This window comes from Furipterus horrens, unplaced genomic scaffold (assembly GCF_987537825.1).
Source record: "Furipterus horrens unplaced genomic scaffold, mFurHor1.1.pri manual_scaffold_6, whole genome shotgun sequence".
NCBI lineage: Eukaryota > Metazoa > Chordata > Mammalia > Chiroptera > Furipteridae > Furipterus > Furipterus horrens.
The window spans coordinates 120,749,456-120,893,634 of record NW_028327176.1 but is presented as its reverse complement, the minus strand read 5'-3'; the positions used below and the strand labels follow the sequence as shown (position 1 = coordinate 120,893,634).

At 35.1% G+C, this 144,179-nt stretch overlaps 1 pseudogene; it reads right to left on the bottom strand.

Moving 5' to 3' along the window:
- Positions 1 to 25,355: 25,355 nt before the first annotated feature.
- Positions 25,356 to 95,518, bottom strand: LOC150007320 (protein SPO16 homolog pseudogene; annotated as a pseudogene).
- Positions 95,519 to 144,179: the final 48,661 nt, after the last annotated feature.

Sequence of the window (144,179 nt, the reverse complement as noted above, 5' to 3'; positions counted from 1 at the left end):
TGGGAGATCTTCCTTAACAGCTCTCTATAAAAGAGCAACCTCATTTCTTATTTATTCTCTATCTCTCTCACCCTGCTTTACTTTCTTCAGAAGTTTTATCAGTGTCTGATATATTATAAAAGTAATTGCTGATTCTCTGTCTCACTCTCACTAGAATGGAGACTCCAAGGTAAAAAGTTTGTCTCTATGGTTCACTGCTGTATCCATAGTACTTAGAATAATGCCTGGGGCTGTATAAAAGTTACTTAACAAATATGATTTTAATTATTTAATCAAATAAGAATTAAGTGTATTTATAAAGTCTTTGTAATGCCAGTTGGAGTCACTTCTTTTCTCCCTTGTGCTGCTTCCTGAATTCAGCTGCCAGTACCCCAGGGTCTCTCCAAATAGTGGTTCAGGTAACTATTCTAATTCTTCATGCCCCAGAAATATTTCTGCACAGCATGGTATAGGAAAGAGAAAAAAATTATGGTTTACTTGTTTAAAAATCAAATTGCCACAATCTCTAAGCTAGGCACTAGGTAGGGATGCAATGATGAAAGCTTCGGCCAGCATGCTGTGAACAGCTTAGCTGAGTGAAAAAGACAACCAGCAATCGCAAAACATTTTCAAAAGTCCCAAAATAGAGTATAGAAAGGGTTCTATTGGACTACAAAAGAGATTCCCTAAAGCTTAATGGAGTAATAGGGAAGTAGGAAGTAAAGAATCTCAAAGGTTATGAAGAAGCCAGGTACTAGAAGCAGAGATGAACACTCATGATAACTTCTGGGCAGTCTTGAGGGTATTAAGAACACTGCAGAGCAAGACATAAGTTAAAGATGTAGACAAGAGTCGGATCAATAAGAATGTGCATGCCATGGTGAAAGAGTATATACTACATATATTTTGAAGAAGACAGGGACTCATTGAAGGGATTTAAGTAAAGACTGAAATGACTAGAATCTATTTTTGGCCCTGTCCCTTACTAACTTGGATTTAGATCAAATTACTTTATGTAATTTCTATCCAATTTATTTTAGTCCCCAGAAGGGCTTTGTTCAAACAAAGGGTATCCAGAACCAACACATAAATCAGATAAAACAGAATACTCTGGTTGAAGACTAGCCTGTTTGTGCCTTTTACTCTTTGTAGCAGTCTCTGATGTCTCTCCATGAAATCCTCAGAGCTCCATGGATTATAGGTTAAAAAAAAAACAACACCCCAAAACTGACTTTACATATCTTTTTTTTGTTTGTTTTCCTGTGTGCCAAATTCCATAATCTCCAGAAGGATTAAGGTACTTTTTTTTTCCTATACAGCCTTACATAGTTGAATTTTCCCTAAAGACATTCTAAAACAATCTTTCTAGATCATTTGATTGGGCAAAGATATCACAATTTTATTTGCATTTTTCCTCAAGGAAACTTGCCTCAGTTAAAAAAAAAAAAAATTCTCCCACAGAGTAACTTTTAGAATAAGTATGAGAATCTCACGACATTTTCACCAGCTTTGCATGCTAAACTCTAAGTGAAAGTAAATTGGTAAAAACATTAAGTATGAGATTGTGTTGCCTTTCACATTTGTCCTTTTTAGGTACTGTACCCCAGATGTTCCTTTTTAAGAAAAGCATTTTTCTCTTTATTTTGTCCAATAACTGATAGAAGTCTCCTGCTGTATGCTTCTATTAGTTTAGCTAACACTATCCTAGAAACCTGCTTCAACATCTTCATTCTAAAATGTAAAAAGCAGACATCTTGTACAGAAGATTAGGAGACTACAGCATGAAGAAAAAGCAAATATAGTGGGACATACTGAGGTATCAAAAGGTGTGTTTGATCCCCATTCTCATTGTACTTCATGGTCCTTCCAGCTGCTAGGACATGCTGCCATTTCTACCTACAGGAATAAGCCCACAGTAGAAATACTAAGAAAAAAAAAGTCAATCTAGGATTTTGAATTTCAGAACATAAGCAATAGCTTAAGTGGGAAGAAAATAAGTTTTAACTTTAAAACATCAAATCCCTGTAGAACTCAAGGCTTAAAATGCATACCCCTAAAATTAGGTGTATGTGTTTGACAGAATTCCAAAGATGGCTACATTCTAATCCCCAGAACCTGAGAATATGTTAACTCATATGTCAAAAGACAAAGGTGACTCAGGTATGGATCCTTAGATAGAAAGATTATCCTGACTATTCTGATTATCCTGATAGCCACAATGTAACAACAGGAGCCCTTGTGACTAAGGGGAAACAGGAGGATTAGACTCAGAAAAGGTATTATGATGGAACAGAGGGTCAGAGCCATAGATTCTATTTCTGTTTTGAAGATGGAAGACGGCACCATAAACCAAGAAATTCAGGCAGCCTCTGAAAGCTGGCAAAGACAAGAAAACAGATTTTAACTTAGAACCTCCAAAAGGAGTATTTCCCTACTGTCTCATTTGGGACTTCTAACCTCCAGATAATTAACTTGTGTTGTTGTAAGCCACTGAGTTTGGGGTAATCTGTTAACAGCAAAATAGGAAACTAATACAGATTTTGGTACTGAGGATAGGATACTGCTATAGCAAATACTTAAATATGTTAAATATGTAGAAGTATTATGGTTTCGGGATCAGGTAATGATTCCATTCATTCATTCCATATTCATTCTTACAGAAGAATCTATGAAACAATAAGGTGTGTTATTCATGGATCCCCTCAGCCACCTTAGCAGAATCAAAGAATAGAGATGAGATTATTTAGGAAAGGTCTGGAAAGAATTCTTTTGTCTAATGAGTAAATTCTCAAGATTCTTGAGAATATGCTATTAAAAATGCTGCCAATGTGGACTGAAAAAAAAAAGACAAAGAAAAGATGAAATTAAAGAAGACTGTAAAACTCTCAAGTTACATGGATGGAAAACAGGCTGATAAACTACTCAGCTTCAAATAAATCGTGCCCTTCATGGAAGAGAAAAGATTATTTGAGGGTAAAGCTGCAGACATAGGATAATAGATGAACCACAGATAGATTGAGTCTTTATAAAACTGCAATCCAGTTTAAACTTGGTTTAGTCACAGTACCCCACTCAATGTGCCTAGCAGAGAAAATTGTGATTCTCCCTACTGAACACAATATCACCTAAATTTTTATATGAAATGTATGTAGTCAATCAAAAAATAAAATAAAATAAAGATGCCAAAAACAAACCCAGAACTATATGATTAAACATCAGAAGGAAAAATAAACACAAACAATTGAAACTGACTCATAATCAAGATATTGGAATTAGTAGGTAAGAACTGGAATAAAAGTTATAATTAATTGGGCTTAAAATGAGAGGAAATGATGAGAAAGACAAATGAAATATGAATAATCACACAGAATGTTGAACTTTATAAGGAATAAATTTAAAAATTTAGAACTAAAAGTAAGATATCTAAAATTAAGGACACATGATTTTAATATCAGTTAGATAAAACAAAAGAAAGGATTAATGAACTAGAAGACAGATAAATGGCATATATCTATACTTCAGCAGAGAGAGCTAATAGAGTGAAAAATGCAGAAGAGATAAAGGGTTACAGTGGAAAGAGTTAATATATATAATTGTGGTACTAGAAAAAGAGACAAAAAGTCAATATTTGGGCTACATTTGAGGAAACAGTAGCTGAGAATGTTCAAAATTTATAAGACCTCAAGTTATAAAGTCAAGAGATTCTGAGAACTCTAGGCAAGAGAAATAAAAAGAAAATCACAAGCTATATCATAGTAAAGCTTCAGAAAACCAAAGACAAAAACTTTATAAAAGAAAAAGCAAAGTGATTTCTTAAAAGAAGCAGTGAAAGCCAAAAGAAAATAAAATTACATCTATAGTTTCTGGAAAAAAAAAGTTGACACCTAAAATTCTATTCCCAGTGAAAGTATATTTAAGAAATAAAGGCAAAATAAACATGTTTTTAGACCAAAAAAAAAAATGACTGACAAAATTTGTCTGCACCAGGCATGCCTTGAAGTAATTTTTTCAGGTAGAAATAAAAATCATTCTATATGGAAACATGGAAATGTAGGAAGGAATAAAGAGAAATTGAAAGAATAAATGTGTGGGTAAATGTAAACAGATTTGATTAACAAAATATAGTGTCTAATGTAGTTTAAAGATTAAAAATCATCACTTGGGATATAAATGTGAAAACACAATTCATATGTTTTGTTATATATATATATATTAGAATAATGCAAACCTTCATTACTAAGTGAGTTTAATTCTCAGTGGTCATTCCCCTCTGTTGTTGCTGTTGCTGATTGCTAGATTTTCTGTGAATTTTTACTATTGGACAGTGAAATATTATAAGGTATCTGAGAGAATCCTTTGGGACCCAGACATAAAGAATATATGGTTTTGATTACCACCCACATAAGAAGTCTTTGTGGAGAAAAGAAGTGGTAGGGAATAAGAATAAAGAGTAAGATACTTACTTAAATATCTTCAGATCCAGTGCATGTATTTGCTTAAATATCATCAGATCCAATGCACATAGCCCAAGGTCTAGGTCTGTGCATCTCTGAGGCCAGAGAGTTATATGTAAATGACAGATCCAAGACCAATTATACTCAGATGTTTTGACTTAAGGGCCCTGTTGCCTGTGAAGCTTCTATTCACAGCTCCCACCTCTGTCATCACTCTGGGTTTGTTCTGTTCAACTTTGTTTCTCTGGTGTAATTGTAAGGTATACATCTGGGGCTATCTGATGCTTGCTTATCTTTTAATAACCATTAAATGGGAATAATAAGAACTGATTAGAAATAAAAGCTTATAAGTAAAGGAAGTGAAGAAAGTTAAAAGAGCAGAGTAAAAGTACTGTAGGTATTTGTTTGTTCCTAAGAAAAAATGAACCTTTGACATACCAAGCCCAGAAAAGGAACCTTAGGTAGTTTTAAAAGACATTAGAAAAAAGGGCTTTCATCTCCAACAGAGCTTAGAAAAAAATGGCAAGTGTGGTAAAACAAACAAACAAACAAAAACTCTGTACTCAGTATAGAATTAAATCCACAGAGAAGAAATTACCAAAAGTGAAATATTTTTGAATTTAATCTTTATTGTATTCTTCCCATTACCATTTAGTCCCCTTATACCCTCCTCCACCCACCAATCACCACACTGTTGTCCATGTCCGTGAGTTTTTTTTTTCCTTTTTGCTCTATCCCTCCACCCCATATCCTCCCCGCCTCACTAGCTGTCATCTTCTTTCCATCTACGAGTCTGTCTCTGTTTTGCTTGTTGGTTCAGTTTGTTCACTAGATTCCACATATGAGTGAAATCATATGGTATTTGTCTTTCTCTGACTGGAAAGTGATATCTAAGCAGACATATGTGATACCTCATGCCAGATAGCTTCCATTTGCCCCTCTAGATTTACTTCTATCCCCCTCTCTATTCTGCCCTCTTCCCACTGGCTTCAAATGGGATTTGGTAATGGGGACTGAAGAAGAAAATGAAGGAAAAAAAGTGATATCAGTATATTTATTCCCTTGAAGCTCTTCCTGGAGAGTCACTTTGGGTTGGCTGCATCCCTGGCATGATTACTGCTCCTTCCAAGTCAGCCTTCACTTCTTAATTGCCTCTGCTAGGTTCTAGTATCCTCTTTCTCCTATCACTTTTAGATCTGGTACTACTTCTGCACACCTGTACTATCCTTGTGGTCTTCTTACATTAACTATAACCTTGTATTTAATTTCTGTGTAAATAAACTCTTCCAGAAATAAATTAATTTGACAGTGCCATTTATTTTTTGTAGGGAACCTTATGGCATTCTATGGTGACTTATGGAAGCAGGAAAGTTCACTTTACTATGTTAACAATGGCAGTATGGACATAGAAGGGAGCCCTAGAAGTCCTGGTAGTCTTTCACACAGAAAAAAAATGGGGAGGGGTGATAACAGTAACTGGATAGAGAGCACATAGAAATGTAGTTGCCTTTGAAAATTTCAGCACCAAAAGATGATGACCAAAACCAGATCTCCTTCCACTAATACCCAACCCCTATACCTTAGGCACTGCAGAGCTCTCAGGAGCATAATAGGGTCAGAAAATATAAATTAAAGCATTACATAAATAAAATTATTTTTCTTGTACATAAACTTATAAACTAAAATGCTCATTCTTGTTATACAACTGACTGTGAAATCTTGAAATTTTAAAGTCAGATGTAAATGAAGAAAGTAATTTATCAACCACTGTCCTTCCAAATCTGCTCTAAGATTTGCTGTCATTTTAGATAAAATTGGGGGCAGGTATTTATAAAAATTCTGGCCACTACAAGATGCATATTTAACAGTAATAAAAAGTTCAGTTCTCACATAATATCAGAATTCTAAAGTTTACTTAAATTATTTTCCATTCCCTTGGTCTGGCTGATTTCCCCTTTGAAGGCCATGGAAGGAAAGAGAGTCATGGAGTAGATTTTTACTTTTCACCAATTGCCCAAATTTCCAACTGCCATTTGAGATATACTTTTCAGTGTCAGAACCTGAGGAAGAAGAAGTAAGGGAAGAAATGCTTGTACATGACTGATTACTTGTCATCCAAGGCTGGACATGCTAATTCTGTCTTTTGGCAATGCCACTTTTGGCTTTCCTGTTGGCCCACCAAGACTTTCACTTTAAGTTTTCAGACTAGATTTTCCTCTTTCTTGCCCTAATCAACCCTAACTGATAAATCATTACAGAGTCTGCAAGCTCTCCCAGATCTTGTATAAATGAAAGATTTAGAGGTGTTAAAAATCAATTCAATCTTCACTTATATATATAATAATTTCTAGGAAAGTTTCTAATATAAGAAAAGTGACTACTATGTACCGGCACCTCTACAAATGATATTTAATTTATTCTTCACAAACACTTTCAGACACTACAGATGAGCATACTGACAGAGGAATTAACGTACCCAAAATTATATAGGTAGTAAATATCAGAGCCAGGATTCCAACCCCATAGATGACTGATTATAAAAATCAAATGCGATAATATGTATAAAGCATTTAGCTGGTACACAGTAAGCATTATTTAATAGCTTGTCAGGTAAATAAATATGTGTTCATGCCGATAGCCATTCTTATCTCTCATCTTTCATTCAAAAACCTCTGAGTGTAGTTCATTCATTTCACAAAATCAACCAGCATAGATTATTAGAGCATAACTTTCTGTCTTCTTACAACCTAGTAACACATTTGGAGGTGGGGCATATATACCTCAAACAATCAAGGAATTCTAAAAGAAAGAATTACAAGGAATGCTAATCATTACTACATTTGAAAAAGGAAGAGATTGATGTAGTTGAAACATGTAAAAATGAAGAGTCACATAGACTATAAAGATCTGGTCATAAAAGGCAAAGAATTAAAAAGAAATATATGCACAAAAGTCAAAACTGGTCAAAACACCAACAAATTACTTTTGTAACAACTAATAGAGGTATAACCCTGAAGTAAATTTTCAAACAGTAATTTTTTTTTACCAAATATTCTATAAAGTAGGATGCATGGTTACTTATGGATGGAGGGAGAGAGATATGTTTTAAAAAGAAAATGTTTATTTAAAATAAAAAATAATAAAGGTATTAAGTGACATGGGATAAAAAATACACAATAGTAAAAATAAACATTTTAAACAACTGATTATTCTAGGCAATGTAGAAATAATAAGTTCTTAGTCAAATTCTAAAAGTACAACCAAAAATTTGAAGAAAATATACTTACATGTTCTTTGGTTTTATACCTGTGTGGCCATATTTAATTATTAGTAGAATAAAGGTGTTTGGCACTGAATATAAAGTTAGGACATATACATGCAAATTTTTATATCCAAATTTAGAACCTAATGAAAAACTATATATAAATTTTGTATTATATTTAGTTTATTACTTGAACTTCATCTTAAGATTATTTTTTAGTGCTGTATTTAAAAGAGATTTCAATAAATGGTTAGCTAAAACTGGATGTACACACAATTTTTAAATAAATTCCACAGGATGGATTAATTTTACATCTTGAAGTGCATTTTAAAGCTTAGCTTATGACCAAGAATATGTTTTGTCTCAAATTATTTTTAATAAGCATATCTATTCTTAATTACATTATAACTCACCACCTTTCTGCTTCATATTTTTCAACCCTATTCTTATAAAACAATAATCTTCTCTGATCAGTAAATATAGGAACAACATACATAATTAGAGAAACATAACCTACTTAAAAATAGGATAAAATTTTAAATCAGATTATATAATCTAATAATAAAGAAGAGAGATTCATTTTATTAAGTTCCGAACCAATTGACTGAAAATTGTTTATATTAGTCAACTCCAGATCATTTTGAGATCAAAAAAACTAATTTTTAAATAGTATGAACTTAATAGAAATTTATGGAATTAATGAATGAATGAACAAGAAACCCAGATTACAACATACAATTTTTATGTTTCCTCAATTATTTTAATATAAAAATACATAAAAATATAATAAAGATATAAAACCTTCATTTTCAATTTCAAAATCAAAGTCAACCCTCATGTAATCATAGGTAGAAGACTGGAATCAATATTATCTATGATTGGGTAGACTTCCTAATGAATTTTGTGAAGTATTTACTGAGATCCACAGCCCTTTGATAATTTTGAGCCATTGTTGCTGTGCAATACAGGAAAGAAGGTTTGATGTATTCAAAGCGCTAGAAGATAAAACTGATAGTCAATAATACTTAACTAGCAAAGCTGTCCAGAAATAAAGGAGAATGTCTTTCCCATACAAACAAAAGGTAAAAATAGTGCATCACCACTAGAACTGTTTTACAGGAAATGCTAAAGGGAGTTTTTCAAGCTAAAATGAAAGGAAGCTAACATGAGACATAAAAGTATAAAACTCATGATAAAGGTAAGTACATAGACAAATTCAGAATACCCTAATGGTGAAGAATAAATCTCTTTTCATTCTAGTACAAGTGTTAAAACAAAAGTATTAAAAATAATTATAGTTACTTGATATACATATAAAAATTTGTAAATTGTGGCATCAAAATAAAATACGGCAAAGGGAAACAAAGTTTTTAAATGATATCAGAGTTAAGTTGTTATCAACTTAAAATAGACTTTTACATCTATAATATGTTTCTTGTATGCCTCACTGGTAATCACAAAGCAAAAATCTATAGTAGATACACAAACATAAAGACAAAAACCTCAAAGCATGCCACAATAAATAATAAACAAGTTACTAAGGAAGAGAGCCATAGGGGAAGAAAAGTATAAAGAAACTGCAAAACATAAAACAGTTAACAAAGTGACAAGAGTAATTCCTTACCTATCAATAATTAGTTTAAATGTAAATGAATTCAATTATTTAATCAAGGGAGTGACTGCAAAAAAAATTTTACAGATCCAACTAGATGCTGCCTACAAGAGACTCACTTCAGCATTAAGGTCAAACATTGGCTGAATGTGAAAAGACAGAGAAAGGTATTCCATACAAATGGAAACTAAAAGAGAGCATGATAGCTAGACTTGTATTGGACAAAATAGGATTTAAGCCAAAATGCTTACAAGAGACAAAAACGGTACTATATAATGATGAGGTCAACTCATGGAGAAAATAAAAACTAAATTTTCACCATTATTGGTTCACCTAAATATATAAAGTAAATATAAACAGATATGATGGAAGAAATAGACAATATAATAACAGAAGACTTTAATATCTTCCTTTTAATAATGGATAGATCATCCAGACAGAAAATCAAGAAAGGAAACATTGGACTTGAAGTACACTTTAGATCAAACAGATCTATTCAGTATATAAAGAAGACTGCACCAAAGACCAGAAGAATACATTTTCTTCTTAGGAATGCATATAAAATTCACCAAGATAGATCATATGAGGTCTGTCCAGAAAAAGCCCAGCCATTGAAAGTCAAAATGAATGCCTTTCAGCCTATTTTAAGACATCAATTTTTGAAAGAGAACAACGATAGTAAAGATATTAAGCAATCAAAAATACTGGTCTCTAAGTTCAAGACATGAGTTTCTCCTTGACTAATGGTGCTCAAATTTTAGCATGCATCAGAAGCACCAGCAGGGCCCATTAAAAAACAGACCATTGGTGGGGTGATTGCAGGGGAGAGGGCGGTGGGTGGGGGTGGAAGAAGATATAAGGAGGATAAAAGCTAATGGGAAAAAAAACACAACAAAAAAGTCTTTAAAAACAAAATATAAATAAATGCTTAAGAAAACCAGATCACTGGGCTTCTGATTCAGGAAGTCTAAAGTGGTACACAGACATACATTTCTAACAATTTCCTGATTAATGTTAATGCTGCTTATAATAAGACCAGCCTTTGAGTCATTGACCTACACCAAGTTTTCCCAATTTGAGTTCCATAGAAACTGGTTTCCAAGAATAGTAATGTTTTCTCTGAAAAAAAGTTTTTTAGTCAAAAAAGCTGGGGAAATTATACAAGTTGAGGAATCACATATGCATTGGTGTATTATGAAAAGTCTTAGAGAAAATCTCCCACTAAATTTAGTTATGCCTAGCTTCTCCCAAACTTATATGACCACAGTTTTTGGCAGAATACATATTATATCATAACTGGTCTTATGAGGGACACTGAGGGATGCTTGGCTGTTGTTCAACATTAATAGATTCTGCTCATAGGTTAATTTATCCAGGTGTTTTTATTTTCCTCTCTGATTTACACAACACCCCATTAATGACCCCAAGGAATACATTTGCCCTAGTCAAATTTTTTTTATGAGTGAAATATAGTAAAAACACTGCCAATCTGAGTATCAGATCTCCTGAAATTATGATGTCAGTTGATGGCACATAGAATATATAAAGTTCAAAAGAATGTCAAATTGAGACCAGATATCTAAAAAATTTACATGCACCTTGGCAGAAATAATATAATTGCCATGACACACCATGTTCATTTTGAAGTTTGGTAAATCAGCCTCAGGAGGAAAAAGTTCCTCTTACATGTGCCAGGTAGTTAAAAATAATAGTTTTAACAATAAATACAATGAAATTATTTTACCCATTCTTCTCTATACCAATATCAGTTTGCTGTATGGCAAGAAAAAAAGTATTCTAAAGCTTTGTACATATGGGATTTTGTTTTCTAACATAAATGTTTTCTCTAGCAATATTCTAGAAGACTGTATTTACTCAAGATGGACAAATGTTTTCCTCTTTTTTAATTTTATTTATTTATTTTTAGAGAAGGGAAGGGAGGGAGAAAGAGAGAAAGAGAAACATCAATGTGCTAGAAAAACATTGATTAGTTGCCTGTCACACACCCCCAACCAGGGACCTGGCACACAACCCAGGCATGTGCCCCGACTGGGAATTGAACCCACAACATTTCAGTTTGCAGGACAATACCCAACCCACTGAGCCACACCAATCAGAGCTGTTTTCCTGAATGAAGATTAACAAAGCTCCTAGCTTGGTCCTAGTACATAGACTATAATCAGTAGTTGAAATATTTTTCTCCCAATCATTTTTTATTATTAATATACTTTCTAAAAAACAGCTTGAGATTTATAGAATATGTGTACAGACAGTAAAATTAGTACAGTTTCTCCATTATTAACATATTACTGTATACTACACTTGTTAAAATTAATAAACTAATATCAATACATTATTAAGTAAAGTCCATAGTTTATTCAGATTTACTTCATTTATATGCAATGTCTTTTCTCTACTCCAGGACCATAAATGTACCACATAACATTTAGTTGTCATATTTTCTTTGGCTCATCTTGGCTGTGACAGTTTCTTATAATTGCCTTGTTTTTTATAACTTTAACAGCTTTAAGAATACTGGTGAGGTATATCATAGGATGTCTCTCTATAAATTGTGTTTTTCTCACAATTATCCTGGAGTTATGAGTTGGTGAAGGAATATCACAGAGGTAGAGTGTCATTTTCATCACATTATGTCAAGGCTACATAATATCAGTATATAATATATGACTGTTGAATTTGACCATGGTCACCTGGATGAAGTCTTTGTTAGGTTTGTCCACTATTGAATTACTCTTTTCCCCCCTTTTTATGTTGTACTTTGAGTAATAAAGTCATTACATATACTCCACACTTAAGAATTGGGAACTTATACTCTCCCTGTTTGGAGGAGCAATTTTATTTGGAATTACTCTGCATAAAGATGTTTCTCTTTCTCTCCATGTATTAATTTATTTAATAACTTATTTACATCTGTATGGACTCATGGATATTCATTTTATATTTTGGGTTATACGGCAGGTCATCAAATAACATTTTGTTCAATGTCATTTCATTATAATGTTGATGAAATGCCCTAGGAACTTAACTTTTGTTTATATCAATTAGCTTATGGTAAAATTGCTTTCATTATCCATTGTTTTGCTTCAGTTCCAAGAACCTAACAACAACGTTAAGTGAGGACTTAACTGTAATTTAATACTACTTTATTTATTTTGTTGCTCAAACTGCTCCAGTTTTTGTCATTGATAGCTCTTTCACTTGGTCCCTGTGTTCTTTTTTGACTTGCTCCCATCATCCATATTATTGTGGCTTTCTTTCTTACTTTCTTTCAAGTTAGTTGCTCCAGTCTTATCTTGTACACTTTTTGCCCCAGTTCTAGAATCAACTATTTCTCTACGGAGCCCTGGTTCCTTTTATCGGAAAATGATATTAGAAACTAAGACTGGGAACTAGGTGTGCTTGTTACTACTTGTGTCTTTGCTTTTAGGTTTTCTCAGTTGTCATACAGAGAAATATATGTGTATATTATAAAGTTCTCTGTACCTTTATTAATTAATTATGAGTTCTTATAGTAATTTTAATATTAATATTCTAAATATGAATTATTTTGTGATGAGAAATGCACTTCCTAGTGCAAGTCACCTGTGTAACAATAATACTGAACAGCCAGTTGTAATCAATTCTGTAAGTGAAAAAAGTGAAATTAAATGTGGGTGTAAGTCATTGGGATCACCAAGTCTTAGGCAATAGGATGATAGATCAATGTAATCCATTAAGAGAAACAACCAATAGCTGAGCATGTGGTACACATCACTAGTACTACCCAATACTCAATTCTGCTGTCCTTTGGATACACTAGACTTACTGGTCCCCTTGTGTCAGGAAGAGCCATGTGTCTAGCTCTGCCCATGGGTGAGGAGAGGAAGCTATGTGTGGCACAGCAAGCTTGATATAGAGCAGTCAGAGTTTAGATCCTGGTACATTAGTCTACTAGAGACGTTATAACAAAATATCATGGACTGTGTGGCTTAAACAATAGAAATTTGTTTTCTCACTGTTATGGAGGTTAGAAGTCCAAGATAAATGTGTTGGCAGGTTTTGTTTCTCCTAAGGCAGTGGTTCTCAACCTTCCTAATGATGCAACCCTTTAATACAGTTCCTCATGTTGTGGTGACCCCCAACCATAATTAAAGCATAGTGATTAATCACAAAAACAACATGTAATTATATATGTGTTTTCCGATGGTCTTAGGCAACCCTGTGAAAGGGTCATTCGACTCCCAAAGGTCCTTTCTCCAAATCTAATTACATTAAGGATTAAGACTTCAACATAAAATTTGAAGAGGGAGGACACAATTCAGACCATAACACCCAGTACAGTATTCCTACATTTATCGCGGGTATTATGTTCCAGAATCCCCCACGAAGTAGGAACCTTAAATTTATTCTACACTCTTAAAACTATGCAACTTTAACAACATTCATATACAGTACCACAAAATCCTGCGATATAGCAAAAAATCCGTGATAAATAATTAAGTATAATATTTTAAAACACCCCACGATACAGTGAGGCCACAATAAGTGAACCGCGATATAGTGAGGGACTACTGTATCATTGTTTATTATTTATGTGAGATATTTATTTTTACAAGTACTGGAACTAGGAGGATAGGAGAGCTATATAAAACCTGATAGTAGCAGGGATGAGAGACACTGAATACCAAACCACTGTTTTTTAGAGCATGGTAATTCCTAAGATATTCTTCTCAAATGCCTGCCATACTCCTATGTGCTGTTTGCTTTCTCTAGAAAAAAGTAACAAAATATAAAATACAAATAAACAAAATTAGGAAATTAAAATAACATGCTGAAAATTTACATATACCCAATTAACTAAAATAAATACAAAACATATAAAATTTGAGATAATTATTATAATAAATCATTATAATGAACAAAATTGGCTGTAAGAACATATTGCAAACAGCTAATATAGATTAAAATGAAGATGTAGGGAAGTGCCAAGGCCATAAGAGGGATTAAGAAAGGATCCTGTGAATAGATACAACTTTGATAACTTTTTGACAGAATGCCTATTAAATCATGTGGAACTTGTGTTTTGTGGGACTCAAATTCACTGTAGGAGTCTCTCCTCTCCAAATTGCTACAGAACACTTATTTCTTGAATATTTAATTTCATCTTAATGTTTCAAGCTAAAATCATTTATTATTTATTTCCAAACTGAATTTGTCTAACTTAATTTTTTCAGTTCTGGTTTACTGTGCCATTTTTACCCATTTTCTCAGAAGGAAAATAATACATGTTACTTTGGAGTTTTATTTTGTCTATTCTTCTCCAACTCTTCAGCCTATAGCCCTACCTACCCAGACCTTCATAAAACAACAAATTATCAAGAAATTTTCATAGCTCAAGATGTCTCCTGAGCACTGTGATGAGCAATATGGAAATTCAAGGACCTTACATTTTATATCAGGCCATGGAATTAATCAACAGAAAACAGAGTGATAGGTGCCCTGATGGGGAACAGGGAGAGAGGAGGCCAAATAACAAAAGACTTATACATTTATAGGCATTAATCTGCTGATTTTACCTCTGTTACTATTCTGTATAGTCTCATTCCACTAGGAATAAAATTCAAACTTCTTAACTTTACAGCCCACAAAGACTACTCCAGCCACACTGCCTTTCTTATTCCTCAGTTAAACCCAACTGTTCTTTTGATCAAGATCTTTATATCTGCTCTTCCTTTCGGCCTAGAATTTTCACACCAGACTTATGTCTAACTTCCTCCAATCTCTGCTCAACACAATTTCCTCATTCTACAGTCTTTTTCCCTGTATCCTTTTAACTGATGAAAATTGTATTAATTATTTACTTGTTTGCCAGTTTATTATCTATTTTCAAATAGAATATAAGTTCAAGAAGTTTAAATATGGAGCTCTGTAAAAATAAGAATACAATTGTTAATGATTAGGGTTCATCTAGTTTTTACCACTCTAGGCACTGAAACTTTATTTCATAAATAGAGCCAACCAATGTATGGTATCAACTACATATATAGCAATAATTTAAGGTATTCTTTTTTTAATCCTCACCTGAAGATATGTTTATTGATTTTAGAGAGAAGGGCAGGGAGAGAGAGAGAGAGAAACATTGATAAGAAAAAGAAACATCAATAGGTTGCCTCCCTATGTGCCCCAACTGGAGACTGAAACCATAACCTTTTGGTGTAGGGGATGAAGATCCAATCAACTGAGCCATCCAGCCAGGACAAAATTAAGGTATTATTTAAATAATAATTTAGAAAAAATCTATTGAGAATAAGTAAATTCATGCATTTTAATGTGAAAAATATTTTTTACCATATGTTCTCACTTACAATGGACTAGAAAGTGTATACAAAGGATTCTAATAAAACATAATTTCACTTCTTCCTTGCTGAAGAAAAGGTAATAACCATATACCCTGCCCAGTCTTTCCTGAGGGGTCCATTTTTTGTTTCTCCTTAGTACTCATATCAACATTTTTAGTATTAAGTGTTTATTCAAGGTAATGTGATAAGAACCATGTTTTTATAAGGTGATTTCTATTGTAGCCTTTGTTCCTTTATAGAATGTTCTACAATCCTGCTATGAGAAGTGTGGTTCAGAGACCAGTAGCATTGTTATCACTTGGAACTTCCTAAGAAACATAGAATCTTAGATTCCAAATGTGAATCAAAGTCTTCAACTTAATAACCTTTCTCTGGTAATATTTATCCCTATCAAAGTCTGAGAACCTCTGTTGTAAAAGGTGCTGGTTGCCAGTTTTTCTTGTGCAAGAGCAGAGCTATGTGATACGACAGCCATTTTTCTCTGATGGCATTGTGTTCTTGGCAGCTGAAATCTGTGGGATCAAGAAGCTCTACCTGCTATGCTAATTGATAAGAAGCTTTAAGCCCTTTTTGGTAGCAAAGAACTTTCTTCCTGGAGCACAAGCTAAAGATGTGTTCCATCTTAATAAATAAAAATTAACTTCTAATTTATTCATCTTGCTCATTTACTATAAAAATATTGGTAAATGTTCTTTAGGTTTAACACAAACTTTAGATTTAAAAACTATTTTAAAGTTGTAGGAGGTCTTTTATACTACAGGTATATACATCATTTCATTTTTTTCTGTAACTTGTAACTGCACTTGTAGAAATATGTAGTAATATCTGATTTGTGTATGATTTACCAAACATAAGCCTGAATTCTATGTGTTAAATTAAAGGGGATTAATGTAGTAAACTTAAAGCTTTTATAGACTATTCATAGAATTAAAAAAGGTATACCTTAATATGATAAGCAGAATAACACCACCACCATCACCACCCCCAGAGATATTATGTTACATGGAAAAAGTGACTGTGTAGATCTGGATGGGATGATGTAATGTCAAGAGTATGTATAAGGGAAGAAAGCAAGCCAGAGAGTCAGAGAAGAAGATGTGACTATGGAAGCAGAGGTCAGAGTGAGGCGATTGCTTGCTTTTAAGATGAAAGAGGACCACAGCCAAGGAATGAGAACAGCCTCTGGAAGCTAGAAAAAAGCAAGGAATTGGATTCTTCCAAAAGCCTCAGAAAAAACACATGTTCTGCTAACACCTTGATTTTTGCCCACTCAGAATTCTGATCTTCTTAACAGTAAGATAATAAATTTATATTTTCTAAGCCACCAAATTTGTAGTAATTTGTTATAGCAGCAATAGGAAACTAATACACTTAATAAAATCAATCTATAACAATAGCAAGTATTTGAAACAAATGTATACAAATACCTAAACAGGCTGCTAAAAAATAAATGGACAGAACACTTACTTTGGTTCATTTGAAAAAAATTGCTGGTCTGTAAGATAGGTACCCTTCAATGTATCTAAATTTTATTTGGAAATAGCAAATAATCTATAAGGTTTTATATTTTCATTATTGTTTTAAAGGGCCAAGTGTTCTTTCTGCTACTTAGAGGACATTCTTTTAAAATCACTTTATTAAATTACAATTGACATACAAAAAGCTGTATATATTTTATGTATACAATTTAAACTATCATCACAATGCCTTAAATATATACATAATTTCAAATGTTTCCTTCTACCATCTTTATTACTTATTTTGTAGAACACAACATAAGTTTATCCTCTAAACAAAAATTTAAATATGTAATATAATATTGTTAACTATAGGCACTATGCTCTAAAGTAGATCACTAGCATTTGTTGACCTTGTATAACTAAAATTTTATACCCTTTTATACTTTCCCATTCCCCACAACTCCTGGAAACCACCATTCCACTCTTGGCTTCCATGTGATTCCTCACATAAGCAGTATCAGGCAGTATTTGGCCTCCTATGACAACCATATTTCACTTAGCATAATGTCCTCCAGGTACATTCATGTTGTCAGAGATGGCAGGGTCTCTTCTTTCTCAAAACTAAATAATATTGCATTGTGTATATATACCACACTTTCTATATCCATTCATTGAGGAAAACTTTATTACTATTAAAAAAGGAAATAACGACTTCCGGCCAAGATGGAGATGTAGACAGACACACTGCATCTCCCTCCACAACTAAGAAGGACTACAACCAATTAGAAACTAGAAACAGCCAGAAGTTCCAGAAAATCAAACTGCATGGAAGTCCAGCAAACAAAGATATAAGGAAGAAATACTCATCCAGACAGGTAGGAGGGGTGGAGCCAGGGTGAAGAGAATGCGGTGTGGTGGTGGCAGCAGCAGCAGGAGGTAGAAGGTGCATTCACACGTTTTTAAAAGTCAGGAGGGACACGGGAAGTGTTCCCAGCTCCTCACTGGACCTAGCAGCTCATGGTCCCAGCATCGGGAAAAATCAAGCCTCATTGTTTCTGACTGTGCAGATCAGTGAGGGTTGAGGTGGAGGCAGAAACTGCTGGTCTCAGCAGAGTCCACTGTTTAAAGGGCCCCCACAGTTCTAGAATGTCTGCAGACCCACCCACTCTGGTAACAACAGCCAAGGCAGCAGCTAGAGGGGCGCCAGTCCAGTGTGGAAGTGGAAGAGGTGCCTGGAAAAGGGGCGAGTGCTGGGCAGGTGGCATTGTTCCCTCTCAGACCCCTCCCCCACATATCCCACCACAACATGGTGAAACAGGTCACCCTCTACTGGCAAATCCCTAAGGCTCTGCCCCTTATAATATAACAGGAGCGACAGCTCTACCTGGGATGTGGAGACAAACAAACACAGGAGCTGTCAGAATGAGGAGACAGAGACATATGGTCCAAAAGGGGAAACAGATCAAGGTTCCAGTGGGAGAACTAAGCGATGAGGAGATAGCCAACCTAACAGATGAGGAGGTAGACAGACTAACAGATGTAGAATTCAAAACACTGATGATAAAGATGCTCACAGTCTTGACAGGTATGCTTGAGTACAGCAAACGCATGAGAGAAGTGAAGGCTATGCTAAATGAAATGAAGGAAAGCCCACATAAAACCAATGGTGAAGGAAAGGAAACCAGGGTTCAAATCAATGATTTGGAACATAAGGAAGAAAAAAAAACAGTCAACCAATGCAGAATGAGGAAGCAAGAATTGAAAAACATGAGGAAAACTTTCCAAATTTTGCAAAAGAGATGGACATACAGGTCCAGGAAGCACTGAGGGTCCTGGGCGAGCTGGACCCAGAGAGGACCACACCAGGACACATCATGATTGAGATGCCAAAGGCGAAAAATAAAGACAGAGTCCTGGGGTCAGCAAGAGAGAGGTGCAGAGTTGCTTACGGGGGGGGGGGGGTGCCTATAGGACTATCAGCTGATTTCTCAGAGGACACTTTGTAGGCAGGAAGGGACTGGCAAGCAGTATTCAATGTGATGAAAAGCAACCTACAACCAAGATTACTCTATCCAGCAAAGCTATCATTTGTAATGGAAGGGCAGATGAAGTGCTTCCCAGAGAAGGTGAAGCTAAAGGAGTTCATCATCATCACGCTATTATTATATGAAATGTCAAAGGGCCTTACTTAAGAAAACTATGAACACTAAAATGACAACACACTCACAACTATCAACAACTGAATCTAAAAAATAAAAACAAAATCCAACTAAGCAAATCAGACTAGAAACAGAATCATAGGAATGGGGATCATTTGGAGGGTTATCAACTGGGAGGGGTGAGGGGGAGAAGTGGGGTTATGGTGCAGAGATTAAGAAGCATAATCGAATGGTTCAAAATATAGGAAAGGGTGAAACTGAAGAACTTATATGCATGACCAATGGACATGAACTAAGGTGGGTGAGATTGCTGGAGGGAAGGGGGTGTACTGGGCAGAGGGGAGCAAAGGGAAAAAATATTGGAACTATTATAACAAAATAGTTAATAAAATATACTTTAAAAAAAGAAATAAAGTGATATATTTTTAATATTTCACGATTTTTATTCAGACTAATCAACGATGAATAATTTTTATTTGTTTCCAGGTATGCAGTTTACTATAGAATTAAATCAATGAGTGACAATTTGGGGGCTTTTTTGGTTGTTTTAATTCAACAAATACCCATTAAACATGTGCTAAGCAAGAGCTCACACTCCATTCACAGAGCCATTCTCTCATTATACAGTTGTCCAAAACAAAAGATTTCTTTCTGTATTTCTAAGTTCACAAATCCAAGTGTTCTAATAGCTCACAAATCTTGTGCTATTTTCTTCCTTTTAGGCTTTGCCAATAAAATTGAATGTGTTAATCATCTGGATGTAACATAATATCTATTTCTGGCCCATATTTTTAGCCAAAAACACCCCAAATTACATACCAATCAAATAAATACAAATCTATTGTACCTCAAATAAAGAAGTAATTATTTGATAGATGTCTAATAAGAATCTAATACTGTTCCATCTAACAAATACTATTTTTTATAAACACATATTCAAAGATTTTCTAAATGGGCATTTCCTTTTGCAAGTTGGCAATATAAAAGAAAGCAATTGTGGTGTGGTTATCAGCCAGAGCTTTCACTGAAAACAGTGGGCTACTTGTGTTTGATTTGAAATTTTCATGTGACAATATTTTCTTAGGTAGTGCATACTCTAGGTTTTCCAATACTTACAAAATACAAATTTTCACTTACTCTGGGAATTTTCTAACTCATTGTGTTAACAAGTGTGGAAAAACTTCTGAATGCTCCCCAAAACAACCCCCCAAACCCACAAGTTTTATAGATTGCAGATTTGGTGAAATATATTGATATTTATAAAATGATTAACTCACTTATATCCAACAATTCATTTTTTAATTGACTCAAAATAAATTAGCAAATCATTAAATGGAACAGCTACATTCTGTATTTTTCCTAATATAAGATAGGGTTTAAGTACTATAGATAAATGAGTATGTAATTGTCAGTCACTTAAATAATCATCTGCCTCATCACAGGATCATTGCCTTTAAGAATTAGACGAGAATTTGAGACCATCTCCTGTGGCCCATTTATTTAGAAGAAAAGAAAAATGAAGCCAAGAAAAAAGCTTCAATATAACAAAAAAGCAAACTTCCACTCCAGTTTCCTAAATTTTCTCAGTTCACAAAGTCCTTAGTTCTCAGAAACTTTTCCATGATTCTCCTATTACAAAATAAACACCAAACACTTCTTTTCATTACATAGTTACATCAAAATAACTTAAATTATTTATGCTCTAAAGACTTACTAGCTATTTAAATAAAATCATGCATGTTACTTAAAAGAAAAAAATCATTACTTCATTCTTACCCATAATTACTTATTAATGGGATATATGCTCCTGCTATGCACTGCAAGATTTCTCAAACCTTGGAATCAAATGATATATAATCATCCTCAATTTCTGTCCCACATTGATTTTCCAGTGCTACTTGGTTTGTATCATAGCAACTGTTGAAGCATCATCTTCACACAAATATAATAAATTTGAAGGGAATATAGTGTGACATAATGCCAAATTGTGAACTGCCTTGAGTTAGTTTGTGTAGTGTCCAACATACATCAAGTGTCACTGTGTTTCCCTCAAAAAATATTAAAATACCTTATAGTATTCTGTGAGTTCACTGCCCATGTCCATGGTCATTAGTTGCAGTTAGAAAACCATGGTTCTAGACAAAGATAGAGATACAGTAATCAGAATTTCTGATTCTAAGCTCAATATTCTTTCCTCTATATTAAAAACACTTAGGCAATATATTTTATTTATTTTTAATTTAAATATATTTTTCTACTTTAGCAAATAAACTTTCTCATGTAGCAGGCAAAGTATTAAAGTAATTTGTTCAACATTACATAGCTGCAGAATTTACTCCTTCATCTTATAAGGAACTTTCCATGGCCCCAGCCTGAATTGTAATGTTAAGAGTTACATATGCAAATTCTTCTCTTAGAGTTGTGATTAAGATAGTAAATTATATTACCTAGGTTCAAATACCATTTCTGTCACCCATTCAACTATGAGTTTAATTACTTAAACTTTCTACTTTAAGTTCTTAAGGTAGAGATAATAATGACTACCATGGCGTAGTCGTCGGCAGCCGTCCGTCTCGAGAGACGATGGTGTAGCTTCTTAAGAGTCTATCTGCACTGCCGAGAATGGCTGTGCAGTCCGACTCGGGAGTGACACGGTATCTGTCTCCTCCCGTGTTGAATCGACATCTTGCGATGACGCTGGAGTGTCCTCTCCAGTGGAGCTGAAGCTACAGAGCCTGGGCAGGGTGATATGGAGGGTCTGCTGTTGCCCATGCAGCAGACCCCCCCTCTCTTCGCAGCTGAAGGGTCCAAGGGAAAGACGGAGTCAATACAGCTTGGCGTAGTAACAAGTATCAAATTAGCTGTTCCTAATAAATCACCTGAGTTAGGTCAAAATAGAAATGCTTCTATTATTTTTCCATCCTCATCACCACATACATATCAGATAGTACTTCAAGATTACATATAAAACTATTGCCTAATTTTGTCACTTCATAAAACACCTTAGGTTCTATTGATTTCTACCTATGCTGATTTGCCATACTAAATCTCAGTTTTTAAACTATGACATTAAAATATGATACCTGATATATGTAACTTTTTTGTATAATAAGATGAAAAGGTACATACTATAAACAGAGGAGAAATAATTCTCACATATGGCACATATTATAAATACTATACTTTGCAATATCATTTTATACTTCACTATTTTTATGTAAAGATATTTTTATATAAATTACAAATATAAAAAGCATTTTTCTATAAATACCAAAATATTAGCCCTTGTGTATCATGTAGGCTTAAAATTTCTCTCTTTGAAGGATTGGAAGAGAAGGGAACATAGTATCTGCAGTACTCAGAAAAAAATTAAATATAAAATATTTTAAAATGTCATTAAATTATGAATATACTTTGCTTTGCTCTCCCAGGTCATATCATTTGCCCATGAGAAAACACAATTTTCTTAGTCATATCTACATTGACCTTAATGATTGAGCTAATAGAAGGCCTAAAAATAAAATTTCAATCCAGGAAGATCTAATTAAGTAGACAGCTATGGGATTTGACTTTTTAGAACATTATGACTCAGAAATAAAAATATTTTATTTATATTTTGAAATGATGCACTCATAATGACCTGTGAGGGCACACAAATAATTCAAACCTTATTTATTAAAAATGCTTACTAAATGGTCAAAGAAAAACAAGTCTTCAACAACTGCTCTGACTACATTATCCACTCATACAAAATGTTATGACTAATGTGAGTGTAAAGGCACAGAATTTAGAAATGCAGCAATACTCAATAATGCGTAATTCTTCCATATGCAAAAGGGCTAATTAGATATTTTTATTTCCTGAGGTTTTCTGTAGTATGTATGTAATTTGAACAGTTTGGTTCAATTTGGTTGCTGAGTTAAAATTCATCAAATGGACACTGAAATGTCATTTATTTGTATCCTCACCTGAAGACATGCTCATTGATTTGAGAGAGGGGAAGAAAGGGAGAGAAATATCAATGTGAGAGAGAAACATCAAGCAATTCACACATCCCTACTGGGGACCAAACCTCACAACCTAAGTATGTGCCCTGATTGGGAATGAATCCTGCAGCCTTTTGGTTTATGAGACAATGCTCCAACTAACTGAGCCACATCAGCCAGGGCATGGGATGGCATTTCTTGACTGAAGCATGTGTATCAACATGAGAAGATAGACAGATTGAATTTCCTTATCCACAAAATGTTTATGTAGGAAAGTATTTCCTGATTTGACCCATTAGGACCTCAGAGTAAATATATACATTAAAATATTTTCCTGGTATAAAGAAAATTGTGAAGAAATCTTGCTTAAGCATTTAGGTCACAAAGAAGCATTCAATTCAGATATTATATATTTAACTTATCTCAGGTTTTGGCATTTGTCAGGCCAATGGTTCAGATCAGAATAAACTATGAAATTCCACCAATTAGCAATCCCAGGGTTCTGCCATTAGGCATCTTGAATAGAAATCTTTATAATCAAAATCTTCTAAGTGGGGCGAGGCCTTCTGTAATTTTTTTAAAGCACCAGACAGAATGGTGATGCTCATACAAGACTGAAAAGCACCACTGTAGGACTTTTTAAGGATCTTGATTTGACACTGAGGAATGGGTAAAATTTTCTGTAGTTTGAAAATAAAAGGTGAAGTATTCTAAAAAGAGTATAATTAATAACATGTGCAAAAGTTAGAATTATATACCAAATTCTATGCATTCTTCAAAGCCCAAGTCAAATTCACCTTCATAAATACCATTCTAATTCCACATGCTTTGTATTCTAGCCCTGTCAGCCCATTATTTGTTTTTAAAAAGTCCATGTTGTAGATTCACCTTTATGTTTTTGCTCTGTCCTCTTCTTCACCTGGCAAAGTGAAGACTAATCAAGAGGAGAGATTAAAGGAAGAGTACCCAAATCTAAACAAAACTCATGTATAAATGTGAAATTCCTTTTCTACCACTTTTTCTGTGAACATTTCCACATATTCTAGCTGAATTAATTGCTCCCATTTTTATCTTCTGACAGCATTTTATTCATGCCATTTCCATAGATTAGTTATGTTACAGTATAAAGTCAGTTGTTTTTGCATAGTTGTGTTATGATTTCCTTAGAAAACTAAGTCAATACTTTTTGCATCTCTAAAAAGTTAGCACAGTGTCTGGGAAATAAATCTATGTAAGTATCTGTTTCATAATGCTGAAACACATCTGATATTTTATACTTCTCCAATAACACTTACTATAAATCTGTCTATTAATATCATATGAGAATGTGCATTTGTGCATGTTTGGGAATATGATGTCTGCTACTTGTTTGAAAGTCCATTGAAAGAGGGGACTGAGTGTTATTCAAATCTGAATCCACCCACATCCCCCCATAGACTATACTAGAAATTTTTTCATGTTTATTGATTTAGGGACAGCTTAATTGTATCCAAGTCTAATTATTGGGACAATATATTATAAGGAAAAGATTTTGGAGAACACTAAATGTCACAGTAGAGTATTGACTAGATTCAAGAGATAATGAAATCTGGATGTGAGGGCGATCTGGCTGCAACATCTGTCACCCTATTGATCGCCAGGGTTGATTTGGCTGATCTGGCTGCCTAGACGGGTGTCCCCTTACTCCCTTATCGATCCATGTGCATCCCTCCCAAAGCTGCGCACTCGGTCAAAGAGGACGACCTTCCCAACTAGAGCAGAGGACTGGTCTTCAGTCAAGAGTGTATGAGTAGCTGCACTCCCTTGCTAGAACTGCCAAACAATCTCTCAAGAGATAATGAAATCTCATTATGGTTTATTGAAGGGAAAAAAAAGGTATAGTGGGAAAGAGAGCTTACTCTGCTCCTTTTCAGTTGTATAATTTTGATGAATTCTCATAACTTTTCTTCTTTTTTCACTTATAATTGAATATATTTTATTACTTTACATATTGAAATCTTTAAAGTAAATATATATTTTAACATTAGCATTCAATTGGTCTAATTATTTTAATATTCTTCCAAAGAACATTTATGATTGATACTCTAGCTTAGGTTAAATGAATCATTAAGTTTTACCTTTTGAAATGATTCCCACACAGAACTTTGCTCAATAATATAAGCTTTAGTTGTTATCACTCTGTAGCAGATGCTATCTCTATAAGGTTTGATGATGATCTTGGTTATAGTGCACATTAGATTAATAGCACTACTGTGCTGTGTAGTGGAAGTATCTGTAACTACTACCCAGGAATCTCTGCTGAATTCTGAACATAAGTTTCCATTCCTTGAGTCCAAGGAGGGCAGGAGACAGAACCAGAAAACTCTTTTGGTGAATATTATTAAACCTCCCAATATTGGCTAGAAATATTTCTTCAGCTGACATAAAGCATTCCTTAGCATCCATCAATTAAAATGCAAATCCAGTACAAGAAAACATAATTGAACCATTCTTCACTGAATCTGAATACTGAATCTTGTGGCTTCAATTTTCTAGAGCAGTTGCAACTTAACAAGTCTTAAGAGATGCACTAATAATAGTAATAATTGTTTTTTCCCAACGCTTTCAGCCATCTGTCTTTGGATTAACCCAACTTCTGATGGGACCACAATATGCTAGCTCAGTGGCCCCCAAGCTTGATAACTTTTCTACATCTCAATTTCACCATTTGTGAAATAAGAAAACTGGACTATGTCTATGGATCACAAACTTTATTGGTAATCAGAATTGATGAGGAAATATATTAAAAATATAAATTTCTTATTCCCACTCAAATTCATCTTAATTTGAATCTCTGGGAATCGACCCCAAGAGTCCATATTTTTAAAACATGTCCTGCTGATTCTGATAATCAGCCATGTATGGTCCATGGAGCAGTAGCATCAGCATCACCTGGGAACTTAAAAATGTAGATTGTCGATATCCATCCCATACCCACTGAATCAGAAGCTTGGGGGTTGGGGCAAGCAATCTAGGTTTTGATAATCTATCCAGGTAATCTCGATGCAACAAAATTCTATGATCAAGCAGGAAGACTAATCAAGAGAATTCTAGATAAAGGGTACCCAGATTAAACAAATACTTGTATTAATTGTGTAAACGCTTCTTCTAGCATGGAAAAGATTACCCTGACTTTGGCCTAAAGCCATAACAGACATTTCTATATTCAGCTTCCAAATATCAGATTATGTCACCTTTTTTAGAAGTATTTCCTTACCTCTATACCCAGACAGCACCAAATACCCTTATTCTGTCTCCCCCTCAACTCCAATAATATCCTCTGCAAGTACTTATTATAGCACTTGCAGTACAGCATTGCTATAATTTATTCTCAGCTTCTTAGAGACAAGGGCTATTTCTTGTTATCTCTGTAAGCCTACCATCTAACATAGTACATGTCCCCTTGTGGGCATTCCAGAATGTTTAATAGATGAGTAAAGTGATAGACCCTAAGCAACAGATGATACAAAAATGTGATTCTGATTAACCATCTCTGTTGACTCTCTAGTCAAATAAAGATTATTAGGTGATATAAAAACTTCTATTTTAAATAAAAATGTAATTTTTTCAATTGATAGTATAACACTTTTTAGATTTAGGAATAACTGAAGCTATAATAAAAATATGACCAAAAAGATTAAGAAATACCTTGTACTCAGCTTTGACTAAGTAATCTGAAATCACTAAGCTACCTCAGATTTTTGGCTGGACACAATCAATATTATTGTAAGCTGGAAGCTTAAACTATCTTCAGCGACACCTGAGATGTTACAATAACATAAAAATAAGCAGAGATTAAAAGTTTTTGTTAGGAATGTTGGGAAAACATTTTCCCTAAGTTGCAGATATATAAATATTTGCACATGTTTTAAATATTGAATTTCAAAATCCATTATTTTAATGGCAAACAGCTGTCTGGTAGGGAAAAAGATGCTTTGTTGTTTTTAAATTTGAGCAGAAATTTGTATATTAGAAAGACAGCTTTCAAATTTTAAAAAATATGAACAATAGTATGGAAAGCCTATTTCAGAGAAGAAAAATCAGCTTTCTTGTTTTCTTTTTTAAAAAATTATTGGTATCAAAAGAAAACTTTAATTTTTAATACTATGGGTTTTAGCCTCTCTCAAGGTCTTTCTTTCTTATTTTTCTAGGCTAATAGGAAATGGAAACTTACTTATATATTATATAATTTTAAAAACATATATTCTGTATAAACCTAAACAAAGCACTTTTCAACTACACTTCCTTTTGATTGCATTGCTTTCTTTTGTACAGAAACAATCCAAAATTGGTGTCATTATTTCATTTTTGTAAACCTCTTCTTTCTAATCAAATCATGACAGTCTCACAATTTTATTACTCTCTGGTACATAGTTACACCAGTTAGTTCACATAAATAATTACATCAGCTGAAGGCAATAATTATATCTATTAACATGAAGTTACCCATTGTTTGTCCTGTACAGCATATTCTGAGTCTTTGTAGAAATAGAGTTTGGACTCTTCAAGATCACCTTTCCTTTGAAGTCTATTTCTTCAGATACATGAAGGGACCTCTCTGGCTTGGTTCACCAGAATCGTCAATGAAGCATTTCCAATAAATCATAATTTGCCCTAACCCTGGCCTTAGTCAAAAGCACTACCTTCTTTCAACCAATTCCACCTTAGAAACTACTGCTTCAAGATGACAGCCAGCAACTGGGCTTTAGGTAAAGAAGCCTCAAGCTGTCGCTGGCCACTGGGTTTCTCACGGGTGCCAGTAAATTCCAGAACTGCTGCTACTTTCCTGTGGTGGATCCTAGCTATAAAAAAGGATACAGCTAGAAACTCTGATTAAATAAATTGACAATGCCTGCCTCATCTTCTACTACAAATTCACCATAATATGCAATTATTTAAGGTGTGTTCTTTCAATATAAAGATGACACTACTGCTCCTCCTTAGAAAAATTGTTTTGCTAGTAACTTTAAAGAATGTAGAGTGACTCATCAGCCTTCATTTTATTTTCCTTTGTGACCAAAAACAAGTACTTGGAGAAAGTTGGCTGCAATTAGAAGTTCAACCTGTGGTCACTGAAAAAAAAAGAGAACAACTGATGATAACTGGACAAAAGTGCTAGACTCAAGAGCACTTTGCCCCTCCCTCCTCTTGCCTCCTCCCCTACCCTGTCCCAAGGGAAAAGCGAGTAAATGTCTTCGGTCAATGACTCTTCATACTGATCGCAAAAAAGCTAGACTTAAGTACTCCAACTAAGTCTAAGATTTGTGATGATTTTTAAGAAAATATTGGGGCCCATGGAATAATGCTGAATAAAGAATCTTTACACAGAACTTAGAGTGTTCTTATTTCATCCTCAACCAATGTAATTTACTCCATAACTGTCTTCTATTTGAAAAGACAAATATAATTTATCCTTTTTGTTAATGTGTTATATTAATAAAACAAAAGATAAAAATCATATGATCTTATCAATAGACACAGGAAAGGCATTTGATAAGATACAACATCCATTTATGATTAAAACACTCAAAAAAATGAACATAGAAGGAAAGTACTCCAAGATAATAAAGGCCATATATGACAAACCCCCACCTAATATCGTACTCAATGGTGAAAAAGTGGAAGCTTTTCCTTTAAGATAAGGAAAAATGATATCTACTCTCACCACTCTTATTCAACATAATCCTGGAAGTCCAAGCCAGAGAAATCAGGCAAGGGAAAGGATAAAAGGTATCCAAACTCGGAAGGAAGGAGTAAAAGTGTCACTTTTTGCATATGGCATGATGCTATATATAGAAAACCCTAAACAAACCACCAAAAATCTATTAGAAACAATAAACAAATACAGTAAAGCTGCAGGATACAAAAATCGATATACAAAAATCCAATGTATTACCACATACTAACAATAAAATTTCAGGAAAATAAATTGAAAAATGATTTTTTTGCAATTCCAACAAAAAAGAATAAAGTACCTAGGAAAAAACTTAATAAAAGATGTTAAGGGAGCCCAGAAACAAGATGGCAGAGGAGTAAGTGGAAGCTACACTAACTTCCTCCCAGAACTAGTCTGGATTTACAAAGTAATTTTGGAGAAATCATCTGGAATAACTAACCGAACACCAGCTGGAGAGAAGTCTTATAACCACGGAGAGACAAAAAAGGCCGCTACATCACAACGTGACCGTTAAACTATGTCTGTGGCATTATCAAAGATGTTTAATTTACAGGCGAGAAGAATGTCAAATGCCTTGCAACTGGATGTCTTTCCGATAAGACAGTCCTACAGATTTAGAGACTTGTATGTGGGTTATGTTACATAAATTAACATGTGTTTTCTGTTTTCAAAGGGCATAAGCCTACGATCTCACTACCTGAGTGATTGTCTGTACATATAGGCCTCACTTAATCCTGTCTGCATTGCTGCCTCCTGAGACTCAATGGTTTGGCTGAACTAAGTGGCTGGGTTGGTGAAGAACGGGGTGGTCTGTGGGCTTCACTTTTAAAACTGGTTTCTCTTTTCTATCCTAATGGCTTGGACAGAAAGAGCCCAGAGGCCTGAGAGGGGGGAAACCTAAAATATTTCCCTCAGCCCAAACTAAGTATAATGGGCAAAAGGGTTTTGGACAGGTGAGATGTACCTGGCATACGTTCCTTCAAAGAAACCCTTCTTTTCCCTAATGTGGGACATTGAAAAATTAATACCTGTCTTTTGTCATCTAGTGGTTATGGATTGAATGATGTCCTTTAACCCTGTTGCCCCCAGAATACAACAAGGATGCCAGCCTGTTAAACCAAGCACGCCATTGTCCAGGGACAGCCAACCAACCTGGAGTCTGCATGATCCTTCCCCATGTGGGAAGGCCACCCCCGCCATCACACCCCCAGTCTTATTAGGGATTTCTGGACCCAAGGATAGGTAGGACGACAACCATGTCCAGCTTGAAGCAGCTAGAGGAGCTCGAGACCTTCGCCCATTGTCCTTTATAAGATTATAAAGGGTCTTAAGTCTCAGAGTGAGGGATTGTTATTTTTTATTGTTAAAATAATTAATTAATTAGTTAATTATTAAAAAGAAGAAGAAGAATATATGAAAGGGTGAGGCAGGAGAGCTTGTATGTATGACCCATGGGCATGGACTTGGGGAGGGAGGATTGTTGGGGGAGGGGGCTGCTGGGCGGAGAAGAGCAAAGGGGAAAAATTGGAACTATTGTAACAATATAATCAATAAAATATACTTATAAAAAAAGGAAAAAAAAAAGAAAAAGAAAACCCTATAGACTCCACAAAAAACTACTCGACATAATAAGTGAAGTTGTCAACAGAGCAAGGTACAAAGTCACTATTTGCACTCAAAGGCATTTCTGTACACCAACAATAAAATATCAGAGATAGAAACTATAGCAGCAAGAAAAATAAAATACCTAGGAACAAATTTAACCAAAGAAGTAAAAGACCTGTACTCAGAAAACTGCGTAACACTGAAGAAAAAAATTAAGGAAGATGCAAATAAATGGAAACATATACCATGTCCATGGATGGGAAGAATCAACATCATTAAAATGTCCATACTACCCAAAGCAATTTATAGGTTAAATGCAATCCCTATTAAAATACCAGCAACATATTTCACAGACCTAGAACAAAAACTTCAAAATTTATATGAAATCAAAAAAACAAAACAAACAAACAAACAAAAAAAAAAACCCGAATGCCCACAGCAATCTTGAGACAGAAGAATGCAATAGGAGGAATCACAATAACTGACATCAAACTATACTACAAGGCACTGTAATCAAAACAGCCTGGTACTGGCATAAGGACAGACATATAGATCAATGGAACACAATAGAGAGCCTGAAATAAACCCAGGTCTATACAGTCAACTAATATTTAACAAAGGTGGAAGGAACATAAAAGAGAGTGAGAAGAGCCTCTTCAACAAATGGTGTGGGAGAACTGGACAGAGACATGAAAAAATGAAACTAGACCACCAACTTATACTACACACCAGAATAAGCTCAAGATGGATCAAAGACTTAAACTTAAGATGTGACACCATAAAAGTCCTAGAGGAAATCATATGCAGGAAAATGTCAGATATCCCATGTAACAATATTTTCACTGATACCTCTCCTAAGGCAAGGAAAGTAAAGGAAAAAATAAACAAATGGGATTACATCAAACTAAAGAGTGTCTGCTCAGCAAAAGAAAACATCAACAAGATGAAAAGGGAACCAACCATATGGGAAAACAAATTTACCAATGATACCTCAGAAAAGGGATTGATATCCAAAATATATAAAGAACTAACATGTTTCAACACAAAGAAGACAGACAGTCCAATTAAAAGATGGGCAAAAGACCTGATCAAACACTTCTCCAAGGAGGATATACAGAAGGTCCATAACACATGAAAGAATGCTCAACATCACTAGCCATCAGAGAGATGCAAATAAAAACCACAATGAGATACCACTTTACACCAGTCAGAATGGCCATCATCAACAAATCAACAAACAAGAAGTGCTGGAGAGGATGTGGAGAAATGGAAACTCTACTGCGTTGTTGGTGGGAATGCAGACTGGTGCAGCCACTATGGAAAACAACATGGAATTTCCTCAAAAAACTAAAAATGGAACTGCCTTTTGAACCAGTGATTCCACTGCTAGGATTATACCCAAAGAATCCTGAAACCCTAATTCAAAAGAACCTGGGCACCCCTATGTTCATAGCAGCCCTGTTTACAATAAACTGGTTCTGGAAACAGCACAAGTGCCCATCTGTTGATGAGTGGATTAAAAAACTATGGTGCATTTACACAATGGAATAGTATGCAGCAGAGAGAAAGAAGGAACTCCTGCCATTTGTGACAACATGGATGGAACTAGAGAGAATTATGCTTAGTGAAATGAACCAGGCAATGAAAGAAAAATACTGTATGATATCACCTGATACAGGAGACTAATGAACAACACAAACAAATGTAGCATAGTTTTTAATCAACTCCTTTAGCGCTGCTGTGAACATAGGGGTCCATAGTTCTTTTGAATTGGTGATTCAAGATTCTTAGGGTATATTCCCAGCAGCAGAATTGCTGGGTCAAAAGGTGGTTCCAGTTTTCGTTTTTTGAGGAAATTCCATACTGTTTTCCACAGTGACTGCACCAGTCTGCATTCCCACCAACAGTGCACTAGGGTTCCCTTTTCTTCACATCCTTGCCAGCACTTGTTTTTTGGTTTGTTAATGATGACCATTCTGACTGGTGTGAGGTGATATATCATTTTGGTTTTAATTTTCATATCTCTCTAATGGCTAGTGATGTTAACCATCCTTTTTTATGCCTATGGGCCCTCTGTATATCCTCCTTGGAGAAGTGTCTGTTCGGGTCCTTTGCCCATTTTTTAATTTTTTTAATTTTTATTTTTTAACTATATTTTATTGACTGTTACAGTAGTTCCAATTTTTTTCCCCTTTGTCCCCCTCTGCCCAGTACCACCCTTCCCGCCAGCAATCCCACCCCCCTTAGTTCATGTCCATGGGTTGTGGATATAAGTTCTTTGGCTTCACCCTTTCCTATATTATTCTTAACTTCCCCCTGTCTATTCGATTATGCTTCTTAATCTCTGCACCATAACCCCACTTCTCCCCCTCACCCCTCCCAGTTGATAACCCTCCAAATGATCCCCATACCTATGATTCTGTTTCTATTCTGGTTTACTTAGTTGAATTTTTTTTATTTTTTAGATTCAGTTGTTGATAGCTGTGAATGTGTTGTCATTTTAGTGTTCATAGTTTTGATCTTGTTTTTCTTAAGTAAGGCTCTTTGACATTTCATATAATAATAGCATGGTGATGATGAACTCCTTTAGCTTCACCTTCTCTGGGAAGCACTTCATCTGCCTTTCCATTCCAAATGATAGCTTTGCTGGATAGAGTAATCCTGGTTGCAGGTTGCCTTTTATCACATTGAATACTGCTTGTCAGTCCCTTCCTGCCTTTAAAGTGTCCTCTGAGAAATCAGCTGATAGTCCTATAGGTACCCCCTTGTAGGCAACTGTCCGCCCTTCTCTTGCTGACCCCAGAACTCTGTCTTTATCTTTCACTTTTGGCATATCAATCATGATGCATTGTGGTGTGGTCCTCTCTGATTCCAGCTCGCCTGCGACCCTCTGTGCTTCCCAGACCTGTATGTCCATATCCTTTGCAAAATTTGAGAAGTTTTCCTCATTTTTTTCAATTCTTGTTTCCTCATTCTACACTGGTTGACTTTTTTTCTTCCTTATGTTCCAAACGATTGATTTGAACCCGTTTCCTTCCCTTCACCATTGGTTTTGTGTGGATTTTCCTTCATTTCATTTACCATAGCCTTCACTTCTTCTCTTATTCGTTTGCCATACTCAAATATATCTGTCAAGCCTGTGAGCATCTTTATCATCAGTGTTTTGAATTCTGCATCTGTTAGGTTGTCGATTTCCTCATCTTTAAGGTTGGCTATCTCCTCATCGCTTAGTTCTCCCACTGGAACCTTGATCCTTTTCCCCTTTTAGGCCATACTTCTCTTCCTCCTCATTCTGACAGACTCCTGTGTTTGTTTGCCTCCACATCCCAGGTAGATCTGTCGCTTCTGTTACATTTAAGGGGTGGAGCTTTAGGAATTCATTAGTACAGGGCAACCTGTTTCACCATGTTATGGCGCTGCATGTGGGGGAGAGGTCCGAGAGGGAACAATGTCACCTGCCCAGCACTCGCCCCTTTTCCAGGCACCTCTCCTTATTCTGTACGAGACTGGCACCCATCTGGCTGTCGTTCCCAGAGTGGGTGGGTTTGCAGACATTCTAGGACCATGGGGGCCCTTTAAACAAGCGGACTCTGCTGAGAGACCAGCAGTTTATGCCTCCACCCCAACCCCCACTGGTCTGCACAGTCAGAAGTGAGGCTTGATTTTCCCCAGTGCTGGAACCATGAGCTGCTAGGTCCTGTGAGGAGCTGGGAATACTCCTGACTTTAAAACATGTGGGTGTTCTTTCTGCCAGCCTGCCAATGACGCTGCTGCTGCTGCCAACACACTGCATTCTCTCTGCCCCAGTTCCACCCCTCCTACCTGTCTGGATGAGTATTTCTTCCTTATATCGTTGTTTGCTGGACTTCCATGCAGTTTGATTTTCTGGAACTTCTGGTTGTTTTCAGTTTTGAGGTAGTTGCATTCCTACTTGGTTGTGGAGGGAGAAGCAACGTGTCTGTCTATGCCTTCATCTTGGCTGTAGTCTGCTTGTCCATTTTTTAACTCAACTATTTGTTTACCTGGTGTTGAGTCACATGAGTTATTTATATATTTTGGAGAACAAACCCTTGTCTGAGGTATTATTGGTGAATATGTTTTTCCATACTATTGGATCTCTTTTCATTTTTGATGATTTTTTCTCTTAGCCATGCAGAAGCTTTATAATTTGATATAGTTCCATTTGTTTATTTTTTCCTTTATCTCCCTTGCCCTAGGAGATATATCAGTGAGAATGTTGTTGCATGAGATATCTGAAATTTTACTGCCTTTTATCTCTGAGACTTTTATGGTGTCATGACTTATATTTAAGTTTTTTATCCATCTTGAGTTTATTTGAGTGTATGGTGTAAGTTGGTGGTCTGGTTTCTTTTTTTAGCATGTACTTGTACAGATTTCCCTACACCATTTATTGAAGAGCCTATTTTTACTCCATTTTATGCTTCTGTTCCCTTTGTCAAATATTAATTCATCATAGAGACATGGGTTTATTTCTGGACTCCCTATTCAATTCCATTGATCTATGAGTTTGTTCTTTTGCCCGTATCAGATTGTTTTGATTACAGTGGCCTTGTAGTATAGCTTGAAATCAGGTATTGTGATCCCTCCTACTTTGTTCTTCTTCCTCAAGATTGCTGAGGCTATTTTGGGTCATTTTTTGTTCTATATAAATTTTGAAATATTTGTTCTAGATCTGTGAAATATGTCATTGATATTTTAATAGGGATTGTGTTGAATCTATAAATTTCTTTGGATAGTATGGACATATTAATGATGTTGATTCTTCCCATCCATGAATCCATTATATGCTTTCATTTATTTGTTTCTCCCTTAATTTATTTCTTCAGTGTTCCATTTATTTGTTCCCCTTTATTTGCTTCCATTTATTTGTATCTCCCTTAGTTTCTTACTTCAGTGTTATGAAGTTATCTGAGAATAAGTCTTTTACCTCTTTGGTTAAGTTTATTCCTAGGTACTTTATTTATTTATTTTTTTGGTTGCTATAGTAAATGGGATTTTTCCCTAGTTTCTGTTTGTGATATTTCATTGTTGGTGTACAGAAATGCTTTCAATTTCTGAATATTGACTTTGTATCCTGCTATTTTTCCAAATTCACTTATTAGGTCAAGTAGTTTTTTGGTGGAGACTATAGGGTTTTCTATGTACACTATCATGTCATCTGCAAATGACAGTTTTACTTCTTCCTTTTAAATTTCGATGCCTTTTATTTCTTTTTCTTGTCTGATCACTGTGGCTAGAACTTCCAATAGTATGTTGAACAAAAGTGATGAAAGTTGGCACCCTTGTCTTGTTCCTGATTTTAAAAGGAAAACTTTTAGCTTTCCCCACTGAGTATGATGTTGACTGTATGTTTCTCAGATATGGCCTTTATTATGTTGAGTTATGCTTCTTCTATTTCTCCTTTGCTGCTTTTATCATAAATGGGTGCCGTACTTCATCAAATGCTTTTTAAGCATCTATGGATATAAATATGTAATTTTTGACTTTCATTTTCTTTATGTGGTATACTTTTTACTGATTTGTGGATATTGTACCATCCTTGCATCCTTAGGATGAAACCCGCTTGATCACGGTGTATGATCTGGATTGATGGATCTGGATTGCCAGTATTCTGCTGAGGATTTTGGCATTGGTGTTCATTGGAGATATTGGCCTGTAGTTTTCTTTCTTTGTTGTGTCTTGACCTGGTTTTGGAATTAGGATAATATTGGCCTCATAGAAAGAGTTTGGGAGTCTTCCTTCTTCATGAATTTTTTTGGATAGTTTGAGAAGGATAGGAGTTAGTTCTTCTTTAAATATTTGGTAAAATTCACTTGTGAAAGCATCCAGTCCAAGGCTTTTGTGCACTGGGAGATTTTTGATGACTGCTTCAATTTTGTTTCATTTTTTATAAGTAAAATAACGTCATCCTAAGATTATTTTTCTCCAGAATTTTAAAAGTATAAGTATTAAAAATAATTTCATGGGGAAAAAAATAAAAGAAAAAATCTAGAATGTTAAGTTTTTCTATAAGATTTTGATTTAATGCTTTCTTCTTTTTTTCCTTTTCTGTATTTTCTAAATATATATAATAAATATATATTACTTCCAAAACCAGAGTATATAAATTCCATTACATAGCGTCAGAATTTTAATGGTATTTGTTGTTTCACAAAATATTCAGTACATTTTTAGTTTTCTGGGTGACAAAAGTGATTCATCCTTTGTTCTTCCTCTCACTCATCTTCCCAAAGAGAAAGAATCAAGACACTTAGTTGCATTTGAGTTCCTCAGACATAACTTTACAAAATCCTTGGCATGATCTCTTTATATTTTCAGAAAAACTATTTCTGGAAAAAAAATCACAATAGATTTATAAATGGTAGAGAATACCTGGACAAAAAAGCTCACATGCCACCAAAAGCTTATATTTTTAAAGTTTACTGCCTCCAAAATATTCATCTATAAGATATCTCCATTAGTCATAAAGGTAAGCAAAAAAGTTGAGTTTTCACTAAGCTAACTCTCAAAACACACTTGGGTGAAATCAGGAGGAAGAATTCTGGCTAAAGATTACACTTGGGACAAACAAAAAGAGAGGGAAAGAGAACGTTTTGTTGCCTCTGTTTCAGAGCCCATTAACACAAACCCTTATTACTGTATAAATTTCCACAGAATCTTACTAGAGAATTTATTACACCCAAGAATCAGATAACTATGGAAAATGCTCTTGTTAAGCATTTTATTGCTAACATAGTCTTGGAAATTTTCATTCTATACCTTCTCCCTTATTCTTACTTCCCAATGTTTATGGCATTGGTTACAATAAACTGGGGAGAGTGGGAACTCTCCCAGAGTTTGATGTAGAGAACCCCATCCTATGTATGTATAGTTGCCTCATTAAAACCTTGTCCAACAAAGCTCAGTGGGTACTACCTGCAGAGAGTTTGGATGAGAAATAATTATACCTCACTAGCCTCATATCCAAGAGGACCCATAACCCAAGAGGAAGAAATGAAAAAAGCAGTAAAAACTGCCTAATATATCCTCAGGAAGTAAATTAATATTCTTCAGAGAAGACATTTCTCACCAAAGAATTATTTTTCTTAAAAGAAACAGAAGAAATCTTAAATGTAAAATCAGAAACCAAAAGCCACTAATCTTGACATTTTTGCTACAACCTATTTAGTATGATGATTAATAATTACAAGTGCATTCTTTCAAGGTTTACTGATGATTTACCATTTGAGAAGCATTGTAGATGTGATGATGGATTTAAATACTTTAGTTTCTGTATTTTTAAAAAATATTGGTTATTCCATCTTTTAAAAATTAGTTTATTTAACAGCTTTATTTTTTCCTAAGACTTTATATAAAAATGTATGAACCCTGGCTGGTATGGCTCAGTGGAATGAGTGCAAGCCTGTGAACTGAAAGATCACTGGTTCAATTCCTAGTCAGGGCACATGCCTGGATTGTGGGCCAGATCCCCAGATGGGGGAGGTGAGAGGCAACTGATCAATGTATCTCTCACACATCAATGTTTTTTTCCCATTCTTTCTCCCTCCATTTCCCTCTCCCTAAAAAATAAATAATTAAAGCCTTTAAAAAAAACCAAATGTGTGAAACAGCTAATCAATATAAAATTACTGAATACAAAGGAAAAAAAAGCAACAAATTGTCAGTTTATTTTGAAACATTAGGATAATTAGAGAAATGTTTTCATCATTGTCTAGAAGTATAGCATTATGGAAAATTGTCTATATCTATATTGTAGACATTGACAAATCAGTTAAATCAAGAAGAAATTCCCCAAACTGTCATTTGGCAGGAAAGATCCTGTGTTACAAAACTACTCAATAGATTGGAATAAGAGCAGTCATCAATCAAGTCATTTTGTCAAAACACCCAACAGGATGAATTTTTTTTTTTTCACTGAATTTACTTTGACTTGGCATTCTATATACACACAGTCTGAAAGACAAGGGAATTGGCTGAGAAAATCTGGGAATATAAACAAAAATATTAAGTCATTTTGGAAATTATTTGGACATGAAAAATGGGTTAGAGCTCACTCATACTGGTGCCAAATTAGTGTAGAGATATAAAAGCTATGCATTGATGATTTTATTGCTATATTAATGAGTTCAGCAGGAGGGACTCAATACATTTTTCTTTTTCTTATCTCCAATAAATAGCAAATTGAACATTATGAACAGCAAAGCTTTGCAGAATATACTGGTATTTCACATCTCTCTTCTCATTTTACTCAACTGTTAGTTCTACTTTCACAATTTTTCATTTATCCTACCCATATCACTATAGAATGGTGATACATGCCAAACTATTTTCATTGAGCCAGAGATATTACTTGCCATTATGATGACTTCATGATTTGATTGTAAGCAGAGACAAAAACTGAGAAAGGTCTGAGGGCTCCAGAGGGGTGCAAAAATTTTGATCTGATGCTTTCACTGCTGCCAAAAAACAGGAATCCCATCATATCCATTATAATTTGAGGAGGCTCTTATCTCCATCATAATTAGCAGTAGGTAGAGAAACCTCTAGTGTTGAGTTATTAGAGCAGTGATTCCTTTTATTAATCATAGTTATTAAAAATATATGTCTTCTGGCTGCCCATTGGCTCCTGTCCTTGGGTAGAAGGATCTTTAATGATCAAAAAAAGATGTCATTTAAAACACTTTCACTTCACAGCTGAATAAAAATAAATATATATGAAGATAAGTGTGAGTATGAAAATATGCACAAAGAAGCCATGTGAGTTTATGAATACACACAAAAATAATGAAAGTATAATAGAAGGGTTAAACTAAAAATAGTTGTCACTATTGCTCAGTATTATAAAATGTCAGTAATATACTAAACTCTGTTGACTGACATTTATGTACACACATACGGACACATACAGAGAGACACATGTACCCAAAGGCTTTCTTTAAAATAAAGTTTGTTTTAAATATTTTTAAAATAATTTTTGATTTATGAAAGAGTTGCAAAAACAGTACAGAGAATTCTCATACACCCCAGTTTCAGTATTCCCTTATGTCATCTTAACTTGCTGTGGGTATTTGGGCTCTTTTTTGGTTCCATATAAATTTTTGAAGTACTTGTTCTAGGTCTGTGAAATATGTTGCTGGTATTTTAATAGGAATCGCATTTAATATATAAATTGCTTTGGGTAGTATGGGCATTTTAATGATGTTGATTCTTCCCATCCATGAACATGGTATATGCTTCCATTTATTTGCTTCTTCCTTAATTTCTTTCTTCAGGGTTATGTAGTTTTCCAAGTACAGGTCTTTTATCTCTTTGGTTAAATTTATTCCTGGGTACTTTATTTTTCTTGTTGCTATAGTAAATGGGATTTTTTTTCTAGTTTCTATCTCTGATATTTTATTGTTGGTATATAGATATGCCTTTGATTTCCGAATATTGACTTTACACCCTGCTATTTTGCCAAATTCACTTATTAGGTTGAGTAGTTTTTTGGTGGAGTCTATAGTGTTTTCTATGTGTACTATCATGTCATTTGCAAATACTGACAGTTTTACTTCTTTTCCAATTGGATGCCTTTTATTTCTTTTTCTTGTGTGATTGTTGTGGCTAGAACTTTCAATACTATGTTGAATAGGAGTGGAGAGAGTGGACATCCTTGTCTTGTTTCTGATCTCAGGGGAAATGCTTTCGGTTTTTGTCCATTGAGTATGATATTAGCTTTGGGTTTCTTGTATATGGCTCTTATTATGTTGCGGTATGCTCCCTCTATTCCCATTTTGTTGAGTGTTTTCATCATAAATGGGTGTTGTACTTTATCAAATGCCTTTTCAGCATCTATTGATATGATCATGTGGTTTTTGTCTTTCATTTTGTTTAGCTGATGTATTACATTTATTGATTTGTGAATATTAAACCATCCTGGCATCCCTGGGATGAATCCCACTTGATCATAATGTGTGATCTTTTTAATGTGTTGGTAGATGCTGTTGGCCAAAATTCTGTTGAGGATTTTAGCATCTATGTTCATCAATGATATTGGCCTGTAGTTTCCTTTCTTTGTTGTGTCTTGACCTGGTTTTGGATTTAAGGTAATACTGGTTTCATAGAAAGAGTTTGGGAGTCTTCCCTCTTCTTGGATTTTTTGGAATAGTTTGAGAAGAGTAGGTGTTAGTTCTTCCCTAAATATTTTGTAAAATTCGCCTGTGAAGCCCTTCAGTCCAGGGCTTTTGTGAACGGGGAGTTTTTTTATTACTGTTTCAATTTTGCTCTTTGTTATCAGTCTGTTCAGGCTTTCTGCTGCTTCTTGATTTAGTTTTGGAAGATTGTATGTTTCTAGAAATTTTTCCATTTCATCTAGGTTGTCAAGTTTCTTGCCATATAGTTGTTTGTAGTAATTTCTTACAATCCTTTGTAAACCAGTGACCTTCTGATTTGCCTGCCAGTGTTCAAGCCACTGAGCCACACCAGTCAAGGCTATCATATTTCTAATTAAGCTCCTCTGGCCTGTGACTATTTCTCCATCTTCCTTGTTCTTCATGACCTTGACACTTCTGAGTTGTCTCAGATATGTTGTAGAATGTCATTCAACTTGAGTCTAATGTTTTCTTCATAAATAGACTAAGGTTTTAGGTTTTTGGGAAGATTATATCAAATGTAAAGTGCCCTTACAGCAGAACATATAGGGGGCACATGATATGAACATGACTTAAGGCTAAACTTGATCATTTGGTTAAGGCAATGTTTGCTAGGTTTCTTTATATAAAGTTACTATTTTTTCCCTTTTCATGTACTCTTCTTTGGAAGCAAGTCACTAAATCTACCCCAAACCCAAATGGGAAGTGGGGTAAACTCCATCTCCAGGAGAGAGGATTATATATTTAGATTATTTGAATATTTTCTATAGGAAAGATTTGTCCCTTTGAACCAATTATTTATTTAATAATAGGTTATTTAGTATGAACTCATAGATATTTATTTTATATTTTATATTATAATCTAAAAGCTTCATTTTTTAAATTGTTCCAGCTGTGGCCATTGGGAGCTCTTTCAGATTGGCTCCTGGTGTCCCTTATACATGCCCCCATCTTTTGTTTCTGTTTTCCTTTTTTTGTTTGTTTGGGTTTTTTCCACACTTCTTTACTTTCTGCCTCTGTAAAATGGTCAGATTAACCTTGTATTATTACTGTCCCAGCTCTAGAATCATCCATTTCTCCAAAAACTCCTCATTTATTTTATTGGAGAAATAGTATTTAGAAATCAACAGCTGGATAATGGGTAGAAATAAATAGGTTTTTCACAGAATTAAGATAAAGTACCTTGAGAGGTTAACAAATATGTGCTGACCTATTTACTTTCATAAGCATAAACACAATGATGTCAGAATTTATCTTATTTCACTATTATTTTCTAAGAAAAATGTTAGTTACTACTTACTTTTCAGTATAATTTTGAATCTCCCTATGTTGTTCAGAAGTCATTCAATTTTTTATAAGAAATCCAATAGTTGATTTTCACAATTTCACATCTTTCTATAAGAACCTATGTCTCATCATGAGTACACTGCTTACTAACCATGTAGCCTTGGGTAAATTACTTAACCTCTCTACCCTGTCTAACTCTCTGGACTCTTGTAAAGATCAGGTGATACTGCAGAAATTGAAGTGCTTCATAAATCACAGAGCCTTAAAAACATATACACAAGGTCTTGGGATAATACAATTATTATGCTTCTATTAAGGGTGTCCTACTTGACTGTTAAAACATGCCACTGTATTCCATCTCAAAATGATGATTTCCCATTATAGAGACAAGTGCATAATTTTATATAGCGTAAGCAGATCAGCATTCTTAAAATTCACATATACTACACTTAACAAATTACTCCCAAGACTGATATTCAGCTAGAAGGCACCCATAGAACCTAACAATTATTTGTTGTTGGTAACCACTCTGATCAGTGATTGATTTCTGTTCTAATTGGTGATGCAATTGTTACGATTATGGGTACTTCTGCCACACTGATGGCTGAATGTTTTATATGTCACTGGACCACACACATTTCCCTCAGACAGACAGATGATACACAAATGATAATCTCTTTCCTGGCCTCCCCACATCAATCTTACTCCATTCTCTGTTTTATTCTGGCCTGACAGTCCCATGACTCTCTGTACATAAGGTTGTTACATTCCTTCCAGATTGTGTTTAAGTGTCTCAACAGAACACAATTAGATGGCCCTAATTCCAGCAAAGAAGGAGAAAGAGAAAGACAAAGGGATAGCATGTGTCATTACAATATAAAGGCAGCAAGTCTTTCATGGGTTCTATAATATATGGAATAATTTGATAGCAATAATTCTAAAAGACTCGTCGGCAGCCGTCTGTCTCGAGAGACAATGGTGTAGCTTCTTAAGAGTCTATCTGCACCGCCGAGAATGGCTGTGCAGTCCGACTCGGGAGTGACACGGTATCTGTCTCCTCCCATGTTGAATCGACATCTTGCAATGACGCTGGAGTGTCCTCTCCAGTGAAGCTGAAGCTACAGAGCCTGGGCAGGGTGATATGGAGGGTCTGCTGTTGCCCATGCAGCAGACCCATTCTAAAAGACTACAGCTTTCCTAACTGATTTCTCTATAAAACAGTATCATAATTTGGTTACATGAATTTCTGTTAGTATAAAGAAAGTTTATATTTATTTTTTATGCTTAATAAATACTATAAAATACTAAAAGATTCTCAAAACAATAGTATGACCTAATGACTATGATAATCCAGAAATGTAATGCAATAGGAAGAAATTGTGGCCAAGGCACTTGCAATTTGTTAAGAACAGTTGTGAGGACTCAATGAAATAGCTGTGTGATAACACGTTAACAATAGCATTGGTGCCAAGCTGTCCCAGAATAAATGACTTTTCCTTCACTACTAGATTTGCAGTATAAATGCTGTTTTATGTTGAAACTGTGAATCACATTAAGTGTGTTCTAATATAACAATAAAGTTGCCAAATAACATGTGGTTACATCTCAGGAATTAGCATTTTCCACTAGTAAAAAAGAGGTAGTGATGAAGTACAAAATTACAGCACAGGCACTGACCTTGTGTGTCTGGAGGAAATGTTCATGCAAATCATGAGTGTTCTCTCTGATTCAAATCTGTGAACTCTATCAACAGAAGCCCTTAAGAAAACTCATCTTCATTCAAGAAAAGAAAATTATACCAAATACATTTTTGTAAATATATGATTCATTAATTTATAAGTCATCACTGAGTCATTGCAATACACAAGCAAATGCTTGACAACACAGTTTCTACCCTTAAGCAGTTTACAAACTAAAGTAAGACTTTCCCCTCCCAACTCATCCTCTCCAGTGTCCCCAATATCAGTCTATCACTCATTTCACAAACCTGGAAATCATCTTTGAAATTTCCCTCTCCCATCTCCCACAGCTAGTCAATAAAACAAGCCTTCATATTTCTATTTTGTGAATATGTCTCTTTCCTCCACTCTAGTTTATTTCTATTCTGGTACATTGAGGATGAAAGCCAAAAGGATCAGCACCTATTGAGTGGATGCTGTGCTATGAAGGCAAAGAGGAATAAGAAGGCCCCTGCTAAGCTATACCATTACATTTAAAGCTTTAGTTCATACATGAAAAATGTCATGTTCACTTGTACCATACCATTGTCCAAAGAATGTCATATAGTCAAGTCTCAAAGTCAGTGGGACAGGGAGGCATCCAAGGGCAGATAGGAAACTAGTAATTGTAAGTATATATATATATATATATATATATACATAAACATGTAATTCACCACACTTTCTGAGCTTCAGCAACACTGGATTGTCTTTCCCATTTCTCATGTGCCAGCTTCTTCTTGTTTTAGGTCCTTCCCATGTGCAGTTTCCTCTGCTGGCATGCTCTCTTCCCTGCTACTTGTATTCCTTCACCTATCTAAAATGGATTAGTCTTTCAATTTTAGCTTAAATATCACTTCCTCGGGGTATCTCCATGCATGTGTAAGTTTCCTCCTATTAGATTTTCCAATAGCAATCTATAATTTTCCTCATTGTACTTATCAGAATAGTAAGTACATAAATGAACTGAATCTTCATTGTCTTTCTTACCACTTCCAAATATAAATTTGAATAAAGTTGAATGCTGTTTGACACAAAAGGGGACTTAACTTTCTTCTGAAAGATTACCATTTCAGTCATATTTGAACCAATGAGATTGTGATGGTTAATTTTATGTGTCAACTTGACTGAGCTAAAGAATGCTCAGGTATCCCTGGCTGGTGTGGCTCAGTGGATTGAGTGGTGGCTTGAGAACTGAAAAGTCATCGGTTTGATTCCCAAGCAGGGTATATGCCTCGGTTGCGGGCCACATCCCCACTTGGGGGCATGTGAGAGGTAATCACACATTGATGTTTCCCTCTCTTTCTCTCTCTCTCCCCCTCTCTCTAAAAAGAAATAAAAGAAAAAAGTATTTTATAAAAAAAAAAAAAAGAATGCTCAGGTAGCTGTTAAAGCATTATTTCTGGGTGTGTCTGAGAGGGTGTTTCTAGAAGAGATTAACATTCCAATAGGTGAACTAAGTAAAAGTAGATTGCCCTCCACAATGCAAATAGGTATCACCCAATCCCTTGAAGGGATGAATAGAACAAAAAGGCATGGGCAGGGCAATTACACTCTGCTTGAGCTGAGACATCCATGTGCCTCAAACTTGAGAGCCTCTAGTTCTCAGGCCTTTGGAGATGAATAAAGTTTTCATCTTTATTTTTATTTCATTATAAAGACATAGCTCAGAGGATCTTGGAATTAAGACAACAATAAAAAGCAATAATAAAAAGAAGTTACAGGTACTGCAATAACAGGAAATCTGTTTTGGAACTTCAAAGGTTTTTTAAGTATGTTTTATTGATAATGCTATTACAGTTGTCCCAATTTTCCCCACTTTGCCCCCCTCTGTCCTATATCCCTTCTCTCCTGAAATCCCCCACCCCCTTAGTTCATGTCCATAGGCTGTGCATATAGGTTCTTTGGCTTCTCCATTTCCTATATTATTTTTAACATTTCCCTGTCTATTTTGTACCTAGTAATTATGCTTCTTATTCACCCATTCTCCCCCTTCTCCCTCCCAACTGGTAACTATTCAAATGATCTCCATATCCATGATTCTGTTCCTGTTCTGATTGTTTGCTTAGTTTGTTTTTGTTCTTTGTTTTTGTTTTTTGGATTCAGTTGCTGATAGTTGTGAGTTTGTTGTCATTTTAATGTTCATAGTTTTGATCTTCTTTTTCTTACGTAAGTCCCTTTAACATTTTATATAATAATGGCTTAGCGATGATGAACTCCTTTAGCTTTACCTTGTCTGGGAGGCACTATATTTGCCCTTCCATTCTAAATAAGAGCTTTGCTGGATAGAGTACTCTTGGTTGTAGGTCCTTGCTTTCCATCACTTTGAATGCTTCTTGCCAGCCTCTTATGCCTGCAAAGTTTCTTTTGAGAAACGAGCTGATAGTCTTATAGGAACTCCTTTGTAGGTAACTCTCTGCTTTTCACTTGTTGCTTTTAGGATTCTCTCTTTATCTTTAGCTTTTGACATTTTAATTATAATGTGTCTAAGTGTGCACCTCTTTGGGTCCAACTTGTTTGTGACTCTCTGTGCTTCCTGGACTTGTGTATCTATTTCCTTCACCAAATTATGGAAGTTTTCTTTCATTACTTTTTCAAATAAGTTTTTTCAATTTCTTGTTCTTCCTCTTCAGATGTTGGCACTTTTGGAGATGTCCCAGAGTCTTTTGACATTTGCTTATTTTTGAATTCTTGTTTCTTCTTTCTATGTTGGTTGAATGTTTATTTCTTCCTTAGGTGTTAAATTGTTTATTTGAATCCAGCTTCCTTCCCTTCACTGTTGGTTCCCTGTAGGTTTTTCTTTATTTCATTTTCTTTAATCTTCATTTCTTCCTTTACGGGTTTGCTGTACTCAATGAGTTATTTGAGCATCCTGATCACCAGTGTTTTGAATTCTGCATTTGATAGATTGGCTATCTCTGTTTTGTTTAGTTCCTTTTCTGGGTTTTTGTTCTGTTTTTTCATTTAGGCCATATTTCTTTGTCTCCTCAATTTGGCAGCCTGTGTTTGTTTCTGTGTATTAGGTAGAGCTGCTTTGACTCCCGACTTAGCGTACCTGTTAAGTTGTATGGGGTGGAGCCTTAGGTATTTGCCAGGATGGGGCAACCTGCTCCACCACTTTGTGAATCAGGGTGGGGGCAGGGGTCAGAGAGAAGACAATGCTACTGTATGGCTTCTGGCAACTTGCCTAGAACTTGCCCCATTTTCAGTCACTTCACTCACTTCCCATATGTGACCGGAACACATCCAGGTGTTGCCATGGTGGTGATTCCCAGAATGGATGCATTTGCATATAAGTCCATGCAGGCCCTTTAAACAGACTCTCTTGAGAAATGAGCAGTTTCTTCCATAGCCCCAACTCCCACTGCTTTTTACAGCCAGAAGTTATGGGGTTTTTTCTTCCTGGTGCTGGAAACCTGGGCTGTGCAGTCTGGTACAGGGCTGGGATCACTCGCTCCCAAAGTATCCCTCCCTGTTTTTATCAACCACACGTGAGTGTGTGACTGCCTGTTCTGCCACCACTGCTGCCACCTCTCAGCACCATACTGAATCCTCTCTGCTCCAACTCCACACCTCTGCCCCTCTTACCCTTTTGGATGAATATGGCTTCTTTAAATCTTTTGTGTCAGACTTTCGTACAATTCTATTTTCTGGCAGTTCTGGGTATCTTTTGTTTTGAGGTTAGTTGTGATTCCTCTTGAGGTTCCATGAGGAGGTGTACAATGTCTACCTACAACTCCATCTTGACTTGAAGTCCCAATTATTTTGAATAATAGTCCTATTCTGTTTTTTCTCAGGCCCCATATGCTACTCTCTGGCCCTCTCCTTCAATGCCCAGATCTGCTTGGCTTGTTTCAAAGAATTCATTGAGATTTGGGATTTGCAGAACCAGATCTTGATCAGGAAGCAAGAAATCCCTGAATATGGGTCCTGATGTGTGGACATCATGGGCAATAAGTTCTGGATGGAGGTGAAGACATCAGACTATATTCCTGGGACCTGGGGAGTTCCCAGAAGCTGCAGCAACTCAGTCTACACCATGAGATCCTTAACATTACCCATGACCCCAGTGAGAAGTGGGTGTTAGTGGGCCTGAGAACAAGCAATACCATAATCCTGCACTCACACCAGAAGGAGAAGTTTAAGGCCTCCATAAATAAATATGTCCACCAACACAGCTGGAAGTTTGCTGGGAAAACTAGTTAAAACCAAATTTCAAATCTGTGTGTTATTTACAAGATGCTTTCTTTTTATGCTGAAAGCATCAGAGATATCACCATGCTAGATTTGCTTTTCCTTTTAAATGCATGTTTCTTTTTTAAAAAACAACAACTTATTTCCCATTTGTGTACAAAAAAAAAATGGGTTTTTTTCATTCCCAAGATCTTTAGGAATTGTTCTGGAATTTACTGCAGCTAAGATCTTCTTTAACACTTAACTATGTCACTTGAAAAGGAGAATACTCTTTCTGATTTAATTTATTGATAGTCATTAAGCCTTAAAGAATCATTAAAAAAATTTTTTTAACTCTTCCTGTAACAGAGGAGTTATAGTTTCCCCTTCCCCTCTTCCTTTCCCTTTGTAATATAGTGATGATGGCATAGCAAGAAACTAAATGAACACAACATGCAACCTAAATGCATGCATGTCCAAAAACAGAGGTAGTGTAAGAAATTTACTCAGCTTTCAATGTGCTTCACTTGAGGATTGCATGTCATAGTGAAGAGTAATTTTTTGGGAAGTGAAGAGCAGAGAGTATGCTTTAAATGGGTGTTTTATGTGTCTTTGCATAAATTTAGTATGTTTTACATTTAGTGATTTCAGGCATTAAAAAATCTTTCATTGGATTTCAGATGAATATTGAGTGTGCACATTTGTTTTTCCTATGGGAAACTTTGGCATTTGTTCATACACTACTTTGCATCATTGCTTAACTAATCCATATGCACATATCTACCTCCCTTGTTAGATTATAACTTCAGGTGAGTTAAGAATTCTAATTTTTTATCTTTGTATACCCATTACCTTCTAAAGCTAAAAATGATGCTATACACATAAGTGATTATCAGATATTTTGAGTATATGTTAAAACAAAGTTAAATATTTACAGGTGGATTACAAATGACATTTTTAAAGCTATAATTTGTTTACTCTTTTTCAAGAAAAATTCTGTGTGCAATATTGCTTAACAAATAAATAAAGGCTTATAAGCTACCCTGAGTGAGAGAAACAAATATGTGAACCAGGATGTCCCTCTGAACACATGGGCCTAAGGCCCATATTATTTCCTCTACTAATAAGGAAAAGAGACAATATGGAGTTAGTTTCATAACTCTTTCCAGACAAATTCTCTGTGACTAGCATGATAAATTTATACTCTGCAGCAAGGAATGAGGGCACGGCAGACAGAGGAAAAATATGAAGATCATTATGCTAGAGAACTTCCCAGGTCTGTTTCCTGCTAGGTAAGATCAAAATGAAGGTTAGTCTGAATACTCACAACCCAGGATTCCTCAGGGAATGTATTTAATGTAATCCTGTGAACTGAATTTTGGACAGCTACTTCAGGCATAGCTCTTATGCAGGAGACTTTCTTCAGAGAATCCAGAAGCCACTCTGGCAGCTTTCTATCATATTGGCTCTGCTATTCCAAATGAAATTACTGTGGAATTTCCCCCAAACTACAAACTACAGTGGTTCATTTCTTCAGACTAGGCGCTCACACTTGAAGAGAAAAATGTTGACAAAAAGATTGAGGGATCTTAAGATGTGAATCGATGTATAAAGTTTTCCACTGTCCTTGATGTGGCAGCTATGAGGAAGGTCATACCTAGAAGAATGACGTACCAGGTGGAGTTGGCAGACAAAATACAGGATATTCATTTATATTTGAATTTCAGATAAACCACAAATAATTTTAATATAAGTATGTCTCAAATAGTGCATGGGATATATTTATGCTAAAAACTTAGGTATTATTTATCTAAAATTCAAACTTAACAAAGCATATTGTATTTTTATTTGTTAATCTGGGAACCATGTAGATAAAGATACTTTTATCATGTTGGAATCAAATTAGGTTTTCTTATAGAATATTTTTAGGTGCCTTATCAAAAATGCATCTTCTATAAGCCTAAAAAATATTACAACTGATACTTTCATCCTAAATATCAAATAATATGACATTTGTCTAAAGTACAGGCTGTACTAAAAGAAAACAAGCAAGAATAGTTGAACGAAAAAAATACCATTACAAAAATCTTAAGTGTCTCTCTTTTTTTTCATTTTATCTCAAAAGGTGAGATACTAATTATTTGTCCTTATTCAAATTCAGAGATGAGTAAAAATAATCAAAATGAGCATCTATATATATAGGGGATTGTGGGGAAAAGTAAATACCATGAATATCACCAATACTCTTTTCGATTTTAGAGAGAGAGAAACATCAATGTGAGAGAGAAACATCTATCAGTTGTTTCCTGTACATGACCTAAACAGGGATCAAACCCACAACTTAGGTATGTGTCCTGACTGGGGATCAAAATCGCAACCTTTTGGTGTATGGGATGCTCCAACCAACTGAACCACCTGGACAGAGCACATCTCATTTTTAAACAAGTGTCATAAAAGGAAATTTGGAAAAATCTTCCTAGTTCCAAATAAGTCTTTTCCTGGGAAACCACCCTCCTCCCTGACAGTCCTCAATAACTTTGCTGAATTTACCAAGATGAGGACATAGTCTACGTATCACACATGAACAGTAAGAGGTACAAAAAGCCTTGCCTTGCAGGCTCAAATATGTATTTTTAGATGGATCTCTCTCACTTGCTCTTGTTCTCTCTAAATGACAAAGATCTGTTCCTGAGTTCTGAGCATGACCGTTTATCATCCAAGGAAAACAAAAGACATCATCAAATTTGAACTCTACTCTGTAAAAATGAATGTCTTTAGTGAATACAGGACTGTGAAATGGGATGCTTTTCCACAGACTGATTGCATTGGGGTGACATCTGGTAAGGCATGTTATGTCCTGATCCACATGAAAAGGCCACCGAAGAAAAGCAACAAGGATAATGTGAGAGTTTAACCAGAGATTCAGAGAGAGCCATGTGCTTGGACAAGAAGTGTGCAGCCAGGAGACTTGGCCTCGTATTGTTTAACTTGGAAGATCCACACTGCCAGTCCCATGGTTTGGGACAAAATGTTAAAGTGTTTACCTAGGAATTTTTGACTGGCTAGTTGATGGTGGATTTACAAATTAAATCAAGTGTTCGTTTAAGACACTTGATTGCTAAATATACTCTGGTTGCTGCACTTTCCTGAAAGTTAAAAGAGGCACTCGTGAGAGCCAGTTAGAAAGAGCATATGAAAAGTATAATTTAGTGGAACTTAAGTCCTGGGAAGTTCAGGTTAAACTAGGATTGGCTTTATTGGCACAGACTTAATTTTTCCCAAATTAAACATATTATTAATTATGCATTTTACTTTGGGAACATCTTAGAATAGTTTTTAAAGTAGTATTAAATATTATTTTCTTTTTTTTAAAGTATATTTTATACAAGCTCTCCCGCTTCACCCTTTCATATATTCTTTTCCTTTTTAAAAATTAATTAATTTATTTATTATTATTTTAGCAATAAAAAAATAACAATCGCTCCCTGTCAGACTTAAGACCCTTTATAATCTTATATAGGACAATGGGTTGATTCAATTCCATTGGCCAGAGATCTTTTCCAGGACCAATCCCATTCCTAAAATGAAAATGGCTTTCCTTCACCTTCAGAATTTCTTCCTGAAGTTCAAAAGGGGGGGTGCCATCTGGTGGAAATGTGCTAGAAGTAATTTTTATTACAATTGGGCCATTTAGTAGCTGTACATCTTTTCTCTTTAAAAATGTTATTTACCTCCTGTCAGTGAACAGAAATTATTACTATCACTTCAAACATTTTTTAAAAATCCTATAGGAAATTATGTGTTTAACTTTAAGTAAGATCTGTTTTATGCCAGAAAGTTGGGAAGTTCAAAAGTCTAAATGACAGCATAGTACTGTCATAGAAAAGGCTTCTTAAGTCAGCAATGATGCTAAGTTAACCTGGTGAGAGTTTATAGTTTCTCTTGATTAACCTAGACAATCATCCATCATATTAAGTCTAGCTCTGGCCAGGATTTATTCAACACTGCAAAATTATATCCTATCCCCTTTCCAAGAAATAGAAAGCTAAGAGGAAGATAAAAGAAACAACACATTTAACTAATAATTGCTTAATTTCCTTTTTTTTCAAATTACCAAAAATGCTTAGTCATTATCTAATTAAATATAATAACTTAGTTTGAATACCTTATGTACTGCTCTAATGATTAAATCATCCTCCAAGAGATTATTAGTGAAATAATATTAGGGTAAGTGCTAAGCTGCTAAGCAAAATATTTTAGAAAGAACTATCTCATTAACTTAACTATGAAAGAAAAAAATAAAGGAAAACAAAAAACAGAATAATAAAACATGAGATAAAGATAGCCCAAAAGAAAGAGAGAGACAAAAAGGAAAGGAAGTGAGAGAAAGAAGAAAGAGAAAGTAAGAACAAAGCAAAAGGGAGAGGAAAGGTTGATACTAATAATTGCCCATCCTTGGGCTTGTGTACGGATTGTCACTTTTAGACTTTCTAACTTTAAACAATCTTCAGCTAGTTGGAGGTAAATTGTATCGTGTCTGAATTCTTAGGAAAAGGAGATAAGGGCATAACTAATGTTTAAGTACTTCTGAAATAAATACATTTAGGAAAAGTTTTCAGAGACTTGAAGGCTCTGTAAACGCCATTTTGACTTACCCCTGAACACTGGTTTAAAAGATTGTTCATGCAAAACTAACAAAGAGTAATGAGGCCATTTCTAAGTTTGTTACCTGGAGATCATAGCCAAAATTATACCTTATACCACTAGGTTAATGCCTTTCCAAAATGCAGTTGTTTTTTAATATCAATGGGGAATTGGTTCCAGGACCGACCCCCCGGAAACCAGTCTGTGGATGCTTAAGTCCCTTATTTAAAATGGCAAAATGGCGTAGTATTCACACATGACCTATATTTGCATATAAGCTTCAATAGAGTATACCTACGCTTCACTTCCTTCACGTGGATTTAGCATAGATTCACTGAACACAATGCCTGCCACGTAATAACCAACTAATAAGTTCTAGATGGATTATAAACCTCTCTTCCAAATCACAAGTATTCAAATATTTAAGGGTTGTACCATCTAATACATCTATTACATGCAATCTCCATGTCCTTTATCACATATCTATTCTTTAAAGCTGTTATTTTCTGTAAGACAAATTATAAACAACAACAAAAATAAAGCTATTATTTTGTGTAAGAGCAACAGTTTTTATTACAGAGCAAGAAAGAGGTCCAGAAAGATTTTAGAGCCTTTGAGTAAATCACTGAGAAAGGGAACAGCAACCTGGCCCTCTGCAGACATAGATAAAGACCTAGAAAATAATCATATTTCAGAAATCATCCAGTACTCCAATTTAATCACTCCCAGACAAAAACATGTAGAAATATTGCCCTTTGGCTCATGTTTATCTACTCCAAACAGATAAATGCTGTGCCTGGCATTCAGATTATAATCCTCTCTAGTCATTTACATTTTACTTTTTTAGGATTACATCAGTAATAAAAATATGTAATATGATTTCTGCCTAAATGCTTTCCCTTAAGATTCTTTACCTCTTCCAGAAGTAAGCAGTATATTAAGCAACATTTCACAGGTTTCAAATAAAACTTCAATCTTTATTTCATTGAAATATTTAAACAGTTAAGTTTTCATCAGCCCTGACCCAATACAGCATCAACTTGATCTATTTAAGTTCCTCCCCAACCTAACATTAGTTTCATTTACTTTATCTCATGGTCTTCTATATCCTGAGTTAAGTTAATATAAACAAAGTTCATCAAATATCATATGGGAAAATTTGTCTTAATGAAGGATCACTGATCTAAGTGAAATAAAAACATATGCTAAATAACAATTTTTTTTATAAAACATAAAGACTAGTAAGAGAAAAATGAAGAGAATGAGGTATTATAGAACCCAGGGGAAAAGTGTTTGAAGAAGATGGCCTGTTAATTAAAGTAGATTTCTGCTACAAGAATAAATGATATTTCCCATCTAAGCTCAGTGGGTGGTATGGGGAAGAGTTATACTAGGTCCCTCCACAGAATTTGCTATGTTTGGAGTCATAGGTGCTGGATTCTTATCTGCTATGTGGGAAGGACAGAACACAGAATTCTATTTTCACTCTGGCTGCCCAGAGATGAACCATTTTAGAGTCTTTATTTGCTAATTTGTTTAATGCTGGGCTTGCCAAAAAACTGCATGTTCTAATAATCATTGCTAAATTGATATCAGTAATTTTAGTCAGAGACACCATGCATTATTTCTTCACAAACTATAAGTGCTAATAAAATACTGAAGGTAAATGTCATGTGCTTTATTTTATAGAGTACATGCACATATCTGTACAAAAGATATACATAAACATATTTCTGAGTTATGAGCTAAAATGCTAAGATGGTATCAGACTAATGAAAACTTATCTAAACTCATAAACATTAAAAATCTTGTCCTTGGTTCTCTGGTAATCTTCTTCCTCTCACTCATTCTCATAGATCTTGACTTCTAAATTCACTTCCCAAGTCTAAGCTCTTTGGATACAATGGAACCTTTAAAATCTTAAAATAAAGTCTGGGGGGAAAGGGTGATGGTGAGGAAAATGTTGTCAATGAACCTAATTCAGGACAGGAGCAGGGGGTCTGGCCCTAAATCAACAGAAAAATTCACAATAGCTCCCTGCTGCTCTGTCTGCCAACTTCCATCAAGCTGGAAGAGATTAAGATGCCTCCAAAAACAATTTGGGGGCAGACTGAAGATGTGGCCAACCCATAATTTACATTAGTGAGTGATTGTAGCTACCCCATGAGTACAAATTCTACTTGAAAAATCAAATGACCAACTTGAAATATAAAGGTTTTATAAGTTTGTAGGAATTTTGCTATGCATCATTTTCTGGCCCACCATTAAAATTCAAATAATTTTTATATTTTATTTGGCTTTTAAAATGAATATTAAACAGCATTGAGCTTTCCATTCAAAACAGACTTATCAAAAACACATTGAAGCTCATACATTTTCAGTCAGTAACCAAATGAGTACTTCCCATTTTGGAATAATACATGTAGCTGATTGAAGTACAAAATTATTATTACTCTTAGGGGTATTTAAAAACATTTTTTTAAAGTAATGACACTGAAAGATCTTCTGTTTTTACATTATAATATATATTTATTTTACATGAAAATACTCTAGTAAAACACTCCAAGTGTTGCTCAGCCACAGTCAATTCCTCTTTCTGAGGTTCACACCACCTATTAGCAGTGGTCTCTTGGCAACCATTTTTTTCCTTCATGACCCTACACTATAGTGAGGCAGGGAGAACCAAATTCAAGCCAGGGCAGTGAAAATATGTCTGCAGAGAGGTAAGAAGAGCTAGCACACGGAGAAAACTAGAAAGAACAAACTGAGCATACTCAACAAAGAATTATGGCCCAAAAGAGGGAATGGATCAAGGTTCCAGTGGGAGAACTAAATAACGAGGAGATAGCCAACCTAACAGATGTAGAGTTCAAAACAAAGGTGATAAAGATGCTCACAGGCTTCACAGATATGCTTAAGTATGTACAGAAATTGCATAAGGGAAGAAGTGAAGGTTATGCTAAATGAAACAAAGGAAAATCCACACAAAACCAATGGTGAAGGGAAGGAAACAGGGGTTCAAATCAGTGATATGGAACATAAGGAAGAAAAAAACAGTCAACCAGTACAGAATGAGGAAACAAGAATTGAAAAAAAATGAGGAGAGGCTTGGGAACCTCTGGGACAACTTTAAACATGTCAACATCCAAATCATAGGGTGCCAGAAGACGAAGAGGAAGAGCAAGAAATTGAAAGTTTATGTGAAAAAATAATGAAGGAAAAATTCCCAAATTTTGTGAAGAAAACAGACATACAAGTCCAGGAAGCACAGAGAGTCCCGAACAAGCTAGACCCAAGGAGAACCACACCAAGACACATCATAATTAAAATGCCAAAGTTTCAAGATAAAGAGAGAATCTTAAAAGCAGCAAGAGAAAAGCAGAGAGTTACCTACAAAGGGGTACCTATAAGACTATTAGCTGATTTCTCAAAAAGAAACTTTGCAGACAACAAGGGACTGGTAAGCAGTATTCAATGTGATGAAAGGCAACCTGCAACCAGGACTGCTCTATCCAGCAAAGCTATCATTTGGAATGGAAGGGCAGATGAAGTACTTCCCAGAGAAGGTGAAGCTAAAGGAGTTCATCATCACCAAGCTATTATTATATGAAATGTCAAAGGGCCTTACTTAAGAAAAACAAGATCAAAACTATGAACACTAAAATGACAACACGCTCACAACTATCAACAACTGAATCTAAAAAATAAAAACAAAATCCAACTAAGCAAACCAGAATAGGAACAGAATCATAGGTATGGGGATCATTTGGAGAGTTAGAAGCTGGGATGGGGAAGGGGAGAAATGGGATTAAGAAGAATAATTGGTTGATACAAAATAGACAGGGGGAAGTTATGAATAATATACAAAAGGGTGAAGCCAAAGAACTTATATGCACAACCCATGGACATGAACTAAGGGGGGGTGCAATTGCTGGAGGGAAGGTGGGTACTGGGCGGAGGGAGCAAAGGGAAAAATAAATTGGGACTACCGTAACAACATGATCAATAAAATATACTTAAAAAGAAGTGATACAGGAAATGTAGGCAGGAGAACATCAGAATTACCCAGGATACTTTTAAAACTATTTATGCCCTCTATTAAGGTCCTGGTTGTTCTGATTTAGCCAACATGTTGTTGGGAAACAGAGGCAGGAAAAAGTATGTCACCCTACCTTTGTGTCCAGTAAAAAGAAAAAAGAAAAAGAATAAAAGAACTGAGCATACTATCTGCTCCTGGAATTAGCATTCCCATGGCCTGACTGATCTTGGATCGTGAAATGCCTAGTATTCATCTACAAAAGTCCCTTTCTAGCTTACACAATTTGTCGTGTATTTCTGTTTATTTCAACTAAGAAGACATTGTCCAAACATTTTCACTTTTTCCAGCAGAATGATTGTCAACTTTATTATGATCATCAATAATTTAAAAGAACAGACCATAATTTTAAAAATTAAAAAATTTAGCCTTTATATAAAATATTTATTTAGTGAAGTGGAGGATCTTCAATTGACTCCTTTTTTTTTTTCTTATATCCCTTCTGTTTGGATCTAAACATGGTGTAATATTTCTTCCATTAAAAAATGAAGGAAAAGAAGGAGTTTACCAATGATTTAAAATTGTCAAGACATACTCCTAACTTAAATGAAAACACACAAAAAAGGATGATTCTGTGCAAAGCAATCTCTGACATGTACTGAGTACTTAGTACTCAAGTCGTGCGCCGTGCATGTTCTACACGTCCTCTCATTCAGTCATCTCAGCCCCAAGAGACCAGCTTTCTTACTATTTCCATCTTACCTATAAGGAAACTGAGGCAATGGAAAGTTCCCTGAGATTATATACTCATATCTGGAAAGTGTTAGAGCCAGAATTTAAACCCAGACAGAACGGCCCCACAACGTTATACATTTAGACACTAATAAGTAACAGATAATCATAGACAGTTTTTAAAAGTTTGTCCTTGAAAAGGATCTCTCAACAACAGCATCGTCCTTAAATTCCTTAGTTCATAAGTTTATTAACCTATTTGCCAAAAATTTCAATACAGTACCTTAATAACTTATATCATTCCTTTAATATTATAAACCCTGGCTGGTTTGGCTCAGTGGATTGAGCGTCGGCCTGCGAGCTAAGTGTCGCTGGTTCGATCTTCCAGTCAGGGCACATCAGAGAAGGAAAACTCTGACTCCAAAAAACCTCCGCTGCCTTGCGGCATACCTCTTCAGGGGAAAGGCTAAGGGAGTAAACCCCGACAGAAAATCCGGAGCCGGAGTCCCTAAGGCGGTTTGACGTTGTAGTCAACACCGGCAACTCCTGCGGCGCACCTGAAGCCAAGCTGTATTGACTCCGTCTTTCCCTTGGACCCTTCAGCTGTGAAGAGAGGGGAGGTCTGCTGCATGGGCAACAGCAGACCCTCCATATCACCCTGCCCAGGCTCTGTAGCTTCAGCTCCACTGGAGAGGACACTCCAGCGTCATCGCAAGATGTCGATTCAACACGGGAGGAGACAGATACCGTGTCACTCCCGAGTCGGACTGCACAACCATTCTCGGCGGTGCAGATAGACTCTTAAGAAGCTACACCATCGTCTCTCGAGATGGACGGCTGCCGACAATATTATAAAAAGAGTTTTACAAACTTAGACTTATTTAATCATCAGAACAACCCTGTCAGGGAGTTCCAAGAAATACTATTATCCTCCTATGACAAATAAGGACAGTACAGTTCAGAAAAATTACATGACTAGTCTCAAAAGAAGGGAACTAATATTTACTGAGAACCTACTGTGTTCTCAGAACTCTGCAAGGCACTTTTTAAATAAGATATCTCATTTAAGTACAATAATAGCTACACAAGGTCTGCACTATTCTTGTTTTATAGCAGAGAAAACAAAAGTTCCCCGTGACTCAGTCACTGAGGGCCAGAGCCAGAACTCACGTATATATGACTCCATTTTCCAGCAGTTATTAATTGAATGCCTCTTAGTGTGTGCCAAGCACTGCACTAACTGCTTCATACATCAGAGGGAGGAGTATAAAAATGAATAAAACAGAACTTAGTCTCAAGATAATATCTCATTTTAATGTTCAATAAAACATTACTGAATTCTCTCAGTTGCCTTTGTCCCCAAGGCATGTGTATATGAAGTCTCAGGATAAGAAACAGAACCGATTCAATCTATCGCTTACTGAAAAAATCTCAGGTTTCAGAATCCAAGGGGAGACAGGAAGAGAAAGTAGAGGGAGTTAAAAATTCATCAGAGGCTCTAAACCTAAAAGAGAAGGTTAATGCAAAGAAGAAGGGAGAAAGAAGGAAAATGAGATAGTGGGATAAGTATTGTGAAAAGAATTTGGGTTTTGGAGGGGAAGGGATTCAAATGGCATCTAAAGAGATGTTCATCTCCTTCTTTCCTCTTCTCTTCCTCTTCACTGATCTTACCCTTCCCAAGTGTAAAGGAATGGGAGGGGAAGGGGCTGAACATCAGGTAGAGGACCTGGCAGGAACTCTGATCCTTCATATATTGATAAGATGATTACAGAATGGCATTTTCACTGAAAGCTTCACGGCTTGTTTTTCGCTGACATAGACAATGGCTATGTAGCCAAGAAATGGTGGTCTGAAGCAAATACCACCAAGACTTTCCTTTTTCCACTGTGGACATGTCACGGAACAGTAGGTCTACAAACGAAATAGCTTCTTTATACCTATTTAAAGTAACACCTTAAAAGTATTACCTAGAAAAAATAGTCCCAGCCTAAAACTGAAAAAGTGTAAGCAAGAAATTTGCTGCTATATCACTTAAAATATTTTTATGTGTCTATTTGTTCATCTAACCCTTCAGAGTTTATCTCTGGAAAATATTACACTCTAAAAATTCCAAAAAAATTAATGTTATCCTGACAAAACTATGAAAGCCTTTTAAATAGTCCAAAAATGATTTATAGCTAGTTTGTTTTCTATCTGGAAAAGTAACAAGTGAATTATTTACACAGTAGCTACTTTCCTCATTCATCTGGTTTGGATCAAATTAATCCCACTTTTGGATGAAAGTTATTGTGAACTTAATGGCTATGATGCACAGTTGTATTTACTAGATATTACACAATTGCATTCATCCATGCTTTTGGTTATTTCTCCTCCTTCAACATCAAAAATTTATAAAATATTTCTGCTCATTAAGAAGAGAATTGCGATTATTTTATTCCATCTAATAAATCAGCAAAGACATAACTAATCTCTAAATGGTGGCAGCTGTTTTCTGAGAAGGACTGATTTGAAAAGATGACTATCAAACCAGCTTCCTGTCTGTGATCTACCCTGGCAGGACAATCTCGCCACGGGAGCCTGGGGCAGCTTAGCTTCCATCCACATATGCCCACTCCTCCCACCACCCCTAGGTGATGCTTTCTCTATTAGATGCAAGAAAGAAAGAGTGAACTTCCTAAAAAACTCTGAAATTTGCATTTTTCAACGTACATTTTTCCAACCAAGCTATGAAATCAAAGTAAACATTTTAAACACTATAATTGTAAGGTGATATCAGAAAATGGTTATCACTCATGTAAAAACAGTTTCTTGTGTACAATTAGACATGCATTATGCATATGCATGTTGTATCATGCTGTCTTCAATCTGAGATTTATATCGCTATCATAATATTTTGTATTTCAAATATAAATTAATAATGGCTAGTAACCAAAGTGAATGTTTCAGAAAGACATGATAATGAACTAATTCTTTCCTAAAATATTGAGCTCATTATTTATCAATCCTGTGTTAGGCAAGAAGCCAGGAAAAAGGATTTGTCACCACCACACTTGGGAACTCTGATAAATAAGATCAGTGCTAAGATGCTGCCCAGGCTGGGATGAGCTTGGTCTTTTTTTGTTTTTCTTGTTTCCTCCACATCTGGCCTTTCACCCCATCCTATTTCTCTATGATTGAGATTATGTCCAAAATGAGATAAATGAGGACAGGGACAAAATCATTTGCAAATTCATTCTTTGGTTGATTCAACTTCTTTTAAAATATGTTATTTAGTCCCATTAATGCTATTGCCATAAATTTACAATTAAATTACCTGATATCAAAAAGAATTGCTTCTTTGCAACTGTTAAGTAGTTCTAAAAGCATCTTTTATTCAAATGAGCAAACTAAAATAGAAATGGACCACATGCTGTTCCTTTGAGAGTAAATGGACAATCTAAAATAGATTAATCAAAATCAGTGACAAGGACTATGTAAGATATAGAAATTCTCTGTTCTTATTTGTGTTGGATTAATAGATAAATTTTTTATATTGCTGAACTTCTTTACTTTCATCTCAGTTTTATATCTTGCTTGTGCAAAGGATATATTCATCCATTTCTAAAATTGGAAAAAATATTGTTATTTTTTTCCTTTGTAGAAAAACAAAGAGGAATTTCACCAATTAATAAAAAGAAAGAGACAAGGTCATGATGACAAAGCCCAGTTTGACCTCAAATGATCAGACTGGGTAAAATAATCACTTAATTTTCACTGCTGGCATTCATACATGCCCATCTGATGCCTCATCTTCCAGGATGCCAGCACTGTCCTGTTTAGCATTCCTTGGACACTCCTGCCAGCCATTTATCCTATACCCCTGATTTGTCTTTTGCTCTCCTGATCTGGACCCACATCCTTTTCACATAACTTTACTTACTACCCACTCTCTCAATTCTGGGAGAAGCTAGGTAACCTATGGTTACACCCACCTCATCTCAAGGGCCACAAAACACCAACTTTGAAACCCAGTGTCCATGTAAGTCATTGCCAAAACTTGGTGTTGCTCTCGCCTTATGCCTGGACATGAGATCCACACATATGCTCACAAAAACTCGGGTTACCTTAGTGTACCACTAATAAACCTGTAGCTTATTTGCCAAGGGCACATAGTTCAGGGGCCATGTATGTTATTGCAGCGCCATGCTGCTAAAGTAGGAGCCTCATTTGGACCCCAGGCTATGATGTGTATTAGTCTAGCCTGCAATTAGATTCTCACGTGAACAGTATGTAAGTCATTGGTGAATCTAATCAAGTAGCTGTCCCATGGACAAAAGGGCTGGAGACAGGATCTGGAGAACATCATTATTTAACAAATGACCACAAGAAAAGAAATAAATCCAGAAGATTAGGGAAAAATGGTCATTAATAAAGAAAAATTATCAGGACTTCCTCTTGCCTTAGAAACCAAGAGAAAAAGGAGTTTCAAAAGAGAAATAAGGAGAATATGTCTAACTTGTCCAATAATAGTGAGAAAGATCAAGATAAACATGACATTCCAAAGGGTGCCACAAAATGTCAAATAATTTTTTTTTTCAATAACTTAAATGTTTTAAATACAAAGATGACTCTTCCTTTTCTTTTTCTCTTTCTTTCCAGGGAATTCAGACCCCAAACCATCACATGGCACCAAGCAAGCCAGGGGAGCTGGCATGTTCCTGAGCAAGGTGAAGAACGTGCCTGTGTTGGAGAGATGCCCAGTATAGGGTATGGGGTGTTGGGGTCCAAGTGGAATGAGAAAAGTGCCCATACTGGGGGGTGGGGGTCCACCCAGTGTGTTGTGTTGGCACCCAGAGGAGCGTGAGGAGTGTATCTGTGCAGAGCGGGGCAGCACGAGCAGGGCAAGGTTGGTTCCAAGCAGGGGACTGATTAAATAAATAAATCTATTTACTCGGGATAATTGTAGTCAGATTTATCACTATGGGAGAACATTTAAGATATATTCTCTTAGCAACTTCAAGTATATAATACATTGTTGTTGATTATAGTCACAATGCTATATATTAGATCTCCAGAACTTGCACATCTTATAACTGAAAGCTTGTACCCTTTGACCAACATTTCCCTATTCCCCCAACCCCACCCCCACCAACCACCATGAGTTGGGAGTATTTAAGATTCCATATAAGTGAGATTATATAGTACTCCTTCTGACTTATTTCGAGGTCCATCCATGTGTCACAAATAGCAGTATTTTCTTTTTTTATGGCTAAACAATCTTCCATTAGATAGAGATTAGATAGATAGATAGACAGATAGATAGATATAGATACAGATAGAGAGAGATCAATCTGACATTTTCCTTATCAATGGATTTTTAATCTTTTTCTACATCTTGGATATTGTAAATAATGCTGGAATTAATATGGGGTACAGATATCTCTCTGAGATAGTGATTTCATTTCTTTCAGATACCTAACCAGAAGTAGAATTATGGAATCATATAGTAGTTCTATTTTTAGATTTTTGAGGACTCTCCATATTGCTTTCTAAAATAGGTACACCAATTTACATTCCCACCAACAATGCATGAGTGTTCCCTTTTCTCCACATCTTCCCAACATTTGTTATTATTTGTCTCTTTTATAATAGCCATTTTAACAGTTGTGAGGTGACATCTCACTGTGGCTTTGATATGCTTTTCTCTGATGATTAGAGACATTGAACACTTTTTCATGTATCTGTTTGTTATTTGTGTGCCTTCTTTAAAACAATTTATGGTCAGATCCTCTACCCATTTTTTAATCACATTGTTTAATTTTTTGGTTATTGAATTGTATGAGTACATTGTATATTTTAGATATAAACCCCTTATTTGATGTACAAATATTTTCTCCAATTCTGTAGGTTTCCTCTTTGTTTGTTCATTGTTCTTTTGCTGTATATTTTTAGTTGAAGTAGTCCCACATATTTATTTTTGCTTTTGTTGCTCTGTGCTTTTGTTGTCATATCAAAAAAAATTATTCCCAAGACCAATATCAAGGAGGTTTTTTCCCTGTATTTTGTGGAAAAGTTTTATATAACTTCAAGTATTATATAAAAGAATGTAAACCATTTCAAGTTAATTTTTGTGAGTGGCATAAGATAGGAGTCCAATTTTTCTTGATACCTAGTTTTCCCAACACCACAAATTGAAAAGCCTATCTTTTCCCCACTGACCATTTTTGACTCAAAGGGATTTTTTTTTTTAAAGAACCCAGAGGCAAGGTTAATGTCTGCAGAAACCATTGACTTAGCTGGAGACAATTTGGGCATCAAAATAAGTATTTTCAATAATGAATTATAATTCACTGAGGAAAACAGAGACTACAAATTCTTACTAAAATAATTAAATAAATTAAAACTTTTATAAGGAATAGGATATTGACATAGTTTCAAGCTTCCTTTCTTAAAATATTTATTACAAATGGAAAGGGAATAATTTTACAGTGGTGAAGTACAGCAGATACCACATCAGAGCAGTGATAAAAGTAAACATCATCAGCAATACAAAAAAAAAAAAAGCTGTGCCCCGTGATAAGAGGCAGTTGAAAGAACATAGCATAACTTCTCTTATATTCCTGCCAAATACACAGAACCTGAATGAATCTAAGCAGGAAGAAACATCAACTAAATCCAAGTTGAGGGACATTCTACAAAGTTAACAAAAAAATCAAATGTAACAAAGTCATGAAAGACAAGAAAGACTGAGATATTATTAAAAGTTGAAGGAGATTAGAAGACAACTAAATATATCATTTATTATAAACTGTATTTTTGTTATAAAGAACATTGGGATAACTGGAAAACATGAGCGGAGTCTGATGATTAGATGGTAATAAAGTACCAGTGTTCACTTCCTGATTTTGATAACTACTGAGATTGTGTTGAAGAATATCCTTGTTTGTAGGAAATATACACTAAAGAATTTGTGATAGAATATCATATCAACAACTAATTCTTAAATGATTCTGCATTAAAAAAGTTTTTGTATATTTGCAAATTTCTGTGTGAGATTGCTTCAAAGTTTTCAAAAAGTTAGCCGTTAAAGATGCTCTTAATTTTCTGTATTTAGCTAACTTAAATAATTTTACTTGTCAACTAAAAGATTAGCAAATATGGTAACTAAAAATATAAAAGGTGAAGTACATTTTAATCATTAAGAATTAAAGATGCTGGACAAATTTACTTTATTTTTATTATTCTTAATGTTATTATAATGTTACTAGTAAAACAAATAAAAGTACAATTAAAAGATCAAATACATTTATGTCATTCAACTTTTTAGGAATTTCCTACAAAATTGAACATTATGGTAAGCAAACTATGGATTAGATTAGTGTGACATTTCTATATTTTTATGCCTGTGATAGCATACCATGTTTTAATTTGAATATTACATATTTTTCCTTATTTTACAGATTAAAGAAAAATATAGGTCTTTCTTTTCTACAATCAACATTAAATATGCACAGTGCAAAATGTACTGAGGAGAAAATGAGAAAATATATTCCCTAATCATGGAATCAAGAGATTTCATCCTCTATGGTGAAAATGAGCTACATGTGTATAACAGAAAAATACAAAGATTAACATAATACAAAAATCCTGTTTTTAGGCAGGAAAGTCAACACCTTGGTACTACTGGCTTCAGAACTCATCAAACCCTGTACTCATCACATTTTGATGGGAGAAAAAATGTTTCAGCACTTGGCGCTTGCTCAGGACTTGTCGCACTTGCTAGAACTTGTATGAGTCATGACACGACGTCCCCACCCCACACAAGAGAAAATACTTCATCATTTAGTACTCACTGGTTTCAGCACTTGTCACTAGTTCCAGAATGAATTAACAATGAGTATCAAGGTACCACTGTATCTTCTGTCTGATATGAGAAGTGAATTATTTAATAATGCTTCTTCTATTGTTTCTGGAATTTGTGACCTGACATTTATGGAGGGGTGGGGGGGCAAAAGTATGTTTACAGTTGTTTGTATAGAAAATAATACAATAATTAATAATAATACAAGAATAAACTGTTTTTCATACTCATACGTGAAAGTTTACTTTACTCCACCATGTATAAAATCGGTTAATGAACACTTCAGCTAACTAAATAGTGTTTAAACAAGGAATTTAGAAACATATATGAGCTCTCCAATGCATAAATTGTTGGGAAATTAAAAGTTAAACAATTGGGTGAAAAAATATGGATTTTTAAAAGGCAATGGATACAAGCCAACATGAAGTGAGGTGTGGCTCTAGCATGATGTTTAAGGCATTATTACGTTTAGTAGGGCAGGGTACAACTGAAGTATACAGTTACCTAAAGATTATTTTAAATATTCTTACTCATATGGAGTTTGTAATTCCTAGGCTGTCACTTGGAGCTTTTTGCCTTATGTGTTGGTCTCCTAGTCATTCCTAAAGAGAAGAGGACAGAATTAAACACAGAGAACTTTCCTAGAATCCTTAGAGCTCAGGCCCATTGATGGTTTGTTAGAAGGGTTATGAAGGATCATTGAGAGAAGGACATCCTTGCTTTTGTTTTACCTGGGACACACTGAGTGACATCTCCAGGTGGGACAGTTCATTTTATTCAGCTCTGAGGCAAAACTACTAATTGGCCCAGAGACCAGTGAGTGCAGGATGATATCCACAAAGCAGACTGAGCCAAAGAGCCTGGATGGACCTAGATAAATCCATCACCACTATTTGAATAACAACTCCAAGGACATGTGCTGGTACCATGGATAAATAATGTCATGTACAGGAAAGGAAACTAGGAGGAAAACAAAATAAATCCACTCCACAGCATTGCTCAAGGTCAGTCTAAATAAGGGGAAAAAATAAAAAATAGAAACTGAAAATCTTAGGTGTATTTTTTAAATTATTATTTTCTTTGTGGAATAGGCAAAATATATGATTAAGAAATTACATGAAGGAAGCAGAATTTTAAAATATTTTCTATTTTTCTTTGAAATTATTATATATCAAGATATGTATATTATCTATTATCTCCATAGTAATTCAAAAATCATAACAAACAAACAAATACTAGCAAAGGGAATCAACAAAGTGCTCGCATTAGATAATTTATTGCTGAGGTATATTTTAGTTAAAATATCTAGATATAAAAGAGGAGACCTTAGTATTAAATTAGTTTTGATTTTTTGAAAATGCTTTATTTTATGGGTTTTTTTTTTACTGATCTATAACTACCCATATTGAAATGAATATATTATATTACTCTCAACTTCATCCATTCTTTGATGTTTTCAAAAGCATGAAAAATTATTTCTATTTCTGAATGAGACAATACCAAAAATTTTTAAAGTTCTATTGCCAGGCATGTGTTTTCACTATTCTTAAAATGGTAATATGCTGTTTTGTTATGAAGAATGTCTAACATTATGTACTGTAACACAACTGTTTTTCATAAATTTATTTTTAAAATAGCCTTCTGATGTTGCTTATTACCATTTCCATTTTATAGGTGAGAAATCTGGAGTTCAAAGAGCTTAAACAATATATCAAAGAGTTAGTAAAAGGTAGGCCTCAATTTAATATATTTTGTTAATTCTAGATAAGCACATTTTTCAATAAAAGAATCCCCCCCACACAACCGTGCAATACCATTATCTACAAACACTACCTTCTTTTGTTTTATACAATTGTATGTTATTAAGATACCTGAGACCCAAAACAATAATATGAACAGCATAGAATGCCAGCAGAGATAAAGTTTTATAGGTCTTAACTTTAAAGAATTATCAAATAAAATTCATAATAAAAATTTTTAGGAAATTAGCTATTTTTCCACTTAAAAATAAAATTTTTAAGTTTACTAAAAAAACAGATTTTCTTAATTTAAACATTTTCTCTTTCTATGATTAAAACAGAGCATTAGTAACAATATAATCAATAAAATATACTTGAAAGAAAAAGAAAAATTAAAAAAAAAAAAAACAGAGCATTAAAAGATTTCTTACCATGATGTTAAAATAAATAGCTCAATGCACATACTAAATAAAGTGTGGCTGGGAAAAAGGTTTGGCGTAGCTTGGTATATTTTTATTAAAATAAGATTTTCTTTAATTAAAACTTTTTTTTCATTGTTGGAATACATAATATTTTAGGTCATGGTATCTGGTCTCAGTAAAGACTAATTGATTTCACTACAATATATCTATTAAAGTACTATTTTAATATTTAATTTTTTTCTTATAATTCTAACTTTAGATATGTAAGCACTTTCACTAGCTACCTAGAGAAAGTAAGAATATTGGCCATAGTTGCCCAAATAAATAAAAGCCTGCTGTTCCAAAGGAAACATTTTAATCACTATTGAGAGAAAGGGTCTAAATTTACTCAGGTTTTACTTAGAAGTTTTATTTCTTAAATTTATTAACATACAGCAAGTTATATAGGACAAATAAAATGGAGTAATTAAAAGCATCCCCTTAGAATACCCATTTGACATTGGTGACTGTAAAAGTCACTGGTTACTTGCTCTAAAGATGTAATAATTGCCCTATTGATGAATTTATGCCTCTTCTTCCACCAAACTCTGGCATGCTATTTCGATCTTGCTAAATGTTAAGTGTGAATTTTAAAATTAACACTGCAACAATAATATTATTAGTCAAATAAACCAAATGTTTAAAAGTAACAGATAAAAAAAGTGAACGATTAGGTTTTCTGCAACTGGTTTCTACAAGCAAGAATGCTTTCCTCAACAATTCCTTAGTATTTGTATTGAACTGTTCATGTCTAAAAACATGGTGAAAATGCCATCAATGTTCTGTTTCATTCACAGAGATCCAGAAGCCTTCCCCAGAAGAATGGCATGGTGTGATTGCAAATATCCACTAAGCAAAGTGGATGGGTGATTGAAGCATTCCAGCAGGAGGTGAGGGAGCCCCACATACATTAATAAAACTTGCCACTCCATTGCTATCATAGCAAAGCCACAGGTGATGCTGCCCAAGAGGCTGTACTACTATAAGTGTACTATTTATTTTCACTGTCTTAAAAGACCATTTGTGTTCCAGCAAATGTATAGGAAATTAGGTCTGTGTTTTTATGTGTAACAATAATTGTTTCCAATTTTCTTGAAAATTGGAATGGGGGAAGGGGTATATTATGAGGCCCATAATATTCTTGTTTTAATTTTGAGTGTGAGTTATTGGAACAATCATTTAATCTTTAGATTATTTTTTCTTTCTCCTTTTGTTTTTCTAAAACAGCATGGGACTGAAGGAGAAGTGAAAATTGATAGTACTTTTGGTGAAAGCCTTCCGTGAAGGCAGTCAGAATTTATGAGGGGGAATTTGTACATGAATAACTAATTTCCTAAGCTCCCAACTGCAGAGTCCACATGTCTGAAAATAGTAGCAGAAATATTTTTAAAATGAAGGGATCTTTCAAAGAACTAATATTCCGTAGTTCAGAGTGTAAACATTTTAAATACTTGAATGTGATATATTCTAGAGGTGAAATACTTTTGAATAGCAGAATTTGCTTACACTTAAAGGTTAAATAAAAATTATTGAAATTTACATATAAATTTCAACAAGTCCTATAACTTTTCTCAGAGATATTTACCAGCTCAAGTGAACACGTCTCCATGCTTCTCTTTCATGTGCCTTTGAACACAAATGTGAGTAATGGTGTGAACTAAATACATTTATTTCTGAGTGGAAGGGGGCAATACATTATTTTGAATCTCATATTTTAAAGGAAGAATAACAGATATTTTAACCTATGGAATAGCTTCCTCTCTCATAAAATCTTAGGCAAAAAAGGAAAAAGGAAGTTTTCAGATTGAGTCTGGACACAAAGATTTTAACTTGGATCTGGCTCAGGCAGTTTCCTTGCTTCTAGTCACTTAGCGAACCTCAGGAAATATTCTTTTGATTTTTTGTATTTTTACAGTAACTAACGTAATGCTGTAAACAGTATATTGCAAATATTTTATTCTACTTCCAATCATTTCCCCCAGCCACTCACTTGGTTGCATTGTCATTCATTTTTCATTGTGTAATTCTACAAAATATAAATTACAACTTTCACCAACTAGTAAATGTCTATCCATGTCATGCTTTAATATATCTTTGGAACTCCTAGGAAACAAGAAATTTGATCATAAAATTATATAATACAACTAATTTATAAGCTTGTTACTGCTGATATTTATTGTATCTTTATTAATCACATACTTGAAATGGGTGTTTTCTTAGCTATAACCTTTGTTAGAAATTCTATAACTTGATAATTAATATCTGGTCTTTCTTTGATCTTAAAGTCAACTTATTACCACATAATTTCAGAGAAGGCTCTTGAAAGATGCAAAGAAATTTTATTTTTAAAACGTTTAATGTTAATGAAAATATCAAGTATTCTCTAATAAAATGAAAAGAATTCAGTAATAAAATATGAAAAGCTAAGAACAATATGATTTTCACTCATATATGGGATATGAAACTAAAACTCATAGACACAGACAATATTATGGTGGTTACCAGAGGGAAGAGGGTTGGGAAGGTTGTAAAGGGTAATGGGGACCAAATATATGGGGATAGAAGATGATTAGACTTTGGGTGGTGGGTACACAATGTAATAAACAGATCGAGTATCATAGAAATGTACACTTGAAACCTTTATGACACCCCAATAAATTTAATTTAAATTTTTTGAAAAAAAATTAAACATTTAAACAGGAAGCTTCAATTTTTTTCAGAAACAAATTGAAACCACTTCATTTTTTTCAAATCGTTCATATTCAACCTCACATCCAGAACCTTAAATTGTACCATTTTGAAGCTTTTAACATTTTAACTATTTAACCTTATGTTTCGCTATTTTTGTCATCAGCCTTTTGAATATGTTTTTCCTCTTTGGTGCAAACACTTAACTCCTACAGGTACTAAAGAATATTAGTAATGTTCGTCATATAAAAAATAGGTCCAAATATCTGATGACTATGTAAATGGAGACAGAAAAATGCCAAAAAAAGATCATGCCAAAAAAAAGATCATATTGTTGGTATTTTGTCTTCTCTTTTTGTCTAAAGTCTGAATTATGACTCTTGCTTTCACAATTGTCTTAAAATTTTATAATTTATTATTTTTTAATTTCTTACTAGCTTAAAACTAAAAATTGGAAGCATTGAGAAGTATGAAAACGTAAGCTAACTTTTCTTCCAAGCGTGCATACAATCACCAGTTGAAAAGTGGATGGAAAATGTGGTCAATCACCTGAGACTTCTACAAGCAAAAAGAGCAGTCTTTTCAAAACACAAATCGACACTGAAATTTTTTATTGCTTCTAATTACTTTTGAGATAAAGAGCAAAAGTTTTACTAATTTAATTACTCACCATAGCTTATTGTATCTCACTCCTTCCTTGTAGATAAAATGATTTTTTACACGTCTTCCCACTAAAGAGGAGATTTATGAAAAATTAACTTCCCAAGTCCTTCTATATGTTAAAAAAAAAAGTCCTTTATTTCATCCTCACTTTTGAATGCTGGCTTGTTGGGTATGGGATTTTAGTCCAAATTCCTTTTTCTTTAGTGCTTTGAAAATTAGAATCATTGTCTTCTTTCATCAGTGTAACTGTTGAGAAAGCTGATTTCAATTCGTATTTTGTACCTTTTAATTAATTATTTCTCTGTATCTTCCCCTCCACAAACCCCACAATTAATTACGTTCTTTCTCTCCCCCCACCCCCTGCCCTTGGTCTCTCTTTAATAGGTTCTAGTATCTTTATCTTTTGATTTGATGTTTTATATTTCACTCAGGGTTTTTTTCATTGTTTCTGTTCCTTATTTTATTTGTCTATTTTAAAACTATACCAATGGCAGGGTACTCGCATTTCTTCATTTCTGGGAAATTTCAGACTTTACACCTTCAACTAGAGGTTCTATCCATTCTTTTTTTTTCCCCCCTGGGAAGTAGCTTTTTTTTTTTAAATATGTTTTATTGATTATGCTGTTACAGTTGTCTCAATTTTTTTCCCTCTGCTCCCCTCCACCAAGTGGCCCCCCTCCCTCCAGTTGTTCCCCCCTTTTAGTCCATGTCCATTGGTTGTGCATATAGTTCTTCTCAACCTCTTCCTGTCTACTCCATTCCCTCCTACTATGCTTCTTAATTCCTGTACCATCTCCCTCCCTCTCCCCCTTCCCCCTCCCTGATGACCTCCCCCCAATATGTTCCCCATACCTGTAGTTCATTTTCCACTCTCATTGCCTACTTAGTTTGCCTTTGTTTTGATTTCCTAGTTTCTGTTGCTGGTTGTTGTGATGCAGTTTTCATTTTAATGTTCATAGTTTTGATCCTTCTTCTTATAAACCAGTCCCTTTAACATTCATATAATAGTGGTTTGGATCTAATGAACTCCTTCCGTTTTACTTTGTCCTGGAAGCACTTTCTCTGCCCTTCTATTCTGAATGACAGTTTTGCTGGATAGAGTATTCATGGCTGTAGGTTTTTGATTTTCATTACTTTAAATATTTCTTGCCAGTCCCTTCTTGCCTGTAGGGTCTCTTTTGAGAAATCCACTGATAGTCTAATTGGGACACCTTTGTAGATAATTCTTTTCTTCTCTCTTGCTGCTTTTAAGATTCTTTCTTTATCTTTAATTTTTGACAATATGATTATAATGTGTCTTAGAGTGGTTCTCCCTGGGTCCAGCTTTTCTGGAACTCTCTGTGCTTCCTGGACCTGTAAGTCTATTTCCTTCCCCAAGTTCAGGAAGTTCTGCTTCATTATTTTTTCACATAATTTTTCAATCTCTAGTTCTTTTTTGCCCTCTGGCAATCCTATTATCCGAATGTTCAATCACTTATAGCTGTCCCAGAGGTTTCTGATCTTCTCACTTTCCTTACTTTCTGTTTCCTCTCTCTGCACTGGTTGTCTGTTTGTTCCTTCTCCATGTTCTGGTTTGTTGATTTGATCTTTGGATTTTATTTCCTCACCACTTGCCTCGTATGTGTTTTCATTTGTTTCAGTATGAGTAGCTTTCGTTCCTTTCCTGTCTTGTTCCAAATCTTTTGTTAATTCTGTAAGCCACCTTATCATTATAGCTCTGAACTGAGCCTCCGAAAGGTTTTTTATTTCTCTGTCAGGTGTCTCATCTGCTGCCTGGTGAGCTGCGTCACTGGAATTTCAATTGTTGTCTGCTTCATTCTAACAGATTTGTGTTTAGCTTTCTTCCTGGGCAAGCTATAGGGGGTGGAGTCCCATGCACTTGTCACTGCCGGGCGACCGGCAGCGATCGGCAACCGGTGGCGATCAGCGACCTTTTTCAATGCTCTGCGGCTCTTTGTGTGGGGGTGGGGGTTCAAGATGGATTCCTGCCATTAATCTCCATTGAGAGACCGGGAGGCTCCTTCCCCACAGCCTCACCGTCCAAGGCAATGGGGGGGTCTGCCTTCCCCACCATTGGAATTGCAAGCTGCTGGGTCTCGACTGCAGCCAAGATTGCTCCCCTGGCATTTCTCACAGTCCCGCTGCTATTCCCACTGCTACCGTGGACAGCTCAGCCCGATCCTTCCATCCTGATTCTGATCTCGTCCCTCCAACCCATCAAGACGAGCACCACTGGTTTATAACTTCATACATTGGGCTTCTATGTAGTTTTATTTTCTGGAATTTCTAGTTATGTTTTGTTTTGAGTTAGTTGTATTCCTTCTTAGTTGTAGAGGAAGACTGAGCATGTCAGTCTAATCCTCCATCTAGGCCAGAAGTCTATCCATTCTTTCTATCATCTCCTTCTGCAACAGATGCGTAGATTGACGTTTTCAGATTCAACTTCCATATATCTTAATGTGTTTTTAACTTTCACACTTTTGTTTCCTTGAGTTATTCTTAAAGAATAACTTGTTTTTATTTTCCAGCTCATTTTTCAATCTTTAGGTGTGTTCATTTAGCTATTCAACCTATCTTGAATTTCTATATCAACAATATGTTCATTTCCAAAATCTATGATTAATTTATTTTAATACTGCTTTATTTCCAGTTTCATAGATGTTATATTTCTCCTTTGATTCTGAGAATATTAACTATATTTATTTTAGTGTTCTGGTTTGTCTATTAACTCTTCCCTGAGGTATGTGTAAATTCTTTTTGTGTGTATGTTTTTTACTGACTGTATTCTCTCTTTTTGGTTTAGGCTCTTAGAGGCTGGAAACTATGATAGGTCCTAATCAACAACTTGAACCTAGTGAAGGCTTTAGAATTAAATTTCTCTTTTACAGAAAATATAGGGGAGAGAAGAATAAGCTAAAGACTATCTCTGAGGAAACAATCAGCCAAGTCGTGGAGGTAAAAAACCTATATCAGGAAGAGTACATCTCTATTTATTATTCTTCTGACTTTGACTACCAGGTCCCTTGGTCATTACCAGACACACTAGGTACTGCTTTGTCTGCCTTCCTCAAGCATTGCTTCTGTCTGGTGGTAGCTCCATTGCTGATGCCTAGCTCTTGGAGAAATAGAAAAGAAATCCACAGGGATCAGACCATCTAGCATTTCCCACTGTAGTTCCCATTTACTTCCTTTGTTGATTTTGCCATGGATTCCACACTCCCCACTTCTTTGTTGCCGCTAACTCTGCAGGTGGAGTGCTATATCACCCCTCTTTATCCCATTATTCTCCTACAGAGGATTCCAAATATGATCTTAGCTACCATTTCTTTTTAAAATTGGATCTTGCTTGCTTTCAGTTTCTCAGGGACTGAATTATTGATTACCCACCAATGATTTCTATTTCTGCTTTCAATGGTAACTATGTACACACTCTGGTTTTTTATATATGATGATTATAGCAGATTTCCAGAATCCACAGCCCTTTGACACACAACTTTTTGTACATTTGATGGGTTTTTGACTGCAAGGACATGGGATTTTCTCTGATTAAGAGCTTTCCCTGGCTGCCAAAGTCTGCTTTGTTCATTATCACAAAGAGCAGATCATAATTACTAAGGAGTACATGCCACCAGGACAGGCCCTCAACCAATGATAACTGACTATAATATTACACCAGCTTTCTTGCCCCTTGGAGAGGACAATCCTGAGGTTTCTTCTACACTGTCCCCCAGATGTGTCCAGCATGACTGAGCCCCAAGCGCCCATCACAGCAATATAAACTAATCCTTTGTCTTATTCATTTCTAAATCCACAAGTTTACTTTTTTAAACTCACTCTAATTTTTACATCTGAATGGAGTGTCATTCTTTTTTAGGATGTTGAATTAATATTAGGAGCATTTACACATACATATTTCAACTTTATTGAGAATTTTTACTTAATGTAGAACAGATCTCACTTTCATAAAGTTAGCAATTTCTCATAAGTTTTTACATGTTACTAGGGACATAAGTATATAAATTATTGCACTATTGTTTTTAAGTAATGTTTGGCTGGCCCCTGGATTAGAACTGATTTTGGTATTCTTCAATTTCTTCTACCATTTGTTTCAAAGTCCTTTATTTTCATGTGTGTATGTGTGCACACACATGTAAATATAAAAAGATCTCTAGCATTTCTAAAATTACTTAAAGACACATAAAATAAGCACATGTAAATCTGTGTAATGAAATATTCATTATTTATGTTGCTACAAAGAAATAAAAATTTTATATTTTTAATTTATTTAGGATATCACAGACTTGTGAATTAGCATTTCAAAAGTGTTTTTATAAAATATAATGGAAAGTAGGTGTAAAAAATATCCTCTACTTTGGACTTTAAGAACACAACTGTAGATATATTCTGCTCTCAAAAGCAACTACAAATGGTTAGGAGAAGGAAATCATATAAAAAAGTAGAAGATATATTACATTACAGGCACTTCCTATCTGCTTTTATCTATTCATTTATTCTAAAAATATCTGTTTTTGTTTTTGTTTTTGCCCTAAGGTAGTGTAGGTAATACAAAAATTGTCACACAAGGTCTCCATCCCCCAAAAGTTTGCAATATAGTTGGCAAGATAAAGCATTTGAATATGGAAATTTGCATACACCAATGAGGAAATCCCAATAGAAAATTGTATCAGCTGACCTCTAAGAACATCTACCACCTTTAAGATACCAAATACGGAGAGTTCATTCATTCAACTATATAAATAAATGTAAAAGAAAATATTTACTGATTATAGTAGGTGACAATATGCCCAACACTGCTTAAAGCCATAAGTAGAGCAGTCAAAAGCTATTATTATCATGGCACATACATTTGAATGGAAGTCACAGACAATGAATAAATAACAAAAATGAATTTAGTCAGTTGGTGTTCAATGTCATGGAGGAAAATAAAAATAGAAGATAAGAAAAGGGGTGGTGGCCTGGGTCAGGGAGAAGGGCAAATATCTATTTTAAACAAAATGGTCAGGAAATGTCTCACTGAGAAGAAGGCATTTGGGTACATACCTGAAAGATAGGAGAGTGAGTCCTGCAGATAGCGGGGGCATAGGAAACACCAAGTACAAATTCTTGAGGTGAGGGAACACAGACAGTGAGGTGGTCATTGGAGCTGGAAAGAAAAAAAAAAAAAGAGAGAGAGAAAAGATAGAGAGAGAGAAAGAAAAAGAGATGGGCCAGAGATACAATGTAAGCGCGCCAGAACTTTGATCCATGGTTTATAAAATACTGTAATGACTTTGACTTTGATTCCAAATGAGATGGTATGCTATCAGAGGATTCTTAATATAAAAGAGGGACATGATCTGACTTAAGTTATGACACAGTTAAGCACTAGCACAGACACTATAGGGCAATAAAAGAATCAGGAAGACCAATCAAAAGAATTTTGTAATAATCTATGCAAGATATAATGGTGGCTTGGACCAGTGGTAGTGTTGGAGGAAATGAAGAGTGTTTAGATGCTGGATGTGTTTATTTTGAAGGCAGAGCCAATAGAAATTTCTGACACTCTAAGTATGAGATGAAGGGAAAGAGAGCAGTCAAGGAACTATGGTTTTGCTCTGAAAGCCTAAAGGAAAGAAGTGCTGTTTATTGAGATAGTAAAGAACAGAAAAAGTAGATTAAAAAAAGATCAGGGGTTGATAATGGACCTGTGAAATTCAAAGATTACTAGTTAATATCTAAATGGTAAAGTCAAAGAAGCAATGGGATAGGAGTCTGGTGTTTAGGTGAGAAGTCCGCACTGAAGATACTAATTTGGGAAATCTTGAATATAGATGCTTTTACAAGTTGTTATTAGATGAGAAGACCAGCTAGTTAGTGAGTACAGATAGAAAGTGAAGAGGCTTCACAGGCTAAGCTCAGCACATTCACCAGTTAGAAAACAGGGAGATGGAAAGGAGGCAGCCAAGGAGACAGAGAGCAGTGAGAAGCGGGAGGAAAAGCAGGCCGTGTGGGGCCCAGGATGTGATGAGGAACGGTTTAAAGTAAATGTGTGGTCAACTGTCAAGTACCACTGTTGGAGGAACTAGAAAAGGCTTGCGAGTTGGGATAATATAAGATCAGGATTTTAAAAATCCAAATCAAGTACTTTTAAAATACTTAGGTCAGCAACTAACAAACAAAAAAGGAATTAAACCACAACCGAATAATGATGGTAAAATGTAACAAATGATAATGAGCTCAAGAAGAAGCAAAAAAAAAAAAAGGAATTTTGCCTAAATAGTCCTCAGCAAGAAAATGGTCTTAAAGAGAAAAAAAAAAAGAAAGAAAAGGAAGTTCAACATCTCAGAGTAGAAAGATAAGCCCATGAATATGAAAAAAACAGAATTGCTGGCACAGTGACTTGCCACTATGGCCCTGTGAAGCACTTGTTCATGTGATCTCAGACTTGATGGCGTATATAGCTAGCAGTCACAGAGAACATGAGAGACTCTAGGAGGCTGTAAATGAATGAAGGTGACATTCATAAAAATGTAATATGCAGTTTGATAGACGTGTTAATTTTGATCTATCTTTAACAATTTCTAGAATCAATTGTTACACAGATAGCTTTAGGATATTCTTCATTTATCCATGCATTTAATAAACATGTATTGAGTATGTACTATGTACAAACATTATGCTACATACTGGGGATATAAAAACAAAAGCTTTTGGTATATTATATGTGTATTATTACAGTTACAAAACATTTCACACACATCATTTAGTATGATCAAAACAGCAACCCTATGTTGTAGACTGAATAGATACCATCACCTCCATTTTACAGAGGTGAAATCTAGGATTCAGAGAAATGTAGTGACTCCATAACCACCTGAGCCCATTCTTACAATAAATCTTCTCATATAGGTCTCTATATTGTATCCATTCTGTTTCTCTGGAGAACACTGACTAGTCCACTAATCTGTGATGATAGAAAAGAGAGTGTGTTTTTCTTTACAGTGTGAGGGCCATGGAGTTGACTGGACATGGGCAGTGAGGGAGCTTCCTGGACTGATAGAAACGTGCTATATCTTATATTAGGCGATAGTTATGTGGGTGTACTCAACTTCAAAACTCATCAAACTGAGCACTTAAGGTCTATGTATTTTGTCTTCAGTTAATTGTATCTTATTTTAAATATATAAAACACTTAAGACCTTTTTTTCCACTGGAGGAAGAAAAGGAAAATAGGTGAAGATATAAGGAAAGCAATTTCAGTGTAATATAAAGAAATTCTAAACTTCAGAATTTTCAATTGTGGAATAAGCTATTTCATCAAAATGAAAATTAATTATATTTGAAAATAATGAAACAAAGGCAGAAAGGCCTACTCTTAGACGTTGTCTAGTACAAACACCCAATACAAAGAAGTATTTCTAAAGCATTAGTTTTAAACTTTTCGTCAATCAGTGGCTATAATATCCTAAATTAACAAGGTTTTATTGAATTTAGTCCATTTTTCATTTCTCATTTCTTTCACTTCTAATTAAAGTGTTTGAGAATGCTCAAGTAGCAGGAATAGCAAAACAGTTCATGCTTTTGATATAAAATTGACTGTGTTTGGAGTAGTGTGCCGAGAAGGCTTCTGAGGCCAAATCCATAGCTCAGTAGGAAGGAGCATTGTCACTGCTTAATATGTGTCATGGGTATAAGAGTTGAGGGAGTGACATAAGTAGCAGGAATTTGCCATCACAGAGTTAGAAGAAATGTGTGGAGTTGTAAATCAGATTTACTGTCACTGATTTACTTCCAGTGACTGAGAGATTCAGAGAGTGAGGGCTGTGTAGGCCATGAATCAACAGACAATAAATTAACAGAGAAACAAAACAAGGAAAAGAAAAAAAGATATATGAGAGAAAGATCAGTATCTAGATACACAAACTTTGTTTTTGGCTAATTTTTTTTCATAGTTGCCAGATTTGGACAATCTGGAATCTTTAAACATTGTAATAAATTGGTTTTAGTTTGATAGCTTAACATAACCAGATTGAAGTAGCCTGGGTTTTCAATTAATAAAATTTAAAATATTATAATGGTTCTTTTCTACAATAGGTTGAAAGTGCAAAAACACCAGATGAAGGTTTGCAAGAGAGTAAATCTAGTAGCAACCAAGTTGGTCTTACAAGATTAGAAATACACTTAGGAGCTTTGTAAGGCATAGCCTTCTCCTCCCATCTCATACAAATATAAAGTGACCAAACACTTCAAACATGTAATGTTTAACTCCCAGCTGAAAAAAGGCTTAACCCAGTTCTCCTCCTGGCTCAGTCAGAAGGTCGGTTCCTTGGAAAGAGCTACCCCGTTATAGTGAGTGAAGCTCCAATTAGAGCCTCAAATGTGGTAATACACAAGACGTTCTCAAAACAAGTCTAAACACCAAACAGGGAGCTCAACTAATTGGTTGAGGATGTTTTACGTTCTGTTCACCCCTTGGCAGATAGAACAAAGAGAGACCAAAAGAGAAGTCCAATGGCCAGAAAACAAGTCTACAAGTGTGGAATTTTTGGATCGACTCTCCCTTTGTGTGATTCCTTGTACAATTGGTTTAACCTCACCATATTTGATTTTACCATAAATGCAACTAAGACTCTCCATACTTCCTAAGATGTTTTCCATAAAATATTACAGGCAAAATTATGAAGGTAAAAAACGGGGAGAAAAAACCACTACACTGAAGCATCCTTTTCTTCAACAACTTAGGTTTCTTTCTTCCTAATTTCTCTTCAGTCAGCATGCAGAGTCACTTAGGGGCATTTTCATAGTGATGAAAGTTTTTAAGGGATAAAGAACCACTGACATTGAAGCTCAGAGGTCAGAACATTTTCATGACAAAGGACAGCCTGTAGTCAAATCTACCTACTCAAAGCTTTATTTCTTATTATTGACCCCAAAGTTAGGGATTTAGTGAACACCCCAGAGCAGAGATGTAGCAAGATTAGAAACCAGCCTTAGTTTAAATAAGTGTTGAGTATTTAGGAATAACCAGCATGGAAGCTAGACAAAAAAGTTTTAAAATTTTAGACAATTTGGAATTAGAGCATCGAAGGATTAATGCTCTAATTAATGAAATCTGCTGTTCCTACTAGTGTGTGGTTCCTTAAGGGTGGATACCACACATACTTTGTTCCCCATGGTTTCCTCAGTTCTCGCACAATATAGTACGATAAAGCTCCAACTGGGAGAGAGGTCAAGAAGGCAGACTGAACTGGGCCAGAGACAAACCAGGGTCTTGTGAAAGAACCACAGAAGAGAAACATGAACCAGAACCTGGGAGGTGTCAGTAGACACAAGGGGTGGCAGAGGTACTCATTTTGAGTTCAGGACAGAGGAAGAGTGGTCATAGCAGAAATCAGAAGCGTAGTATGAGCAGCAGATGTATGAGAGAAGATGCTAAAACTGGAAGCACAGACGAATGCAGATCTGAAGCCCTCATCTTAGAAGTCTAAAGTAAAGTGCTTTGATCAAGACTCTTGAAAGGAATTTTCATAGCATAACCCTGGATTCTCAGTCCAAGTCCCCTTGCTTCTAAAGTAGCGTGGCTTATTTTTGCTATAGGACAACTTCATTTCAGTTATACAGAAGAAGGGGGAAGGGGAGGAGGAGGAAAAGAGAAGGAGGAGAAAGAGGGTAAGTTGAACAATCTGTCACAGCTGGTCAGAGTGTGGCAGGCTAGGATGAAGCAAAACTGAGTAGTAATTCAGTGAGAGGTACCAACTCCAAAAGTCCTTTGATCAAAGCATAGCATGGCAGACTCCAAGCTGTTGTTGGAGGATACTGATACTACCAACTGCGTATGCAATGGTCTCTCCTGAACTTCACCTTTTTCTACCTAAGAATTGCAAATCACCACTTTAGAAGTAGCAATGACTTTGTATTAAAGTTATGAACCATTGTTGTTACATATTAGAAAAAAACATTTTTTAAAACTTGGAAAAATTAGTGTATTGAGTTTTGAAACATTTAAAGATATATGTACATATATATTTAACTTTAGTTAAACTTTTATTCTCTGAATTAAAATCAACTAAATTCTTTTGGTCAAAAAGTAAATCTATACATACTCCAATATATCGAATAAGCAGGGAGTGTATTTGCTGAGTTACAGTCTAAATGTCTTGACCTTTTCTCTTCTAAAAAAAAAATGGTGCTATTAATAATTCAGCCCAACAAATAAGTTCTTTTTCAATGAATTTAAGTGATGTAATCAGAACATGCTTTGGCTATGACTAGTTCCATGACTAAAATCATTTGAGAACTGCTTGTATCTCATCATCATTTGGTCTTAAGAAAAATTGTGGGTGTCTTCTACAGAAGACAGTAGACCATTGGCAAAAAGTCAATGAAGAGAAGCAGATGTTGTGGTTAACAAGCTGGAGAGGGAATACATAAATTGTATTCCAAAAGCCTCTCGCCAGAAGTTCTATAAAGAGAAAAATCTAAGCTTGTTCCTCTACCTCCTGCTTGATGGAAAATATTCAGATGTATTTGTCTAAACTCATCAAAGAATCTTGGCAAGTTGGCCTTCTTCTTTCCAATAAATATAGGCCAAAAAGGAACATAAGTATAAATCCATTATGTATAGAACTCCCTACCAACCTTAATATGCACATTCTTAGAGAACATGTGAAAAATTGAAGCAGATCTTACAAGTAAACAAAATTTTACCTTCTACTAAAATATTTGGACATTAACATGAAAGAATGTAGATATTGTTGCTAAGCAAGCTTATTTCAGGATACGTCAGACTGTTTCATTACAAGAAAAAGGGATGGGGAACAATTTAGTGTGTTTTTATACAAACTTCTGAACTAAAAATCTTTCTACAAGTAAAAAATATGGGCACTTTATTTTAAATACTAAGGAACTAGAAACTTTTCATTTGCCATGAACCTTGGAGAAGCTTCTGGTACAAGAATGAGGTAGAGAAAATTAAGCCTGGAATATTGGTACCAATAAGCCAACACTAAGGGAGATAGAGTGTTGTCTACTTCCCCAAAAGTACTTTAAGACCAGGAATATGTGATTAAAATCAAGTGACAATCAACAGTAATGACCAGAGAAGCCAGAACTCCTGATCACTGTCCGGAATGCAGATTTCCCTGATATAAGTAGTCTTATAGAATACAAAGTTGTAGTCCCTGGTGTATATATAGATGTATGGTAGGCAGAATTATATGATAACCTCCTGCCTCAAAATGACCAATGCCCTTGTAAAATCTCCTCCCCTAGAGTGTGAGCAGAACCCGTGAATATGATGAGGTATCAGCCCAGTGAATATGCTAGCATGATATGGCCATAAGGAGGTTATCTTGGAGTAGGACCTCAGGGCAGGCTCTAGGAGCTGAGAGTAGTTCCTGGAGGACAACTAGCGGACAATGGAGCTCAGTACTACACCTACAAGGAAATTCTACCTGCAACTAATAAACTTAAAAGAGAATCCTTGCCCCAGACAAAAACTGCAGCCCTGGACTACACACTGATTTCAGTGCAGTGGGACCTTAAGCGGAGAATCCAGTTACACTGTTCCAAGACTTCTGACCTACACAACTGTGAGATAATAGGTGGTGTTTTAAGCCACTAAATTTGTCATAATCTGTTACACAGAAATAGAAAATTATTATAAATTTATAACTGTACTTGCTGGGCCAGTTATGATTAATCTGAGAAAAAGTACCCCTAACATAGTGGATACAAATTGTCTAAGAGTCTTCCATCTCTGGGATTCTAATTTTAATAGCAACTTTCTCTGATAATGTGTCACGTTAGCTGCTTGTTTAAAAATAACCTCTTGAATTAAACAGATGACTTACTTTCATATCTGTGAGATGTTTCTCCCTAGAAAGTCTTTAAAATAAAATCCAGAAAGCATTTATCAGAGTTTTAATAGTAAAGAGGGTTTCTTTATCATTATTACACCAAAGGAGATTTGTATTAAGTTTTAGCAAATTCGCAGCATTTTTACGGGAAATATTTTTACTTTTGTGATCCAAATCTGTGTAAAAATTGTAAGTTGTTCAAATCACATGCTCATTTAATGTTGCCTTAGAGTGTTTTCCAAATGAGAATTTGATCCAATGTCCATAATTTCAAAGGATATAAATCTGGTAACCATAAAGTGGTACGCCAACAGGTCCATGAGCAGTGAAGCAGGTATGTTTCCATCCAGTCTCTGTATTCTTTATTCTGGAGAAATTCTGTTCCTCCACCAAACAAATAATTTTTATTGAATTTATTGGAGTGACATTGGTTAATAAAATTATATAGGTTTCAGGTGTATAATTGTATAATACATCATCTGTATATTGTATTATGTATTCACCACCCCAAGTCAGGTCTTCTATCTACCTCCTCCCCTCACCCTTCCCTCTGGCAATCACCATACTATTGTCTGTGTCTATGAGTTTTGTTTTGTTTTGCTTTGCTTTGTTGCTTTTTTGCTTAATCCCTTCACCTTTTTTTACTTAGCCCCTCAACCTCCCTCCCCTCTGACAGCTGTCACCCTTTTCTCTGTATCTGAGTCTGTTGCTGTTTTGTTTATTAGTTTATTTTGTTTATTAGAGTCCACATATAAGTAATATCATATGGTACTTGTCTTTCATTGCCTGGCTTATTTCACTTAGTATAATACTTTCCAGTTCCATCCATGCAGTCACAAAAGGTAAAATTTTCTTTTTTTATGGTGGAGTTGTATTCCTTTGTATAATATACCACAGCTTTTTTATCCACTCATCTGCTGATGGGCACCAGGACTGTTTCCAAATCATGACCATTGTAAATAGCACTGCAGTGAACATAGGGGTGCATATATTCTTTCAAATCAGTGTTTCAGGATTCTTCAGGTAAATTCCCAGAAGTAGAATTGTTGGGTTATAAGGCAGTTCCATTTTTACTTTTTTGAGAAAACTCCATACTGCTTTCCACAGTGGTTGCACCAACCTGAATCCCTGCCAACAGTGTACTAGGGTTCCCTTTTCTCCACATTCTTGTCAGCACCTGTTTGTTGATTTCTTGATGATGGCCATTCTGACAGGTGAGGTGATATCTCATTGTGGCCCTAACCAACACCTCCCTGATGACCAACGACACTGCACATCCCTTCATATGTCCATTGGCCATCCATACATCCTCTCTGGAAAAGTGTCTATTCAAGTCCTTTTGTTTTACTTATGTCTGTTTTAAATTACTGGTATGGTACAGTAAATAACCATGTGTGATAATAAAAACCACATCATTTAAGCATATTTAGCACTTGTATTAGAGTATGTTTAACTGAAACAAATGAGTCACAACATCAAATTAAACAACACCTGCTCTGGGTGAAAAGTCTTCAATCTCTTTCTTATCTACAACAGTGGTTCCAGATATATTTTCAAATATCAGAAGTTAACCATAATATGATTGAAGGGATTCAAAGATTCTAACTTATTTTGCAACAAATCAGAAATAGCCATAGTCAATCATTAGAGCTTATGGTGTCTAGAAAAGTATTCATGATGTTGCCTATTGACTTGCCATCATTTATTGTCATGTCTGCTCAGATCTGTTCACATCTGACCAGTGAGGCAACATTTTGTACATTTCAGTGTGCATGAAATCACTCACTGGCAGTTAGTTGGCATTGTGCTCCTCTTCTTCCCTCTTGCTCATAGCCAACTTGCCCCTCAGTACCACTTTACATGGGCCTTTCAGTACTTATCCTCACTCTCTGTTCCTAATGACACACATACTCCCTCCACTTGAAGTTCACCTTGCACCACTAGATGTTGTCTTAAAGGGCTCCACCTTTACATCCTTCTACATGCCCTCTCTGGCTCAAGGAAACACACCCCACATCCAGTTTTCTCTCCTCATTAGGCGTGCAGCAGCTACACCAAGCAGCCTCTCCTATTTTAGACTTTCAAGATAAAAATCGGCCATGTACCCAATGCATACTGAAGCCAGGGTAAATAGATCAGCATCACCTAAGCATCTGCTAATCTGCTCAACTCTGGTGGCCTACACATTTCTGCAGGTCAGCCCACAACCAGCCAGGGGCAAGACATCAGCTTCCCTTCCCCAAAAGGGATCCCCTGGAAGAACCACCTCACTGATCTCATGTTCAAGGAAAAGAGCGCCCTCTAACAACCTTTTTCAAAGCAACTTCCTCCTCCATCAGATTTCTTTACTCCAAATTTATCATCTCATGTAACACGTATTAAGATGGTCATAAGATAACTACTAATTTTTCTTTTAGAAATTCTGATGGAAATGTCATCACTTAAAATTCATTGTTCCCAGCTTTGAAGCCTCTATTGAAACTCTGTGGCAACAGGGGGGTCATAGTTAATATACAATGCTCTAGAATGAGAAAAGAATCGACATAGTTCCTGTAGGTTCACTTACCCTAATATTCAGTAGCTCCAGAAGCTAAAAGAAGATATTTTCCAAGTCATAGGAGAAATAGAAGAAGAACTTTCAAAATAAAGTTGTATCTTTAGTGGCTCAAGTATGCATTTCCTCAGCATCCTCTTCCTGTCCTTTTAATTTATGTGGTGGTTTTAGAATATGTCCAAAAATCATTTTATACTCCTCTCTTCAAGAGATGGAGCTTAATTCCCCTCTCTTGGAGTGTGTGTTAGGACTGATGGAATATGACAAGGTCAAAAAAGTCATTGAATATCCTCCTTGTTCTTTTCTGTTGAATCACTCGCTTGGAGGGAAGGCATCTGTCATGTTTTAAAGAAAATCAAGGATCCTTCTAAACAGGCCCCTGTGGCAAAAACCATATGATCTTAGTGGTGGATCCTCTAGCTCAAGTCAAACCTTCAGATAACTGCTGCCCCAGTTGACAACCTGGCTACAGACTTCATGAGAAACACTGCACCAGCACCTCAGTTAAGCAGCTCTTGGATTCCTAACTTACAGAAATTGTGCTTTAAAAAACGTTTGTTGTTTAAGTCACTAAGTTTTGGAGTAATTTGTTATGGGGCAATAGATAACAAATACACTATGGTACCACCTGCTTTCCTGCATTATCTAAACCATACAGACTCAAAAGATACCAGTAATCAATAGCATACTTTGAGCATTTTCCATATGTATGTGTCTGAAATCATCATGCTGCATTCCTTAAACTTACACAATATTATATATCAATTGTATCTCAGTAAAGCCAGAAAAAATACCTTGACCCCCAAGTCAGATACTGTGATAACTTTTTAATATTAATATAATTATTTACCTGAGCATGATTACTAATACACAGATGGATCAGCTAATAATCTCCTCTAACTCTCAGTGAACTGAGTAGTTCTAACAGGAATTACATAGAAGGACATACACAAATTAACATAATGTGTATCTGTCTATTAGAAAATCATATTGAGGTCCATAGCCACATATAGACTACTAGCATGCAATGAAGAGAAGATCTCATTGTATAAAATTATTCTTCTGTTTTTGATATTTGAAATTTCAAATATTACAACTTGTCTTTATTTGATTGAGATTATCTCAGTGTTAAAATTCAAATAACTTCAGTAGGAATAATTCTTTGTTGTTTTGGATACATTATTCTTTTTTAATATGAATAAAGGGTGTGAGATCAGGGTATGGGCCACTAAGGGGGGAAAAAAAGGAAATTACTCAAAAAGCTGAGAATGCTAAGGAAAACTTCACTGGCTTTCCAGACATTCTGAGGGTGGTCTTGTGTCCTTTCAAGCTCTGTGAATTAGATGGCACCAGCTCTCAGAAGGCAGAGACCAAATTGTGTATCTGTTATGAACAGTACCTAACATAATCCAGTTAATGGAATACTAAACCACAACAAAATCATCAGGCACCAGATAAAGTTAGACATTTATCCTAATAAGCAGCCGTTAGACTTGAAACTGTCAGCAACATCACACACAACTTCCTGGACATTTCATTAGGGTCACCTAGAAACCACATCAACAACAAACAGTGAGATAAAAAATTTACCCGAGGAACAAAATCAGACTCCTGGTGTATAGCCCGTCCTGAAACAAAGCTTGCAGCCAGTCAGCTGAGCTGTGTTATATGTATGTGAGAGAGAAATGATGGCTGAAGCCTGCAGCAATGTGGGGTGAAAAACCAAAGGATGTGACCACAAACAGGACAATTATAAGAAATAGTACCAAATAGTAATGATCTGAATCAAAAGGCATCCATTCCCTCTTGGAATCAAAAGTAAAAGCGAAGAATAAGCTATGCTGGAGATCAGAAATCAAAGATATCTCAGAGTGCAGCTTTAGCAGTAAGCAGAAAAGAGAATGTGGACTTGTGGAAGCATTTTCTCTCAAATGTAGAGAAATCTAACCAAGAAGTCTAACCAAAAATTACAAGGGAGACCAAAAACAAGAAATTTATTTAATACAAACAATTGTGCAGTTATTCTTACATGTTTAACCTTCGGTCTCTTTCAAAGTATACTCTCCATTTGATGCAATACATCTATTGAGACTTTCTTCCCACTGTTCAAAACAGTTTTTAAACTTGTGTTATTTCAGTGCTTTTCAGTGCTGCTGTCGTTTTTTGTTTCACCTCTACCACACTGGCAAAATCTTTCCCTTTAACAAATTTCTTCATCCAAACTAAAAAAAAAAAAAAAAAGTTGCTCGTGGCAAGATTGGGTGAATAGGGAGGGTAGGACATGGGGGTCAGACCATTTTTGGTCTAAAACTGCAGAACATTCAGCATGATGTGGGCAGATGCACTCATAAATCACCCTTCATGAAATGGGCAAATGTGTTGAAAGAGTCTTCAAAAAAAATTAACTGATTCTCAATGCAGCCTCTCACAATAACACCAGCTGGTATACTGATACAGATGGGTTTCTAGAATACTCAGCTAGCTGGGGAAACCTGTGCTACAAGGGGTCCACCCTCCAGAATATAACTCCAGGTTTTTTGAGGGTCCCCACTCTTACAGTAAGCATCCTGTTATACATACATAGTCAACCATACAAGTTGTTCCCTACTTCTCTCACCACCCTACCCAGAATATACAAACACAATCTACCACCACCTTTGAGCCCACATACAGAACAATGTTTTCATTTTCCACTGAGTTAGGACCTATGGAATAAAGAGAACTTTTTTCTGTGTATGTAAATGTAAAATGTTATATTAGATGATTGTTAAAACACTTGTGACACTGAATTTTTAAGATAAAGAACATTTAAGACCACATATAAACAAAACGTCATTATAAACCAGATTTTGTTTTAAAAACCTTAGATTCCAGTGAAAATATGTTCAATGGGAAAACATAAAATGGTTAGAAACATGAGGCATATATTACTTTGACACTCCAGATTATTTTTAATGGCAGATTGAAACTAGACATTATTTTAGAGTGGGAAAAGCCATTAATGTTGATTTTTGTCAACTTTGTGATGTTAGCATGACATTTAATATTCTGGTTTATGGGAAAATTAGAACAGAATGCTCACAACTCAATTGTTATATAGTCTGATTGCAATATTATTTTATTTTATTTTTTAATGTAAAATGTTATTTTGATCATTGAAAGGATTCCACAATAGAGATTCTGGCTTAGTAGTTTGACAAGAGGAACTATACAATGCAGGCCAGAGTTTTTTGTTTGTTTGTTTGTTTTGTTTTGGTTTTTTAGTTATTACCTAGAAACTTAAATTATATTCCTAACTTGTCATTACTTTTCTATGTAATTTCCATATAATTTTTAAAGAATTTAGAGAAATATAGGGAGGATATGCTTTGTCATGTGTATTTTATTTCATAAATATACAATTAACATTTTTAAGCTCTGTATTTAGAGGGGCAGCATGGTATGCAAGATAATTTCTTGGTTTTTTAAAATCATAGGAAAATGTTTTCCTTACTATAAGTAATAGCATCCCATCCCTAAATAATTTTGCAGCTAAACTCCAATATGACTTCACATTTTATAATATAGAGTTTGTTTTCAGATATCATGAAATATAGTCTGTGATTTGAAGATGGTGCCAGGAATTAATTTTTCAGTAAAGCAAACAACCCTTCAATGTAATAGCTACCCTCTCCTTTTGGGTTTTATAGATTTTGAATTCCTTTTACTAATAATAGATAGCCTATCTCATAATACCTCTAGTGTAAATTTCCCAATATACTCTTTAGCCAGATTTATAAATCCATCACTTTCAAACCACCTCCATTTGGCATTGGATAAATCCATGGTCAGAATAAGCATATATATTTAAAATTCTTCTTAGGCCACAGAAAAATCAGAATCAGAATATAGGAAACCAATGTGAATGACTTATGACCGAATGTGAAAATACTGAGTAAGATATGAGTAAAATGATGAACCACTTGGTGACCTTCAAGTTCATTAGGTTCTCTTCTATCATAATCAGAATATAATGTATCTTTCCCAAGAGAAATCTTATTCTTCTGCTTTTTAAAATCATAACAACCTAGTTAATAAGACTTAATATCTCACAACAACCAAGAACCTGAATTGGAGGACTCCTTCAATATTGTCTGCTTCATATCCTGTCTTGATATATGAGGAAACTCAGACTAAAATATTTTCCCAAGTAAACAGAATGTTAGATGCATGGCTGAGACTTGAACCTGGGTTTCTAAAGCTTTTTTTCAGTGTTCTTACTATTTATTAAAAATTACTTTTCATTGTAAAATATATCATGCATAAGCATATATATATAACTCATGTTCATTTTAAATAATAATATTAGAAAAATAAATATCCATGTACTTTTACTGCTATGGTTTTAAAAATAGAATATCACTAGAATAGATTTCAAGTCTCTTATCCCTAATGTGATAGGATCCTTCTCACTCCATTATAGGCAGCCACTATTCCAAATTTTTATCTTTCCTTTGCTTTTAAAAATAAATTGACCACATATATACACAGATGTGCCCATACTTGCTATTGTTTAGTTTTGCCCGTTTTGTCATTTAGGTAAATGGAGTCATTTCAGTGTATTCATTTGCCTTTGTTTTTTTTGTTTTTGTTTTTGTTTTTTTTGCTTAGTATTGTATGATTTTGAGATTCATACATATTAATATGTGTGTTAATAGCAAATTCATTCTCACTGATTCACAGCACTCCATTATAAAAATACACAACAATTTGTTTTTCACCTCTTCTATTAATGGACATTGGATCATTTCTGGTTTTCACTCTTATGAGCAATGATAACCTGAATGGTCTCATATGTGACTCTGACACAAGCAAACAATAGCATCTCTAGAGAATATACTCTAGGAATGGAATAGCTGGGTCACAGGTTATGCACATTTGCAACTTTATAAACTATTGTAAAACTGGTTTCTAAAGGAGCTATAACAATTTGTCTAACCATTCCTCTTTCTTAATAAAATTACCAACATTAAGTATTGTCCAATTATACATGCAGGCCCAATATAATCACAAGGGTCCTTATTAGGGAATATAAGGAGATAAAAGAGTAAGAGTTAGAGAAGATGTGATGATGCAACTGCTTGGCCACAAGCCAAGGAGTGAGGCAGCCCCTAGAAGCTGGAAAAGGCAAGGAAATGGTTCTCCCCCAGAGCACCTGAATGGAACAAAGCACTCATGCTCTGTTTTAGACTTCAGACCTCCAGAACAATATAATAAATTTCTGTCATTTTTAAGCTGCTAAGTATGTAGTAATTTGTTATAACATTAGGGTAGTACAGATGTGTAGAGCTTGCAGGGAGTGTGGAGTTATTTCACTTTCTAAAACTCTCCCAGCCCAACCAGTAAATAATGCCTTTTTACAAATAATATTCATTCCATTACATTTAAGAAATAAGAATCAAATGTGCCCATTCAGTTAGATAAAATAGTATTTATTGAATGTTCAGATTCTAGTAACCAGGCTCAGGGAAATGACTTTGATTAAGGACCTTGTAATTATTCAAACTATTAATTCATTTTACTCAGACCAACAAATAGTTATTGAATGTGCAATATCTATATCATGAGTTCATAGTATAAAGACAGAATTTCCATGGCTCCAAAAATTAAAATCACTCCTAATAAGGGAGACCAACAACTAAACAAAAAATGTTATTAGTATAATGAAGTAAGTGTTATGGAAGAAGTAGTCACTGTGATTTATGGGTGGCTAAAGATAACCGGAAAGCCTTCCTGGAACAGGTGTTACCTGATCTGAAATGTAAAGAGAGGACAGGGCTTCATCAATAAAAGCAGCCTCATCGGCAAATGCACAAAGACAGAAAATTCATAGTGTTTGAGGAAACCACAGGAAGTTTAGTGTCCATGCTGGGTTAAAAAAGAGAGACTGAAAAGAGATATAGATAGAATTATAGAGGTTCAACTTTATCTTGTAGGTGATAGAAAACTTTGGAATGGTTTAAGCCAGAGCACTAACAGGATTCAATGTGCATTTTCCATGAATCCCTCTCTTAAATACATCTAAGAGAGGATGAGTGGAGCAGGGAAACAGACTATCAAACAGATGCTACAAGTATGTAGATCATAGGTAGAGCCTTGTCAAATAGAGATGGGAAAGAGGCAGATTTGAGAAATGATTGCAGAGACAGATCAGCAGGATTTGGAAAGGAACTGGCTTGATGTTGAGAAAGAGGAAGAACCTAGGATTATTTCTACCTTCCTGGCTTGCAAAATTGGACATTCACATGTTTCAAAAGTGATACAGTAAATACAGGATGGGAAACAGGTTAGATTTTGGTCAAGGGGAATATATGGGTTCCCTGTGGGACATGCTGAATACCAGGGTGAAAGTCAGTCCTGGCGTGTGAAGGGATAAAAAGTTCATGTTGAGCCCCTGGAATGAAAGCAAGCTCACAGAGAGTGGTTTGTTCTTATTTTCAGAATTATTTTTTCTAAAAGAGTTTTTTTATTTTTCACTTATTGCATACTATTTGTATTTTAATATGCGTTTATTTAATAAGAGGTTTTGCCCAGCTTATCTGTACAATTCTCTGTATTACCAAGTTGAACATTCAGTGACTAATGGGCAACAAGAAAACCTGAATATTGTAGCATTATCAAGGAAATATATGTACAAAGTTCATAAATGAATGAGGGTTAAGTATATTGTGCAGTGGCTCTAAACAATGCTCTTACTATAGGAGTTTATTCCAGAAGGTTGAGCTTATAGTTGGTGGTACTTGTGGCTTCTGGCTGAATATATTGATACTATTTAATTTCCAGTTTGGAGGATAAAAGATTCAACAAGTATTTGAAGACATAACATTTAATATGACCAGTCCAAATTCAAAAAAATTATGACTGGGTAAGAATGCAAAAGCAAATATCTTCAATCTCAGGGATACAGAGCTGTTATATGTAGCACCACATTGATAATTGATAAAGTAAATGAATTACAAATAAAATTCAAAATTTTATAATTTTTTTAATATCTTAATTTAGCAATATAACTAACTTTCAGAGAATTAGAAACAACAGTATAGTCCAGTCCACAGAAGCCATATTGTATGGCTTTATTTTATATATAAGATATTAAATCTCTAAGTGTAAGATTCTAACTGCATTTTTCTGAGCATTAGTTAAAACTGATATTTATCCATTTTGTCTTTAATGAATTATTTTCTCTTCATAAGTAATGAGTAAATTGAGGACTTTCAAAGACATGAAAATAAAGCAATAAAAGACTCCCAAAACTCTTTTAGTCTATATGTCTACTCTCCAGATAAAACTAGGCTAGATACATTTTGTTTACCTTTAAATAATTTTAGAGATGAATATTACCCTACCTCCATCAGTAGCCCATTCCAATATATCATCCCAGGAATATATCCTTTGATCGTCTTTCTCCTGAATATTTGTTTCCTAAATTATTTTAGTTCTAACATTCCAAATCAATAGAAAATTATCATCCTGAGATAATTTTTATAATTTAATAGTTAGTAAGCAGATGCTATCCCAAGATGGGTGCCATGTCTAATCATCCCCCTTGGAAGAGCTAGTTGTGATCTAAATAAAGACTTCTCATGGTATATAGGGTAAATGTCATTAGGAAAAGATATAATTTATTTTTAATGCTTTTACTATTAAATGTCTTTCACAAACAGAATGGACCCTGGCCCAGTTCTAATATTATGTAAAGATATTACCTAAAAACCTAATGGCATAAAATAACCAAGGGCCTCAGATAGAAGCCTTAAAAGGACAGACTCTCAAATCACATGAAGATTCATTTTCTCACATGCCTGACAGTTGATGTTGGCTGTCAGCTGAGAACATAGTAGCAGCTGTACTCTGGAACAGCTACATGTGGCTTTGCCATGTTGCCCAGACTTCCTCACAGCAGGGTTGCTAAGTCCCAAAGGCAAACATCCCAAGAGAGAGAACAAGGAATAAGTCATGTCATAATCTCATCTCAGAAACCACACAGCATTATTTCTGCCACATTCTCTTGGTCCAGGCATTTCAAAAGTCCACCCAGATGCAAAGAGAGGGACCATCGCCCCAGCTTAAGATAGTGAGCAGCATATCACATTGTAAGAAGAGCACATGGGATGAGCTATACATTGGCGTGACCCTTTTTAGGAAATACAGTTTGCTGCAGGCTGAATTTCATCAAGAATGTGTCATACATTGAGGATTATTATTGCTAGGTAACACACAATTTAATATCAATAAACTTAGAGTAATAATAATGTGACAAACATGCAAGGAAGAGAAACATCTTTCTTCTTATTTTAAATATTATTTATACAGTATCCACAGGGGAAAAAACACATACTCCTGCAAGGTTCTACATAGATTGTGAGTGAACATAATTTTGGAAACACAAATAATTCCAATTCGAAGAGAACATTCTAATGAACCATTGTATACACAAGCAAACAAGCAGCTGCCCTGCAGAGCTTGAGCAGTAAACAGTGAGATCACCACAGGGATGTGGAAGATAGAAGCTTCTGTTACCAGTTATAAAGGGGGGAGGGGTGTATCTTCAAATGCTGGTCAGGTTTATTACAGATTCTTAAGGGCAGCAGTACAGAATTTGTTAAGCTACAAACTGAACTGCTCTATTCAGAACCACTTTGATGGAAAATATTCCAGTATTTTCTGCTTTCTGAAATTACCAAAATTGATTCATGTCATGGAAATCAGATATCTCCTATTTTGCTCAACCTATTAAGTCTGGATACTAAAAATAAGCCACATTTTTTTTTAAAAGAAAGGATGAAACAACTACTCTTTCTACATAAAATATGTAGTTCATGACAGCCAGTCAGATACACCATATAGTTTGCTCCTATAATACAGGACTATAATGGAGAGCTATTGTTTTCTGTTCCCAGAATGTCCTCAGTTCCAATGCCTTCAGTTCCAGTGCTTCCTCAGCACTTTCTCCATCGATCTGGTATTTCTAGGAAATGACCAAAACTGAGTGACACAGAAATCAAATCTCACCTGAGCCAAGACAAGGGAACCATTCTTCATGATCTGAGGACCTGGTGGCAAGAGCTGTAAGATGTAAAACTGGGAGCTAGAAGTTGCCATGGCTTTTACCACAAAAGCTACTTGGCTGCAAGTAAAGAATAAAGCCAAAGTGGAAAGGAAAGTGGAAATGAAGAAAGTCCTGACTTCATTTGTGTTCTGGTTGTTCTTGAGAATCATGTTATTGCCCTAGATTCCCTGAGACACCCCACACATTAGCCAGAAATTACTTACTGGGCTATAAGGGATAAGAAAGTCAATCAATAGTAGCTTCATTTTTTCCCCTCAGATTACAGGAAGGCTATGGCTGAAAGGTGGGTGACATCAGGATAAAGGTCCACCCAGTTTCCCTGCTCCATTGGTCTTAGATAAGAGGCTGCTGCACCTCTTAGGTTTGGTGAGACTCTGCAAGAACATGCATCTGAATTTCAGGCATGTTGAAGGACAGGCATTGGGCAAAGTGCAAAACCCTTCTCTCTGAGATTTTATTTGAGAAAGGAGCTTTCCCAGGAACTCCCACTAGAACCCCTTGTTATAAAGACACTGGGATTTCTAACTTTCTTGAGAAGTTGAGACTCATAAACTACCAAAGTGTAGAGAAGATGTTCAAAATTTTTAATTGGCCACAAATAAAAAGTATCTACTAAATCTCAGTATACTTTCACTACCTTAAGGTAGCTTGAGTTCCTGAAATCCAGAAGCAAATATACAAATGAACTTGATCTCTTTTACTTCTTTCTAAAGTTTGTCATGACAACTCACTATATCTTGTTTCTCTCGATTACGATGATGTCTCGATTATTGCAAAAAAAAAATGACTAAAATGAACTCCTTAAAAATAAGAGCAAGTAATGTCTTTTGAGTCAAGTAAAAATCTTTGAATGAGAAAGTGGATTACATATAAAACCAGACTGTAATAAGATTTCTTGTAAGTTTAGCTTTCATAGGACTTTCTCTTCTATATTAGTATTCCCTCTAAAAAGACCATTATATCATGAGAGGGGGAAAAAAGCACGTAAAATGCTAAGTTCGGTGTGTGGCACAAGGTAAGTCCCAATACATGTTAGATCTCATTATTAAACCTGTGTCTGTCCCAGAAATCTTCTGGAAGCTCCAGGTTTCCATCTCAATCACCTCTGGCATAGGTCCCCCTTAAACTCTGCCATCATCCAGATTAAAAAGTATCCTTTGTCTTTCCACAAATGGTAGATTTCCTTACCCATTTCTATGTGAACCTCAATACACATAGTTACATAACCTTGACATTACACTCTTTTTAGTCCCTGTTGTCCCTCTTACCCCATCTCTAATCAGCCATTGTAAGCCTGTGAAATTAATTGCTGCTTCACCTCTGGCACCTTCCACAATCTCCTAGGCTCTATTTCACAGTAATGCTTCAGGAGGAGGAGGAGGAGTAGGAGAAACCTGCTGGTTTATTAAATATGATGGAATGTTCCCACACCTTCCAAAGTCAGCAGTGGGAGGAGGCTCTTCAGTGGAGAGGGCAGCTGGCCTTTGCAGCCCAGATACCCGAACGCCTCCCTTGGAGACTGCTCTGTAACTACCACCCTTAGAATTCTGCTCCCTGTTAGATGACCTGGCTTGGGGAATATATGACTCTTTCTTTAGTACACTATAACATTATAGACTTGGTTGTAATATTTTTACATATTTTATTAATGTTTTGAATAACAAAAAATAAACTGAAATAATGGCATATTTTTAATGACTTAGGCCTAATTTAAAAGCTATAGTTTACTCTTCTTCAACTTGAAGGCCCTTGTTTGGTAGACGCTATTTGGGATTGTTCTAAAACACAGTTAGCTTCTTTCATATGAGAGAAGACAGTGAAGAAAAAAGTGAAGAAAGAGAAGAAAGGAAGGAGGGAGAGAGCAAAGGAAGAGGGGGAAAAAAGGAAGGCCTAAAGAAATCATGTATCTATTACCTGTGAAACTTTTTAAAAATACAAACTCTACTAAATTAGAATCTCAAGAAGTGGAGAATTTTTTAAAACTCCCCAGATGATTCTCAAGCTCTAAGGCGTTTGCAGAGAGCTACAGCACTTAGTCCCTGAATGTGTACCTGCAAAGCTGGAGAGAGGGGTGCAAGCAAGTGGCTGAGAGCAGATATGTCTTGGAAGTTTTAAGATTTGCATGAAATATCCATGTCAATGCTTCTTCCAACTTTATGATTTAACAATGTCTGTCTTAATGTAAAATTTTCCTTACATCTACACATGAAATGAATGCTTCAGGAATATGCACATATTTTCCTGGGGTTTTAAAAACCAGAGAAGCTTTCATCCCTTTTGAGAAGCACGGTACTAGAAAGAGAAGTGGCTCCTCCATTCCCTGACAAAGACTCAGTTTCTGGCTTCTTCTGCCAGCACTAACCTGGTGATGTCTTCTTGAAGGAGAGGAGCTTCGCCCTGCCTTCACAGGAGGCCTTCCCCACGTGTCACCATCACTGGGGCCTCTCAAGTTGAGTCTACTCCTTTCCTTCTCTGCAAAAGATTGCCTGTCCTGTTGCTTGATTTCGAGCCACACATTTTTTTCTCTCCTGATTTCTACAATGTGTGTATGTGTTCCTTTGCTTTCTATTCAGCTTCTAACTTACCACTTTCTTCACCATTTTTTATGCACACATGCCTCTAATCTTCAATATTGACACACAATGGTTCCAAACAGATGACCTGCTCAGACTAATGGGCTCAATCTTATTTTTCCTGCATTGCCTGTGCCATGAGACTCCATATATCTCACCCTATAGAGCAGCAGTTCTCAACCTGTGAGTCACAACCCCTTTGGGGGTCGAACGACCCTTTCACAGGGGTCGCCTATGACCATCAGGAAATACATATATAATTACATATTGTTTTTGTGATTAATCATTATGCTTTAGTTATGGTTGGGGTCACCACAACATGAGGAACTATACTAAAGGGTCGCAGCATTAGGAAGGTTGAGAACCACTGCTATAGATTCTTACACTCTGTTGCCATTCATGCCCCTTCTTCCTCCTTCCTTACTCATGCCCTTGTTCATGTTCCTTTATTAATCTCCAGTTTGAACAATAAGATTAGCTACATAATCTGCAGGGCCAGTGCAAAATGAAAATGTGGAGTCCTTTGTTCAAAAATTAAGAATTTCAAGACAGCAATAACAGAGCATTGAACTAAGCACACAGCTCCTTCTATATTGGGACCCTTAGTGGGATTCCACAGGCCCCATACCCATGAAGCTGGCCCTGGTATCACCCTATCCAAGGATTTTTTACTCTATATTTTTCATACTAAAAGTACTATCTAGCTAGCCTCTTTGACACAAGCTGTCCAGTTGTCCTACAAGTTCCTTCCAATTTAATGATTCTATCTTTCTGCTCTTGCTCATTAAACACTGATAAACATTGCAAAACCACTATGTTCTTCTCCTCTTATATGTCACTACTCTCATACATTTGTCTTGTTCTCTTGACCCAACTGACTATGTTTTGCCTCTACACCCTAGTTTAAGCCATCTCCTCAATCTAGAATGCCTTTAACTCACTCTACCAGCATAAATCATTCCATAATCCCAAGTCTAAGTAAAATTTGAGTTATCTATTAGTCACTTCTCTTTGCTCCCAGGTGAAATGATTTATCTTTTCTATGAAGGCCTATAGCTTTTATTATCTGTGTCAAACACTTGTTATTGATACTATCTTGCATGTAATTTTTTGTGTGTGTGGGTAGTGGTTTGCCTCCCTGGCTTTAAGACAAGGCTCTATCTTTATCTGCCTAACACCTTGGGCGTGTAGCACACTGAATGCAAGCATTGATTGTCTAAGGGGTTTTGAGTCTAATACTTTTGAATGTACCACGTAAAAAAGTCATTTAAGCCCAAACATCTAAATGCTTCTCTTGTCAAGTAAATGTCTTAGAGGGCAGTTCTGCTCATTCTTTTCCTCAGAATGAGATGAAGGTATTCATATATAGTGTGAGGAGGGGGAGGGAGAGAAAATAAGAGAGAAATGGAGATATTTCCAGTTGTTCCTAAATCAGGAGACATCCAGATGTGATTTATTAGCAGTGCCTCTCCCAGCTTTAGACATATGAATTTGCCTATAAATACGGCATGCATTCCAAAGGCAAATGAGTTGGGGATTCAATTACATATTAATGAATATAGTTTCTGTTCTCATCCATTAGTGAAAATGACTAAAAGTAAACTGTATAAAATGAACACAGTAGTAAGGAAATTAACTTAATAAAAGTCCTATATTTTTGGTTTTTTCTTAGAAAATTTGCTAATTTCTGAAATGTACATTCACCAACATTGGGGATTTTATTAACTTATTTAACTCATTATGTATTAGTTACTATTGTATACTAAATTTTTCTTAATTAGTAAAATACGGCCTCTGATTCTGAATAGCAGCAAAAAGAAAATCCTATATCTTCTAGAACAAGGGGGTCCTTGTCTCTGGAATGAGAGCTAGAGAAAGGGTAGCAGCAATAGAAAGAAGTGAATCACGTGGTGATTAAACAGAAAATTACAAGAACAAAGGTCACTAAAAGATCTTCCCAGGTGTTGGCATCTGTCCTTCCTCAGCCCCAAGAGAAACTTGTGTTGAAAAACAAGTGATGCAACAGCCAAATCTTCTAGGTAGGAATCAGAGTGCAGAGCCAGAACATCTGTTTGGGAATAGACATTAGAAGTGAGGAACAAGGACAAGCTGGGCCAGAAGGATGCTAAATTTGCCATGACTGGGGAATCCAGGTGTTAGTAAACAGAACTGCCCCTGGGAGTTTTCTCAAATTAGGAAATAATGTAATACTCTCCCAAGCCCTACTTTCATTAATTTTCTTTTAGCATGAAAAGCCATATTATAACCCTGGGAATTGTTATAAAACTAACCTATCCTCACAAAAATTCTCATGACCATACAAAAGAGTCAAAGATATAAAATATCAGTGTGAGCTTTAGTAGGCAAGTCATTAGCTATCTCTAAATGTCATAAAAGCTATGCCATCTCTTATTTCCTCTGCCTCCTCTCCTTCCTAAACTGGAAAAGAAAATACTTGAGTTGGGGGAAAAGGGGACAATCTATGCACTTAGAAAGCAAAGGCAATGCATTGCATGTCACAAAAAAGGTCACTGGCAAGAATAACACATTCCCAGAAAGTGAGTGAACATCATTAGTCTCATTAGAATATTAGCATAAATCATATAATATTAATTATTTAACACTTTAGAAAGTGTGGATGGAGAGGAAGAATTGGAGAAGAGGAAGAAATTCCCAGAGAAATATCAAAACAACCAAAAAGCCTCAACATTGATAAAGCCTGGTAGGCTAGTGTGCCCTGCGCCAAGACATATGAGTACCCCTGAGAGGTACTTGAGGGAAGAGGGTGACTTGGACATGGCAGCAGAAACAATGCAGGCACTCTGAAAGCAAGACATAATCCCCACTCCCTGAAGAAGCGATCATCAAATAATGTACAGGTATACCTTGGAAATATTGTAGGTTCAGTTCCTTAAAGCAAGTATAACTGTAAAATAAACCATGAAATTTTTTATTTCCCAGTGTGTGGGGGTTCCTGAACTTGCAGTCCCCCAATTGTGGATGAATAAATTGACCCAGAGACAGATTGTCTTGGGTAGAGAAGGGAGAGTGCCCCTAGGGTGGAGTCACTGCTGTCCTTCCTCTCAGCAGAGCTTTTGTTGAGTAGGCTACATGTAGAAATGCATGACTAGAGGAGGCAGCCCCCCCTCCCAACTATCATTAGGAAGGACAAAGAGAAACATAAATCAACATGTAGTGATAAGTGGTTCAGACTTTCAGGCACCATAATACATTGCAAAAGTTTAGACTATACTCCCGGAGTTAAACATCTCATTGATATAGATCTGGACATGCACAAACCAGAGCACGCTTCACAGCTTCAAATGGTACATTGCATTCCTATTCCTCTCCCTGGATAGTGGGACATCAGTGTGGCCATAGGATCATGTCTACCAGCCACTTCCTGCTTTTGGTCGAGACTTACAGTCTTGAGTCTGGGCCTGGCTTATGCAGCGGATACAGTTTCCTATACCATACAAAATGGTCTCCAACACCAGTGCATAGAAAAAGTATGTTTATGTTATACTTCAGTCTAGTGCAGTATTGCTACAGCAGTGAGCAATAGCATTATATGCAAAAATGTACATATTTTAATTAGAAAATACTTTATTGCTAAAAATGCTAACCATCATCTGAGTCTTCAGTGAGTCACAATCATTTTGCCAGTGGAGGGTCTTACTTCCAATTTGTAAAAAATAGTATCTGCAATGCACAGTAAAGCAAAGTACAATAAAATGAGGTATGCCTCTATAAATGACAGCCTTTTGGTACTGAATCCAAACTGCCTGATAGACTTCACCAGCCTGGAGGAGAACTACTAAGGGACTCAGGCTTATAGAAAGGTTCAAAGAGTATATTTCAACATGGCTTTCAGAATTTTTTGGTGTGAGAGGTAATTTGTTCATTTGTTTTTTTCATTTTGCTTTTTGAGAACCATATGATTTCAGCATCATCTGTGAGACTCTCACTCAGAATGGATGCTGTGGTGTCTGAGTTAAATTAGTATGGTTCTTTAAAAGAGTAGAAAGTATTATGTAACATTCATTAGATTTAAGGGGCCAGAAGGCACTTCTGCAGTGCCTAACAGGCAGATGACCACTACTTTGCTGCAACTGTTGTGAGGGTGGCAACAGAAAAGAATCTATCCTAAAAGGAGGTCAAAAATCAATTTAAGGAGCTTTTACCAGAAGAGCCTTACTGAGAAAATGTCCTTAATTGCAGAGTTGTACCTCTATCTGTCCTGACTCTGGAAGAAACACCAGGAGAGGTCAAAAAAAGGAGGCAACACTGCTCATCAACCTCGGTCAGTTGCCCCAATTCTATACCTGGTGTAGTCACAGGCCTCACAGCAGACTGCCCTCACTCCCAGCAAAGAAGGGGCGAAGCCACATCTTAAAACAAACTCCCCTGAATCTAGAGTCCAGGCATCACCATATCTAATTTGGTCTTGCTAAAATAAAAAATAAAATAAAAAAATATTTCTGAAGAAGTGAGTCAGCCTAAGAAAAGAGAAAATATACAGAATTCATGTCAGTACAACTAGAATTAGTGTTATTAATTCTATCCAGCACTCCCCCAGCCATCATATTCTCAAGTATATAATGTTTAGCGTTAGCTGTGTACCTTCAATTTTCCAGGCACAGTGTTAGTTTCTTTATATGTTTAATCATCACAGGCCTGTTATAATCTCAATTTTATAACTAAGGCCAGAGAAGTTAAATAATTTTCATAATGAGTAGTGGAAACAGAATTTGGTTCTTTGAATTAGAATCTATGTTGCTAATTACTCACTACATTGTCTGCTCTCACACTCAGTAAGGCCTTTCTGTCCTCAATGTAGGAATTGAGGTGTCTGAGTTAAAATAGAATGGTTCTTAAAAAGAGTAGAAAGTATTATGGGACATTTAAGTGCAGAAGGCACTTCTGCAGTACCTAACAGGCAGCTCACCATTAACTACTTTGCTAAAATTGTTGTGGAGGTGGCAAAAAAAAAGAATCTTTCCTAAAACAAGGTCAACAATCAACAAAGCACAGGTCACAGGACAAGTGAAATAAAAGGTAGGAACAATTTAAACAACGTCTTGTTAAAAATACACTTATTAAAAAATGCCCTAATAAATGTAACTATGTACACACAATACAACCTACATATGCCCAACAATCACATCCAACTACACAATTGTGAAATTAGTAAAATTTTCACAAGATTTACATTATAAAATGGTTTTATTATTTACCCATTGAATATCTCAATGTAAAAAAATGAACTCAATAAATCACATAAATTTAGAAATTAAAACATTTATGAAAATATTAATGTCCATAAAATGGCTATGCTGCATAAATTTCCAAGTTTATCCCTTGGAAATCCCTGCCATTACTGGGTTTAATAGCCTATAAGTTTAATAGTCTATAAGTTTTCCCAAATAAATGTTAATTTCCCTAAAACTAGAAAATGATTAGCTGATAAGTATTTAAAGAAACTGGGCACTAGGGAAAAAAACAATCTACCAATTTTCCATCAGATAATTTTTTCCAAAACTTTATTTGCTCTTAGATAATACAGTGTGTTTTGGATTTTAAATTTCAGACTTGGCATGCTTGTATCTCAATAAGAAATACATTCTTTTGCCAAAAAAAAAAAAAAAAGCTTTGTTAGCAGAATGAGCAAAATCTTTAACTATAATAAATGTTTATGCTCTGCTACATGTAGAATCTGTGCCATATACACCCATCTTCATGATATAGTTTGATGCATACCAAAAAGAAAAAATTACAACAAAAAGCCCTTTGTCACTTTCTTGCCTCAGTGCCAAAATTGTCACTGTTGGACTGTTGGTTACTGCTCTGGATTGAATAAAAGGCAGTTGTCAAACCCCATTGCTGCCTTTGAAGGAAAATGTAGCTGTGAATACCAATAGGTACAGATAGTTAAGGTATCATGATCACATGTGGAAGTGAGACATAGAATATATAAATATTGATGGATGGATGTATAGAAGTACAGAGAATCAATAAACAGTATGAGTGACTGCTACTAGGGGAATACAAAAGCGTTACAGAAAGTTTCACTAATTAATTGCTAATTTTACTTTTGGTTGCATTTGTGCTCTTATTTATTGTCCCTAATATAATTTATTTTTAGGTATTAATATTTAACTAATTGCTAGAAAAAACCCTCCTTGGAATAAGGATTATAATATTAAAGAGAAACAAAAATGAATTCAATAGTAAGCTTCAAAAATGTTTAAATGCAATAAATTATTAAAATAAAATGTAAGATTATTGAAGATCAAAAGGTATCAGCAAGAGATACTCTTTACCATTTGTCAATACAACCCTATAATAGAAATACCAATGTTTAGCCTTTTTTTCTTCTTGGTCAAATTCAGCTAAGCTGCTAGAGAATTGTTGAAAAGAACTCAAACAGATATTTTTTCTCCAATTTTTAGCCCAGCTAATAAAATGTGTAGTTGAGGAAAAGTTTTAACACAAATGGTGAAAAGTGTGAGAAATGTGTAAGTGTCTGTTCCTGAATTCCCCTTCACCTCATCGGAAGAGTATGGGTGAGGGTTGTCCACAGGTGACTTATTCCAGGCACCAGCACCTATATCACTCCCCAAAGCCAAAAAAATAGTTTTTTCTTATTTTCCTGTAAGAGTTATATAGAGAACAGTGCTCTTCTGCAGTGAGTTGTAAAGAACGCAGATACTCTGCCAAACAGGTCACCAAGAAGATGGAAAACCCAACTATTGGTTATCAGTATGGGCTTTTAGCTCAGATGACATCATGATTACTTTTTGTAAGGGACACTTGGAAGTACTTATCCAATGAAGCAGTGAATGCTATAACCATGAAGTAAAGATAAAGTGGTGCCCAAAGCCAAGCTGTACATCACTGGCAGGTAAAAAGGAAAAGAGAACAGTTTATTAAACCCTGAAGGGTTTCAGACAAATAAACCATTTGTTTTTTGTTTTTCTAAAACCAGAAGGCTTGAGTTTACATTTTTAATACAGCCTTAGACTCTGTAATATAAATATTATAAGTGTGTAATATAAGCACCATGATGAAAAAATACGTAATTGTCTATAATGTTCCATTTATTAATGAGCTCATTAGAAAAATAAATACTTCACTGATTCGAGTATTCACAGCAACTAATCTGCATAAGATGCCAATGACCTCATGTACTATTTTCTGAGATGACATATATTTCTACCCACAGCTTTACAATTGCATTTTAAAGAATATTAAACTTGTCAGCTTTTTACAAAATGAAAGCTCTGGACCCTGGTGGTATACTTACAGAGCTTTAAATAACTTTGAATAACATTCTAGGGAAATGACTCCTTTCTGATTAAATCAAGAGAAATAATTTCAATTACTGATCTTTTCTAACAAAGAGAGAACTGGCTTCTGCTTGGAGTCCTAACTAGGCAATGGTACTAAGTGTTGTTTAGAGAATTTATGTGACTTCTGTTTATAGCATTGTTACCCATTTTTCAGTGACACCTAAATAAATTTACTTTGATAAGTTAAAAGTGTTTTTATACTGTAGGTATGATAATTTGTTTTAAAATGCAATCTAGGTGGGTTGGGTGGGGGAGAGAAATTGGGGGAAAAGGGGACAACTGTAATTGAAAAACCAAAAATAAAAAAAATAATAATAAAAAAAAAAATGCAATCTACACTCCAGAAATGGCTGAGGTCCTAATCAGCACTCAATACCTAAAGAGAACTATACTTAAAAGATAGCATGACCTTAATCAAACCTATACCAAATATTTTGTTAAATAGTGTAAGGTTTGTTAGAATCAGTGTTTTTATTGGCTTAAATGAGTATCATTCAAGAGTTAGGAATACTAAACAGGTGTCTCCCCCCCACCTCCATCCCTTGTATAGGCATTGCAAAGCCAGGGTTCCTCACTGAAGAGCCTGAGCCATGTTGATCCTGCATCCTGCACAGGGGACCGTGTGGCCTAATATTATAAGGATGACTGTAATAAGAACACTGTGATCAGACAAGATTGGGCACATTCTGCGTGATATGGTCATAAACTATGCCTAGTGAAATAAACTTGGTGGTGAAAGAAAAATACCATATGATCTCACCTGATACAGGAACCTAATGAACACAACAAATGAGCAAAATAGAAGCAGAAACATGGAAATAAGGAATAGACTGACAGTGACCAGAGGGGCGGGAGGGGAGAAGGGGGGATAGAAGGGGAAGGGTCTAGCCAAGGAACTAATGTAAATGACCCATGGACATGGACAACTGGGTGGAGACTGACTGTGGGAGAGCAGGGAGGTGGGCAGGGCAGGGCAGAGCAATGGGGGAAAAGTTGGGACAACTATAATAGAACAACAATAGGAAAATGAAAAACAAGGTTATATAAATAAATAAATAAATAAATAAATAAATAAATAAATAAATAAATAAATGAAAAGAACACTATGATCAGAACACTAGCATCACAACACTGCGATGTCCCTTTTGAAGTAAGACTTTCTTGATAGTGTTAATGTACCTAGGACAGAAGTGAGACTTCAAATGAACTGAATAAAATACATCACCTCTTTTGGTGCTTGTTACTAATATCTTCAGAGAAGGAAAACTCTGATTCCAAAAAACCTCCGCTGCCTTGTGGCATACCTCTTCAGGGGAAAGGCTAAGGGAGTAAACCCCGACAGAAAATCCGGAGCTGGAGTCCCTAAGGCGGTTTGACGTTGTAGTCAACACCGGCAACTCCTGCAGCGCACCTGAAGCCAAGCTGTATTGACTCCGTCTTTCCCTTCGATCCTTCAGCTGCGAAGAGAGGGGGGGTCTGCTGCATGGGCAACAGCAGACCCTCCATATCACCCTGCCCAGGCTCTGTAGCTTCATTGCAAGATGTCGATTCAACATGGGAGGAGACAGATACCGTGTCACTCCCGAGTCGGACTGCACAGCCATTCTTGGCGGTGCAGATAGACTCTTAAGAAGCTACACCATCGTCTCTCGAGACGGACGGCTGCCGACGACGACGACTAATATCTTACTTCTTTAATCTTAAAGTGTACCTTTTTCTCACATTTTAACATGCCTGAAATTGGCTGTGTCTTACAGTCAACAGTATTTTATAATTATGATTAGCAATGTTTCTATCATTCTCAGTGGTCCATAGAATTATTTTGCATCTTACAGTAGATGGTATTTTAGTTTTGGTGAAATAATGTAAATGTTTGCACATTTGACAGAATCTTATCTGAGACTTACATTCATTGTAATGTATCATCTGGTAACAAAATTGTCAAAAAGAGGAAACTATATAAGCTTTTAACCACTGGAGGACTAGCAATATTTACCAAAGTGATTTTTGCTAAGCGGCCTGATTGGCTTAAAGATAATTTTGCAGCATGATACAATTCAAAGCACTCAGTAAAAAACAGGAGAGGTTCTAAGTGGATATGGAAAATATTAGAAAGTCTTAAATGAATGACTGAAGTTTGGGGTACATCAATTTGATCAAACCCTACCAATAAGGAAACTAAGAATCACTTATATGATTAAATGGCTTGATCAATATTCCAGAGTTAACTGACTGGTAGAGTTTGTGTAATGACCAAGGTTCTTTTGCCGGTTTTATGCCTCAGGGTCTTTCATAGATTTCAGGCACATTATTGGTCACAGCTGATGTCTCATCTGAAGGATTGACTGGATTGGGAAATCAGCTTCCAAGGTTACTCACATGATTGTTGGAAGCAATTTTAAACAATGCAGATCTCCCCATAGTCAATATAGTTCTCCATGTCATTTATTCTTTACTATATATAATAGACACGTGACAATTTTTCAGTTTTGCTGGCTCTTTCTGACATTAACTGCCAAGATTATCATGGTCATAGACAAAACTGTGGAATGCATAAATATTATATTTTGCATCTATTATTATATCTGTTTAAAAAATACTAAAAGTTTAATAGGGCATTGCCTTGGAAAACAGAATTATGGTTAATTTTATTTTACTTCTTTATATTTTTCTGCAGTTTTCAAGTTTTGTACAATTAGCATGTAAAGTGCAAGCTTTTTCAATAACTGAATCTTTAATGGTATACATGCTTCCACATTTGATTAAAATGAATTATTTATTTACTTATGATTTTTCTTGAAAGTTCAGAATTATAGGTCCTTGGACATATTTTTTCCCTGAAGAAGTCTAATGCCAAAAGAGATTTTCAACTTAGTTACCAAATTCACAACTCATGAAAGGTTGCAGAAGCATAAAAAAAAAGTAGGCGAAAAGGCCAAGTTATGTTTGGTCCCCCAGACAAGATCAGGAGGTCAGAGGGTCACATGAATTATTTTCTAAGTTTGGTCTCCTGAACAGGTAGATCAATTCACAGTGTTCATTTCTGTCTTGCCACTTCACACAAACACAAGCTGCATAAAGGCATCATTGTAAGGAAAGGCATCTTTGCAGAACCTCCAAGTGCAGACATTTGTATGGCCAGGCCCCTTTCTCTCCAGGCACAGCTTCTTGTGAAGTGGGTGTTGGATGTCTAATAGCCCTGAAATGTTTTCTTTCCTCCCCTTGCCTGAAAGGTCGACTAGTAACTGCTTTCCCTGTTATTCTAGAGAAAAGTCCTACCTTTTCTAAGAGATAAGCTCAGGGTTCAGCATAAACTCAAAGAAATAAAAAAGATTATCTTGAAATGGTACTGATTTAGCCTAAAGAGACTTTTGTAATGTGGATTATTTACATTTAAACAATAAAAACAACTGCATAGCTATTTTTTCCATTTCTGAAGAGAAAATAATACTGAGTTGTGATCCCACACAAAGTTTGATATTTTGGTCCTTAACATATGATTTATTCTTTTTAAATCAAGGTTGTTTACTTTATTTACAGATCAGGAAGACTTATTTTGTCTTAAATGTTTGCAGAATGTGTTGCTTTCTGAGAATCCCACTGCAGTAATATAAATTTATACATATGTTCACACACAATTATAAGCTTAGAAGCGATCATAATTCCATGACTTCACCACAGTGCCTTTCAGGGCTGGAATAGTAATTACAGCTGCATTCACTGTATGCATTATGGTCTTCATGAAATTATTCACATGAACTAATAAGCCCCTTCAAATTGTTTTCAAAATAAAGTGGTATATAAATAGAATAAATAAAAGTATTGAAATCTAAGTGATGAGTCATATTCACAGTTCAGGATATTATTATTTACAATTTATGGCAGCTTCCTTCAATTTAGCACCTCTAAATGAAAAATAACATATTTATAAATGGCTAGGTAACAGCAACCTCATGCAGTCATGTATAGCCATGAAGAAAATCAGGAAGGCCACTTTTAAAATAAAGTTTAAATAAATAAGGAGAGTGGATAAGAAAACTTCTTAAGCTGCGTAATTGTTAGCATTTATATTGTACATCAGAAAATTCTCCTTTGACTTTGAATAAATTTCCATCATGTTTTTTAAACCTTGAGCACTGTCTCACATGAAAACTGTTATTTAAAATGTTAAGAAGCAATATAATTGAAACAACTGAAAGTAAGCAAAATTTACTTTGCGTTCTTCATATCACCTGAATTCCATAACTTGTGATTAAATAAATCATGACTCATGATGATCAACTACAGCTAATAAGAAAAAAAAGTTAACGTATTAAATTCCAATGTTCAATAATTGAGAAAAGGAAGAAAGGGAAGAGGGGATACAGAAAGAAAAAGAATTTTGGAACCATGTTCATCAAAATACTCTCTCAAAGGTGATATGCAGCTATTTCTCAAACATACCTGTCAAAAACACTCTTTATTTTCATATTTTTATTTTTATTTTTGTCATTTGGCTTCTCCTGGGACTGTATACTAAAGAATACTCTTGGAAAACATCAACATTATCTGACAAAATTTATAGCCAACTAGGTACTATGACATAGCATAATTTAAGCGTCTATTGCTCATTTCTCAACAGTAGGGATTAATAGGATTTCTATTCCTTTTCCTTAAGGAGCGTCCCGTAGAGTGGCCATTTTAGGTCTTACAGCTATAAATTTCTATTAGCTTCAATCCAAAGAGTACAAAAAATAAAATAAGTTAGACAAAAATTGTTTTCTATGTTCCTCAATTAAAATGTTAACAAATCCCTCTTCTATGACTCTTCACTTCATATAAGCAACTGTTACTATTCCAGACAGAGATAAGCTGTTAGAGAGAATTCTCCAAGGAGAGTGCTTATCAGTTTTACCTACCCTGGGCATTAAACCTTCGTATGTAAAAGAAACCAGTAGACATATTTACTTGTAAAGATACCTGGAGGCATTATTAAAGCTTTATAAAGATAACGGTAGAATTTCTCAAGAATGACTATATGCACATTTTACAATGAGAACCCTCCTTAGTTCATGATGTACATTTATATTTAATGGATAGGGAAACTATTGAGTTGGGTTGGCCAAAAAGTATGTTTGATTTTTTCTGTAAAATGGCTCTAGTAATGCTTAGTTGTTTTCAACTTTATTTAAAATAATTTTGTTAGATTGTATTGTGACAGCTGTCATCTCAGCATGCATTTAAAAAAAATCATCAAAGTTGGTGAATTTTTGTGTAGCTGTTTTAATATTGAAGATGGAAGAAAATATGCAACATTTTTGGCATATTATGCTTTATTATTTCAAGAAAGGTAAAAACACAACTGAAATGCAAGATTTGCTCAGTGTATGGAGAAGGTGCTGTTACTGATCAAACGTGACAAAAGTGGTTTGCAAAGTTCCATGCTGGAGATTTCTCACTGAATTATGCTCCATGGTCAGTTAGACCAATCAAAGTTGATAACGATCAAATAGAGATATTAATTGAGGACAATCACCATTATACCATGCGGGATGTAGCTGATATACTCAGAATATCCAAATCAATAAAGTTATTGGTGTAAATTTAAAAATGTGTCTTTTATTATATGGAAAAAAAACTAAACAAACTTTTTGGCCAATCCAACAGTATGTTTTTCCCTACCTCATGGCCAAACTAGATATAAATACTCCATCACCCCCAAGGAGAGCAGAATCAGAGTACAAACAGGGTATAAAATTCTCAGATTTTTAACTTCAAAAGCATAGTCCAGCTGTATGATAATATCTGAAAAAAGATGTGATCAGGCACAGAGTTTTTATCACTATCTCCCACCCCAAAACTGGCTGAAAACCTTTTGGGTCTAGAAGGTAGAGGAGAAGTGCCTGCCCACCTCTCCTCAGGCAGAGCTCCAGGGAAGGATGCATTCTGAGGGGCCCCTGAGTCCAGGAGCATGTCTGTCTGCCTGTCTGGAGCTCTGGGGCAACAGCCTGGCCAAAGCTCCTTCGGCCTCTGTGGTGCTGTAGGGATCCATGGCTGCAGAGAACCTGGGCCACACTGGGCTCACAGTCCCATCTGCAAGTAGTGAAGCAAAACAGCAAAAGAGCCTGGAAGTTACCTGAGAAGTGATCTGGATATCTGGAGAGGCCATACAGCCAAAACTAGAAGAACCTAGATTGTTGCAAGTACGAGCATCTCAATATGTGACAACATAGGCTTCCCAAGTCAGAAGGTTATGTCAGCCCACTAGACCTCAGCTGATTTACTGAAGAGAAGTAAAACTCTGGGAGAGGTCTGAGCTCACACAGAATTGACTAAAGTTTCCTACCATCAAACAAAATGAGGACTAAGAAAGTGAGACTAAATAGTTTTGTAAAAAAAAGTTACATTTTTCACATACACTGTGAAAATAATACCTACAAAACAATGACCTATCTGATATAGTCCGTGAATTCTGTTATTAATCTCAAGTTTATGTTCCCTGGAAAATTGTGAAAACTCTGACCAAGAGTAACCAAGACAAAGAAAGATGCTTGCCTTTTCTGAAACCTCTTTATATTTCCCTTGTCCCCTGCTGTGAACACTAATACAGCTGTTTCTGAGACTTTTTCACAAGCAATCATCTTTCCCTTGTACCTTGTCAAATCATAGTTGATGCTTGAACAGCACAGGTTTAAACTACTCTGGTCCACTTACAAGCAAACTTTTTTCAATGAATACAGCCAGATCCTGTCTATGGGCAGTTTTGCATCCAGGGATTCAACAAACCAAAACGCAGGTTGAAAACAGTATGTTAGCATTTGCAATGGCAGATTCCCAATCACAGATTCCCAATGGCAGATGGAACATAGTTTTGACCTGCAGTTGGCTAAATCTGTGGATAAAAAGGACAGACCATAGAATCAAAAGTTATAAAAGAATTTTTGACTTCATGGGAGTTGGTTTCCCTAAGCCCACACTGTTCAAGGATCAACTGTATAATTTTTAAATGTTGAATTGTTATAGACAATTTCTATGAAAGTTTTAGCCTTCTTCCAATTTGATCAAGAAAATAATTGACTGTATATGCTATATTCTAAGTTCCTTATCTATTTAAATTAATTTAAATTATTAAACTAATCTATGTTTGTATTTCTGGGGACTATATTTTCTCAGCACCAGCAAAATTCTTTTAAGTATGAACAAGAGAAAGGACATTGTAAAAGACTTCTAATGGGAAACATCACATATGGTTTGTCATATAAGGAGAACCCAATAAGTATTGTTGGGGGGTTTAGAAGGGTAAGAAAACAAAAAAGGAATCTGAGCTGAAAAGTAGACCTTTGATTGCATATGTTTTTGAACACTATAATTCTTATGTATCATCAGGAAAAATGACCTCAGAGGCAGTAGATGAGAAATATCTAATATCAAACATATCACACCAACTTTTAAAAGAAGAATTTTCACATTATACTGTGTTCACTGATTTCTTTGCCTATGTACTAAACCAAATTATCAGCCCCTTGAAAGCAAGGGCTATGTTTTGTTCATTGTTGTTATTATTAATCCCTACAATAATGCCTGAGACATAATAGGTATTCAATAAATACTCATAAAAGGAAAGAACAAAGTAATTGTTAATTATTACATACATAGATCTATCCAGCTGCATCTAAAATATACAACATCAATCAGAACCACAAGGTAATTGTCTTTTCTCATATCCTGTTCTCTGTTTAAATGAGATCATTCTAGTGAGAACTGGAAATTCCTCTAACCATTAAGAACAAACCACAACATCCATTTCAAGGTAAACAGGAAACCATATCTAAAGCTGTTGGTAGGCTAGTGAAGTATTCCCAATTTGAATGGACATTCTCCCATATATACACAGGTTGAACAGTTTGAATTTAAACTGAGTTCTGATTCAGTTCAGCCAGTGATGTCACTACCTCTTTACATTTTAAGTGTTTGTATTTGTTTGTTGTGTATTAAACTGAAGGAGTGTCATTAAGGTTCAAAGTCTGCTCCCCCATAGACTGAAGAACCAAGTCTCTGTTTGCATGTTTTGTAATTTCAGAAATCTTTTCATTCATGTTATCTAATTTAATCCTCTCAAAATTTCTACAAATTTCAAAGATTTCCTTTTTACTATTGATGAGTAAACTGAGCCTAAAGGACTTGCTCAAGGTCATCTGGCCTTTAAATGGCAAAATCAAGACCAAGATCCATGTAGGCCTTCTAACTTTATAGCACCCTAACCTGCATTCTCTATGCTATCTTGCTGTCTTTTATAGAAAAATATATCATTTTGAAATGTTTTACCTAAAAAACTGGAAAAAGTTTCTTTTGTTTACATAGAAGTATATTTAGCTGTCTTAATTATGATTTTGAATGTTAAAGAAGAAAGAGTTAGTGTAATTTCTATGTATCTGTTAAAATGTCTAGGACATAAATATACATCTTGGGGTAACATATTTTCCTGAGAAGAGTTTGTGGATGCATTATCTCATTTCCTGTGGCAACGTTTTCTTGCCCTGGCTCTCAGTGCAGACTAGGACACAGAGCCAGCCTGTAATTCCAGATGGAATCCTGGCAGGAGAGTCCTGGATTCACTACAGCTTGCTGTCACCCAGAAACCCTAAAGGAACATGCAAATGTTCCACTAATTTGCAAAAGTGGATTAAATTGTGAATAGTGTTATCCTTTTTTTTAATCACTCCACACTGACTTTCATTCCATACAGAACCTTGACATCTCATTAATTCATGTAAATAATTTGACCATAAATTCATGACAAAAGTAAATAGATAATTTGTCATTATTCTTATGTAGCCTAATTACTGGCATACAATGCAATAGGTGCTTCATAAGGGCATAAATTCAATATAAATGTATATGTAAAATATTATTTGTTACTATGAAGAAAATATTTTACTTTCCTACCTGCCCCCACACCTTGTCTTCTCAGAGGGATAGATTGTTTGATGATTAGTGTGGTGAATATGCGGATGCAAAGATAACAAAGAGAGACAAATTTATCTGCTTAAAAGGTATACGAAGATATAGAAATAACTGAGAAATATATAATGAACTGGAGAACCCGCAAGATGAATTTCAATAAAGAAAGAAGTCAAAGGCAGAAAACAAAACAAAACTTGGAGAGGGGTAGAACAAGAACTTCCAACAGCTTTTATTTTTTAGGCTTCCTTTATGGTCTATGATGCTGCAATCTCCACCTTCCACAAAACCTTTAGTAAAATTTAGTTACTCCCTAACATCGTGATATTTAATTTGTTTGAGAGACACTCAAAGAGTTCTGCTTATTTCAAGGTTGACAAAGAAATTACTAAGATCAGTTTCCAGTAGTTTAGTGTTTATAGGGTCTTTTCATCATATGTGATATTTACATAGACTTTTAGAATAAGGAAATAAAACAATGCCATTGATTAAATTATAACAATATTAATTACTTAAATTTTTGCTTTATATTTAATAAAAGAGCTATTTTAGAACATGTTAGATGATATCATGAATATATAATCAGCCAAATACAAAATGTGAGAAATTCTATTATAAAATATAAACCTGTTTATTTAACAAAAAGTTTAACATTAAAAAGATAAACTTTTAGAGACTTCCAGCCAAGATGGAGACCTAGACAGACACACTATATCTCCCTTCACAACTAAGAAGAAATATAACTACCTCAAAACTAGAGACAACCAGAAGTTCCAGAAAATTGAGCTGCATGGAAGTCCAACAAACAAAGATATAAAGAAGAAATACTCATCCAGACAGGTGTGACAGCTCTACCCAGGACACAGAGGCAAACACAGGAGCCTGCCAAGATGAGGAGACAGAGAAATATGGCCCAAAAGGGAGAATAGAGCAAGGGTCTAGTGGGAGAACTAAGCGACGAAGAGATAGCCAACCTAACAGATGTAGAGTTCAAAATACTGGTGCTAAAGATGCTCATAGGCTTGCAGATATGCTTAAGTATGGCAAACACGTAAGGGAAGAAGTGAAGGCTATGCTAAATGAAACAAAGGAAAATCCACACAAAACCAATGGTGAAGGGAAGGAAGCTGAGGTTCAAATCAATTATTTGGAACCTAAGAAATAAACAGTCAACCAGTACAGAATGAGAAAACAAGAAATGAAAAAAATGAGGAGAGACTTAGGAACCTCTGGAACAACTTTAAACATGCCAACATCAGAACCATAGGGTTGCCAGAAGAGATGAGGAAACACAAGAAATTGAAAGCTTATGTGAGAAAATTATGAAGAAAAATTCCCCAAATTTGGTCAAGGAAATAGACATACAAGTACAGAAAGCACAGAGAGTCCCAAACAAGCGAGACCCAAAGAGGACCACACCAAGACACATCATAATTAAAATGCCAAAGGTTCAAGATAAAGAAATAAGCTTAAAAGCAGCAAGAGAAAAGCAGAGAGTTACCTACACAAGGGTGTCTATAAGACTATCAGATGACTTCTCAAAAGACACTTTGCAGGCAAGAAGGGGCTGGCAAGAAGTATTCAAGGTGATGAAAAGCAAGGACTTACAACTGAGATTACTCTGTCCAGCAAGGCTATCATTTAGAATGGAAGGGCAGATAAAGTGCTTCCCAGACAAGGTAAAGCTAAAGGAGCTCCTCATTACCAAGCCATTATTATACAAAATGTCAAAGGGACTTACTTAAAAAAAAGAAAATCAAAATTATGAACATTAAAATGACAACAAACTCACAATTATCAACAATTGAATCTAAAAAATAAAAACAAAATCCAACTAAGAAAACCAGAATAGGAACAGAATCATGGGTAGGGAGATAATTTGGAGGGTTATCAGCTGGGAGGGGGAAGGGGGACAAATGGGGAAATGGTACAGGGATTAAAAAGCATAATTGGTTGGTACAAAATAGACATAGGGAAATTATGAATAATATAGGAAAGGGTGAAGCCAAAGAACTTACATGCATGACCCATAAACATGAACTAAGGCGGGTGGGATTTCTGAAGGGAAGGTGGGTACTGGGTTGAGGGGAGCAAAGGGAAAAGAAATTGAGACTACTATAACAACATAATCAATAAAATATACTTTAAAAAATATGAACTTTTATAGAGCAATAGAAATTTGAGACATATTAGCCAAATGCATTGTATCGATCTTGTTTGGAACTTGATACCGACAAACAAGCTGTAAAAATTAATTTTTTAGGTATCAGAAGCAACTGACTATTAACATAGTATTAGTGGGGGTTTTTTCCCTGCATCATGGTTTCCTTTTTATTGAATTTATTTTGGTGATATTGGTTAACAAAATTATATAGGTTATAGGCATGCAATTTTATAATACATCATCTGTATATTGTATTGTGTACTCACCACTGCAAGTTAAGTCTCCTTCCATCATCATTTATCCCTCCTATACCCTCTTCTACCTCCCACTACCCCACTTTCCCTGTGGTAATCACCATACTGTTGTCTGTGTCTATGGCTTTACTTGTTTTGCATAATCCCTCCACCTTTTTTACCAGCTCCCAAACCCATCCACTCTGACAGCTGTCAGTCGGTTTTCTGTATTAGTTTTCATTAAAAAATTATTAATAGTAGTGAATGAAATAGTACTATGATGGTTATTGGTTTTTCTTATGTATTTTATGTTAGAGATACCCAATGAATAATTTTTTAATGAAATGATATTTCATATTTGACTTTGAATACTCCACTAGAAAAAAAAATATATATATATATGATAAGAGATAAATTAAATAAAAATTATAAGAAGTTAGTAACTTTGGAAGCCAGATAATAAATAACTCTGAGTGCATTATATTATTTTGTCTACTGGATATGCTCTAAAGGTTATATTAAAAATGTTTTTTAAAGTTATTATATTTACTTAGATATGAGTTTCATTATATATTAAAATATGTAATAAATATTTTTAAATGTGTTAAATTTTTTATCAAACAACTCAAAGCCAAACATTTCTGAATCACTTTTTAAAAACAAACTTTGTTATACAATAGTTTTAGATTTATTGAAACATTACTATGATAGTAGAATTTTGATATACCCAATACAAAATTTCCCCTATTCTTAACATAATAAATTAGTATATTTTTCACAACAAATGAACTAACTTATAAATCATTAAGTCTATAGTTTATTCAAATATCCTTAGTTTTCATCTAATTTTCTTTTTACATTCCAGAACATTATCCACTATACCATAGTACATTTAGTTATCATTTGCCTTTGGGCTCCTCATGAGTGTGGTAATTTCTCAAACTTTACTTTTTTTTGATGACATAAACAATTTGTGTAAGTACTATTCAGTTATTTTGTAGAATGCCCCTCTATTAGGATTTTTTTTATGTTTCTCTAATAATTAGACTGAGATTATGGGTTCTGCAGAAGAATACAGAAGATAACATCATATCAAATGTACATAGTATCAAAATGACTTATCACTGTTGATGTTGAACACGCAGCTGAAGTCATGTTTGTCAAGTTTCTCTACTATAAAATTGTTCTTCCCACTATAATCTTCAGAAAAAAGGCACTATGCACACCTTATATTTAAATTATGCTTCACTCACTGAGGGTAGGGTATTTGTATAAATTATTTGAAATTCTTCTACAGGGGACTTTTGTCTCTTGCTTCTAATTTATTTATCTAATCATTTATTTATATCAGTATGGAGTCATGGATATTTATTTTATACTTTTGACTCTAACCCAATTCTATCATTATTTTGTTGTTCAAATTGAGCTAGTTTTTGCCATCTGGAGCTCTTCAGTGGGCTCCAGTGTCTCTTTGACATAAACCTATCATGTGGGGAGCTTTTTTTTTTTAAGTACTTTCTTATATCCTGGCACTACAAGATTCTCCAGACTCATCTAATATATTTCCTTACCCAGCTGATTTATTTTTTAACATAGAGTCATCAATAGCCATGTTTTCTACACACTTTGTTTTATGCATTATCAAAAACTTTTGTAAAGAGCATTTCTTATTAAAATGTTTCACTGCTATGTCAAAGCTTTCTTCCAAAATGCTGACACCCATTCTGAATAGTACTTTTAGCAAAATATCAAACATAAACAGGAGTTTTTTTATACATCTATGAACAAATTTTCTTATATCCTGCCAGATGCCATATAGTAATTGTAGGATCCTTTAATTCCATTCTGCTGGTGACAAATTCTCTCAAATTTTGTTTATATAGAAACTTGCTTATTGTGCTTTATTTTTGAAGAGATTTTTTCTAGATATAGAATTCTAGGTTGGCAGTTAATTTTTTCCTTCTGGTAACTCAGTCCAGATACCAATGAATGTCTTGACTCCATAACTGAGTTAGAATTGTTGGTAGAAGGTAATTTCTTCCTTCCCATCTAGCTCCAGTCATTCAGCACCTGAAAACATTTTTTAAATCTAGGGTCTCCTTGCTTTCATATTTTCAGTTAAGAAGTTATCCATTTCTCTTAAAGTTACTGCTTTCAAGATAATGTGTCTTTTCTGTCTGCTTTTAATTTTTTTTTCAGTTTTTGACTTTTGCCATGACACGTCTAGTTGATATCATGTGTCAAATTTGAAAAGTTCTCAATCATTGTAATTAAATAGTGATTCTACCTCATTCTCTCCACTTTGTCTGCTATTCAAATTATACCTATGTTAGATATTTAAGCCATATCTCACACTCTTTTCTCTATTTTTCATTTTTTTAGTGTTTCTAACCTTGAATCTGACTGCTTCCTTCTTACATATATCATATTATATATTACTTTTTTAATGATGTCTAATTTGCAGGTAATTAATTGAGTTATTTTTTCTTTATTATTATTTTTTTTCAATTCTAGAACTCTCATCTAGTATTTCTTAATTGTTTTCACTTCTCTGCAAACTTCTAAACATGTTTTGGATTCCTTGAACATATTAATTATAGTTATTTTTAAATTGTATCTGATAACAAGGAATGATCTGAGTTCCCTATGAGTCTTTTTAATTTTTATTTTCCTTGGTTTGATTTATTCTTTATTTTTTATTTTTCTAGTTATTTTCTATTACATGTCAGGTATTGTATTTGAAAATCTGTAGGCATAATTTTAGGCTCTGAATTGTATTATACCTGCCTGGGATTTACTTTTGACAGGAAGTTAGACTTGAAAAACAACAGAAATTTTAGATCATCTTATTCAAATTAGGTACTGAGATTATTTAAAATTGAACTTAAATCTCTTGAGAGTTAGTATTTTAATTGCTTACTCTTAGACGGAAGTTATTTGGGAACCCAACCAAAGTTTGTTAGGTATTCCTTCCTCCTCCCATAGTGCCTTTCTTGATCAGGCTCTGATTCCCATTTTTACCCTTGCAGACTAAGAAATTTGTTGAAAAACTTTCTTGGCTTCTTATTTTTTCTTCTACCACTTTAAGGATCAGCATATTTTTCTTGAGAAAATCAGCTCTAAATTCTGAGTTCATATTTCTACATTTCTGTCCTCTCCTAGATATTAACCCCATTACTCCTTACTGTTTTAACTTTCTAAGTGCTAAAATAAAATTTTGTTCACCTTATCTAGTTGTTATAAGTGGAATAATTCAAACTATCTGTTCTATAATGGCCAAAATAAAAATATTTCATTTTTACTATTCTAAAGTAAAGTTATATTATTTGTACCCTCACTAAATAACGTCATAAATAAATAACATCAAAATATTGTATTATTAAAATTACTTACTTTAATTTAAATTTATAGACAGTCTGTTATAAATCATAGTGACAAAATATAACAGGAAAAATATAAATCTGTAAACTTTAATCATGAAAAGTGACTTATCAGAAGTTAAGGGTAGGTAGAGAATAGAAGTAATTATAGTACTGAAAACTTTGCCTTATTACACACTTTGGAGTCAAGAAATAGAGGTTCAGGAAGTTGAGTTTAATGTTTAAAAGTAATCAATACAATATTTTAAAATAATTAAAGAATTGAAAATAATTACAAATAAAACAATGGTAAAATAAAGGGAGGGCTACCAGTTTAAATATATTCTCTAGCAGGAATCTATCGTCGTCGTCATCGGCAGCCGTCCGTCTCGAGAGACGATGGTGTAGCTTCTTAAGAGTCTATCTGCACCGCCGAGAATGGTTGTGCAGTCTGATTCGGGAGTGACACGGTATCTGTCTCCTCCCGTGTTGAATCGACATCTTGCAATGACGCTGGAGTGTGCTCTCCAGTGAAGCTGAAGCTACAGAGCCTGGGCAGGGTGATATGGAGGGTCTGCTGTTGCCCATGCAGCAGACCCCCCCTCTCTTCGCAGCTGAAGGGTCCAAGGGAAAGACGGTGTCAATACAGCTTGGTTTCAGGTGCGCCGCAGGAGTTGCCGGTGTTGACTACAACGTCAAACCGCCTTAGGGACTCCGGCTCTGGATTTTCTGTCGGGGTTTACTCCCTTAGCCTTTCCCCTGAAGAGGTATGCCACAAGGCAGCGGAGGTTTTTTGGAGTCAGAGTTTTCCTTCTCTGATGTGCCCTGACTGGAAGATCGAACCAGCGACACTTAGCTTGCAGGCCAACGCTCAATCCACTGAGCCAAACCAGCCAGGGGTAGCAGGAATCTATAATTATTGATTAAAGTATAAAAACATAGAAATAGGTGCATAATTTTTAATTTGAGGTTATGAAGATAACTTCTATAAAGCTATATATAGAAACAACTAAAAGAGTTTATTACTCAATAGTGGGATTTGGTTGTGGGGTAGAGATACCTCTGATTGATTTTGTTTATAGTTTTATAATAAAATTTAATTGGTTACACAGAGAGCAGCAAATAAAGTCCATCATAAAATAAAATAAATTGTTTAAATATAAATGTATGTTTTAATATAGCTTCTTTGGCAAAAATATATTTTCTACAACAGAGTTAATTTATTCAGCTTGTAAAAGCATATCTTATTATTAGGCCAATAAAATAAATTATACATTACCAAACTAAAAAATATAACTATAACAATGGAATTGACAACTATGATGAGTGTAGTATCTCTCTAAAGGAAATCAAATAAGAGACAAATCATACTTTTTAGGTAATAGGAAAGCCAGTTAGAGGCTGAACTCACTCCATAGTATCTGAATAAAATTAATGCAAGTGACAAAGGTGAAATGTTTTCTTCCTAAACATGACTACAGTGGCAATTATATTTGAAGTTAATTGTTAACACGCTCAGGGGGCAAATATAAATGATGGATATTTGCTCAAACCACTTGGCAATTTTCTCAGTTAAGAAAAGTAACAAATATGTTTTCAAAAACAAAAACATTTTTTCAATGCTCCAAACTTTTGATTTAGTTGGCCTCCTTCCCTGGGAATATAAATAATCTTCCAGGAGACTTAACCATGTGAACAGAGTGAGTAGAGAACTTATCCTTCATCAGATCACATAGAACACCAACAATGGGAGAGAAGGGCATCTTGTACAGCATCCATGGAACAGAAGCTAAGCTGTGAGTGGCAAGTTTATGAATCAGGATTATGAGTTCATTTTTTAAAATTTATTTTCATTACAATTTAGTGTTTATTTTAAGTAAATAGAATTCCTATCTGAATCCTATCTAAAATAGTTTCCAAAATTTGTGCTTTTCTTATTTGTCTTACACATTGACTTACAATGGTTAATAAAATCAATTACTGAGAAGTCCTTCTGGCATAGATTTTGGAAATTTAAATAATTTCCATACCTAGCTGTTATTTTCAGCTGAATATATAGCACATGACTATATCATTTATGTGTTTGCTCATATTATGTATAGTCTTTATGTATTTTCTTATCAATTCTCCTCAGATGCAGCAGACAACAGTAGGTAAGGTGGGAGGACGTGGAAGAGTATATGGGGGAATAAATGGTAAGGAAAAATACAATAAAAAATGAACTATCAAAAAATAAAATAAATAAATAAATTTTTTAAAAATAATCACTTTTTTAAATGTTGTCAAACTCTTCCAAAAGAATTTGTGTTGTTGACAGGCTGACAGACATTATTAATACCCAGAATCCCTCCAGAGACTTGAAAATATTTTAGCACTGAGATCTCCTACATTGTATCTTTCCACTCTCGGCAGTTATGCCTGAAAGGCTATGCCTGGAGCAAGCATGGTATACCTGCACAGCGATAGCCGAAAATTTTCCCCATAGACTTTACTGTTCAGAACAAATTCTATATTTATATAGATTCTGATTGGTTATACCACTAGGCTGGAAAAAAAAAATCATTCAAATCCAAGTAAAGCAGTTATTTTTTCTGTGATCTATTTCTGTAGCCAGCAGCCCCTAACCCTGGCCAACTTGTTGGTCATAAGTGGGATCCTGGCAAGAGATGTGGCTGAATCATTGTAAATTCCACTGTCAGCAAAATCTCAGAACACATTTCCCACAGATGGTGGCCAGAGTCACTTTTACATATAAAATAAAATACATTTAAAGTCATCTCTTTTGATTAGAAAGAGTTGGACCCATAGAACTCAGAATGCAGTTTTCTATCACATAGGCTAGTGCCAGCCACCATCCAAGCATTGTTGCTAGCTGGAGAAATAGAATCTGTGACCTTCCATACTGTCACTAAAAAAATGGCTTTCAGAATAACCAAGTAAAAACTTTGAATGTCTTAATCTTTTCCATATCAACTTCCATATATTTTCATTCTAGAAGTTTATGATTATTATAAAAAGATTATTTTAAAGTATCCAAATACCATAATTTGGGACCTGAATTAAAGAAATGTATTACTAGCGTCTCTGAAATTTCCTTCTCTCTAAAAATAAAACAAATTTCTTACTTAAATAATTGTGCCTATACTTTCATGTATACTTTTATAGTGCACAATGTAGCAGTTACAATATCCTTTAATGATCTTGAATGGAGATAAAATGCCTTAACACCTTAAATAGTTATAATCAAAATTAATAGAAATGATTGTCAATTAAACGAGTTACATTCTTTCCCATTAACTCAAAAAATATATTCTCATTTTCCAGAACTCTGTCACATTTAAACAAAATATTTTAGTTTTCATATGGTTTTCAAAACAATTAATTATTTAACCAATATCAATGTTAGTACATTATATAAAGTGCATTATAAAAGTGTTACATATAGATTAAAAAAAACAAGAGAAGGATATATTTATTAGATAGATAAAAAAAAATGTTTGTAATTGGAAAACCTCTGTTAAAGGTTTATTATTAAAATAATGAAAACTACCTAAATTAAAAATAATGAAGTTATTATCAAAATTGGACTGGAGGAATATATGAAATAAACTCAACAGTCATAGACATGCACAAATTCAACTTAACATACATAAATATACTTGCTAAACAACAAATGTTGAAGTTCAGCAAGTATGCTTTTCCTCTTTCATCATTCAACATTAATTCAAACCACTCAATCATAATTTTCTGTAAGCAGTTGAAGGAATTTAATAGCAAGTCAGCCTAGCTATATAATAGAATTATAAAAGAAATTACATATTAGCTTTCTGCATGAGAAAGTTATGACTAAGTCTACATAAGCAAATGATCAAATAGAAGGAAAGAGTTCCAGGAACACTGGTAATCTGGGAACCCTTACCTCTGACAAGACATATTTTATGTTGACATTATAATTTTCTAGGTATATGTGGTTACTGCTCATGCAACACATAGATATAAAATTAAAATGTATGAATCTGAGATCCTAGTTTTAAGAAATATTGCAAATAAAAATTAAAAATTGCTTTCCAACTCTTTAGGAACAGAGTGCAAATGAAATGATAGTTATTCAGGAGAAACTACTCAATAACAGGTGAAGAAATCTAGAGCTTAGCAAAACTTTGCCATGGGGCAGCTAATGCACACCTATAAAGTGACATTACAGCATCACTTGTGTACTAGATGCCACAAAGGTATTTCCTTCTTAGAAACAAACACTCCTTTAATTTATATTCCAGAAACTTAAGATGGTTGAAATTTTTTTATTATGAAAGGTTAAACTAAAAAAACCAAGAAAGTTAATTTCCATATTTGATCAATTGTATGAAGTCAAACATTGGTAAGCCATTGAAATTAAAAGTTTCAAAAGTTTAAAGAGAGTTTTTAAAAATTGCTATTTTCAAAAAATGGAATTTGTGCAATTGGGAAGTAGTGTTTGGTGGCCTAGTATGCAGTCACTAAAGTCATGCTCTCAAAGAACACCTAATGACAAGAAAAATCTCATGATACAATGCTGACAAATTTAAAAATCAAAATATATAACTGTTATTTGACTTCTCAATATCCTTCCATGCAAAAAAAATTCTGCCTTTTCAGTCCTGGTGAGAAACAAGAGGAGCCTTCAAATTCTAGGAGCTGATACTCTTTTTCCCACATTCCTTTGCAATTAAAGAATCGATATGCCAACTGGTCTGTGCAACTGTCACAGACTTTAGTTGAAGAGCTACTGTCCCAAGAGATAAGAGACAAGGTATTCTATTCATGGTAGCAGGAAGAGTTCCTCTGAAAGAACTAGTTCTGGGCTTGGGTTATTTGCTCTGGCTGCTTAGTAAATCTAACTCTCCTAGACTCCTAATAATTCTCTAAGCTACTCAGCATTCACTTAATCTGTTCCTTCCTGCTTAATTGAAGCAGAATTGGCTTCTATTGCTTATAATTAAGAACTCTGAATTAGAGTAATACTTATCAAAATGTTAAGTGTAAGTTATCTGAAATGTTTATGGGTCATTTTTGCTTTCCTCTTAATTCTCAAGTTTATTACTCATGTAAATATATGTTTTTTTGACTTCTGGCCAAGATGGAGGCATAGACTAACACACTCTGTCTCCCTCCACAACTAAGAAGGACTACAACTACTGTAAAACCAAAAATAATAATAAGTTCCAGAAAATAAAGCTACATGGAAGTCCAACGTATGAAGTTATAAACAAGTGGTGCTCATGCAGACGGATAGGAAGTGTGAAACCGCGGCTGAGAAGGATCAAACTGTGCTGGAGGCGACAGCCGCAGCAGCGAACAGTGGGACCCAGTAAGCAGAAACCCGTATTTGGGGGGAGGAGAGAAGTGCCTGGAAGCCGGCCCTGGCTGCAGACCAGACCCATCCGCTCACGATTCCAATGCCAGGAAGGCAGACCCTATTGTCTGGGACTGTGGAGACAGAGGAGGCTCCCAGTTCCTCAACGGAGAGTAACAACAGAAATTCATCTTGGATCCCTGCCCCCACGCAAAGTGCCACAGTGTGGTGAGAAAGGTCGCCAGATTCTGCCAACCACACAGGGCTCCACCCAATATAGCGTAGGAGGTGTGACAGCGCCCCGCCCAAGAAGGAAAGATAAACAAAAGGGTCAGAATGGCAGAATTAATGATTGAAATACCAATCACACAGCTAATGAAAAAACAAAGGCCTTGACCAATGAACAAATAGCGGATCTTTCTGAGGCTCAGTTCAGAGCTATAGTCTTAAGGTAGCTTACAGAATTAACAAAAGATATTGAACAAGACAGGGAAGGAATGAAGGCCAGTCATGCTGAAATGAATGAAAACACACATGAGACAAGTGGTGAGGAAACGAAAACCAGAGATCAAATCAACAAATTGGAACACAGGGAAGGAACAGTCAACCAGTGCAGAAAGAGGAAACAAAAAGTGAGGAATATGAGGAGAGGCTCAGAAACCTCTGGGACAGCTATAAGCAAAAAAACATTAGAATTATAGAGATGCCAGAAGGTGAAGAAGAACTAGAAATTGACAAATTATGTGAAAAAATAATTAAGCAGAACTACCCTAACTTGGGAAGGAAATAGACTTACAGGTCCAGGAACCACAGAGAGTTCCAGAAAAACTGGACCCAGGGAGAACCACACCAAGACACATTATAATCAGATTGTCAAAAATTAAAGATATGGAGAGAATCTTAAAAGCAGCAAGAGAGAAGAGAAGAATCATGTACAAAGGGGTCCCAATTAAACTATCAGCAGATTTCTCAAAGGAGACTTTACAGGCAAGAAGGGACTGGCAAGAAATATTCAAAGTAATGAAAAGCAAAAACCTACAACCACAAATACTCTATCCAGCAAAGCTGTCATTCAGAATAGAAGGGCAGAGAAAGTGCTTCCAGGACAAAGTAAAACTGAAGGAGTTTATTAGATCCAAACCACTGTTATATGAGATGTTAAAGGGACTTGTTTAAAAGAAGGAAGATCAAAACTATGAACATTAAAATTAAAACTGCATCACAAGAAACAACAACAGAAGCTAGGGAACTGAAACAAAGGCAGACTAAGTAGGCAACAAGAGGGGGAAAAGAATTATAGGTATGGGGAACGTTTTGGGGGAGGTCAGCAGGGAGGGGGAAGGGGGGAAAGGGAAGGAGATGGTACAGGAATTAAGAAGCATAGTAGGAGGGAGTGGAGTGGACAGGAAGATGTTGAGAGAACTATATGCACAACCAATGGGCATGGACTAAGGGGGGAGGGACAACTGGAGGGAGAGGGGAGCAGGGGGAAAAGAAATTGGGACAACTGTAACAGCATAATCAATAAAATTAAATTAAATTAAAATATATATATATTTTTTATAATCAGAGAACAGAATGTTATTCTTTAAATCAGCGCTTTCTTTGGTGTATAATTAGTTAATTTAATGGAATATGGTTTGTGGATTCAGCAGTGTGGTGGAGCTGGTTGGTATGAGACCATAAGAATAAATTGTGCACACCACTTCCCACTCCCCATTTAGTGATGTGTTATTAGTAGCCTGATATCAGCCTTGGGCGGAGGGAGGGCAGGTATTTATATGAAGTAAGTTGTCATTGCTTTCATTTCCATACAGAATAGGGGTTTTTAAATCCAGGCCTTCCCAAACCCAATCCCGGAGCAAGTTGTTCAACTCTTACCTGCATACAGTTGTAAGTAACCTTAGCTAAATATATTACACTCTACATTTTATCATGAAATTCTTTAAAATTTATTATGTTGTTCTTGCCAGAAATTTTTTGCTGTAAGAAGCTTAATAACTTTTATCATCAAATAGTAGGGAATCACTTAGGATGTTTCAGCTATGAATACTCAGTCCCCTACTACAGAAAGAATGGTCCGTAAAACAACAGTATCAGAACCTCTGAATACTTGTTAGAAATGCAGAGTCTCGGGCCCTAATTCAGAACTACTGAATTCAAATCCTCACTTTAGCAAGATCCCCAAGAGATTCATGTTCACATTAAAATTTAAGAAACAGTAGCTTAAACAATTGTGGTTTATGTTTTCACATAGCAAGAAGTCTGAAGGAAGATAAAATTATTTTTTCCAGCTTTACTGAGAAATCATTGATGTAATATTGCACAAGTTTAAGGTATACAGTGGGATGATTTGATACATGTATATATTTTAAAATGATTATCACAATAGGGCTATTTAGCTCATTTATCAACTCACATAATTACTATTTTTTAGTGGTGAGAACAGAACATTTAAGATCTACCCTCTTATCAACTTCCAAGTATAATACAGTATTATTAACTATAGTCACCTATGGTATACATAGATCTTCATAAAATATTTACCAGTTTGTGCCCTCTGACCAACATCTTTCCACTTCCCACTTTCCAGCCCTGAGCAACTACCATTCTACTCTGCTTCTGTGAGTTCACCTCACAGATTTCACATACAGTTGAGATCATTCAATACATGTCTTTCTCTTAACATAATGGCCCCAAAGATCATCCATGTGTCAGAAATGGCAGGATTTTCTTCTACTTTATGGCTGAGTAATATCCCATTATATTTATAGTCTTTATCTATTCATTCATTGATGGACACTTAGGTTGTTTCCAACCCTTGGCAACTGTGAATTATTCTGGAATAAATGTTGGGCATGCATATATCTTTTCCAAATAGTGATTTAATTCCCTTCAGACATATGCAAAAAGTACTTAGTTCTTACATAAGAAAAGAGAAAACATCACAAATTAATAATCTAAACTCCCATAGCAAAATCTAGAAAGAAAAATAAAAGCAAAGCAAACTGCAAGAAAGAAATAATAAAAACATGATAATAAGAGCAGCCAACACTGAAATTAAAAAGATAAAAAAATAAATAGCCTGGCTGCTGTGGCTCAGTGGATTGAGCATCAGCGTGTGAGCTAAGTGTCTCTGGTTCAATTCCCAGTCAGGGCACATGACTAGGTTGTATGTCAGATCCCCAGTTGGGGGCATGAGTGAGAGGCAACAACACAGTGATGTTTCTCTCCCTCTCTTTCTCCTTTCTCCCCTCTCTAAAAATAAAATAAACAAACAAACAAATAAATAAGTAGATTATTTAAAAATAAAATAAATAGAGGTGATTCTTTAGAAATATTAATGAAATTGACAAACATTTATTTAGCAAGACTGACAAAAAAGATAGAAATTACCAATACCAGAAATAAAATAGAGACATCATTATAGAACCTGGAGACATCAGAAGGGTTATAAAGACATACTATGAATAACTACACACAAAAATTTGACAACTTAGTTGAAATGAACTAAGTCTTTAAAAAACACAAACCAATATAAGATAGATAATCTGAATATTCCCAAAACAACTGAGGCAATTGAATTCATTATTTTTAAACTACCAAAAAAGAGAAATATTTAGGGCCAGGTAATTTTACTAGATAGAGAATTTGAGCAAATGTTTAGAGAATTAACACTTGAATATGAGCACTTTTTTCAGAAAATAGAATAGATCAGAACAGTTCCCAGTACATTTTATAAAGCTAGTATTTCCCTGATACCAAAACCAGATAAAGTACAAGGAATACTCCAAACCAATGTCACTTATGAATACAGATACAAAAATTTTCAACAAAATATTAAGGGAAAGACTTTAGCAATAAATGAAAATAATTACACACCATGGCCAAGGTGTGTAATTTACTTGATCAAGGCTAATTCAATATTCAAAAATCAATCAGTATAATCTATCATACTAATAGGCTAATGATGAAAAACATCTGATTATATCAATTGATGCAGAAGAATATTTGATAAAATTTAGCACTCATGATAAAAACTCAAATTCTCAGCTTGATAAAAATCATCTACAAAAAATATACAGCTAATATTATACTTAAAGATAAAAGACTGAATGTTTTCCATTTAATACTGAGAGCAACACAAGGATGCCTTGCTACCACAGCTCTTATTCAACATAGTGCTGGAAATTTTAGGCTGTGCAGTAAGACAATAAAATAATATAAAAGGCACAGAGAGCAATAATGAAATAAACCTCACCCTATTTGCAGATGAAGTGATTGTCTCTGTAGAAAAATCACTAAATCTACCCAAAACCTTTAAAACTAATAAATGAATTCAGAAGTTTGTAGGATACAAGGTAAAAATAAAAAATCAATTGTATTTCTGTGTGCTAGCAATGTACACTAAAGTTAAATACATATAATACCATTTTAAATTGCTCAAAAAATAAAATATTTAGGTGAAACTTAACAAGACATGTACAGGACTTACATGCTAAAAAATACAAAATGCTGGTGAAATAAAGTTCGAAATAAGGAGAGAGTTATACTGTGTTCATGGATTTGGGAGACACATTATAATAAAGATCTTAGTTCTCTTCAATTTGATACAAAGGTTTAATGCAACCCTTATCAAAATAAAAGCAAGATTTTTCACAGATATAGGCAACATAATTCTCAACTTTATGTGGAAAGAAATTAGAATAGCTAAAACTATTTTTTAAATGAAGAATAAGGTGGGAGAAAACAATCTACCAAATTTATTACGTAGCTATTACAATCAAAACTATATGGTATTGGCAGAGGGACAGACACATAGAACACTGGCCTGGAATAGAGAACACAAAAATAGACCTACACAAGTATGCTTCTCTCAATGGAGGAAGAATAGTCTTTTCAAGAAATAGTGCTGGAGATACTGGACATCCATAGGCAAAAAGTGAACCTTGACTTGAACATCACATCTAACACAAAAATTAACTCAAGATGAATCCTGCCTGAAATGTAAAACCATAAAATTTGTATTTAAATGATATTTGAGGTATAGGATCAGGCAAAGAGTTTTTAGATTTAATACCAAAAGCACTTGTCATAAAAGAAACATTTGATAAATCGGAATTCATCAAAACTAAATGTTTTTGCTCTGCAAAAAAGCCTTAGTAAGAGGATGAAAATGTAAGCAATAGGGAGAAAATATTTGCAAACCACATACCCAACAAAGGAAAAATATCTACAATATATAATGAACTCGCAATACTTAACACTCAAAAAAATAAATGCCCTAATTAGAAATGGGCTAAAGATATAAACAGACACTTCACTGATGGTGAAATACAGATGGCAAAGATGAACATGGAAAAGAGTTCAATGTCATTAGCCATAAAGGAAATGCAAATTAAACTATCAATGAGCTATCCCTACATACCTATAAGAACTGCTAAAATAAAAAAACGGTGACACCAAATGTTGGCAAAAATGTGAAGAAACTAGATCACTCATACATGGCTGGTGGAATGTAAAATGGTAGTTAGTCTGGAATACGGTTTGGGTATTTTTAAAAACATGCAACAACTATATAACTTATACTTATCTCAGCAGATTCAAAACTTATGTTCACATGAAAACTTACGCACAAATGTTTATAGCCGCTTTATTCGTAATAGACAAATACTGGAAACCACCCATATATTTTCAAAGGATGAACAGTTAAACAAAATGTAGTATACTCATAACATAGAATACTATTTAGCAATAAAAAAGAATAACCTATCTCAACATGCAACAATCTATATGAATCTCCAGAGAATTAAACTGAGGTAAAAAAAGGCCAGTCTCCACAGGTTACATACTATATGATCCTTTTCATGTGATATCTTGAAATGTCAAAATTACAGAAATGAAGAACAGATTAGGGGCTGTCAGGGGTCAGGGATTGGGAAAGTGGAAGAGGGTGAATTTGGGTGCAAAAAGGAAACAGAAAGGAATCTTGTGGTGATGACAGTGTTCTCTCTCTTGAATGTACCAATATCTATATCCTCATTATGATATTGTACTACAGTGCTACAAAATATTACCATTGGAGGAAGCTAGAGAAAGGGTGCATGGGATTTCTCTGTATTATTTCTAACAACTGCTTATGATTCTACAATTATCTCAAAAAACATTTAATTAAAAATAGAAGTTATGAAAATTTATACCAATAAATTTAACAATTATTTGAAATGGACAAAAGCTCTGGAAGATACATCATCAAACTCATTCAAGAAGAAAGATATAGCCCTGGCTGGTGTGATTCAGTAGATTGAGCACTGGCCTGTGAACCAAAAGGTTTAACCAGTTTAATTTCCAGTCAGGGCACATGCCTGTGTTGCAGACCAGGTCCCCAGTTGGGGGTGTACAAGAAGATACCAATCAATGTTTTTTTCCCACTCTTTCTCCTTCCCTTCCCCTCTTTCTAAAAATAAATAAGTAAAATCTTTGTTAAAAAAGGAGACAAATAGCTCTATAGCTATTGAAAAAATTAAATTTGTAGTTAACATATAGTTTTAACAAGCAAGCTCCAGGCTCAGATTATCTCACTAGGGAATCCTACAAATGTTCAAGGAAGAAATAATACTAATTCAATGCAAACTCTTTGAGGAAGTTGAAGAGAAGGAAATACTTCCAAATTTAATCTATAAAGCCAGCTTTACTCTGACACCAAAACCAGAGAAAGACATTATAAAAAAAATGTATAAGCCAAGATTCCTCATGAATGCAAATGAGAAAATTCTTTCTTTTTATTTTATTTTTTGCCTTTCTTTATTGTTGTTCTTTTACAATTGTCCCAATTTTTCCCCATTGCTTTTCCCTGCCCTGCCCACCCCCTGCTCCCAGAGTCAGTCAAATGAAAAAATTCTTAACAAAATTTTATAAAATCCAATCCAGAAATATATTACATAATACAGCATGACCAATTGAACCAATTTCCATTACCCTAGAAATGCAGTGTTGGTTCAACAATTAATCATATGAAAAGAAAAACCATATGATTATCTCAATAGATGCAGAAAAAGCACTTGACAAAATTCAATATTTATAATAATTTAAAAAAGAAAAGAAAACTCGGCAAACTAAAAATCAAACAGAACTCTTCAATATAATAAAAGGCATCTAAAAAGACCTCCAGCTGGTACCATACTTGAGGATGAAGCCTGGGTGATTTCCCCTTAAGATCAGGACCCAGCAATTCTACTCCTGGATATTTATCCAAGACAAATGAAAACACATGTCTACATGAACATTTGGACACAAATGTTCATTAAAGCATTATTCCTAATAGCTGAAAAGTAAAATAATCCAAATGCCTGTCAAATGGTAAGTATATTAGCAATTTGTAATATACCAATAAAATAGAATACGATTCAACAATACATGAAACAAAATATTAATGTATACAATGATATGGATGAATCTCAAAGTGATTATGCTAAATCAAAGTCAAACTCAGAAGATTACATACTATACAGCAGTGGACAAAAGTGGGTTTACAATTGTTCATATAGAAAATAACAATACAATAATTAGTAAATAATAATACAAGAATAAACTCTGTTTTGCATATTCACAAATGTAAACCTACTTTTACCTAACCCTGTATAATTCAATTTATACAAAATTCTAGAAAAGAAAATAATTGAAGTGACAGAGAGCAGATCAGTGGCTGCTTGTGGCCAAGGGTCAGGGGAGGGGTACATAGAGAGGTACATGAGAAAACTTTTTAGGTTGACTTTGCAATAGTTACCCAACTCTGTATCATTAACAAAATTCAGCCAACTATATGTAAAAAAAAAAGAAAAGAAAAGGTAAATTGTAATGTATGTAATTAATCTGAGACAGATGATGGATAAGATATAGATAGATGAACAGATAGATGATAGATAAACCAGCAGCAATGCCCCTCAGAATGGCCTTCAGACTACTATAACTTACTGAGTATAATGACCTTTTCAAGCTGGAGGACTTTTCCAGCATTTTCCTTGTAATTTCAATGGCACCAAGTTTGTATGTTCAGCCACTAGGTTGGTGTTCATTATCTATCAGGTGGACCCAGCCTGGCAGAATATGACTTTTCAAGGGTACCTTATTGCATTCATTTAGAATCAGAGAAATGTAAGCATTAATACCCCAAATGATGGTTTTAAAATGCACAAGTACTTTCTTAGGCAGGTCTGTAATTTTTCACATTCACTATGAGTCCTATTGAAATATAGCAATCATCTTATTATTCTAGTACCTTTGTTGAAATAAAATATTTATAATACAAAATATAATAATTTCCATAGGTGGGCCCCAAATGTGCATCTGGTTTATTTCTTTGTCTTCTTCTTGTTTTATTTTTTTAAATCTTTGATGAAATTTGGAACTTGTGACTCACAGTCTCTTTGCATAGGCTCTCTTTCTATTCTCTCCATTTTTCAATGTGAATCTAAGAATAGTTTACTTTTTCATATGCACATTGACTTTTAACCTTCTTAAGTGATTTGTCTAATATATTCACAGCATTCTTGTAATATATATTTTAAGATATCTGAGAATCTGCTGAGAGAAGTAAAGAAAATTCAAATTTATTCTGCTTTCTAAATGACTGAATATAACAATATGCTAACTATATGATAAAAAATACTAAACTGTAATTATTAACAAAGGTTTAAAGTACAAATATAAGGAGAAAGTGAAAAGCAAACTAATTAGCAGCATATATTACACAAGAATTAATGCATGATTCAATAATCAATAATTATGCAACATACTAGCATGATAGAGCTGAAAAGACAAAATGTTGATTTCAGTACTCAAAAAGACTGCAATCTCAGTGGAGAAACAAAGCACAAGCATAAAAATATTTATCCAACATTTAGGGTAATGTTTTATTTTACATTATGAAAATCAAATTTACATTATATAAATCATTTTTGAGGGAAAATAAGTTTCAGCTGTTTTTGCTCAGAGCTTATTTGAAGCAAATCTTTTTTTTCCTCCCAGAATAGTCTACTAAAACTGGCATATAAAAATATATGTATAGAAAATTTTTCTTAAATAATTATTCTACTGTGATATAAGAAAAACAGTATACCAAGGAATATAAAATATAGTGAAAATTTTAAGTAACTTTTAAAATTTAAGTAAAAGAAAATAATAAGTTATAGATTTTCTCAAAATTATCTTAAAATCTTATGTGCATCTGTGTTGTAAATATAAAAATATTACATTTTATTTTTATTGAAATATATTTGACATTTAACATTGTGTCTATTTAAGGTGTACAACATATTAATTTGTTACTTCTATATATTATAGTATGATTGTCATTGTAGTGCTAATTAGCACTTCCATTTACATTACATACTTCTTCTTTTCTTAGTAGCTGGAATAATTAAGTTCTTGTCTCTTAGAAAGTTTCTTAATTATAATACAATATTGTTGTCTACATTCACTATACTGTGCATTAAATCTCTAGGGCTAACTTACCACTTGTCCTAGCCTCGACTCTCCATCCTCTGGTAACCACCATTTTGCTCTCTATTTTTACAAATTTGGCTTTTTTAGGGTCTACATGTAAGTCATATCAATCATACAGTACTTGTCTCTGTCTGACTTAAACTTAAAATGACACAACATCCTCCTATCTCATGGCTAAATAATATTCTATTATATAAACATATACTACATCTTCTTTATCCACTCATCTGTTGGAGGGCACTTAGGTTGTTTACATATCTTGGCTATTGTGGATAATGTTGCAGTAAATATGGAACTGCAGATATCTCTTTGAAATCCTGTTCTTATTTTCTTTGTGTATATACCAAGAAATGGGATTGCTGGATCATACTGTAGATTTTTTGAGAAATCTCCAAACTGTTTTCCATAGGAGTTGAATCAATTCACATTCCCACCAGCGGTACACAAGTGTTTCCTTTTCTTCACATCCTCACTATCACTTATCTCTTATCTTTCGATCATAACAATTCTAACACATGTGAGGTGATATCTCATTGTGATTTTGATTTGCACTTCCCTGAATATTAATTATGTTAACATTTTCTAATTATCTAACATTTTAGAATTTTAAAATAACTCTTTAAATATGTGTTTTCTCCTCTCAGCAAAGAATATAAATTAAAATACCTGTGTTCTTTTAGTATCTTTCACAAATCACCAGTACTGGTTTGAAGACACTGTATAAATAAATATTCTTTTGGGGGTAAAAAATAAATAAGGAATTTATAAAGCTCTATAATTTCATAAGATTGGAGGCTTTGAGGTTTAATTTTGGTTAAAAGAAATAGATAGGACTTCTAGCCAAGATGGAGGCCTAGACAGACATGCTACATCTCCCTCCACAACTAAGAAGGAATACAACTACCTCAAAACTAGAGACACCAGAAGTTCCAGAAACTTGAGCTGCATGGAAGTCCAACAAACAAAGATATAAAGAAGAAATACTCATCCAGACAGGTAGGAGAGGTAGAGCCAGGGCAGAGAGGACATGGTGTGGTGGCAGCAGCGGCAGCAGCAGCGGGCCAGCAGAAAGTACAGTCACACATTTTAAAAAGTGGGGAGGGACACCTGGGGAGCGTTCCAAGCTCCTGACCAGACCACGCGGATCACAGTCCCAGCACCAGGGAAAATCAAGCCTCATTGTTTCTGACAGTGCAAACCAGTGGGGGTTGGGGTGGAGGAAGAAACTGCTGGTCTCTCAGCAGAGTCTGCTTGTTGAAAGGGCCTCCATGATCCTAGAATGCCCGCAGACCCACCCACTCTGGGAAAGACATCCAGGGCAACGGCTAGAGGGGCATCAGTCCCATACAGAAGTAGGAGAACTACCTGGAAAAGGGCCAAGTGCTGAGAAAGTGGCATTGTTCCCTCTCTGACCCCTTCCTGACATGCAGTGCCAAAACCTGGTGAAATGGTCGCCCTGTACTGACAAATAACTAAGGCTCCACCCCTTACAACATCACAGGAGTGACACCTCTACCTAAGACACAGAGGCAAACAAACACAGGAGCTTGTCAAGATGGGGAGACAGAGAAGTATGGCCCAAAAGGGGAAACAGATCAAGGTTCCAGTGGGAGAACTAAGCAATGAGGAGATAGCCAACCTAACAGACAAGGAGATAGTCAACCTAACAGACGAAGAAGTCAAAACACTGGTGATAAAGATGCTCACAGGCTTGACAGATATGCTTGAGTATGGCAAATGCATAAGGGAAGAAGTAAAGGCTATGTTAAATGAAATGAAGGAAAATCCACACAAAACCAATGATGAAGGGAAGGAAACCGGGTTCAAATCAATGATTTGAAACATAAGGAAGAAAAAAACAGTCAACCAGTACAGAATGAGGAAAAAAGAATTGAAAAAAAATGAGGAGAAGCTTAGGAACCTCTGGGACAACTTTAAACGTGCCAACATCTGAATTATGGGGGTGCCAGAGGAGAAGAGGAAGAGCAAGAAATTGAAAGCTTATGTGAGAAAATTATGAAGAAAAATTCCCCAAATTTGGTGAAGGAAATAGACATACAAGTCCAGGAAGAACAGAGAGTCCCAAACAAGTGAGACCCAAAGAGGACCACACCAAGACACATCATAATTAAAATGCCAAAGGTTCAAGATAAAGAGAGAATCTTAAAAGCAGCAAGAGAAAAACAGAGAATTACCTACAAAGGAGTGCCTATAAGACTATCAGCTGATTTCTCAAAAAAAATTTTTTTTGCAGACAAGAAGGGACTGGCAAGAAATATTCAATGTGATGAAAAGCAAGGACCTACAACCAAGATTACTCTATCCAGAAAAGCTATCATTTAGAATGGAAGGGCAGATGAAGTGCTTCCCAAAGTAAAGCTAAAAGAGTTCATTATTACCAAGCCATTATTATATGAAATGTCAGAGGGACTACTTAAGAAAAAGAAGATCAAAACTATGAACACTAAAATGACAACAAACACAGCCATCAAGAACTGAATCTAAAAAATAAAAACAAAATCCAACTAAGAAAACCAGAATAGGAACAGAATTATAGGTATAGGGATCATAAGAAGGGTTATCATCTGGGAGGGGGAAGGGGGAGAAATGGGAAAATGGTGCAGGGATTAAGAAACATAACTGGTTGGTACAAAATAAACAGGGGGAAGTTAAGAACAATATAGAAAAGGGTGAAGCCAAAGAACTTATGTGCACGACCCATGGACATCAACTAAGTGGGGTGGGATTGTTGGAGGGAAGGGGTGTACTGGGAAGAGGTGAGCAAAGGAGATAAAATTGGGACTACTGTAACAACATAATTAATAAAACATACTTTCTAAAAATGGATAGGAGAAAAGAAGTCAAGAAATAGATTAAGCCCTGGCCAACATGGCCCAGTTCATTGGGCATCATCTCACAAACTGAAAGGTTGCCAGTTTGATTTCAGATCAGGGCACATACCTGGGTTGCAGGTTTGATCTCCAGTCAGGGTACATAGAGAAGGCAGTCAATTGACATTGCTCTCTCACATTGATTTTTCTCTTCCTTCCCTTCTACCTCTCTTCCTTTTTCTCTAAAATAAAAATTTTAAATATTTAAAAAAGAAATAGGTTAAAAAAATAAAAAAGAGTATCTTCCCACCCCCATACACCTGGTATCTAATATGAATCAACAGATGGGTTAATAAATATTCTTCAATAGCTGGGTTAATAAATATCCCCCCCACACACACACACATGTTAAAGAGAAAACAGAGTACAACAGGGAAATGTGGTGGGTCTTAGGCAAAAAACAAACAAACATTTTGAATTTTCTTTTGTCATGGTTTTACTCTTTGAAAAATGTTTCATAATAAAACAAAAACAGTTTTATTTTTGAAGATATAAGGCCAAACATTCAGGAATTAGTAATTTAATGGTTTTATAGAAATTTAATTAATTGTTGGCCAAATATGAAAAAGAACCAGAGAAAAGGAGGGTTGGAAGCCTGGGTGAAACAGGTGAGGGGATTAAGTATAGATTGGCTGTTACAGAATAGTCATGGGGATATAAAGAACAGCATAAGAAATAGAGTCAGTAACACTATATAATAATTATGTATGGTGCCAGGTCAGTACTGGGAATATCAGTGAGAATATTTTGTAATGTATATGATTGTTTAACCCAGTGATTTTCAAAAAGTGTGCCACAAGAATTTTTAAAATATGCAATACTTGACTATTTAATCAGAGTCACTGACCTCTTTTCCATTAGATTGTCAATTTTTTTTTTAAGTGACAACAACCAATACAACAATAGCTTCTGGTCTGAATGGATCACATGTATACCTACATTTTTGTAGGTCACCAAGAATATATATATATATAGTGTGCTGCAGAATTTTAGTAATTAGTTTATGTGTGCCATGAAATGAAGAAGGTTGAAAATCAGAGGTCTAAACACTATGCTGTATACCCGAAACTAATACAAAATAATATTGAATGTAAACTGTAATTGAAAAATAATTTTAAGTAATAGATAGATGATGATAGATGATAGATAGATAGATAGATAGATAGATAGATAGATAGATAGATAAAAGTATCCACACTGATGCTTGGCTAAATTCATGTACTAGAATGTTTGCCTTGGAAGAAGTCTGTGCTCCTACAAGACTGAGCTCTCGGCAGTAGAATATGTATGAAACCAAAGTGTGTCTGGCCTGGAAGAGCCTCCTACATGGTGGGTTCTCCTCTTCTGAGTGCTTCTCAGAGCTCTTTCTCATTCAGACAACGACAGAGGCTGGGAGTTACATATAGAAGATGGCAGCGTCTCCATCAGCCTCATGACCGGCACTACCACCTCAAACTGTGTGTCAGCGAGAAATAGACTTCTGCTGTGTTTGAGCCACACGTATTGTGAGTCTGTTTGAAAGAGGAACTAGCACTAGCATAATACACAAATAAACCTTGAATATCTACCTGGAATCATTTATTTATTTAATTTTCATTTGACAGCAGTTTTTTTCAGCTTCTAGTCACTATAGTTACGAAGGATAGGGAAATCAGTAAAACATACTTTTTGTCATCCAAAGAATTCCCAAACTAGTAGGAAAAGGAGAGAAGCAAATAAATAATACAGGTTATTGCCATATACAATCTTGTGAACTATGCAAGCACACAGGAGGGGCTATATGAGACTGTGGGTTAGGGAGGAGCAGGAGGTATCTAAGGTTCATTCTGAATAATCAACAGAGTTAATCAAGTGAAGAAAGAGGCACTCTAGGCCAGGGTTCCAGTCAATTTGGTAGCACAGTATGTTTGAGGAACTCAGTCATTATGAAGGCCAGGGGCTTGGGATATGGAGAAGAGAGTCCCTGAAGGGGGAGAGAAGGCAACATGCAGTGTAGACACTGCTGCTGTGTCAATAGTTTGCATCTGAAATAATTTGCAAGTAGCTGCAGTCTCCTGGGAGGCTTTTGGTATTGATTATAATGAGGTTACCTTGAAAAAAGAAGGGTCCAAAATCTGACCAAAATTTTAAGATACCAAGCATGCATGATTCCTATGTACCATCCTGTAAGTCAAGGCAAAACAGAATATGGCAGAAGTAGGTTTACAGTTGTGAGTAATTGAAACATAGAGATTATTCTTTTATTATTATTAATTAATTATTTTATTATTTTCCATACAAACAACTGTAAACCTACTTTTGCCCCACTCTGTATAGCAAAATATAAAAGTTCTCTGCAAAAGCAATTTTGGTATCTGTTTAGCTTTCTTTTCTTTTTTTCCCTTAACTTTCAAGTAACACATCAGAACAAATAATTTTGATCTGCTAAAAAAATAATTAATTAATTAAACAAAAAAACTTTACTACCAAATTGTTTTCATTGGCATATATGTGAATACAAAAAAATCAATTTTATGAATATCTGGAAAGCATATGCAGTAAGTAATGAACGCAATAGCATTTTACAATCAGAGAAACTGGTATGTTTATTCTACTTTGAATAACTGATGCCCTGGAAGATAACATACACAGGATGCAAACACACTAAATACCTACAGGCAAGAAATAAAAAAGGGTCTTTATTTAGAAGAATAAAACAAGCTCCCGCTGGGGGAGGGAGATACTGGGTGGAGGGGAGTAAAGGGGAAAAAAATTGGAACTACTGTAACAACATAATCAATAAAATATACTTTAAAAAAAAAAAAAAAAAAAAAAAACAAGCTCCCTTAGTCTCTCATTAGATAGGACCTACTGAGAGTCTTGCACATCATTGGCGATGCCACAGTTGTAGGGAGTTACAAATGAGTGTGTACAGAAATGAACCTGTTGTTGACTTTGCTCTAGTCAATTGCCAAGTGTTTCTTGTATTTTAAAAAGTCTTTAAAGACCTACCATTGCTGCTGCCATTTGTCTGTGGTATTGGCCCTTGCCCTGTCTTTTCTGTCTCTGCTTCAATACCCTGTGAGTTTACTTTGGAAGCAGAATGACAGATGGCCATCACCACCAGCAGGTCTTCTTGAGATTGATGCAACACAGACAGAGGCATTTTCCAAGAGTTAATAAAGACCACATTTAATCAAGTAAAATAAAAAATAAGAAGAAGAAAGAAAGAAAAGAAATCTCATTTCCTATTGCAAACTTTATAAGAGCTTTCAGAATCGCTAGTCTGGATGGAGTTCGTTTTACAAAAGAATAAAAACAAAGTATAACTGGAGATAGCTAACTTATAACAAAACAACCTGCCAAGAGATCTTCCAAATTCATTAGATGAAAAGGCGCCCTTCTTTCTTGGAAATGAAAAATGTGATCTTCCCTAAAGGACAGCTGTATCCCACATGTGCGTACTTTGCTAATCACGCATAGCCTTGAAAAGAACCTGAATCCTTTTTCTTAATTTTGTCATGGCTTCTTGGCCACCACCTGCTGTGTTCCTAAGGCTCACTCCAGGAATCCTGTGGCCCCATTTTTTTTCTTAATAAACTCTTCTCAAGCCCAAAGACTAAAGAGCCCCTTTGCTGAGTATATGCAGGGGGATGGGGGGCTCTCTGCAGCTGCTATAGGGCTGCACTTCATGTCTGAAATGACAAAATGAAAACAGCTGTAGGCCTCTTAGAGGTCTTTTGGCACAGAGTACAAACAGGTCACCCTGGGAAGTGAAAGCTCTCATTAGGTTAAAATGTTCTGTGTCCCCCATTTGACGATCACACACGTTCTGCACAGCACTCTACTTTGCAGAGTTTTTTAATTTAAAAAAAAAAAAAACAGTTAAAGTTTACAGGCAGAAAAACAAGGAGAAAAGCAAAAATCCCATTAGTGACAGTGAGTTTCCAAAAATCAACCATCTGAATCATAGGGAAAACTGCAGTGTTTTATTTTATTTTACCTAGCTGAATATCTCCATACCAGGAAGGTGTATTCAATAATTCTACATAATATAGGAATCCATCGATAGTTCTGGGGTTGTCACTACCCTAACAGTCATTTAGTATCACACCCATCCATAAGCTGAATTGTTATAATATTGAGAAAGAAGTGATCAAGCAGGAAATGTACTAATCCAAAGAGTCCTGAATGTTCTTCATCAAGCTGCCATTACTACCTATGTGATTTTGAAACTGTCATTTAAACATTTTGCTCAAGTCTACAAATTAAACAAGTGACCATTTTTACTCAAAGAATATTTTGTAAGTAATAAAGCAAAGTAGGTAGAACAAAAACTAAAATTCATGCCATTTAAACATAAACAACCTTCATTTTCATTGAAGCTCCTGACTGAGTAGACCTAGAGGTAATGTGGAATTCACAATACAGTATACTAGATTCTCATAATGAATTGCATTTGGAAATAAAGATTAGATTAAAAATGAAAATTAGTGGAATCCCATTTAAAATTTCAAAGGATGAGGGATAAAAGAATCAGATATTCTGGTAAGAAACTCCAAAAGAAGGAGGAAGAGGAGAAGAAAGAGGAGCAGAAGGAAGAGGAGAAAAAAATAAAATGAATACTTGAGGTTAAAGTTAAGTTAATCTGCCATGCCATTTTACATTACATTAGAATAGTAGTTTTCAGAGTTATAGTCCCTGGACCACCTACACCTGGGAACTTGTTAGAACTGTCCATCTTTAGACTCTCCACCAGATTTATTGAATCAGAGACTTTGGTTGGGGAGGCCCTGTGTTCTAACACAATTTTCAGGTAATTCTGATGCACACAAAACTATATGAACTACTACTAAGTTCTAAATTCTACTAATACTAAGTCTACTACTATAGCAAAAACAGTTTGGATTTAATTAACTGGTGTTAGGTAATTGAATAAGCACATTGATAGGATAAAAAAATATTCAGGGATGTAAGGATAATGCAAGAAATTATTGTTATTTTATTTTGAATGATGTTATTTACATTTTTATTTATAGATAACTAAGTCGTTTAAACTCTCTAGATCAAGGGCATGGTGAGAGGAGAGTGGGAGAGACACTGGCCTCCCAAGAGCTTGAATGCCAGGGACACCCGGGAGAATCTTTCTAAATTGGATACATGTCTTTCCTTCTCACCCATTGAAAATCTCTGCCATAGTGAGCCATTCTATTGACTGCAGGATTTTCACATTCCTCCAATGAGCCGGGGTAGAAATAATGCTAGAAACCACAAGATTCAGATATAGCACCAATAATAATAAATAAAAATAGCTGAAAAGTATTTGATACCTCCTTTTTACCATCACTGAACTGAGAACTTTAATTTTTAGCTTTACTCCAACAACCCTTTATTGAGCACTATTGCATTTCAAGTAAAAATTATGATGTGGATAGATTAAATAGATTATGCAAGACTCCACACCAAGTAGCTGAAAAGATTTGAATTTTAAGGACTTCAGGAGCCCAGCTCAGAGACTGTGGTGTCCTTTTCTCAGAAACAGCATTTGGGGTCTGTAGAATACCTAGGCTGCAGACATAGGATTAGTCACCACTCACACATGGTAAATAGTTGAAGCCTTTGCAAGAGACAAACATTCTTACTGAGAAAAGAAAGAGATGATAACTAAGGACAGAAGTCTGAAAAATGCCAAGATTTAAGGACCAAGTGTGGGTAACCAACCTTCTTAGTTAGCCCAAGACTGAGGGGTTTCCTAGAAAAGGGGACTTTTAGTGCTAAGTGTGAGATAGTCCTCAGCAGTAGGGATGATTGGTTATCCTACAAACAGCAAAATAAGAGACAGCAAAAGAGAATAAAGAGTAACAGGAGAGCCAAAGCATGGAGCACGGTGTCACAAAGACAGGCCATATAGAACACCCAGAAAGAGTAAATTCTCGTGAGTTTTAAAGACTTCAAAGAAGTCAAGAGTATGAGAATGGTATTACCCCGTAGAAGGGCATTGCAGGCCTTCAGAGAACATTTCAACCAAGTGGTGGGGTCCAAAGCCAAACTGTTGGCTTGAACAGCAATGGTTGATGGATAACAGGACCCAGCAGTTGCAATCTACAAAAATAAAAAAATAAGTAAGTAAAATTAAAACATAAATTTAAGAGAAAGGAAGGTTTAGAGGAAGATTGTAGTCTGTGTTAAAGATTAGGAGGATATGACACATTTTTAAACTTGGAAGAGAAAAATAAAGAGACTAGTTTACAATGTTGGAGATCTATGGTTACACTGACATACCAGAAGAGATAAACATGGAAGCAATCTTGTCCCCTTTATTTAAAAATATTGCAATATGTACCAATTAGAATCTGATATTTTTTTTTTAATTCTAAACATGAGGTGTCTGGTATTAGCCAGGCTCTGTGACAAGTACACTTACTTATGCTGTCACATTAAACTCCAGTTGAAGGAGTAAAACGCTCCAAGAGAATTTTATTGGTTGCAGCACTTTAAAGTTAATCTATGTTTTCTTGAGAACTGCAACTAAATAGATCAGAGAAATTCACTACACTAGAAACATTATCACACGTTCCAAATAAATTTCTTCACATTAACAAAATTCTCTCTGATGCTTTACATGTTTATATAAACAATCATTAGTCAAGTTCTTATGAAAACCATAATTTGCCTTTCCTATTCAATGTTTAATGCCTACGGGACTTAATCCTGTTTGTAAATGGTTAATATTCCTTTCTTTTTAATCCACTTTAGTTTAAAGCTAAACAGATGTAGGAAAGCTGATCTCAAAAACCTTATCTGCAGTCTTCTAGTTTTCACACACTGCTGAGGGGTAAAAATAAATAAACATATGTATTTTTTAAAGTCTTTAGTTTAACATAAAATTATTTGTTCTAGTGCTAAGGCCTATCCTATCTAAATTCAGTCTAAGATTTATAACTAAGTTAAAAAGTGAAATTATTTTATCTGTATAAAAAAGTAGACATAATCTCAGGACAATGTCTTAGAGCTATAAATTACCTACAAATGCTTACCAAAAATGAATTCAAATTGAAAGATTCCATAAAGTAGACAAATAAGTCAGTGCAATTTCTGGCACAGAGCAGGGGCTAAACCAAGGTTAATCCCCCTCAGTTTAGAGATGACAGATCAGTTTATGAAACTTTTCTAATATGGAATCAGTGATTTATCTTATCTCTGTTGCCAAACTCATCAAGAAGTAAACTCATTTTGTGAAAAGAAAAGTCCATGCCAATTTTTCCTGTAGGGTCTTTTTCCCATTTATGTTTATTTGTATAAACATAAGACAATAGTTTCAAGTATTTTAGACTGTTGGTCAATACCATTAGTTTTGGATTAAAGGCCATAAAAACCACAGAGAACAAAAATAGCCTTTTTTAAATAGTTTGTGTAAATGCTAGCACAGTTATAAGATTGAGGAGAATCAATACCTAATGCTTTTTATAATGACAGTGGTGGTGATGTCAACATTAAGTAATACCTTAAATTATAATAATCAGACTGGTAAATTAATATGTGCATGTTATTAACATGTTCTTCTTAATATAATAGTTGAGAAGAAATGAATGTTCTGTATCCAAGAA